Below are 144,179 nucleotides of genomic sequence, written 5' to 3' on the forward strand. Positions count from 1 at the left end.
TGCTTTCATAAAACTTTATGTCCGCCTCTGATCTGATGCAATATCTACACTTTCTGGAATCCCCCGAAATTTTACGTTGTTATGGTGTGACTTGTCTTCCAGGTTCACCACTTTGGCTTTAAGTCAATCTAGTTCCGATTCTATGGTGTAATGTGCATTAATGAGGAATTTTAGTTTCTATATGGTTGGTTCTCTTTTCTCCCTCAGTAATAGCAGTGCTAATGGGTTGGATGAGCTAGGTTAGGTATTTGCAAAGCTTTCATGGTAGTATCTGTAACGGATGCATTGGATACAGTGATATTGTCAAAAATGTCTGCTATTGGCAAAGATGTAATGTTAGTAGGTGACTGGTCACTCGTCTTAGCACTAGGATGCTTCTCTGCGGCGTCCATTCTTTGCCTTTGTTATCCTAGTCTAGCAGGAGAAGAGGCCGCCACTGCTATGTGGCAGTGCAGATGATGATGACATTGCTGTTGTGAAGATAGTTTCCGCAGGACTGCTCTATGAACTGCGGGGTGCCGTAGCAATCAGAACAGCGTGGCTTGCACGGAAAGCCTCACTATTTGCAGGACCGTGGCTATTCCTTCTTCCCTGCTCCATAGATTCTGCAGGCACTAATACTGGAGAGCCACCACTTGAGATTCCGGCCATGCCATCTTGGTCTTGCTCCGGCAATTTGAAGAAATAAAAGTTAATAAGCTTGTCCGGCTTGATGGACGCCCGCTTCCCCCTCCACAGCATTCTGAATGTCTAAGCAGCAGGCGAGACCCGTGGATTCTTAGATTTTAACGCTGTAAAGTAACTCTTGGGCCCTGGTGGATCAAGAGCTCTGCACTAGCCAGTCATTCACTCCAGCAGCTCCCAATTTTTTCATCGTTATTTCCACATTTAATGACAATAAAGGCTGAAATACAATTTATGTTTATTTCTGCATTGTCCTAAATAGACAAATATAGTCCTACAATCTGAAATTCACCAATCAGCTAGTACCTATATTTTTATTTTATTTTTTTACTTCAAGAATCTACTTCACATGTTTCTCATGTCCAGTCCTCAAGTCCCCTAACAGACGATGGATTTTTAGGATTTCCTCAGTATTACACAGGTGATGTAATTATCGTCAGCGCCTTAGAAATTGCCAAAGGTCTTCTTTCTATAGGATATCCTGAGATAAGGACCGGTTGGTAGTATTGTTGGAAGGATTAGAATTGACAAACACTGCTCTAGATTTTTTAATTCATTAAAACCATATGAAATATACTTTTTTCTTAATTCTCTCATTGTAGGTTACCTTTCACTGTGATAAGGAGATAACTGCTGAGAAGTGATCTCCACAGAACTGGAAGCATCAGCCTATTATTAGGCTTAATGGACAGAGTGAAAACTGCAAGATTTCAAGATTATTTTTAACCATAGATAATATGGAAAATAACAAAAAACACTACTGTCACCAAAAATCTTTAACATTAAGGTTGAGCAAACCGAAGCTGTAGACCCCTGTTTCGGGTCAAACGTTGCTAAAATTTCTGTTTAGCACAAATCTATACCAAGCTTTTAGCAAAGTTCTACTGCTTCAATTCACTCAACACTAGTCCTGAACACTGGCTCTTAGGCACCAGTTTTAGAGGTCTTGGTTAATTTCTAGTTCGGTTTGAACTAATTTGGACCGAACCAAACTTTTAGCAAAAGTTCAGTGAACCGTCTAAACCAAAACTTTTGAAAAGTTTACTCATCACTGTTTAACATAAAACCATGACTTAAACAATATGCCATTTTCTGATGATGCATTCCCTTTAAAAGTGTATTCTCATCTTAGACATTTATGGTATATCCACCTATAAGGGAGAATGGCAGTTCCCTAACCCTCTAGTCCACAAGGTGGAGTAAGTACAACATCTAACTGGAAATTCAATGATTCCCTTTACGAGCCAAGAATTAAACCTGCATTCTTCTAATATTTGCTGGTATCACAGTTAAATGTTTCCTTTTCTCCAGTAGTTATCAAAACCCTGAAAATTTACTCATTAGTTTCCCTAGGAAGAACACCTATTTGTGAAAGCTTCTATTATTGGTTAACTAATCCTTTATGCGTAACCATAATCCAAAACAGGGCCGTGCAAACTGAACATCATCTTTAATGAAATGTAGTGCAATAGAAGGGAAGAGATGAAATATCAGAGAAAACTAAATATTCTAGAACATTTTCAAGACCTGGGAAACCATCAATGCAGCTCGGAGATGTAAAGCTGGATATACCTGTTTCAAAGAAAATATGGTGAGGATTTCTAATCCTGAAAAGAATGTTCGGATTACTGGGGAGGATAAAACAGACACAATACCCTTACTGTAACGGAAGGAAAAATAGACAGTTCTACTCTAGCTACCTCATTTCTTGTGCAGTTCTAGAATATCTATATGCTCGATTCACAGATTTGTGTGATTTATATGCTTTTAAAATTACTTATGGAGGACACCGTATTCTGTCTTTATACATTTAGTGATATAGTCAGACATTCTGTAACTCTGCCAGGCAGAGGCAAACACAAACCATAGCTTGCAATGGAAAAACTCAAAGTGGGCCACACTCCTCACTATCATTAATATTAATAAACTACTTTCGGGGTTGAGTGCCCCTCATTGGTGCGCAGTAGGTTTCTGGCTTGGCTAGTGAGAGGTCTATAGACGTGGGTCAGGAAGGGTATTGTTACTCCTTCCTGTCTATAGGCCTCTCACTAGCCAAGCCAGAAACCTACTGCGCACCAATGAGGGGCACTCAACCCCGAAAAAGCGGTCTGTATATGGTTTCTTGCTTTGGCTTACAATTTCCAGTCATTGTTGTAAGACTAGTTCAAAAAGTCTAACATTGACTTGCAGGAATGCTGCCCTCCAATAGGTGGCGCTGCAGAGGTATTGTTTCCTCTTCCAATTTGCATATATTTCCCAGAGGAGCATGAATGGCCTGATAAGCCTCCCCTCACAGAACTTCTAGGTCCTCTCACTAAGGAGAAACGATACGCTTCCTGACCTACATCATTTATACCGATGAGGAGCACAGACTTACTTGATTTGACATTTTTTAGCTGTGAAAAGATGAACTTGTAAAAAAATTACAGATTTTTTTGAGCTTTAAGAAATAAAAATGACAGGCATCAGATAATGTAAAATAGAGAAAGCCGCTCACTCACATTTCCAATAGCCGGCATTATTAAGCAAATTCTCTCCAGTCCAATCTCAGAAGAGACAGCAGCGATCACATGCCACCCATTGCTCATGGCATCTGCGTGAGTGCCACGTGACCGCTGAGATCAGCAGGCATGTGTCGGCTGTGGCCTCTTCCAGGACTGGGCTGCTAGAGACTGCAGTGGTAATGATGAGCAGAGAAGGCCATTGAAACTTTAAATATGTCTTTTTTCAGTTTTACACCATTAGCTGCCCTTGTCACTTTTTTTCTAATCTCAGATAACCCTTTTAGCAAATTTACTTGTGTGTGAAGAGAACCATGAAGTACCACTTAACATCAGGTCCTTCTCAGCATGTTTGACTATCCAAGAGCCTATAGTGACAGACACTATATACATTTGAATATGGTGGGTCGTCCCCCCCCCCCCCTCTTCACACCCCCCTCCACTCTTCACCCCCCCCCCCCCTCAATGATCTGCACTTCTTGGGTGCAAAGGCATCTTTAGCATTGAAAAGAAGAGTGCAGATGAATCGGTAGACATTGGCTTGGGCTCTGTTCTTATTTCATTATATCAGCGAGTCCCACTAAGTGAATAAAACGCAAATAAGCATCTGATCATTTTTTTTTAAATCACTTGTCATCTATAGGTAAGCAAAAAAAATAGACTGGATGAGAAGTTGTGGTTAAAACAGCCATGTAACAGTGTTCCCTGGCAGAAGTGATCTCTGATAGAAGTGTGAAGGTTAATCTTCATGGTGATCCTTGTTTGAGACGGACTAGCAAATCCTCACTAAACAATTAGCATTTGTCACCCCCTAGTGGTGACATTTAGATCTTTCATATTTTTAGCATTAAGAACACAACTATTTGAGTTAATTATTTTGTGAAATGTCAACACAGTAAACAGTAAATTTAAACAATTGATCGTGCAAAAGAAAATGAGTTCTAAAGCTCCATGTGCATTGCCAAAGATGTGCGTTGCAGACTTCAGGTAGTTCTGCGCTCACCTTTGTTTGTTGTGCTCGTCAAGGCAGAACATTTGTAAACGTTTGTAGCATAGCAGGGGGTGGCTGCCGTCCCAGCGATGCGGATAGTACCGACTGGACCAGTTCAGAAGCCTTCACACCTGCAGGATCGGCTGCGGAGATTCTGCAGCATTTACAGTACAAGCCATTCGGTGCAGAAACATTTTGTTCGCGGTTGGCTCTATTCTGTCTAAAGTGCAGTTTTATACTTACCATATCGGATATCTCTAACGAGTCACCGCCTGCCAGCTTTTACTTCTCTCCTACCAGTGCTATAATTTGAACAGTGGGAGGCAGAGTTTCTTAAATATTAGTCTCACCAAAGACATGCTGAATTTCTGCTGCCACCTTATTAGTGAATCCGTGTTCATAGACGAGGGCCAGAACAGACAGTGAGTGGAAAGTAAGGCCCTTGTCAGCAGAACCCAGTCCGGCATCACATGGAGAGTTTATTGATTTGTGTAATGCACCATTCCCCCTGGGGAGGCACTATAGAGGAACGGAATAGTTGTTACTGGATTCATCACAGATTACAGCTGATCGCTGGAGGCCATGCATATCATTTTGGCTCTCCTTCCAACCATGCAGGCAACCTCATTAAAATGACTTCCATAATATATTGAAGAGTTTCTGCCTTGCTTACAGAGGAATCTAGGTCTGTAGTTCAATTAAAACATCGGGGAGCAATATTAAATACATTTTAAGTAAGGAAGTTTCCAGATATTTTACTTAAAGGGGTTGTCCCACGAAAGCAAGTGGGGTTCAGCACTTCTGTATGGCCATATTAATGCACTTTGTAATGTACATTGTGCATTAATTATGAGCCATACAGAAGTTATTCACTTACCTGTTCCGTTGCTAGCGTCCCCGTCGCCATGGTGCCGTCTAATTTCAGCGTCTAATCGCCCGATTAGACGCGCTTGCGCAGTCCGGTCTTCTCGCTGGTGAATGGGGCCGCTCGTGCCGGAAAGCTGGTCCTCGTAGCTCCGCCCCGTCACGTGTGCCGATTCCAGCCAATCAGGAGGCTGGAATCGGCAATGGACCGCGCAGACCCCACGGTGCACCATGGGAGAAGACCCGCGGTGCATCGTGGGTGAAGATCCCGGCGGCCATCTTAGTAAGGTAAGGAAGAAGTCGCCGCAGCGCCGGGATTCGGGTAAGTACTAAACGGGGTTTTTTTTAACCCATCCCTTGGGTTTGTCTCGCGCCGAACGGGGGGCCTATTGAAAAAAAAAAAACCCGTTTCGGCGCGGGACAACCCCTTTAATATTTCCATTTACAATATGTATTAACACTTGCATGCAAGGTGGTGTTTTCAGCCATGATCTCCTGAGCAATGTTTCCTCTTTTGGAATGCTACATTAGGCCTCTTTCAATTACTGGTGGCATTTTTTTTTTCAATTTTTTTTCCCATTTGTAACGGGAGGAATTTTTCTGGCACTTTTCTAGTCCTATAGATAAATCAGTAGGCTTTTGGGTCAAAGTTTTTCCCACAAACAAAAATGCACTTTGTTTTGTATTTCATTATAAACAAGATAATAAATATCTGTATCTATCTATAGAATATCTAGCCTCAGTAATTTTGCCAAAACACAAACAAAAACACCTTAAAATGCTGACCCCACCCTTGTGGTCTTTTTCTTCACATTAGGTGTCCTTTGAGGGTCCATGGCTACATATTTTGGTACGGCAGTATTTTTTGCTTTTCTTTTTCCATAGTTTTCTCTGTAGGTAAAAAAAGACACAACAGAAATACAGCATAGAAAACACTTAGAAAAAAAAATGCATGAAAATCATGTCCATTTTTTTTGGAAACCAAACAAAGCGCACAAAAAAACCCAAAAAAACTATAGGCAATTTTTTTTTATTTCTTAGATTACACCCTCTATGCAGGACACATGGGGCTGTTTTATTATTAAAAGGGGTTAGCCAGGGAGAATTTATTTTTTAGACCAGCCCAAAGTTGTACAACTAAAAGAAACCATCCCATCCCTGCAGGTCTTTGCAGAGTGATGAAGTCACTGACAACAGAACAAGGCCACTGTGGCTAATCCCCAGCCGAAAGTCAGTGATTGGCTACAGCCAGGCTCACGTTCCTGCAGCTGGTGATGCTATCGCTAGCTCGCTGAAGCAGAATTTTATACCAGTGGGGGGCACAGGAAACAGGTGGAAGGGGAGCAACATAGTATTGCTTGATTCTGCTGTTATTCCACCACTCTGGGCCTGTTTGAAAAATGTTTCCTCCCTGAATAGCCCATTTAATATTGCATATGCCCTGCTTCACAATGTGTACTAATTGCAGAATTTTTGATTGCAAATCTGCACCAACATTCCCCAACCCAACGCCTATTCATGGGCGTTGCGGTATCCCACGGCGGGATACCGCCGCCCGGGCACATGAGCCAGCAGATGGATCTCCGCTGTCAGCCTATCTGACAGATAGGCTGACCGCGGAGAATCGGGGTAAATTTACAGCATGCTGCAAATTGCCGCCCGTGAGCGGAGAATCGCAATCGTGGACGGGAGGGGGGGGGGGGGGGGGGGGGGGGAGAGAAGTGCTCTACATAGCAACGCTACGGAGAGCTTTCACTGCGTTCCCCGCGGCCGGATTATCGCCACAGTGGCCACAATTCAAACCCAGCTGTGGACAGGCAGCCTAAGTACAGTACAATTCAGGAAAAACAGAGGTAGAGAGCACTCCTAAAGTGAATTGTATGCAGGTGCAACAAGTCTTTGCGTGGCCATAGGCTAGGGTTACATGGCAGATTAGGTCATGTAAAAAGATTCTAAAGGTCTCACTGCGACATCACAAGGATTGTGACTTTGGTGGCATTGCTTCAGGTGAGGCAATGCCACTGCAATATGACAGTCACAGAACATCCAAACTTTCTGAATTTTTGGTCAAAGACTACAAGTTCCTTTTCCAGCAAAGAGATCGATGTATGATGTGTAGGACTCACTTCTGAGGTGTCATACAAATACACCCTAGAAAGTCATGCAACTTCAATGCAAAAGCAAAGTGCAGACATTTTCCCATCACGTGACCAAAGTCATTGTGCGGACATAACCTGAGCCTCCAAATGTATCAGACACAGCACCCCACCAATATAAAATTATCCTCTGCTGGGACCCCCACTGATCTCAAAGGCCCCAAAATGAGTGAAGCAGTGGTCAATCACAAGCACTGCCATTTCATTCATTTCAAATGGGACTGCTGGAGATAGTTGAGTTCAAGCAACTTGGCCATCTCCGATAGTCCCGTTGCAACCAATGAAGCAGCAGAGTGCATGCTCAACCACTGCACCGTTTGTTCAGGGGTCCCTTCCTCCAGATTGGCAGGGGTCTCAGTGATCAGCCCCTGACCAATTAACTAGTTATTCCTTATGGATGGAGTAAGCTATATTGCTGGGAAGACAGAAAGTTATTCCCTATTTTATGGATAGAGGAAAACTTTGATTGGCGGGGTCTGACAGCTGCTACCCCAACTGATCTCAAGAACAGGGGTCCAGGTGGTCCACATATGAATGGAGTAGCAGTCACACATGCCTACTGCCATTCCATTCATTTCAATGGGAGTGTCAAAGATTGACAAGCATTTAAACGCCTTGGAAATGAACGGAGCTGCAGAGTGCATGCACAACAATCCCTCCATCTATGTGGGGACTTTCCCTTCTCCCGTTCAGATCGGTGGTGTCCCCAACGGTCAGTCCCCACCGAACAGAAAGTTATTCTTTAGCCTGTGAATAGGGCAAAACGTTCCATCTTGGCACAACCCCTTTAAAATCTGGAAACATGATCAGCTTCCCGGTTCCCCAAATTGTGAGAAACAATAGATGTTGCAGTATCCCACTGTGGCCACATCATGGGTTTATTACATACAAAAAGTTAATATTTCACCATGACATTGGGGGTATAGATCACTGATTGCCTTATTGCACTGGCCTTCTGGAGTTTAAATCTGACCTGACAAACATGCAGTTCGTAATGATCGATCACTTGGGCCTAGAGTGTGCAGAGAAATTGAATTGCATAACATGGATAGTGACCATAGTAAGAAATTCCACTAAAATAAGCCGGAGAAAGCAGACATGTCAGAAGTTCTTACACTTTAATTTCCATATATAGAAGAAATCTATATACAATCAGTGTGCATTTTAAACAGTATATAAAGTCAATCTGGAAATCATACTGGCTGCATAGCACATTTGACATTATTGCCCATTTCTTAAAAAAAGGGAAAACAAATGGATTGACAATAAAAGTTTGGCTGGTTTGGACAATAGAGCTGCTTGTCTGACAAGTTGCCTGGTTTTAAAACAATCCGTTAAACGATTTCAGGCTACATAAAATTTCTCCAGAGAATTAAAATTTTTATCCATAAATTTTCATCATAACACTGACAATTTGCTTAAAAATAAACCAAAATAAATCTATAAAGTGTACTATAAACCAGAACACTGCATGACATACAAATGGAATTAGTGTTCTCTTTCCCCCTTATTTTACATTCTGAACATATATTCCATTAAAACTACAAAAAAAATAAAAATAAAATATGTAAATGACTATACATATATCCATACTTTATGAGAAGGCCTGAGTTGGTGGGGAAAGGAACAGTCAAAGAAAGCCTGAGGAAGGAAGAAAAGTCCATTTAATTAATTTACAATAATTTACAGCAGTTTTTTGTATAAAAAAAAAAAATATTACAATTGATCACAAAAAAGGAAAAAAAAAAAAACTGTCTATTTTACACGTTTAGGTACAGGTTTTAAATATTCAAGCATATGATGAGAAGCGGCAAGGTGGTTGCAGTGTACAATGTAAACAAAGAGCTTTGGAAAGTGAACAAAGTCCTTGAGAGCATTTCCCAGACAATAAAAGACTCTTCAATTACTTGTCATCATGATCATAGGTCAACGAGGTGGCAAGTTTAAAAGTTCAAAGATGCTTTTTTTAATATTTTTTTTTAATTAAAATTCAGTCAAAACGGGCAGTGCTGAGGTCTCTGAAATAGTAAACATGTTTAAGTTCATTTAAAAAAAAATGCCACATTTGCAGCACAGTGCAGCATATACCTTAAATACAAAAATATTCTCTGATCTGGTGTGATACTAGACCTTGCATTCAGGAAAGTAGTAATGTCTGCACTGGGCAGATCCAGTCCATTTCTTTCAAGTCATGTAAGGCAATCACTGTGATAATTTTACGGAATATGGCTAATTGTCCAGGACTGATGTCCCTGTGTTATGTTTTGCGACTGCTCCATAAATGTTCAGGAGTACTTTTATGATCCGAAGAACATTCAAAAGGTGATCTACGGCCTAAAGGTGATCTAGAATCATATGGAGACCTCTGGTCCAATGGAGATCTTGGCCCACTACTAGAAGCCCTATGGTCCATCTGCCAGTCTGAGTGGTACCGATAATCCCTGGAAGATTTGTGATGGCTGTAGTCAGAACTGGATCGGAGATCTGAGTGTAAACGGTGGTCAGAATGGGATCTGTGATCTAAAAGAGACCTGTCCTTTAAATTTTCTTCCACGTTTGACCTATGATCTCTGCTCCTGTGGTCATCTAATTTTCTGTGTTTGCTTTCGATGTGATACCTAAAATCAAAAAACACATAATTAAACTTTACTAGATCAGAATTTAGCATTTAAAACAATTTCAGTATTTAAATAATCAAATACTTTAAAAATACAAGAAGATCGTGGAAGGTGCCACAGTTGTCACCAAAGTAGTGTTTGGTATTGCAGCAATCACTTCAATGGAGCTGACCTGCAATACCAGACGATGTGGGGTAGATTTTTAGGAAGAAGCAGCTATGCTTGCTGTGTTACATCTTTTACATAATGTTGCATGATTTCTTTTCACTTGCTTATAGAAGTTTTTCAGAGCTCTTCAGAGACTGCCAGCATTTGCATGAGTTCCTTGGCTTAAAGTGACCCTCTGATTAGGAAGTCAAAGTTGATATGTAAGGCTGAGTTCACACTAGTCTTAATTGGGCAGATCTTGCTTTGAAACACATGAAAATGAACTGCATTCCATTTTTTTTTTGTCTTTGATTGATCATAATAGATACATCCCCTGAAGAGGATGTAGCCTGAACCAATGATGAGACAGGGGGTGTGTTTTAAACTACTTCAGCTAAGACACTGTAGCCAAACTGTAGTCAAAAATCACAGCTCTGTCCTAAAAAGCAACGAGCATCAAGCAAAAAATAAAATAGCAGGTGACTTGCATATCAATTTTAAGCCCCTTACTGGAGGGTTGCTTTAAAATTTAAAACACGCACGCCAATTTCATAGGAAGCCAATTAAGCCCATCATCAATCATAGGTTTCGTACATATCTGGACTGTCATAGGTTACCGGAAAACGGATTCTCAAAGTCGACCAACATTATTACCCAAGTACAGTGGAATGGAATGCTTAGAAAGACTATAAAATTCCTAAAGAGAGCATGTTGCCAACACCAACCTGTCCTGCTTGTAATGATGATCCCAGTCTCGATGGTCTTTACCATTGCTGAAGTTCGAATATGGTCTTTTTCTGGAATCGCTCTTATAAGCATCAATGTGGTGTCTGTCCTTGTGATGGTGATCATGATATTGGGACAGATGTCGGTCAGAAGAATAACTATCTCTGCTGCTATCATCATGGTTTGTGTTTTCTTTTAACCTTTCGACATCTGTAAAGTAAGAAATGTTTTGTATGCAGTCGCCATTCTGTAACAACAGTGATCATAGTCATGCAAGTAGAGATATGCAGCAAAACATAACACCTGAGTATTCTATGCTGAAAATACATCACATATCTGGACTTGGCAAGAAAAGGAGAAACAGGATGGGGAAAAAAAAGCCAGGAATGCGCTGCAAGGATATGCAATAATACATCACTGCTGAAAACCTCATCCACTTACTGTAGATGATTCTAAGATTCTAGAGAGAATTTAGCAGATAAGGAAAAAAATGTCATTTCTTCTATTTACCTGGATGTCGAATGATTGTGTTTATGCTGCTGCTGACATTCTGGTCATTGTGCTATTGGGAGGGAAAAAATAAATGAGTGAATTGACACGAACAAGCAGGCCAAAGTTATTTGCTTGCCAAGAAACACAATTGTGATTGAAGTTTCAATTTCATATGATTACCTGAGATTCCTGCCGTTTCTTGATGGCATGTTTGTACAGTTTGTGCAGTTTACGGGCATCAAATTCAGTAAACTTGGATACGAAAATCCATAAGTTTCTAAAAAGAAATATTATAAAGGGTTACCATCAAAACCACAGAAATAATAAGAGGAATTAGCCAGAAGTGTTCTACATAGCTGCCATGATAGAATGCATCACGGTCATCAGCAAACTAATGCCCTGCTGACAGCAGGCCAATCGTAATAAGGAAAATCAAACTATAGTACAGGGTGGAGCGCGGTAATTTGCTAATTTGGGAGTGAAATAAAAAAATAATGAACTTGTAAAAACTTTATTTTATTTACATTGAACAGTAGTGGAATTTACAAATTATTTGGTTTTAAATATTGTATCTGGCAAATGTTGACCTTCGCTACGAACATCGAACGAGTCAGAGCAGCAGTATTGCAATCTCCGAAACGCTCTGCTCGGAAGCAAGCACTTGCTCTTGGCATTTCAAGACGTTCTCTCCACCGGAATCTTCATAGTGAACTGAATTTTCACCCGTATAAAATGTGCGTGGTCCAACAATTGTCAGCACGGGATTATGTTACACGGCGAACATCTGTATTGCAACCGTCCCAACACCCTGGAAGACCTAAGGAACAATATTGACGCTGAGATTGCCAGAATACCAGTCGACATGCTTGAAAGAGTGCATGAGAACTTCAGAAAACGTATGCAGCAGTGTGTGGATAGCGAAGGTCAACATTTGCCAGATACAATATTTAAAACCAAATAATTTGTAAATTCCACCACTGTTCAATGTAAATAAAATATAAAATAAAGTTTTTACAAGTTCATTATTTTTTTATTTCACTCCCAAATTAGCAAATTACCCCGCTCCACCCTGTATAACCCTCATAGTGAATTTCCATTGAGAAACGAAATACCTTTGTACACACGACGAGTATTGGGTAAATGACTCCATAAGTGCTGATATCACCGCTAAGTACGTTACTGGTCATGCGTTTGCACAAGCAGAGTTCACCGCTGGATTGCGGGCTTCTTGTTCAGCGCTTCCACGTGAAGCGCAGAGCATTTACACGGAACGAGAAGCCCGCGATTGTTTTTATGCTGACTGAAAGCTAGCGATAACGAACTGTGAACGATTTCTTTGCATTTACACTGCACAATTAGCACTCATTAGTTCGTTTGAACGAATTTTGAGCAATAATCGTCGCGTGTAAATGGCCTATTAATGTACTTTTGCTCTTAGGCTTTGCTTACGAACTTTGAGTCTACATCAGAAATGTACCCTTCACAGTTATAGACAATTAAAATATTGATACTTTACTGTATTCCAATTAAAACTGGGGCTAATTGCAAGAGACCAACATATAACACGCACACACAAATAGTCTCTACTAATGCTTGGTGAGTGGATGAGACCCACTTCAGTATCTAGAGTTACTAGCTGGCTTGTTTATTGAACCACATCCATGTTAGGCTCAGATGAAAATAGTGGAAGTTAAACAGGTTTTTTTGAGACGGCTTTAAATATCATAGTTATAAAATCTGCCAACGGCCGAGTTAGGAGATGCGGTCAAAACTCTTATTGCAAATTGACTTCAGTCAATTTCCATATCCTTCCTTTAGACCAAGCCTGGTCTAAAAAATGTTTTAGGTATAAGTCCGAATCAATAGAATTAAAGATTGAATTCCTGAGGAGTGATGTAAAATTTCCACCTTATATCCCGAAAAGGTTTGACGGGTTTCTACGTTTCATCAATCTATAAGATGATTGTAAAGTAAGTCTTACATTAAACTAACAAGACTGCAGGCTCATAGGAACTACTACCAACAACAAATTGTTGCACTGGCTACCCCTATTGCATTCGTTCCAGTTAGTGCTGTGTCTGTCTTGTCAGAACTAGTCAAATTGTTATCTGGAACAATAGGGGTTTCCAGGAGTGTTGATGTTGTCCTAGAAACAGCAGTACCCCGGACGGACCCTGGCCTTAGGAAGAAGTCCCAGCCAACCTAAAGAGATGCAGTTAGATGAGCTTATTTGGGTCCCTGCCTGTCTGTCCCGCTGTCTATGTAACAACTAATATAGAGTTCTCCCTGGTAGGGTCTCGTTATTCAGAACCGAACTGTCAGCCCTAATGTGGATAATGAGATATGTGACTTAGGAGAGCATCTTCGGCCTTTATGGTAGGTCTGAGGATGCATCAGAAATGTACATCAGGGCTAGTCCCCCACGTAAATCTTTAACATATGCCACTGAATAAGCACAGAATAGGCAACATTACCACAATGTTAATTGTATACTGCACAGTATATTTGTTTTGTCATGGCCAACGGTATAAAAAAGTGCATTCTACTGTGCCCCGTAGAGTTGGGGGGGGTATCCCGGCACACCACCCTGACAGACTAAAAGAACACTATTTGTCTAAGCTGGGTCAATTGGCACCTGTGGCTAGGTGCAGCATATGCACAAGCAACTGGAAAGACAATGCAAAAACTAAACAAAAAGGATTTTTTGGGGGGAAAAAACAGTGAAACCATCAATACAAAAATCTATGAAATATGTATGTATAATTTAAGTGTAAACGATTACAACAATTGTACATTCTTGTCTTAAAAGTTATGGGTGGGAAACAAACAAATAAACAATATAAATAAAATAAAAATTCTACGTACTTCCTCCACTGTTTTATTTGTTCTGGGTTTGCATATTCTTTCAAGCATTCTGTTATGTGATCCCCAATCTTAATCAGGCACTGCCTGGTGTGCTCAAGCTGTTCCCGCTCAGAGAGTCCTTTTTCTGGCCGATCCAACTGTTTTAATGCAGCCTTCACCGGTCTCATTCTCTCTTTACACTGTAAGAAATAACATTTTCTTGTTAGAATCTTCATACTCTATTTCCAAAGCTAAAGAACTATCCAAGAAGGCGATTTAGAGCTTAAGAGCTGCTCTCTTGTCAAAGTTATGCAACACTAGAACGGTATTTCTTGGAAGGTATTGGCTCTCCTTGTGGAGAGCCAGCTGGTGTAGGGAGTAGTACAGGAAAGGCTTTCTGGGAAAGTATGTAAATAAGCTCCCTTCCAGAAGGAAGAAAATGGTCTTTCCAGTGCCATGAGTAGGTAGCTACCTCTGTAAATCAATGTCTGACATATTAAAGAGCCTTAAAGCTTGACTAGGGATTTCAGCCAAATGAGAGACTCAAAATATAGACAGCACTGTTTTGAGGTTTTGCTCCTCACGAGTAACGTTCTTGTTGGCAGAGTGCAAGGTCTTTAAAGCAGCTCCTGCAAGGTATGGATACTCCTTGCGGTTACTGGTTCTTTTTTTTTTTTTGTAGTCCTGAAAATTCCAAAGCTTTCTAGTGTATGGGCAGTGACTAGTTTCCCGTAAACTTCACTGGGAAAGAGCTGTAATAGTAGACACAGACCATAGAGAAATGCGGTACAAAAATAATATACCGTATATACTCGAGTATAAGCGGAGTTTTTCAGCACAAAAAAGTGCTGAAAGAGCCCCCTTTGGCTTATACTCTAGTAAGGTGTAAAAAAAACCAAACAAAAACCAAACCCCCCCCCCCCCCCCCCCCAAAAAAAAAAAACAAACCAAACCTCAATACTCACCTTTCAGCCTGCGTCTTGGTTTTGAAATTCCCACTGTCAGCACTGTGATTGGATCAAACACCGGCCACTTACAGCTGGTGCTCAATAAACCAATCACAGCCATTCAGTGATGTCATTCTGAATGGCTGTGATTGGTTTATCAAGCGCCGGCTGTAATTGGCCAGCACTCGATCCAATCACAGCGCTTCCTCACAAAGCGCTGTGATTAGATCGAACGCTGGCCAATTACAGCTGGTGCTTGATAAACCAATCACAGCCAGTGATGTCATTCTGAATGGCTGTGATTGGTTTATCGAGCGCCGGCTGTAATTGGCCAGCACTCGATCCAATCACAGCGCTTCCTCACACAGAGCTAACGGCAGAGATTTCAAAACCAAGCCAGGGAGAGGACAGCGGGGAGAAGACTGAAGCAGCTTAAAGCACCGCCGGGAGAGCATTGCGCCAAGGACACAGACGCCGGCTGAGAAGCGAGTATTGATTTTTTTTTTTAGCCTAGTATATACTAGAGTATAGCTCTGCTTATACTCCAGTCAATAAGTTTTACCAATTTTTTGTGGTAAAACTTATTGACTCGGCTTATACTCGGGTCGGCTAATACTCAAGTATATACGGTATGTATAAACAAATAAAAAATAAAAAAAACTCGTGAAGAAACTGATTCATTGACTACTAAATTATATTAGTACTAAACTACTTTTCAGGAGCCAACAATAAGAAGACTGAAATTGGCCATTTTTGAATTTTAAATAAAACAGGAAGCAAACTTACAACACTGAATGTCTTTTGATCAAGTTCTTCTGCCTCTTCAGAAATCGGAACGGGCTCACTACTTGCAGTTATGTGAACGGGCGTTTCAGCAAAAATATTTTTCTTTGCCTTCTCTTTTTCTGGTTTCACGTCATTTACCTGTTAAAAGGAAGTCACAGTCAGTCAGCAAGGTTTACTGGTAGCCTCGGAAATAAATCAGAATAAACCATTCTCAAGAGTAGCAATTAGGATTACCTTTTCTTCCTTGATTTCCTTTACAATTTCTTTCGTTTTTGCTTCCTTTTTGTCTTTTTCTTCTTTCTTTTCATCACGATCTTTCCTGTCTTTCTTTACCTCTTTCTTGTTCTCCTTTATTTCCTTTTTGTCTTCAGGCTCCTTTTTCACAGAGACTTCTGGCTCCTTCTGCTCCTCATTTTCTTTCTCTGCTTTATGTTTTTTACTGTTTGTTTTCACAGAAGCCTCTTCTTCCTGCAACAACACCACACGGTCACTTTCAAGGGCATTTTATATGACACTGCACTGTACTTATGGAAGAATTGCCCTGACACTGATTCATCAGGTAAAATTACTACAAGGTGAAAATTAAGATACATCCCATAACTACAGGTCAACCTAAAGAGAATAAAACTAAACAAAACTGTCCTTTCTATATAATTGTCCACTGAGTGTGCAGGTCTTATTCGTCTTGGTATCTTGTGGCCACCATACATTGTATTCATTAAACATCTCATTAAATATCCTTTATGACCCCTAATGTTTTGTTAAACTCTTTCAAGCTCGCTAGACTACACAACACTCTGTAATAAGCCCACAGAATAATGTGCCAGTAGTAGCCAATGACACACGACTGTAGAACACAACATTAGGACCCAATTGTTAAACTTGCCTTTTCTTCATCATCCTCATCTTCCTCTTCTTCCTCCTCCTCTTCTGATTTTTCTGAAGTTGGTGATGAGGATTCACTTTTGACTTCTTCAATTTTCACAGGTTTCGCCATTTTACTTTTCTTTGCTCTTGCTTTTCTCCATTTTGAGCTTCCCTAACAAACAGATGACATGTTTAAAAAAAAGTGTTTGTTTTTTTTCTAAATAGTTTCCAATATATGCACGTTCTACTAAATATCCACTAAAAAACAAAATGTGCATGTTCTGAAATTCTATAGCATCTTAAGAGTTTTTTATATTTTGAGTGACTTACTCCTGAAAGTCGTTGTGCTTCTTTTTTCGCAAGGTCCTTGCACAGCATTTTAATGAGGTAGTCTGCTCTGGTCTGTAATTGCTTAGCTTGGGGCTTCTTATCTGGATCATCAGGCAATATCTAAAATGGAATAAAATCATGACTGACATCCATTGACAGGAGGTTTCAGGGGCATTCTGACATTTAAACTAGGGCTACTTTGGTTTTTTAAATACAAGACAAAATTATTATAGTGGCGACATTTTCTGACAAACCACAAAATTTAATTCTATTTGCAAGTTTTCAAGCCTGCCTAGGTTTATTTATCAGGTTAAATCAGATTATATCTGAGAAACGATATTCACTGACTGTCAAAAAAAATTAAGCACCTAAAAGGAGTTGTCGAAATAAAGGATTACAACATCAGAGCAAAAGGGACAATTTATTGGGGAAAAATAACCCCCTGAAGGGAGGCTCTAGTACCTGTTGTACTGCCTCTAGCTTGCATACAAGATGTGATACAGGCAGGCATGGAGGCTCTAATACCCTGTTGTACCACCTCTAGCTTGGATATAAGATGTGATACAGGTGGGCATGGAGGCTCTAGTACCCTGTTGTACCCTCTCTAGCTTGCATACAAGATGTGATACGGGTGGGCATGGAGGCTCCAGCACCCTGTTGTACCGCCCCTAGCTTGTATGCAAGATGCAATACGGGCGAGCATTGAGGCATACAGGTTCTGCATGGTAACCTACGGCATACCGCTCCACATTTGCTGTAACTGAGCCTCTAGATCATAGCTCATAGTCTATGATCATAACTCGTAGGCTAGGAAAGTTGGTATCCCAGATATCTCCAAAAGGACATGTATGGGACTAAGTCTAGTGACTGGGCAGCCACAGAAGTGTGGTAATATTGTGGAGGCTCCTGTGCCCCCCTTGTGTGTGCGGTCGAGCATTATCTTGCTAAAAAAATGCCTCTTGGAAGCCATCATGAGACGAACACATGTGGCTGCAGGATGTCCTAAACATATCGCTGAGCTGTCATTGTCCCTCATATCACTACTAGGGGTGACCAACTGTTGTATGCGATAGCCCTCCAGACCATCACACCAGCAACGGGGGCAGTGCGCCGCTCCACAGCAGAGGCAGGATTGAGGGGCTCACCCCCAAGTCTCTAAACTTGAACATGGCCGCCCGTATCCAAATTAAACCTGGATTTGTCACTGCAGATAACCCGGTTCCACTCCACAGTCCAGTTTCATCGTTCATGACACCACTGCAAATGGAGGCAATGATAGGAGTCAAAGTACACATAAAGGGGCGCTGTGAGACAAAATGTTCTTTAGCCAGGTGCCTGGAAATGGTATGGGTAGACAAAGGGGCCTGTATTGCTATCACTGGTGGGCAGACAACAAACAGGTGGAACTGCTTTTTGGGAGGATCAGACAATCCTCTCTACTGGCTGTCCGGCAAGTGCCTGAGCCACTGCAAATGGAAGCAACGGTGGGCGTCAAAGGCAGTACACATAATAGGTACACAGTGAGACCAAATATCCTTCGGTCAAACAAATGGAAGTGGTTCCAACAGTGACCTGCAAAGGTGGTGCCATGTGGACAACGAAACAGTTGGAGCTGCTTGTGCTTATCAGACAATCTTCTCTACTGGTGGTCTGTCAAGGGCATCCTAAGCCCAGTTGCATTCTGTGCGCGGCCTCATGCACCCACTGGTCCCAACACCTCCTAACAGTCTGGTCAGAACGGTCCAGGTGGCACTTCACCGATACAACCATCCAGCTTCTCCCATTCCAGTAATGCACCCCCTCTCAAAATCTGTTAAACTGAGTGAAATCTCTTCAAGTGCGTCGTAAAAGCATCTAGTGGTCAACAAGCTCTACACAAACGGAAAAAAGAGGTCACTGCACACAAGTAGCCTCTGAGAGGCCTTTTTATAGGCCAAAGGTGGAACCACTTTTAGAGCCTCAGGTTGCAAGACTGTTCATCTAATCATACCACAACTCTACCTATCTGCCCGAGATGTAATTGCATGTCGAGTTTTGTAGCAAAACGACAACTCCTTCTTGGTGCTGGATTATTGACAAAAGTGTATATGCACAAAACAGCAGAGGCATGGCAAGCAAAAACAGTGTGGTACCAGGTTAGTCAGAAAAAATCTGTGTGATCCAAAGTACTCTTATATAAATAAAAGACACAAGTATTATGGAGCTGATACTGTACTGACATGTCTCCGCTCTGTTGTGTATGTGCACTTCCTCACATATAATATGACACTAACCTGATGAAGAGGCCTAAGCAACCTTGAAAGTATACATGTATAAATTTTCTTGTCTGTGTCATTGGGGGAGACAACAAGACCTTGTGTACAGCTGCTGCCATTAGGAAGTGGACACTAAGTAAGAGTTAGTTCCTCCCACCAGCTCTGCCCCTACAGCAGGAACTGAGCTAAAGCAGATTTAGCTTAGTGTCCGTAGGAGGCAGACTTCCTGCTCTGTAGATCTTCTCTCACATTCTCCCCTTCCTTTTCTGGCTTGGAGGTACACAAGGTCATTAGAATGCAGCATTATCTGAAATTCCATAATAACAATAATTCCATTGCTTCTACTTAAAGCAGAATTGTTACAAAGTTAAAGCAGGAAGGTTGTAGGGAAATCTAATCCTGTGACCAATTAAAAATGTATAATCACTTAGTACCACAACCAAAGAGTCGTACATGATTTTTATGTCTGCCTCACTCCTGCCAGTGAAAATATATTAGGGAATTGGAGAGGATACACTTCCCTACTATATTTAGGCCAAAACCAATGTACGATGAGGCGCAGACAGTTTTACCTTTTGTGTTAAGTTGAGGTCAGGATCCATTTTTATCATTTCCCAGCTGCCGTAACCATATTCATAGATACCGATTAAAAGGTTTGAGTCATTTTCCTTGCTCCATTCAATGTCAAAGTGCGCTGCTTTTGTGTGGCACGGAATAACATATCTAAATGAGTTAAAAAGAAATGAAAGACAAAGACATATGAAGTAGTCAGTCAAAATGTCCACAGAACAAGTGCTAAGAAAACTGAACTTTTAAAAGAAATTGCTGGATTAACTAGAAATCAATTCATGTAAAAAATATAATCTACTCAAATGTATTCAGTTACAGTACAGAGGTCTGTGCCAAATCCACAGGTCAAGCATCTAGTTGTCCTTTAGCTAAACTCCAAGTATTGAAGTTGAAATAAGAAATTGCTCAGCTCTACGGCTACAAGCGTATTTCATGATGAAACAGGGATGATGGCTATGGAATTAGTACATGCCATGAACACACAAGGTCTTGAATTGACCGAAACAACTGGATTGTGTACATGAAATAAAAGTACTTCTGCAATACTGAGGAGTAATTACTTAGACGTTCTTGTTCTATAATGATTGCGATCCTATCTGAGAACTTCCAAAAAGTAGTGGCATTTTTTTCCCTTATGATTATGAACATGAAATCCGTGATAAAGGTCACACACCTTTTTCTATCCTCGGGATCTGATGGAATAGATTTATGCAATGGAAGCAGCTCCTCTTCATGAGAGCTAACCAGCTTTGCATTAACTTGTACTCCTGAGATACGAAAAGTTGGTCCTTTCATTTTTCCTCTCCTTCCTAGGATGAAATAATTTGTATAAAATTAGCAATATTACTAGCAAAAGCCTGTCAATTACTTACAAATCAACTTGCAAAACTACAGTACAAGCTATACAAGAAAGTATGATATGATTTATGCATATAGAGTAAGCTGTTGGAGCAGAAGAGTTTGGCGAAACTTTTTTATATATAAGTAAACTGCCTTAATACAAGCATCTATAGTTAGGACTTTGATCTCCTTACAAGTTGAAGCAATTCAGCTAATAGAAGAGATAATTGCAATAGAACAAGATTTTTGAACACAGCTCAGACCGTAGGTATAGCTACTACCACTAGGAGGCGGACACTAAGCAGAAAGGTGTTAGCTCCTCCTATTAGCTATACCCCTCCCGCAGGCACCAAGATAATCAGCAGAGTAGGATATGAATAGGTAAAACAGGCAGTGTGAAATATTAAAGATTAACACATTAAACCGTAATACAGTAGAGTTGACTCGGGAGAACACTAACAAGCAGGGAGACTGAAAAATTCCCAGAATAGAACTGGGCAGGTGCTGTGTCCCCCAATAAACAAGACGAGAAAGATTTTACGGTAAGTACAAAAATCTCGTTTTCTCAATCCATATCTTTGGGTGACACAGCTCAGACTGTGAGAGGTTCTAGAGCATTCCCCGGGGTGGGAAAAATAAGTGAAAAAAAATTAATGCAGTCAACTACATGGCCGTCTGCAGAATGCTCCGACAGAGAGATATCAGCAGAGGCAAAAGTGTGAACCTTGTAGAACTTTGCAAAGGTGTGTAGAGAGGTACATGGAGCGATATTGCAGATCTGAAGAGTGAAAGCGCCGTTAGGTCTGGGCAAACCCATTTGCAGCAAAGGTCTTGAAAGATGTCAAGATTCGTTCCCATTCTCTCTGGTCGATTATCTCTCTGCTCAGGTAGTCTCCTATCCAATTGCCCCTGCCTGATAGGTCGACTGAAGAGATTGCTGGGAGGTGGGCTTCCGCCCATGCCAGAATGTTTTCCCTGACTGCTAAGCTGCAGGTCCCACCTGGAATATTTATGTATGCAACCACTGTCACCTGGTCCAGATGGACAATGACTGGGAAGCCCATGAGCTGTTTTGCAAAATGACGGTAGGACGGTCTGAAGCTCCAAGACATTTATCGCGACGGACAACTTCTGTATTGTGTACGGTCCCTGCGCTGTGAAATTTTCAAACGTCCCTTCCCATCCTAGGAGACTTACACCCATGGTAAGCACCAGCCAGTGAGATGTCAGAAAGGATCTACCCCGGTGAGCTAGCGGCGAGTCCAGCCATCAGTTGAGGGAGCGACAAAGCGTCATGGGTAGACTGCTTTTCCAAAGTAGAGTGCGCATGGATTTGTCCCATTGAGAGGATTGTCCACAGGACAGGTCAGGTGTGAAATTAGCTAAATGGGATTGCTTTGAATGAAGAGACAATGAACCCCAGGACTGTCATGCAAGAAAGCAGCTGGAGAAGAGCAAGGGTGGAGGGAACTGTCCCACCAGTGCAAAAAGGACACAACTTATCCAAATCACAGGGGAGCCAGGAAAGGAGTTCTGCCATATGGGAGAGGAAGGAGAGACCACCCAAAGGAAGGACACATTAAAGAATGATCGGGACAGTAGCAGGCCAAAAGGAGAGGAAGGCGGACTCCCATTCTGTGGATGAGGAGGAAGAGAATAGGAGTGAGGAGGGAAGAATACTTATCCATCTGCAGAAAATGACTCCTGTACTCCAGCAGCATGTGTCACTGTGTTCGCCTACCCATTGTGGAGGGGGCATGCTATGACTGATGGCTCACGGTCAAACTTGTGTTTGACTGTTCCCCTTTTCCTTCTGAGAATGGTTTGCTCCATGCAGTTAGCCCTCCTTGGGGTAACAGAGAGTCTAGTGCCTGCCCTGTATTTCCGGAGGATGTCAAAGAAAAAGCAGCGAAGACTGTTAACGAAGAGGTCTGCCTCCTACGTACACTAATCTAAAACTCATTAGCTTGTTTTGCTTAGTGTCGACCTTATAGTGGACCATACCTATGGTCTGAGCTGTGTCTTGTATTTCTCGACAATTTCCTAAAATACAAGCAAAAGCCCAAACCCTTTAAATACCAGTAGACTAACATTTCACATACCTCCCCTTTCACTGCTAGAAGAATCTTTCAGAGCTTTGATACAGCCATTGTGCACCAATTCTCCAAGTCTACGGAGGTCAGTTTCAGATTTATCCACCAAGTCTGCATCACGAGCTATTGCATCTAACCTGGAATAAGCAGATTTTTAAACAAAAATGAAAAATAATCTAAAACTATCGTATTATAAATGTTCAACTAGTTAACATGGAGAGCACATTTCAAGTAGGAACTAAATTTCAGACTTCCTTTAAAAAGAAGTCTGCCAGCAAAAACTAACCAAAAAACTGATTTTGAACGATTTATGAATACTGTAAGCAAAAAGGCACTTTTTTCTTCATGTAAAGGCTGCCTGCAGACGGCCGGGTTGGATCCGGCAGAGAGGATTCTCGCCGCAGGACCCGATCCGAGCGCCTGCAGAGAGCAGCGTGTACTCACCCGCGCCCCCGGCTCTTTCATGTGCCGGCGCATGCGCAGACCGGAGCTGGCAGCGGGTGAGTGACGTTTCTGTGCGGGGCTCTGCGAGCCCCGCACAGTAAGAAAGCATGCCGCGATTTGTTTGCCGCGCGAGATTTCACACAGCCAAACCGTGGCCGTCTGCATAGGATTGCGTTTACGCCTGTCTGCAGGCGGCCAAAGTAAGAACACTGCATTTACAAAGCCATACACTGCATCTTTAAAATAAACAAGGACGTCGGCAATTTGAGCAATAGAAGTGTATATCAGGGGGGAAAAAAAACCAAACAAACAGAGCCTACTTTTCCCACCAGAAACAGCAAGCAGCACTTATGTCCATGGACACTTCTGATAGTGCAGCTCAGCCTCATTCTATGGTCAGCTTAAGTGCCAGGACATTGCTGGAGTCAAGGTCTATGTCACTACTGAATGACAGGTCCAATAAAAGTAGATGATTACCTTTCCAGAGGCCCTCCAAATTTTTTGTAGCTTTTAATAAACCTGGAAAGTATGAAATGAGTAGAGATCAGTTTTATTATGGCTAACACATTTACACAAGTGCTTTGTAAAGAGAAGAATCATACCTCCGTATCTCGGCATCACTAAAGCCTTTAATGGTTTCCCTTGGTATGGTCCTTGGCCGACCTCGTTTCTTGGGTCGTTTTCTATCGGAGCCTGAATCGCTGTCATCAGAAGCCGAATATCTTCGATTCCGACTTCGTCTACCTTCGCTCCCATTAAAGCTTGCCTAAAATTCACAAATTTTTCTTGAAGAATAGAACAATCAAGCCTACCAAAGCATGTGAGTAGCTGAACTTCTGCAGGGTAGGAAAGAAATCAACAGCTTTACTGAATCAGATTCACACCTGCTTTGCACAGTTTCGCATCCTGGGAAGCAGATAGATTTCTTGAAGCTCCTTTTGCCTTTCCTCTTCCTCCATTCTTCTTCTCTGGTCTGAGGGAATAATGTCTTCCCAGGATTTTATATTTCGGTCAGGCTCTACAATATCATCCTCTTCCATTGTCGAAAAGTTGGCAACCTTATAAGCAAATAAATTATATTACATTTAAAAAAAAAAAAGTCTCAGAAAACTAATATTTAAGTGAGAAGAAGTCTATCAAGCAATGAGATTCTGAGCCAAGCTGGAATGTGCCCAAGATCAGCAAGCCTTTGATGGATCAGTAAAGCTTAATTTCATCAAAAGTTCATTATTCAACAATATTAATATAGAATACCTTAAACTGTGAAAGTAATTCGTCGCCCACGGTCAATGGTACCCCTTCATTCTCACGAGTCTCTGCTCTCTTTAAGATTTCATCAATATCCATTTCCTTGATTTAATGTAAGATACTAGTTAAATATGCAAAAGATACACAACATAGAAGAAGATCTGTGCATATATACACATACTTGAGGTTCTTCCTCTTCTCCTTCTGGTTCCTTGAAAAGCTCCTCTGCACCAAATTTTAATATTGCAGCTAGCTCTTCTTTGTTAAATGGTGTGGAGCTTAAATGAGAGTAAAGACGCTATGGTTACAGGAGCTGAGCACTTGGAGGGAAGAAAATGGAGAGGAAAAGGGATCTTAAGATTGGCACACTTCAGTACATGCGGTCATACCTAGATGGTGTTGATCCAGTGTGTAAAACAGTCTTGCCAGTGGTGTCCATTCTTTGAATTACAAGGTGATCCAGCACCATCTTCTTCTTTGCTCTTTCAATAATATCTTCCTCTACCGAGCTCTTAGTGACAAGGCGATATATATTCACCTAAACGACAGATTTCATGAGATATTGATATGGCTCTGATGTACATTTTAGGTAAAATGTTACTTTATTACATTGAAAACATTTTTTATGACTTATTAATAAGGTTGAAGTGCAATATTAGTCACTGTCCATGGACAAGACTGGCACTGTTTCTGTAAGTAGGGCTTCTATTCTAATCCTATATAACCCCCTTTAATTAGAAGCAATGTATTTTTTTAAAAATAAAAATGAATTCCTAGAAAGAGCCGCTGATTATAGATGATTTAGGGAGCATCACTTCAATAGCCACAACTGGAACCCTTAAAAACCAAAGCACTTTCTTTGCTGAGGGTCGTTTCGAATACGTGTTTTGGAAAAATGCTATTGCAACTTTTTTTTTAAGCTAAAGCAGAAGTGAGAGGAAGAAGGCCTCATTCAGATGAGCGTCTTTATGTGCACACAAAACCGTGCGTCGACACACATGTCAAGACACGCACCGACGCACGTGCTAAAACACGCTGCTGCCGGCAGCCCCATTGAAAGCGATGGGCTGCTGGCAACCTCGGCAGTGATTTTTGGGGAAGGGCTTTAAATATAAGCCCTTTCCCTGAAAATCATTCCTAGCATGTGTAAAAAAAAAATAAAAAATTTATATATATATATATATATATATATATATATATATATATATATATATATATATATATAAATTTTTTTTTTTTTTTTTACACACATTATATATATATATATATATATATATATATATATATATATATATAAATTTTTTATTTTTTTTTTACACATGCTAGGAATGATTTTCAGGGAAAGGGCTTATATTTAAAGCCCTTCCCCAAAAAATATATATACACACACACACACACACACACATATACATATATATATACACATACACTCCCCGCCGCTGTCAGGGCTCAGGTGAGTCTAGCCGCTTGGTCTACCTGCACTGCTCTGAATCTCTTTCAGCAGGCGGGATTTTAAAATTCCCGCCGCTGGAAGGGCTGTGTCTGATTGGCTGAGCACTCAGCCAACCAGACAGCGGTCAGCCATTCATTGAATGGCTGAGCGCTGTCTGTGATTGGCTAAGCACTCAGTCAAATCAAACACAGTCCTTACAGCAGCGGGGAGGTGAGTGTAATTAAAAAAAAAAATTTTTTTACACAAGCTAGGGATGATTTTCAGGAAAGGGCTTACATTTGAAGCCCTTACCCAAAAATCACACAGTGGTTGCCTGCATCCCATTGCTTTTAATGGGGCCTCCGGCAGCAGTGTGTTTTGGCCCCATTGAAAGCAATGGGAGAACATCGCGATCCTCTGCCACAGCTGTGGCAGGGGATTCTTTACTCCCCGCGGGGAGTGCCATCATTACTGAACACTGTGAGAGTGCTGTCAGTGTTCAGTGACAAGGGGACTCCCCATGGGGAATATTTACACGCAGCACAGACCTATGCAGTGCACACATGTCCTATCATTTGCAGGTGCGCGTGTTTGCACGCCTATAAATCACGGACATGTGAACACATCATAGGGACCCAATGGTTCTAAATAGACACATGGTTTTGTGCATATGGGCGTACGCACATAAACACGCTCCTCTAAATGAGCCACAAGTCCTCCTTTTATATTTCTAATAGCTTTTGAATTCACTTTTGGCACAAAAAAAAATAAAAAAAATGGAGCTTTTTCTGAAGGGTGAGAAAAAAAAAAAAAAAAAAGAAGTGTGTAAAACTACAATTATGCATATTTTTGCTGGACCCCATCAGGAATGCATATCTTGCACATAGTGCATTTATGTTGTACAGGATGCATTAATGGCACAAAATTTTAAGAAAAGCACAAATACGGATAATCATTGGGGCAGGGTCGCCATGTGGCACTGTTTTTGCGATGCGATTTTTAGTTCTGCAGCTTTGGTTTCAATGTGCTGACTTGTAATAGCAAATTGAATACAATCTATAAAAATCAGGTATTCCACCAATTGCTTCCATCTGTTATTTCTTCTTGTGCTAACCTATTGTCACAGGAAGTAAACGCACATCCAGACTACTCATGAAATTAGTTCTGTAGTCTATAAGCACAGAGATATGGATCTGCATAGGAGCTGCAGACAAAATATATCATATATATTATATTCCTTCAAGACCACCTGCAAAATTTGTTTCATTTTTATTTTAAGTGCAATGGAAGAATTTAACAAAGTGGTTTTGAAAGTGCACATAGCTTTTAAAATTGGCACCATATTCAGAGTTTCAAGGGGTTGTCCCACTTCTAGCTTTGCTGCAGGAAATTGACAGCGCTGTACATTTGCAGTGGCCTGGGATTTTACTGCAAGCTATGTCCTATTGAAGTGAATGGACTCAGACTTAAGTACTAACCCAGGCCACTGCATAATGTACAGCACGGTCTGCTTCCAGCAGCAAAACAGCTAGAAGTGGGACAGGGCATTTAAGAACCCTGCACTTTGTCCTAGGACTTAGAGCCACATAACATATAACGAGGCTAGTATGGCTCTAAATCACGGTTAATGTTCTAACTGCCTTGAATAATGGATATGCACACAAATGGATTTGGACGGCTGGGTGCACCCATGTGGGGTTAGCCAATAAAGAAGGTTTTGCAAACATTTCTAAGGGCTTCTTCACACTGGCAAGAAAACCGTGTGAGATTTGTGCATGGTGAGACGCTCAAATCTCGCACAAATATGAAACTCACTCTTTTCAATGGGTTCATTCACACTTGCGATGTTTCCCTGCATGGAAACATATCACAGCATGTCCATTCTTTTTGCGATATCGACTACTGCTTTCAATTGGCCGGCAGCGCTGGCCCCATTGAAACCAATGGGAGAAGATTGAGATCCCCTGCCGCAGCGATGACAGCTGCAGTGGGGAATTCCTTCAGCCCTGCAGGGATGCGAGGCTGTCTTATTAGGGGCTTCCACATGTTATCAATTGGGCCGGCCCCATTGAAAGCTATAAAAGAACACGTAATCTCCTGCCGCGGCTGTTACAGCCATGGTAGGGATGAAGGGAGCCCCCACAGTGATGCAAGGTGGTTTCCTTGTGAAAACGCTTTGCATCCAGGGGGTTTTCAGACGGACCACAGAGGCGATATCGGGGTGTGAATCATGGCCAGATATCACCCTCGCCAGAGTGCAGGAGCTTTAAGAGTTCATATACACTTGAGTTTGCCTTTGTTATTTATGTTCGAATTCTTGGAGAAAAAAAATAAAGGAATTCGAGCGGAAATAAAATGTTTGTTTTTTCCCCCCCATTGATTGCAATGGGTTTAAAAAAAAGGCCTTCCATTAAATTCGGCTCAGTTATGGTTCTGTTTTTAAACAGAACAAATACAGCAGTCTGCAGGTGTGAACAAACCCTAAAGAACACGTTGGGTGGGAAGGCAGAGTAGGGGTGGGAATAAATAAATAACTTACTTGTTTCTTTTGTCCTATTCGATGAGCTCTTGCTTGGGCCTGAAGGTCGTTTTGTGGATTCCAGTCAGAGTCAAAAATGACTACTGTGTCAGCTGAAGCAAGGTTTATTCCAAGACCGCCAGCACGGGTCGAGAGCAGAAAGCAAAAGTCCTGTCCAAGAGAAAAAAAACAAGCAACTGCCTTTAATTCAAGCTGCATGGAAGTACAATAAGGCTACATAACAAATGGGAGAAAAAAAAGCTACTCCTCAATGAGACAAAGTATTCTGCTGCTGTCACTAAAAACTTAATAGAAACTTGAACAGAAACCCCTGAATTGTTTTGAAGGAGGAACTGGAACAATGATGCCTTGAGAGGATAGGTTGTCTATTTCTGGAGCCGAAGTGTTGGCCTTTGAAGGAGACCTCAGAATCTTGGAGCTGAAGAAGCGATGTGGAGGGAGAGTGGAAAAGTCTGTGGCGTAACCTGAGGAAATGACCTCCTGAACCCAGGCATCTGAGATTTGGGTGAGCCAGGTGTCCCTCAATAGAGAAAGTCGTCCCCCATTCCTTTGGGTGGGGGCTGCTCTTCATGCGGAAGATCTAGGGTAGGGGGACGTTGAGGGCTATGCTCAGGGGTGCTAGGAGGGCTGCGGTTTAAAGGAGGGCCTTTGCTTTTGTTCCTGCAAGATTTTCTTGCCATCTGAGATCCGGGAACTCGAGCATCAATAAGAGCAAAATTGAGGCCTTTTCTTCTGCAGCTGTACCCCGTCCTGCTGCCGACAACAGCATCTCAGCACCCAGTCAGCACCTCCTGCAGCACAGGCACTAAACGTGAAAAAGCCCAGGTGTGAAGAACAGCTCCAGTAAAACACCGGAAGACGTACTTTATCCTTCCCCTCAGGACAGATATACGGGTTGTGATCTAGTGAACCAGGAAGCAGAGCAGCCAGTAAAGGCTGCAGAGTGGGGGAGAGGGAAGACACTGGCACACATGATGGAATTTTTTTCCCCCAATAAAAAAAAAAAAAAAAAAAATAAAAAAGAGCGTTGCCGGATGAAGACCGGGAAAGAACAGGTTCCTTTTTTATTTTATTTTTTTAAACGACGGGAATGCGGACCATAATGACAGGGGGAGGGGGATAAGGGTGAGATACTTACCCTTCCAGGGAGAAAAAAAAGGCTTCAACGGTCCAGAAGTGTGGGACCCTGTGCTCACCTGCCTTTGAGGAAGTAGGGAGTGCTCTGGTGAAAGGGGGACACTATAGTTGGCAGGTCATGTTCAAGTTTCAGCTTGGACATGCCTCCATTTCTTCTAGGGGCAGGTAACAGAATGCTTAACTTTACTCGGTTTGCCCTCCTCAGTGAGGTAGCAGAGAGTCCTGCCAACCCTGTATTCGCCAAGTCCAAGCGATGGAGGACCGGCAACAAAAAAGTCTGACTCCTATGGACACCAAGCTAAAACTGGTTACCTTGGTGCCTACAAGGAAGCATATAGCTAACAGGAGCTAACTTTTTGCTTAGTGACCGCCTCCTGGTTGGAAGCATCTATACCCAAAGTCTTCAGCAGTGTCCCCCAATGAAATGGATGAGAAATTTAAATTTCCTTCCGATTTAATTTATGATCCATTCTTACCTCTGATCCTTCCGCATTAAAATGGTCCAGTGCCTGTTTTCTGATTTCACCTTTGATGGAACCATCTAACCTCTAAGGAAAAGCACATGAAAAGTATAAGCAACTGCAAAATATAGGTAAACTATAACTGTTTTATGAACTTAACGCTAAGAAACTTACCTGAAAAGGAAACTGCCGTGACTTTAAATACTCTGCAAGGATGTCCAGCATCCGAACCATTTGAGAAAATATCAAGACTCTGTTACCCCGTTCTCGCAGGCGTACTAATAACTTGTCCAGAAGAATTAGTTTCCCACTACTCCGAATTAAGTGCTTAAAAGGAAAATAGATATGCAAAAGAAAGTTATAAAAAAAACACATCAGGATTAAAAACTTCCACAATTGTTTAGATGCAGCTATACTTTATCATGCTCCTCTATCAACTGCTTGGAGATATGGCTAATGTTTTTATTTTTTCCTTCCCACTTAAAGAAAAAAAATCATTACTTTTTAATTTGGTCGACATAGCTTTAGGATGGGTTGTTTTTTACAAAAGGAGTTGTCTTTCTCAAAGGTGCCATTTAATGTAACAGAAAACTTAAATTTCTAAAGACTGGGGTGGGGTGGCAAAAAGGACATGTTAACATTCTGTGGGTCAAGACTATCTATCATGGCGATACAAAAATTTAGTTATTACTACTTTCACAAAAACATGGATGGTGCTGTATTTAGGGCTTTTTTGTGGGGTGAGCTGCAGTTTCTTGATTTACTTATTGGGTACATACAGCTATAATCCTTATTACTTTTTTGGAGATGGGGGTGACTAAAAAAAGCCCTATTCTGGCATTGAGGATTTTATTCCCGACAGCATTCACAGTACTGGACAAATACAGAATTTTAACAGACCAGACTTGTATGGGCGCGATCATACCAAATATGTTTGTAAGCTTTGAATTTTTCTTCTTCTTTATAATAAAAAAAACCCGTTAAACATATTTTTCCTTTTTTTCCTTTTGTTCTCACGGAGACTTGCACTTGTTCGATCACTTGGCTACTTTTATAGGCACTTTATCTGTGTTACTGTGTTTCCTCGAAAATAAGACAGGGTCTTGTATTATTTTTTGCTTCAAAAGATTTCTTTATTACATGTATAGCTGCCTGGATGCCATTTAAAAATCATGCTATGGCTTATTTCCAGGGTAGGTCTTATTTTCAGGGAAACAGGGTAATAGTCAGGTGGGCGGTCCTATGCTGCGAATGACAGCTATCTCTGTAAGCACAGTTAAACAAAAAAAGGCTGCCAACTCTACTGTAATATGCTACCTGCAGATCATAGCCCATGTTCAATGTGACAAGTTCCCTTTAAAGTGACCCTCCAATTTCTGGACAAAATCTTGTCCTGGGACTGGAGTGGGCAGTTATTTTACCTGCTATGGGTCTTCAGTGGTGTTGCCCTTCTTATTTACCTGTTCCGATTGCAGCTGTCCAAGATGGCCAATGTAATCTTCTGACGACCTAATCCCCACATAGTGCATTGTGGTAGTGCAGCTCTCCGATTGTCCAGCACCGATCATGCGAGCAGCGCTGGTCGATCAGACAGCAGTGCACAATGTGCATTGTGTAGCTAGAAGATTGCAGTGAACATCTTGGACAGCTGAAAAAGAGATCCCAAACCAGTGAATCAGGGGGGCATCAACACAGAAGAACGACAGCAGGTAATATACCCTTCTCCCTTCAGTACAGGGACATAATTCTGTGTGGCCTTGAGCCTTTGCAGAGTGTCATTTTAAAACAATCCTAGAGAGGTGTATTATTTTTCCTCTTTAAAAACTGGACAAATATTTTATTATAAATGAAGTTAAACTAAGGCTTGGGTGCTGCAGCTTACCTGTAAAGCTTCTTGTCTGTTATAGAATTCATTATCTTCAGGAGGCTTAATGAGGTAGCAATGGTTACAACACTTTTTAAGCTCCATCATGATGTTTAAAAATCCTGAGGTACTTCCTTTCGAACCTTTGCTCAAGGCCTTGTAATTCCGTGTTAAGATCCACCTGAGGAAAGCAATGAATATGACCACACCGCTCGGGCTTATATACACAACAACATCCATTATACTGTAGTATTACAGTATGGCATTACTTCAGTTCAAAGAGGGCCCATACGATTATATGCTCTACATAGTGGTCTGTATAGGGGAAGACAAAGAAGAAATAGCTGCACTCTATCAGGTGCCAGCTTTCATGCAGTCTTCCTACCTAGAGCAATTTGTCGTGTTTTGTAATGGATAAATAACGTACGAGACGGCACCCAACAAACAATTTTACTGGACATTCACATTGTACATCTTATTAGGGGGCCAAACTCCCCATGTTACTCCTTATTAGGGGGCCAAACTGCCCATGTTACTCCTTATTAGGGGGCCAAACTGCCCATGTTACTCCTTATTAGGGGGCCAAACTGCCCATGTTACTCCTTATTAGGGGGCCAAACTGCCCATGTTACTCCTTATTAGGGGGCCAAACTGCCCATGTTACTCCTTATTAGGGGGCCAAACTGCCCATGTTACTCCTTATTAGGGGGCCAAACTGCCCATGTTACTCCTTATTAGGGGGCCAAACTGCCCATGTTACTCCTTATTAGGGGGCCAAACTGCCCATGTTACTCCTTATTAGGGGGCCAAATTCCCCATGTTACTCCTTATTAGGGGGCCAAATTCCCCATGTTACTCCTTATTAGGGGGCCAAATTCCCCATGTTACTCCTTATTAGGGGGCCAAATTCCCCATGTTACTCCTTATTAGGGGGCCAAATTCCCCATGTTACTCCTTATTAGGGGGCCAAATTCCCCATGTTACTCCTTATTAGGGGGCCAAATTCCCCATGTTACTCCTTATTAGGGGGCCAAACTCCCCATGTTACTCCTTATTAGGGGGCCAAACTCCCCATGTTACTCCTTATTAGGGGGCCAAACTCCCCATGTTACTCCTTATTAGGGGGCCAAACTCCCCATGTTACTCCTTATTAGGGGGCCAAACTCCCCATGTTACTCCTTATTAGGGGGCCAAACTCCCCATGTTACTCCTTATTAGGGGGCCAAACTCCCCATGTTACTCCTTATTAGGGGGCCAAACTCCCCATGTTACTCTTTATTAGGGGGCCAAACTCCCCATGTTACTCCTTATTAGGGGGCCAAATTCCCCATGTTACTCCTTATTAGGGGGCCAAATTCCCCATGTTACTTCTTATAAGGGGGCCAAACTTCAGTTACACTCTTTAAGCATCATCATACACCCCAGGTTTAAACATCCATGGCCCAACTACTTACTTATAGTACTGTTTCTGCATAGCACTCATCTCAACCCTCAAAATTTGTTCTACTTTAGCTGGTAAAGATTTTTCCACATCTTTCTTTACTCTTCTTAGAAGGAATGGCTCAAGTTCTTTGTGAAGACTGGCATAGCCATATTCTCTGCCTTTACCATGTTCCTCTTCAAAGTCTTCCCAAGAGGAGAACCTATTAAAGAAATATACAAAAATTGTTGTTTTCAGTATAGTTTGCTCTGCAGCACATAGAATTTAAAAGGTCTTTTAGTTCAAAAATGTATTTTAAAACAAGTAGTGAAAAGTTTTTTTTTATAGAAAAATATATATTTTTGTAACAAGTCTATTTTAGGGTTCATTCACACAGTATTTTTTTTTATTAGTGCCACTGCAGTTTTACCATACAACGCCAGAGGTGGATCCAGCAGGAAGTATAACTGCTTCCTGTACATCTCGGATAACATTTGAACCTACACCTCGCTTTGGCTCTAAAAACTGCCTCAAAAACTTAATTCCCTAAAAGTAGCACTGTGTGAAATGCCCTTGTTTGGAATAAAATAAGAAAATTTAACACCTGAAACGTCTATCAACGCTTTTAATATTCTTACTTTTCTGGCATAATGAAGTGAAGCAAAGACCATAATTCTTTAAGGGAGTTCTGCAAAGGGGTTCCAGTGATGAGAAGACGATGATTGGACTTAAAGTCTATCAGGGTCTTGTACAGCAGGGAATCATCATTTTTCAACCGATGAGCTTCATCAACTCCTATAAAAGCCCAGTTAACACCACCTAGAAAACACTGAGAGAACAAAATTAATGTTTATTATAACCCGTTACTGTGAATGGGGTTGAGTAACTACTTTCAAACAATTTAGTATAGGAGCCAACGAAACCTAAACAATTAGCTGCTAATACATTTAAGGCCTTTTTTCTAATGAAACTAAGCTTTATTTTGTTCTTGTAACTAAATCAACCAAATATTGTGAAGGATGCTTAAAGGCTAATGCCCACAAACAGATTTCTGCCACGTAAATCGGGAAATCCGCAGCGTTATCCCGCAGCTATTAGGCTCTGTTAAACCTAATAGTTCAATGTTCATGCTGCGGAATTCCATTGCAGAATTCCGCAGTGTGAAAAAAACTGTGGCATGTGCTAATTGCCACGGAAAAACGTAGCTCCATTCAAACTTGCAGCTGGAAGATCCCCATTAGGGCGATTAGTGGGTTCCAGCAGTTGGACTCCACCGATCTATCATCACATTTACAATGGATATGTAATACATTTTTTAAGTTGAATACCGCTTTAGCCCATTAAGGACCAAGCGCTGTAAATTTATGGCTCTTGGTCCTCGGCTTTAATCCCAGTTGACAGTTTTAAAAAAAAAAGGGCAGGGGATTAAACCCCTTGTTCCTGCAATCAATCAGAAGCAGGTAGGGTTGTCCGCTGTTAGTCCCAGCTGAGAACCCGTGGAAGAAGGCAGGAGTGGTTTTTAAGGCCTCATGTCCACGGGGAAATTCGGGCCCGAACAGATTCTCCATGCAGAATCCCGCAGCGGCTCCCTCCTTTCCCGCAGACATGAGGCCAGAAAATCCCATATGCTCACCTGTCCAAACGGTGCGGATCTGCCCTAGTCGCGGCCGGATCTTCTTTCTTCGCCCTGGCGGATGTGTTCGGCACGCTTGCGCGCATGCGCCAGGCACATTATTTCTTTTGAATGCCTGCTTTCCCGTGACACAGCACAACAGCAGCTGCGGATGTGCTGCGGTACCAGACAGCCCCCATAGGCTTTGATAGAAGCTACGGGAGCCGTCCGCGTGGGAGACCCGCACGAAGATGGAGCATGCTGCAGGTGTTTTCCCGCACGTGCGATCTGAGTGTCAGGGGGAAATGACATCCGCAGGTATTTAATTACCTGCGGCTGTCCAATGCATCCCTATGGGCGCAGGTCAACCGCGCAGATTTGAAAATACTAATTTACCTGTGGACATTAGGCTTAGGCCCTTCTGCCGTCTCCTTTCCCAAGTACACAGCGCTTAATGAGCACCATGTAGTAAAAAGTGAAAGTATAACTTCCACTACGTGAGCCGGTGGTCACGTGACCGCTGGGATTCCCTGGCAGAGCAGAGCTACAGGGTTCTAGCAGGCCCTGATCAGCTCTGCCTTTGACTATTGTCACTACAGGGGATGTTTTTTCTGTAACTGAGGCTCCTATGGATGCCCCAGCTACAGTAGGAAAGTGTCAAATTAAGGGGAAAAAAATGTGAATGTCCCCCAGAGGTCTTATAGGATGTCATGGAGGACATTTATGTAATTATTTTTTTTACTAAGTAAAACATTAGTAAAAAAAAATTACAGAATAAAGTAAAAATATATACATAAAAAAGAAAACCCAAAGCCGAAGCCAACCAAAACAGTCACTGTATGCTCCCTGCAATCCAAAAGCATCTATATCAAAACGTCCGAAACAGAAACCCTTAAAAGTGTCTGGTCCTTAAGGGGTTAAAGACGATGAAAAAGATTGCAGTACAACCTATAAAATATTAGGATAACCTTAGGATCAGGTGGAACAAGGTAAGTGTGGCTGGCAATGTCCAGTAGCTGGATCACCAGTCATTACTAGTTATACCAAATCTCAAAAAATAAAAACTTCTGACAAAAAGTTAAACTTACTTTGTCCTTAAGTAGGATTTCATACGTTGTTAACATAATATTGAACTTTAATCGCTTTGTTTGTAGGTGCATCCACTCGTGTGTCCTGATCTGTAACAAAAAATAAATAAATAAATAAAATTGACTTTAAAAAAAATGCCACAAAAACCTTTTTTTTTTTTTCAAAATCAAAACTAAGTTGGGGAGATTCTTCTCTTTTAGCGCTGCCCATACAAATCTGTAGGACCGGGCGATGTGGCTGAAAACTAAAATCTCAATTCTTTTCAATCTCATCAGGATTTAAACTCAATTTTCTCCTTTTCTGTTGCTAAGCAAGCCGAAGATCGCAAGACATCTTTTTCATGTAAGGAAGTTGCATACACAAGAATTACTTACTATATACTGGACATCAGAATTGAATGACACAATTCTAATAATCAATACTTAGCAAAGAATTGCTTATGCAAAATAGGAATGATCTTTAGTTCTATATAAATGATGGGGTCCCCCCCCCCACCCCCAGTCATCTTAGGCCCCTAGATTCTATGTAAAAACCAGATCCCAGTCTCCAAAAATACTGTCCTGTCCCTCATCACAACTACTATATACTTTTCATCTTCCAGTAACAAAGCCCCACTCGCTGGCATCCTGCACACCCCACTTCCCTCTAGCCCAATATTAGCCACACCCACTGGTGGCAGACCCAAAATAGCTGAAAACAGACAATTTAGGCAATAATCGTCCCATGTACAAGTGGCCGCTGACAGGGCACTGAGTAACATCGCTAAAAAACAAGTAATTGTCTGGCCATGTAAACAGGAGTCACTCCATTCTTGAGCGACTCCTGTTAACTGGAGGTGGGCAGGCCCACATTCACTTGAATGACTATTCCTCCTGTTTAAAGCAGAGGACTGATAGTCGCTGGTACAGCTGTTGGGCACTAATGTACCCGACAGGCATACTGTGTGAAGGTACTTTTCCACAGCCTGACATTGTCCAATTAGTGCTGACAAAGATTATTAACACCCAATTGTCCATTTACTTATCTTTTGGTAGAATAAGAGGAACTGCACACGCAAAGTTCTAAAAAAAGATGCTCCAAACTTGTTTAATCAGGAATACAAGTATTTTATAAAAGATGTGTCAATTCAATTATTACTTGATTTGATAAAATTTAATTTTTTACTTTTTTTTTTTTAGACTCCCTCACATTGGCTGTGACAACAATCTGAAAATTAAACAGCAAGGCACAAAAATCATAATAATGTACAGTTACCATTTCCTTGTGCGAAACAGAATTGAAACGTGAATATGAAAAACTTACCACATTTCTACTACCAATGTCCCCCAGGTACACCACAGCATTCATCAAGGGAGCCCATATCTGAATTTCTCTTTGCCAGGAGGTTAAAGTAGATAGGGGAACCACAATCAGAAATGGCCCATAAAGTTGATGTTCATGGAACAAATAATTCAAGAAAGAAATGGTCTGAATCGTTTTTCCCAATCCCATTTCATCTGCCAGAATACAACTGTTTCCCCTGGAGAAAAAAAATATATAGACAAATTTTAGTTGTTTTTTTTTTTCTCTTTACTAACATTTTTCCTATTTCTGGCAACCCTAGAGAGTAGAGTGGAGCAGCTGCCTCACCCCTCTTCCTCACTGTGGTTAACGCTAGGAAAAAGTAAAGGATACACTGGGCTCCACTTCTTAGGATCAGTGGGGGGTCCCAGTGGTGGGGCAACCAATAATCAGACTCATCACCTACTCCATGGATAGGCCGTAAGTCAACTGTGCGATAACCCCCATAAAGCCCTTGTCTGGTTATCAGACAACTGAGAGCTGTACTTATCCCTCTCCTCTGCTGCTGCGATCTAGTGCTGCACCCAAGCCATGGTCTGTTATGGCAGTTGTCGTCACTAGAAGTCAGGTGACTACAGAAGCCAGAGGTGACAGCGTCACTGTTCTGCACTCCTGGCTATGGACTTGAACGCTGCAGTCTCCGATTGGCTGCAGCAGTCACCTGACTTCCAGTGTCATCTTCCAAAGCAAACACCAGGACTACGATGGGGCTGCAGCTCTGGATCGTGATGGCAGGAGGGGTAAGTAATGCTCTATTAGTTATTTCAATGCAGTTACAACTATTGGTGGAATGTTGCCTGCTAACCAGACAACCTCTTAAAGGGTCGTCAATAAAAGGTTTTCTGTTGGGAATTCCCAAGTTTTCTAAAACTCTGACCAATAACATTCCGCGAAAACGTAAAGCAGGTAGCACCAAAACTGGCTAAAGTGCGACCTTTGTCTTTAAGGGAACCTGACAGATCCTATGAGCACCATAAACTAAGTTTATGGGCTTGTGGGGAAGTGGCCAGAGTCTTGATGTGTGTATTTTTCTATTCCTTGCCTCCCTGTTCTCTTCCTGTCCACCTGGGAAGCAGACACTTGGTACGCGCATCGGACATTTCATTCAGTGTGTGCGCTGACCGTGTCAAGATCTCAGGGGGTTCCAGCTTTCAGAAGCCCAGTGCGCAATCACTTTTCCCCTATCTTGTGGGTAGGCGATAAATGTCAGTAACAGAAGCAGCGTAGCGCACTGTACTACCCTGTTGCTGTAGCTCCCATTCACTTCAATAGGAGCTAAGGAAAGAGCACTGGCTCGGCTGTTTCTGACAGGTGATCGGACACAAGGCTTGGGTTTTCCTATCTGAGGCATGAAAAGCCGAGATGGGAATACCCTTTTAAAGTAATAGTAAAGTATTTTGGACCCTGAACAGATATTTAGGCAAATGTATCTAAGTAACTTTCTATTTAATACATTTTCCAAGAGCTACAAAACAAAAGCTGAAATAAAGCAGCAGCTCTTACTTGCACCAGGAGTGTGCCAGCCAATTTAAGCCATTTAACTGATAGTCTCTTAACTCCATTGCGTCACTCCCTCCAATGTAAGACGGCTGCTTCTTCAGAGCTACAAACCGCGGCCTTTGCTTTAATACCTGCGAATATTACAGGTTATTATAATCCAACATGTAGAGCACATTGTAGAATTACATGACTATCACTTCGATTTAGCACATCTTAGTATTACATCTACACTGTAGTGTGTGGAGGTACCATTTCTTGAAAAAGCAAGAGAAACGTGGTGCATTATAAACTCAAATTGGGAACTTCATTAAGACCAGAGCTTTAAACACCAGTAGATCCAATTCCCACAGGTGCACAATGTGCCTCACGTAGGAAGGGGGTCAAGTTTCATCAACTAATGTCATAAATGTAAAATCCTGGCATAAATGTAAAAAGTTGTAAAGTTTGTACAATTCTTGACCAGATTATGTGACTTTTCTACAGCAGATTTAGATTGAGAAATTCCCCCAAAACATATATTTCTAGCTCTACAAAGTTGAAAATGTATAATTTGGTTGCACGATATTTGAAATGGAATTCTAATGGAAATAAGAGATTCTGTGCCCCCTTCCCCCCCTTTGATTTAGTTTTTATAACTGAACAAATAGTGCTACAGACTACGATATTTGTTTGATTTCAATAAAACTAAAACCTAACTGAATAGCAAAGTGAAAGCTTTTTTTTTTTTTTTTTAAACCCATTGAAATCAAATGGGTAAAAAAACAAAACAAAAAAAAAAATACGATTTCCATTTCAATGCAGTTTCTCTGCTCCAAAAACAGAACAGAGATGGAAAGCCCTAATGGAGGCCTACCGCAGATGTAAACAATAATTTTGTGTTCTCAACACAACTGTTAAAACATAAAACAGCCAACCCCTTTAATAACACACCGCACAACACTTACCTTACACTCCTTAAAAGGAATGGTTTTGGACTGATTCCTACTGAAGTATTCATCAATGCGTGCCTGAAATTTTTTAGCAATAAGTGCCCCATCTTCCCAACTGCACTCTGAATACGGAAGCCCCTGCCACTTGCAAAAGTAATCGGGGTATCCTGCTGCAGATTTCTGATTGGAATGAGCTGTGGGGGGAAAAATAAATAAATTTATAGGTATGACATTTACATTCAACTCAAAACCGCCAAGAAAATACAATGAAAACTCAGCCATACTACTACAGCTCACCATAGAAGGATATGTTACATAGCACCTTACAATGGGGTGGGGGAGAACAAGAGACAATATTTATCGTGAAGCAATGAAACAGAACTACAAGTGCCCCTACCGATAAGGCTGAGGCGTTGGTCACACGAGCGTATATACGCTGGTGTGAATAGAGCCCGAGTTCCCATCTACGATGTGGCAGATGCTTTGTAAGGTAGACTTATGAAAGGACCCATTGTGGTTTCTGAAGCTTTGATGGTTAGATTAGTAACAGCATGCTGTGTGAACATTCGATGAAACTGTCTACAGTGGTTGGAAACAACCACCAACGCAAATTTGTACAAAGCCTGAAGTACTACGTGGTTACAAACTGTATGCCAACATGTTAGTACAAACGTGCAGAAATGTTTATTTACAGACAGACTTTATTTTCAAAAGACACTTCACAGGGGCCTAAGAAAGAAACTTGCATCCTGTTAAGCATAATCCAGTAAAGTAGGTCAGCTGCAGACCTGACGACACAGCATTTAATGTAAAAAACACGCACAGAGTAAGTGAACGTTACGCTAAGGGATCGCATTCACCTGAACCATCTGGTCCACCACAGACGTGTACAACTTTAGGACTGGGATTTGAATGTCTGCCACTACCTTCCATTATTTGCTTTTCAAGATATTAGTGTATCTTGACGCCACCAGGAAGTCCTGATGGAGTCAAGATTGACAGGGGGGGGTGACGCCCCCTGATGCTGATTGGCTGCACAGCGGCGTGGCCCCAGGTGCAAGACTAATCCCCAGCACCGGCACAGAAGGCGGGTCCTCTTCCCCCCAGATGTCACTGTCAGATATTGGGTGGCAGCACGGAGGCCACAGCGCTGGGGGGTGGTACAGTGTGAGACGCCCACCGCTGTGTGCACCAGCAGATGAGGAATGGGACAGAGCAGCGGGGAAATGCGCAGTGACAGGCGCCGGCATCCACTCTGCAGGCAGCGAGGAGGAAAAGGACAGGCTGGGTCCGGGACGGATGGCTCATGCGGCGCTCGTCCGGGACCCATCTGCTGTGGCAGGTGGCGTTGTTGACTCAGCACACAGGCTCGGCACGGGACTGAGGGCTCATCCGGCGGTCGGCAGTGAAGCATCCCTCTGAAGTGCGGCGGAACCCAGCAGTGACACTACATAGTGGTGTTTGTGCATTGTTTCTCGATCCGCTGTCCTGCCTTACAGTGAGGGTTACTTTTCTTGTTGACATTACTTTCTTTACTGCTCAGAAAGTAAGGCTAAGTGAAAAATCAATCCTCACCCTAAGGCTGCACGGCCAGCAAAACAAATAGCAACACTGTGCTCCTAGGACCTTGTAGGCTTGAGCCAATCGGGAGCTAGGGGTGTGAGAGGGGTGTTCTCCCTATCAAACCCCTAGTTTCCGGTGGCATCGAGATACACTAATACCGCTTTTCAATATGGCCGAGATAAAGCTATACATATACTAGCCAAAACGTGTGCAAAAAAAAACAAGTAATAAAAGGATAGGTGGACTACAATACCCAGAGGGGCTAGGAAAATTGGGATTACTTAGTTTAGGAATAAGACAGCTGAGGGGCGACCTAATAACCATGTATAAATATATCAGGGGACAATACAGAGATCTCTCCCCATCATCTATTTATACCCAGGACTGTGACTGACAAGCGGGCGCCCTCTACGTCTAGGGGAAAGAAACTTGTTACACCAACACAGGAGGGGGTTCTTTACTGTAAGAGCAGTGAGACTATGGAACTCTCTGCCCAAGGCCTCATGTCCATGGGAAAAATATACTTTACAATCCGCAGCGGATCACCCACGCTTGTGATTCCGCATGTAAAATTCCCCATAGGAGTGCATTGACCACCCGCGGTTATATAAATAGCCGCGGATGGTATTTTAAAGCGATTTTAAAATTTCATGTGCGTGAAAAAAACCACAACATGCTCCATTTAAGTGCAGATCACGCGTGCGGGAGCTCATAGCTCAATTGATCTCTCGCATGAAAAAAAAAGAAAGGAATTTAAGTTCATCCGCACTGCATCAGCTGCGGAAATCCGTGTTACATATCTGCACGGGCCACATTTTTCCCTGTGGACATGAGGCCTAAGGTGGTGGGAATGTTGAAATTGATTAAAAAGTTTAAGAGGGGCCTAGATGCCTTTCTTGAGTGATACAATATTATGTGTTCTAGTCACTAATAACTTCAAAAAAGTTATTGATCCATTGGAATTCCATTTTGCTATCAATTCCATAAAGTAAAAAACAAAAAAAAGACAGACCCACTCAAGACTGAAAAGAAACTGCTGATGTAAATGGGCTGCTAGGAGTATAGGCAGATGATGTTAGACTGACCTATGATTCTTTCCACGATTTGATACTGTTTATGGAGGTCATCAGTAAGTTCCTGCTGACAGTTGTAATACTCTATATCCTCTGGAGAAGCAGCTTTCAACCTGCAAAATGGAATGACAAGACAATGTAATTTTGTCATGACTGAAAAAAACATCCTGTCCAAAGGAAATTAAGAAAAAAAACATAAAAAACCCTAAATAAGTTTACTAAAAGTAGGTGTAATTCGAATTTCCTTCTTGCTTCTCAGTGCTTCACATACATAGCACTAGACACTCAATATAACAGAAGACACAAGTGGTAAACTTAAACATTACCATCTTCTCTTCTCCTGCTCCTTTTTCTTGTAGTTGTCCAGTTTCTTCATTCCTTTCACATTTTGTTGCTTTAGAGTTTCTTCTGTTTCCCAAGTATTATGGATATGGGACCAACCTTTCCATTTAATTAAATACTGTATATCTCCAGCTTCCTTTGTCTTGTCATAGTTAGCATTGGGATCACCATCAGCCTCAAGAGCGTAAATAGTTGTGGTACCTCCAGTAGCTGCCAATGCAGAAACGTTCAATTACAAACTGCAGAGTAAAAGCCAAACTCACACTTTGCAGCACTTATTTAGCAAAAAAAAAAAAGGGAGGGTAAATATACCCACACATGCAGCAAATTCAAGAATTACCATATTATCAAGCCCAATAAAATAGCAAACATAGTACATATACAATATTACTAGCACCAATGTTTCTGGTGGTGCAATGCGCCACTTACTAATATAAATATAGTGAAAAGGATTGAAGTGGGTCACAGGTCCTAAACCAGCAGAGCCGGGCAGCAGCCGTGTGCTTACAGGACCTGTGATGATGTCACCGGGGCTCTGAGGTCCACCCAGATCACATGCACAACACACACACAGCTCTCCCACATGCATATCTCACACACACACACCACTCTGCTACTTTATTTTCACATATGAGCTGCACGTGATTTACGAACGTCAGCAGCTCGCTGAGCAGACATGTTCACTCGTAGCTTTCACTTATCTGCTGCATGAGATTTACAAACGTTAGTTGGTGGCTGAGGTGAAATCTTGACTTGTTTCTGTGTCATGTAAGCTGCATTAGTGTCATGGTGGCATTGAACCCTCTGTGATGACATGTTTGCACGACAGCAACTGTTTGTTCCAACACTGGACAACGGTTGATGAAGGCTGGACTGGTATTGGCGGCATTAGCACTTGAGATGGCATGATATCACGTTCAGGAGATGTGAAGATAGCGGTGAAAGACTGTGCTTCAATGTTGTTGGTCAATATGCACCGCCAGATATGTATGTGGACATCTGTGAGGTGTCATTTATTGAAATCTCCACACAGGTGTCCAGCTGTGTTACAACCAGGTACAAACTGCCAGACTGAGTACAGCGGTATCCATAGCAACTGAGGCCCCAGGGGTTTGTCCGCCCATAATCCCTCATTCAGCTCAGAGACCATGTGACTGATCACATGACTGTGACATCATCACAGGTCCTTTCAGCACACAAGCTATGTATGTGTACATTTGTGAGGTGTCATTTATTGGAGTCTCCACACAGGTGTCCAGCTGTGTCACAACAAACTACAAAACTGCCAGAGTGCTGTATTTATAGCAATTGAGGCCGCAGGGGTTTGTGGGGAATGTAGTCTGCCCATAATTCTTCATTCAGTGCAGGAGGAGGATAAAGGACTTGTGATGACATCACCGTCATGTGACCAGGGGGGTGCAGCTAAGTCGATAATAAGTGACATCACAGGTGCTGTCAGGCTCTGCATGTAACTCACACACAAATTTGACGGACAAGTGGTCATTAGTAGTTTGATTGCCATTCTATACAAAACAATTGTAAAGGACTAAACACAAAGCTGCAGCAGCATAGATTTGCAGCGCATAAACTTGGCCACATCTAGCAGACGATGCTTTGAAGGGCTGATTGATATAAAATTCCAAATTGCACACAATTTTTTTTAGAATTATATCACCTGCTTGAAGGGATATCAAACAAGGCAAACCAAGATAACAAATCTACCAGCTATATTTTTCCAATGCAAAGGGGCTAAAAAAAAAAAAACCCCAGCTTTTCCCCGTATTTATAACTAAAAAAACCTAAATAAAGAAAAACATATATTAGGTATCGCTGCCTTCATAAAAGTTCGGTCTATCAAAGCACTGCTTTATTTACCCCGCAGAATGAACGTCATCAGAAGAAAAGAAAAAAGTCAGAATTGCGCCTTTTTTTGGTCATCCTGTCTCACAAAAAATGATTTTTTTTTTTTAAAGTAGTACAGCAAAAAAACTTAAACACTATAGAAACTTGGTATTGTAGTAACCATACTAACCCATATAATAAAGTTATCATTTTTGCTTCAGAAAAACCATAGAAACATGACTCCTCCCTCCCAAAGAGGGCAGAATTGCGCTTTGTTCCCCCCATTTCACTTCCCTTCCCCTTAGAATTAAAGGTTTTTCAACACATTATATGGTACATTACATAGTAAACTTGAAAAGTACAACTCGTTCCACAAAAACAAGCCCGTAGACATCTATGTCAATGGATAAATAAAAGAGGTGATCATTTTTAAAAATAGGGACAAAAAAAAAAAAAAAAAGGAAAAAAGGAGGGTACATCTTTAAGGAGTTAATAAATGCAAATGGGAAGATGGAACAATGCCTCTGCAGCAACCCCTATTCCTTCTAATAGGTTACGCTGTAACGGCATAGTTCCATATTCCGTTTGCATATATTTCCCAGAGAAGCATGCATGGCCTTATAAGTCTCCTCACACCTACTAGGTGTTCTCCCTTTAAGGTAAAAACTTTACCCCTCCTGACCCAAGTTTGCTAACAAAAAAACAAAACATTTCCCTCCTGTACCTTTAATATATTTAAAGAACACCTGCATTTTCACTTTAAAGCACTCTTGCTCTGCCGACCGTTTTTAGGTCCTTCAGGCAGCTTAAGGCGGCCCTATATAGCTATGTGTCGCTGTCTTCAGATGAAAATGTCTAATGAAGCAGGAGTGCGCCAAAGTTAAAGTGGGGGTACTCTTTAAAAGCTTTGATCATGTTATTGCTCCATTCTCTAGATATTGAAAACATTGATTCCTTTAGTTGTTTACTCCTGGTTGCCAGGGAAACAGACTTCTATGAAAAGAAATTGCAGAGCGTAGTCATAGCTAGTAGCCAGGATAAAGCTAGTGTGCATGCGCTCCTGAGATCCCGGCCACCACATTTAGATGACAGATGTGAACAAGCGCCGGCCTCCTCTGCTATTTATTTCCATAGAAGAGGAGTTCTGTTTCCCTGGCAACGAGCAGTAAACAACCAGAGGGCAGAGGAATCAATTCCTGCAATATCTGGAGAAAGGAGAATTTTGGAAATAAACATCTTATGGGTGAATGCATTGTTTTGCGATTTGGAATACAATGAAATAGGATTCCCAAGATGAAAATACCACTAAAATGAGGATAAAAAAGGTGATTTATATAATCTTTACCTCCTTTGCGGCCAAACCTCGAATCCATCACCCTTTCAATTGTTTCGAATTCATCCTCTTCTGGTTGTGGGACATCTTCTCCACATACTTCCAACAGGTCATCAGAGTCCGTTTTCATTTCCTCATCCTCTTTGTAGCTTACATTTACAGTGGCTTGCCGCCTGGATCCTCTCTTGTCGAAGTCCTCATCAGAAGAATCCCCACCCATTTTCTGTTGTCCAGTAAGTTTTTTCCCATTTTTAGGTTTGGACCTGAAATGAAAAGAAGTTATTTAGTAAACCAGTAACCGCTTCTATATCACATGTATATCAAATACACCACATACAGACACTAAGGCCGCCTGCAGACGGGCAGAAATTCTGCGGCAGGATTTCCACCCTTGGAAGCTGCCATGGGTTGCGTTAGCAAACGCAATCCTATGCAGACGGTTGTGGTTTGTCCACGCAAAATCTCGCGCGGCAAACAAACCGCGGCCTGCTCTATTCCCCGCACAGAAACGTCACTGCCCGGCCGCCGGTTCCGGTCTGCGCATGCGCCAGCTGCCCGACAAGCCGGCACATCAAACAGCTCTCTGCAGGCGCTCGGGTCGGGTCCCGTGGCGAGAATCCTTGCAGCTGGATCCGACCGGCCCGTCTGTAGGCGGCCTTAGGCCACTCTCACGCACTGTTTTTTTTAGCGTTTAGTGCTGTGTTTAAAAACAACGCGCTAAATGCTGTCAAACGTCTCCATATTTAGTGCTTTTTAACACACATCATCACGCACTGCAATGATGGGGTGCGCTAAAACACATTGAACGCTGTCACTTTAACAGATGCCTGTGTGAGAGCAGCCTTAGAGTGCTTTTACTTCAGAGCGAGAAATGGTTTGCATGAGACAACTATGACAGCCAGTTCATAGATGCAAATAAACGTTTTTCGCTCACTCGATCAATTACGGCCCCGTACCAGTGAATATGAACAACTGAACAATCGCAGTTTACACGTAACGAGTTGCGAACGATAAGTTTTATGCCTGCGCAAAATGAATGATGAGTAAACGAATTATTGTTCGTTGTTCAATCGTTCTCCGCGTTTACACTGAACGATTATCGGTCAAATTCGCACAACTAAACGATGGTTTTCAATGATAATCGTTCCGAGTATAAAGGGCCCTTATAACCATTTCCTTGTCTGGAACACGATTCTTTTGCAGACAGCGACCTTTCATCTAAATACACACTGAAATGCTTTCATTCTTGGGTCTTTTAAAGGCTTGTCTTATGCAGCAATCTACTGCACTTTTACAGAAACTGAATTGGACCATGAGGTCTAACTCCGAGGGGACAGTACTACGAGAAGTCAGCCATTGCGTCCGCTCGGAAACAATAGATGCCAATCTGGTACGTGGTAATGATCTACAACACCAGTACTGCTCAACAAGCACCATCCACAGAGGCGGGCAGGGGCAGCAACAAAAAGTTAGTACACTTCCAAGTATAAAAACCATGCGCTCAAGCCGAGACCTCAGGAGATGCTGTGGTATGAAGGTGCTGTATTTACTTACAACACTTACATCTGGGTCAGGAGGGTCCGAGTGGTTTCCCTCCTTACCAGAGAATCCTCACCACTGCTGCAGACTGACTGTCAATCTGTCTCACCCAAGACATCAGTGCTTGGAAGTGCAAATTACTCTACTCCACCCCCAGACTACGGTAATAAGGACAAGCCGGATCTCCATAGAATGGCGACACGAACATATTCCGGACCATGTTCCATATACAGGGGGGAAAAGTTATCCATAAGAGTCTGAAAGACTCCATGAAGAATTTATAGATTTAAGTTTTCCTTGGAGGATCAGTCTAATTTGAATTTAACATTTTGAAAATAGATTAACTTTTTTTTTAAACCCATCCAAGAAAAATACTGAGTGATTTCAAAATGTGGAGACTTACAGCAGGGGATAAATATAGTAAACCTAACTTCACTAATAGAATGTGAAAGCTGTTGAGAAATAAAGCTCGGTGTCATTCACTATAGATTCTCTGTCAGCAGACATGTCGTTTTAGAATAGCTTATGTCAACTGATATACACATTGTTGCCTTAAATGGAATCTGTCAGCTTGATCACGCTGTCCAAACCAGAGGCAGCATGTTATAGAGCAGAGGAAGCTGAGCAGATTGATATGTAGTTTTATGGGGAAAGATTTAGTGTAACTTGTATTTTATTCATTTATATCTCTACTTATTCTGAGCTGAACAGTCCAGTGGGCGGAGCTATCGGTGATTGACAGCTGTGTATGACTGATGCCGTCAATCACTGATAGCTCCGCCCACTGGACTGTTCAGCTCTGGATGAGCAGAGATAAATGAATAAAACACAGTTATAATGAATCTTTCCCCATTAAAACTATATATCGATGTGCACAGCTCCTCCTGCTCTTAAACATGCTGCCTGTAGAATGCTTCAGCTGACAGATTCCCTATAAACAGGTTTTCCAGGTGTGAAATGCTGATTACCTAACCTCAGGACAGGTCATCAAAAGCTGATCGGTGGTGATCAGCATCTCACCAAACTGCTAGGAGACAGCTCCGTACACATTGCAGCGCCCCACTTTGGTATTGCAGGCACTGTTCCCATTGAAATCAACCTGAAGCGATTCTGATAACAGTCATATATTAGGCAACTGGGACGTGCAATTTTTTAATAAGAGTAGACTCACCAAAAGTCATAGTCAAATACATATATACTGTTGGTAAAGTAATTCAATAACACGTTACTTCTAAACACCACATTGACTATAAAGCTCATATTCAAAAAACAACAGCAATTCCTGAAGTTTGATTGGAAAGTGTCATAAAAAGGTAACTGCCAACCCACACAGGAAATGTAAAATGTACACGAGATGCATTCTTCATTCTTAGGGCTTACTCAGATGAGCGTTTCCACTTTACATCATAAAAAATGCAGGATGCAAAAAAAAAAAAAAAAAAAATGAAAAAACAAAACACTTCACTGGTCTGTTGACAAGAACAGGCGAAGATCATTCACAGGTCGGACCAAAATAGTGGGTGCTCCGATTCTTTTCTCTCGTTTTTTTTTTTTTTGTACATACAAGTACTTTGGTCGGTGTAAAAGCAGATATCATATAGTGGAATTGATTATGAGTCTAAGTAAAATACATGAAATGCGCTCATCTGAATAAGCCCTTACTCCAAACAGATCTACACTTTCTAAAAGAAAAGAATCAAAGAATTTAAATAATGGATACTATGGAAATAAGGACATTTAAACATTGACCCAAAAGAAAAGGAAATGTGTGCTCCATCCATGTGCTGATGTATTTTCATTAGGATGAAAGTTAATTATGCAATAGAAGATTGTTCACATTTGTTAATTCCGGATGCAACTAATGTCAGCATGGCAGCCCTGCGGGCGACTACATGGGCAGAAATCACACAGTGTTAAAAGAAGACCAACATTAGAGTCTAGCCCTTACCTGTTTTGAGATTTCTTGTTTTTTACTTTATGGCTCGGTTCATAATCAGATTCGCTGTCCCTACTGCTGCTTTTCTGTCTATCCCCCCCAGTGTCGGAATCTGAACTGGAACTGGCCGATGATGAGTCACTATCAGAACCTGAGCTGGACATCTGCCAATCTTCACTGGATATATTGAAAGGGTGGAAATGATGAAAGTTACAACATGCATGCTTGCCTCACAAACAAAGCCCTATAATGGGACCAGCATCCCAATGATAAGTCCCCACCCTTTTAAATGTCTTCATTTGGCACGTGAATCCAAACTCTATATCCCATATAGCTATAGATTTCATTTTGAAAATCTCCAAAAAAAACATATTTTAACTTTTCTAAGACAAAGAATAGCACATAAGGGGATCACATACTATGTACCAAGAAGCAGAACAAGACATACACTGCAAGAAGCTGCTACAAAACTGTCCGTCGTAATGCAAGCACAATTGGTGGTTAGGACTAGCAGAACAGAAGACTGGGACAGAGAAGCTGCGATACCAGAGAGATACATGAGCCAGAAACTTTAGACTAGCACCGGAATAGAGGGGGTGGGGGGAAAACAAAAACTATAAGACTGCAAGATTCAACTACCACCCTCAGCCCATAATACCAGATTCATCCCGGTAATAGGAGGTAAGTCAGCAGTAAGCCGACCGGGACAGTTTGTACACACTTTAGAGGGTGAGCTGGACAGGATAAACGAGGACTGAATTTGGAAGTGGACAAACGGTTTGGAAAGAGCAATGAAAATAACACCAGCACCAAGAAGCATTGAAAAGACAGACAAGGCATCGGCACACATTTACTGTAGAAGCGACAGCGAATCACACAACACAAAACTTACTCTTTGGCTTTTTTCTTTTTATCACCACTGGAGGAATCCGCATCGGAGTCATCGTCACTGCTGGATGAATCCTGGGAAAAAAGAAAGTTGGAGTCAAAGAAACATTCATATTGGCGTTAAAACCTTTTACGTGCCAATATTTCCGAATGGGATCGTTGATTTTCATGCTTTTTTTTGGTAGCCTAAATTTTAAAAAAACAAACCAAAAAAACCCAGAAACATATAAAAGGTTAAAATGAGCAATTTTGGGGCACCATACATTTTGGATGTGACTATTACTGTATACTTGCTAACACCTTCATGACTCAGGAGGTACAGTTACATCCTGTATGTTCGGGGTTTGTATGACTAGAAGCCGATCCTACTCCTAACAATGTGGGTGCTGGCTGTTTCTCACAGCCGACATCCACCGGGCCTGAACGCTCATTGCGGCTGTTTAACCTGTAAGTGCCGCTGTCTGTTCTGACAGCAGTATATAAATCCCCCCTCCATTGGAATTGTGGGGTCCTGAACCGCTCTCTGCGATGAGGTCGTGAGGGGCTGTTTAGGTGTCATGGCAGCCTGGGGTCTTCTGAAGGCCCTAACACTGCCATGGTGGATTAGGTGGTTTGTCAGGTTGCAGTATGGTGTATACGGCAGGAGCAGTAAATATTAGTATCAAAAAGGTTTATTAATTAGAAAAAATAAAAAGGTAATAAAAGTTCAAAATAAAAAATAAATAAATAAACCTTTTCCTATATTTATGATAAAAAAAAAAAAAAAATCAGGACATGAAACAAAACACACATTTGGCATCACTGCATTCATAAAAGTCCACTCTATCAAAGTAATTATTTATTGCACACGGTAAACGTCCGTCTAGGGAAAAAAAAGCCAGAATTGCGCTTTCTTGGTCACCAAGTCTCCAAGAAAACAAATTTACCAAAAAGTGATCAAAAAATTGCATGTACTCCAAAACGGTACCAATAGAAACTACAGGATGTCCCACAAAAAAAATGAGCCCTCGTACATGTATGTCCATGGAGAAATAAAAAGGTATGGCAGTAGAAAATAATTGTGTGTTTTTCCAAAGATATTTAAAAGTAGTACAGCAAAAAAAAAAACTAAACAAAAAACAAACCCCACATAAATTTGGTATCATCGTAATTGTACTGACCGACAAAGATGGTAGACTTTAGTTTTTCCCCCCATTCTGATGCCACTTGTAAAATGTTTAAATGTTTTCCAGTTTATTACATGCCAACAGATCGCTCCGTGTAAAAGGGCCCCAAGACACTGCATGCTGATCTGACCGGCCAGCACTGGTTAATTAAAGCTGGTGTGGTACAGTGTGAATCAGTCAGAGAAATGGTTGTGCCACTTTTTGTTTGCCCAGGACCAGAGGGATGCTTTAATAACTGGCACATTTTAGGCCCTCACGACCAACCAATTTTTATGCATTTTTTCATTCATTGCTGCATTCCCTAAAGCTGTCACTTTTTAATTCTTCTGTAAACATAACTGTAAGAGGGCTTGTTTTTTTTGCAGGACAGGCTTTATTACTATCATTTTGGGGTACATATATAAATGTATTGTATAACTTACAATAGTTATTTTAGGATTTTATATTTACAGCGTTCAGCGTGTACAATGTGATAACATTAATCACAGTGACCCAGAGAACACAGCGATACCAAGTTTATACAGTTTTGTGTTTTGCTACTTTTCTACACTAAAGACACATACAAAAAAAATAAAGATTTGCCTGTGTGTTCCTGCATTACAAGAGCCGTAGCAAAACTAGCTCTATGAGGGTTAGTTGTTATGAGAGAGGAGTTTTAGGCTGGAGTTGCACGAGCTGGTCGGATTCCGCTTTTTAGATATCTGCAGTGGAAGACCGAGAATGATCTTGGAAATTAATACGAATGGTCAAGTATGCGGTTTTCCGTGCGGATGAACGCAGATGACAGCGTATCATCCACGCAGAAGATCGATTGCAAGCAGGGAGTGACATCAGAAAGTATCCCAACGCACTTCTATTGCTCAGCAACATGCTGTTGTGCTGTGGTGGCGATAGCTGTTCTGAGAGCCTTCAGGACAGGATACGGCTCTCCAGACTTTGCTGGTTTATACTACCTATTTTGGAAGTAGTATAAACCGTTTTAAAAAAAACAAACAAGACCCAAACCCTTATTCTTGTGGAGGAAGAGCCCAAAAGAATAAGTGGAGGTTACAGGCAGCAGTCTGGATATTTTATTACATGTGTAGCTTCTGTGAAACTGCGATGCTCGGGCGCGTGTTTTATACATGTCAGAAGATCGCAAGCGTTTCCCGTTGATTTCAATGACAAACATTGCAGGGCATGGTTGTGACACGCAATGTCTTCAAAGGTCACATTGAAAACAATAGGCGAGGCGTTCCAAAGGGACACCAAAAGATAGAACATGCCACGATTATGATTCTTGCAGCATCACTGCAAGGGAGAGGGGGGAAAGAACTCGCTCATGTGAATAAGTAGATTCCAAATAATGGCAGTTCATATTCATGCGAGTTTTGTGCGTCTCGCAACGCACAAAACTCATGCGGGATTCTCGTCCTGTGTGAATGTAGCCTCATATAGAGGTTTTACCTGGTCATATCTTGTATAAAGTAAACAGGAAAAAAAATTATTGTGCCAGGTTCAGTCGAATGCCATAGTGCTCAGGAACTTTCCCCTACAAGCATTGCTTCTACGGGAGGCTACATATGAAAGACGGAGCAATAGAAAGCAGAATACAGTCTGCGGGCTTTCAAACAGCATGGGCAAGAAACATTATTGTGGTACAGTGGCTACAGGACCGCTTATGGGAAGAGCTATATATGAGGGGAGAGGTTTGTCAAACATGTAGGCATAGGTAAAACTGATCAACAAATATACATGCCTCGTCTGAGCCGCTGTTCGAGGACGCCGCGGGCCTCTGCTGTAACTGCTGCTGCTGTTGCAGTTGCTGCTTTCTCAGCATAGCAGATCTCTGTACAGCCAAGATGCTGGGATTAGATTTCCAGAACTGGAGAAGGAACATAAGAAAAAGATCACCAGAAGTATACAACCTATGTTAGAATTCAAGCTTAAGGCAGGCCTGCCATGTCCTAAAGGCAGTGAAGATTACTACGTAGCTCTATAACCGCACCCGCCAAGTAGGGACACATTTCTTCATACATACCCCCATTTACAAGTTGGCAGTCTCCACTGCTGTCAATGGGCGACGTCAAAGGTCTCATGTCAGCCATTGACACATTTTCAAATTCCAAGAGCCACATCCAAGGCCGATCTCACACGTCTGGATTTGTATTGCAGATTCTGCGATCCTCGTCCACACGGACTGATTCGTGGTAAAATGTAGGCATTGAAAGGCATGAACTTTTGATTTTTCATACACACTCACGGATACAAATTGGGTATTCCGTGAGCAGAAGAAAAATCGCACGATGCTCTATTTTGCTGTGAAATCCACACAGACGGACTCATTGATATCAATGGAGGCCGCCCGACCAGCAGCCCATATGCAATTAACATTGCATATTGGCAACCGGTACCAGGGACATCACTAAGCGATGCCACGGGAGACAAAGGGAAAAAACTACTGCGTATGACCCATGGTGAGCCTCCACAGTCATCCGCAGTACAGTTGAATGAGGTACGCAGGGTCACCGGCCGGGCTCACAGAAGGGTCTCCCGCATGCAGAATCCGACCTAAGAGCCTTACTAGAGGATGCAGGAAAGTGGCTGCGCTGTCTTTAGGGCACAGCAGCTCATCTATAAAATGCAGCTATTGTATACAGTAGAGCTGTAGAACGTGTGTGACAGGGACACGCAGTTAATGAACACATTGCTTTGGACCATCATTCTAGTCTACATTGGACTACTACCTCTGCTCCATCCATTCTCGGTGGCTTTGATTGCACAGTTTTCTTTTCTTTTGAGGTGTCAGACTCAGATTCTGATTGGCTCCCCGATTCCGATCTACTGTCAGAGTCACTGCTTCCAGACTGACTACTGCTTCCATCACTGCTGCTCCCCGAACTGGAACCAGATCCTGAACCAGATTCATCGTCTGATCGGCTATTTGTAAAGGAAAGTGTGTTCAGTAAGAGACTTATCAATGCCGGTGTCAGCAAGCAGCAAAGGGCAAAGAATGCAGGAAACAGAATCAGATATTCATTACAGTTCTAAACGATAAAAGATGGCCCCTTTAATATTACCCGGGCAGAAGGAAATCCCGCAGCAGCTTTTATGCAATCTGCGTATAGCTTACACATGTCGGCAGTTATGCCCTAGTCTATAAGGAAGGCATAACTGCCGAAACATATCAGCCGTGCTGGCTATTAGTATACTGGATTTATCTTCACATCATGCCGGACACTGGATTTCCTTCTACTTCTATTGCCCTAGCTATGATTATGTCTGTACACTTGTGGGGGTGTTTCTAGATGCAGTAAGCTGACCATCACTTTTTGTGTTTGTGCATTTAATACTGTTTTTTTGTATATATTTTTGAAGGAAGTTTTCGAAAACTTTACGATTGACGTTAGCGGTGTCCAATATGAGACACCGCTGCCGATTAGCCGTTTTACCAAGCCACTACATGCTGGACATACCAATGCGCCATACACCGTGCAGCGGCCAGAAGGCTCCATCCCGTTCACATGAAAGGGGGTTGCACATGCAGTATCAGTCCAGGAAGCGGCAGTTTATAGGAGCTGTGCTAGGTCCAACAGAAGCTCGGGCAAACAGCTGATTGGGGAAGTCTATATACAATCTAATACCAACAGTATACTCCTGAAAGATTGGTTAAAGGGTAGTTACATGCAAGAATGAAAACTCGATTAAAGGGGTTTTCTGGGGAAAATACTATTGATGACCTATCCACAGTAGGTTGTCTGGGGTCTGTTCCCCGGGACCTCAACCAATCAGCTGATTGTGCGCCCGCTGACGGTGCTGCAATTACACAAGTGTCGGAGTGGAAGTCCTTGCCCAGACCCCTTGAAAGTGGCTGGTGCTTGTAACTGCAAGCGCGGCTCGCAATGAAATCAACGCAAGCCGTACCTGCAATTACAAGCGGTGTCCACTTCACAGAGGTCGAAGCGGAGACTAACGCGGCTTCCACTCCACCCCTGTGTATTTGCGGCGCTGACATAGGGCACACAATCAGTTGATTGGTTGGGGTCTCGCGAGACGGTCCCCAGCTGTTCAACAATTGATGACCTATCCCGTGCATAGGCCATCAATACTATTCTCCCTGATAAACCCCTTTAATACTGCCAAATGGGAGTCTGGGGTTGCCTGAATCCACCTTACTTCCTCAAATGCTGCAGCTTTGCCTTATGCTATGCTTTACACTGCAGATTTGCTTTCTCATATCTATATTATTACACACAAATATATGCAAAAGCAATAATAATGAAGCCAGAACCAAAGTTAAAACATAAAGGAAAGACTCCTCCTTCTTCATCTCCAACTATGTGAGCAGAGAGTAATAAGTGCTGCGGACAGCAGTGTCTCCATACGCTTGTGTGACACACCTTGAGTTTCCACTGCTGTTGCTTTCCTCATCGCTCTGCCCGTTCATTGTCAAACGTTCACAGATTTAAAACAAATATGTACAAATTCCAGAAGGTGAGCCGCCCGTTAATGCGCCAACATTAAGCTGCTTGTCCTTTTAAAAACACCAGGATAAAGGAACCTAAAAAGACAGAAAGAAGTGTTACAATGTAGAAGCAAACTAAAAACCTGCAGTTCCAGTAACGGATGGAGGAAATATAAAGTCCTACAGAGCTAAGAAAAAGGAAACGTCAAATATCTTGGCCAAGATGAAAAGGTTTAAGAAAGCCGGAGAACAGAGCGGCGGGGTTCACATCTGTCTCCTCGTAGACGCAAACTGCAGCATGCAACACTATTGTGAGATGATGGACACCGTGACGGAAATCCAACAAACCTGTCAGCGCAGAAAAAACAAATGAGACCCCGTATGTGAACAGAGCCTTGTTAATACCCTCTCATAGTGCTTTTAAGCATACAATTACCCTTAACCCCTTACCGAGCCAGGACGTCCATTTACGTCCTGCCGCATCGGGGTATGTATAAAGAGACATCGTGGGACGACCTCTCTTCATACAGCGCGGGCGTCAGCTGCAATCAGCCGTAATCACCCTTTAAAAGCCGCTGTCAATTCTGACAGTGGCATTTAAATCCCCCAAACGATGTTCGGGGGTCCCGTACAGCCCCCTCGCAATGAGAACACAGGTAGACGTGCGGGTGTCATGGCTGGCGGGAGCCTTCTGAAAGGCCCCATGGCTGTCTTAGCTGACTGCCTATCAAGCCATCCCCATGAGATGGCCTGATAGACTGCCTGTCAGATTGCAGTATGATGTAATGCTATAGCATTACATCACACTGCAGGAGCGATCAAAGGATAGCTGGTTGTGGTCCCCAAGGGGGGCGCTAATAAAAAAAGTAAGAATAAGATTAATAAAGTTTTACTAATTGTGAAAAACAAAAGTATTAAAAGTTTAACTCCCCTCCCTTTTGCCATATCTATAATAACAAAATCTAACTCCTAGAACAAAAATACTTATTTGGTATTGTCACGTCCGTAAAAGTCCGATCTATCAAAGTAGCACATTATTAACTGCGCACAGTGAACGTTGTCCGAAAAAATAAATAAAGAATGCCAGAAATGCACTTTTTCAGTCACCCGGTCTCTCAATAAAAAGTGATAAAAAGTCATATGTATTCTGATATGGTACCAGAGTAAACAACAGGACGTCTCGCAGAAAATGAGCCCTCGCACAACTATGTCGGAGGAATAATAAAAAGGTTATTGCGCGCAGAAGATGGCGCCAGAAAATACAAAAGAAAAATTAAATGTCTTGTACGAGTAGTACAGCAAAAAAACACAAAACAACACTATACAAGTTTTGGTATCGTAGTAATGGTACCGACCCATAGAATAAAGTTATCGTGTCATTTCTGTTGCAGTAGAAACAAGACGCACTGAAAGATGGCAGAATGTCTTTTTTTTCCATTTTACTCCACTTAGAATTTTTAAAAACTTTTTCAGTACATTAAATAGCACCATTGAAAAATACAACTCGCCCCACAAAACAGCGACCTTGAAGGATAAGTAAAGGAGTTACGATTTACTAAAGAGAAGGGGGGGGGGGGGGGGGGGGCGAGAAAATGGAAAAAAAAAAAGAAAAGGGGTCATTAAGGGGTTGTCCCACAAAAGAATGTTAGGTGGCAACTAGCTGATCGGTAAGAGTGCGACTGCTGTACGATCAGTAAGTTACCCCCTACTTTGTAGATACTTGCTTTTGTTGGACAACTCCTTCAGGCCAGCTTCACACAACCAAATTCTAACTGCAGAATCCGTGGCCAGCGTCTGCACGGAGGGTCAGCACCAAATAGCATGCTTTAGAGGGTATGGAAAATCGTTTTTTTCCTTCACATTCGCGCAAACAAATTGCGTATTTCGCGACTGGAGGGAGGAAAAAAAAAAATCACAGCATGGTCTATTTTGCTGCGGACGGTCTCCACTGAAATCAATGGAAGCTGTCTGATCAGCAGCCCATCCGCAATTGACATTGCGGATAGGCCGTGGGTACCTGCGTCATCACCTAGCGACGGCATGGGAAAAACAAACATTGAAAAAAAAACTGTGCTGTGCATGACCAATGGCAAGTGTCCACGGTCATCCACAGTATAGAAAAAGCAAGTATGTGGGGGTCGCCAGACGGGGTTACACCGGGAGTACATTGTGGGAACCCGCATGCGAAATCTGGCTCTGCGGAATCTTAGGCCGAATGCCCACGGACGGATTATCGCTGCAGAATTCGTGGTCAGAGACCAGACGTGAATTCTGCAGCAATGTCTTTCCATAGACCTGCTGTGGTAAACGATTCTCCCCTGCCCACAAGTGGAAATCAACTGTCCTTTTCCGCTCGCAGGGGAGAATCACGGCATGCTCTATTTGTGCACGGACAGCTTCCATTGCGGTCAATGGAAGCCGTGCGTCCCGTGATAATCCGCGCAGTGGGCACTGCGGAAGTACCGTGAGAATACACGTCACACGCCAGCCCTGGCGTGTCATGCCCTGCACTACGCAAGTGCGCTGGACGGGACGCTCGGGGCGGATCCAGAGAGGGGCGAGTATAGGGTCTCTGGGTCTGATTCTGCAGCGATATTTTGCAGTCGGAATCCGACCCGCCCGTGGGCGAAGGCCTTAAGTGAACAACTGCTACTGTATGTAAAAGCCAATAAACGGTGATCAAGGGAAAACAACGCTAAATAAAACCATATAAGTGCTTGAAGGTCATCGAGTGACAGGTGGGCAAACACCCCACACCCCCTTATATTAACTGCATAACATTACTAGTGAGAAGTGCCAAAATCTGCAGATTACTGGATGAAATGGGTGCAGCGCCACCTTGTCTCCACCTCCTTGCTCAGTAGGCAAGCAGTATCAATCACCCAATAGGCTGGCATGAATACTGCGTCACACGGACAGTGGCAGGAGGTTCACTACATGCGAACAATAGGTTCAACAGCAAGTATACAAGGCAACCCTGTGGATGAAAAAAACCCCAATAAAAAATAAATAAAACTGGCCCAGATACCAATGAGGTGTCGGCCGTCATTCTGTGGTGGCTTGGAAAGTGACAGCAGAGACTTCTTTGGGCATTTGCTTCATTTGTGAAGCCGAATTTTGCATCTCATCTGATATAATCCAATGTTTTCAAATCAAATTCACCAGGAAGAATTAGGCTACATGCTCACGAGCGCGACTACGGACGCCATTCTTCTGACTGCCACTCGCAGGCCGTGCGATGTACATGCGATACGATGTCTCCCACTGAAGTCAGTGAAAACTACTTGTGATCCTCTGACACGTGTGAGGATCAGAACTTCACAGAAGCGAGACGTTCTTGCATGAAAACTGTCCCACATCCGTGGGTAAGACGCAGATCGACCAGCGCGATATCAGGCAGTTTCCCGTGTGAATGTTACCTAAGGGTGGTCTGACATTGCGGCAGGTATTCCACCTTCCTGCCACGTGTGGAGAGCAGGAGAAGGGAATCCCCGCAGCTGAACGGTCCCGTCTCTGGATGAAACGGACAGCGCGAGGCGCATCCAAATTGCTGTTATGGAGTCTGCCGGCTTTCCAGATTTTGGACAGAAGAGAAGTGTTGCATGGAGCTTTTTCTTCCGGAATCTTCAGCCGGACCTGCGACGGAGCCTCCGACCAGAGGTCCCAACGCAGATGTGAGACCGCTGTAATTCACACTCCAATACATATCAGCCACGTATTCTCACACAACACCCAACTACTGCCCAGATAGTCCGCTTACTCAGCAAGGACTGGAAAATCTTCGTCCTCTTACAACAGATGGGAAAGCACTTTAAAACGATCGGTCCCGATGAAGTCCCACCAAGTCCCGGTATAGGATGAGCATGCCTTGTATACCGCAGACTCTTCACAACCACTGGTCCAGCTGAAGACTCGGCCCGTCCTGTGTAACACAATGAAGATTGGCCATTTTTGGGTCCTTGTAAGCAGGACTGTCAGTAAGTGGATCTAGTATGAGGACATCCCCCGACAGGCAGGCAGTGACAGGCTGCTATTCACAGAGGGCATTATTAGAGCTGCCGGTGTGACAGCCCGAGCGCGACATGCAAATCACATCCTGATTCACAGACAGCAACAACTTGTGTTCTAGCAATGACTTCCACTGACTATATAGAATCTCGGCCGTTCTCTGAAGTAACGGAATGAAGAATCGGTAGGGTAAACGGCGGATACAAACAGCAGTGGGTAACGGCACGCTAGAGCAGAAGCGCCACGCATCATGCTGGTCATAGACACGAGATATGTCCGGGGAACAGAAAGGACAGGTTGGACATCACCATCACAAGCTTGGCACCACTTACCAAGAGTATAACCGGGTCATAAAGTCACAGTGCCCACAAGTCATGAATGGCACAGCATTTCTAAACCTTGGCAGCAGGGTGAGATCCCGATGACTCGCAGTGCCCACACCACTCAAGAGTGATGGCCGGTGGCGTCTTACTGAAGCGCTTTCACACTGGCCAAAATCGACTTACATGGGTTGTCAAGGACATTTCGGAATTTCTCAATTGCAGGGATTCACTGCTTGGGATACCGCTAATCAGATGATTCAGCGCGATCCGCTTCCTGCTCTGCTGGGAATCAGCTGATTGGCTGGGATCCCGAGCAGCAGACCCCCATCGATCACCTATGGATGACCTCTCCTGAGACAGGTCAAAGGACAAATTCCAAGAAGTCCCGGACAACCTGTTTATAGAGAATTGATCCAAACGCTCATCCTGATGATTGGTGGGCGCGTTTACACGGACCATCAAAGCCTAGCTTGTTGACCAATCAGATCTTTTACGGAATAAAAAAAAACTGTGCCCATCTAAAGGTGCCAGCGCATGGACGGGTGCAGTCCGACGCGAGTCGCAGCTAGTGCGCTGGAGGCCTTACGTACCGGCGTGCGGCAGGACACAACACGGATTTTTCCTTGTGCATTCCACTACTAAAATCCACAGCTTTACGGCTCGTTGCGGCCGCGTGGCACACGGCGAACGGAGACGGTAAATGGACATTCACTGATTTGTTCCCCCATGCGTGTAGATATGTGCGAGAAATATAACGCAGCACGCTCTATTCTTCTGCGCAGCGTGAGCCCCATACACTTGTATAGGCTGCGTATGAAACGCTGGCCTTACGCAATACATTACATCTGGGCGCCGGTCTCATAGTCATACAAAAAGACAGTCTCGCGGCACATGTCTGCGTGCGCGAGATACGCGGTCATGCGCAGAACACTCGCTGCCATACGTGGTCTCTGCTGGCCTTGTTATACCGTTACGGTTGTGTGAATGAGCCCCCACTGAGGGCTATACAAGTGTACTGCAGATGCAGCCCGTTACAATGGCGCACCCATGTACGGAAAACCCAGCGCAGAACTTACATCAAGAACGACTCGCCGCTTTTCTTTCCCCCACACGTGGATTTTAAATGAGCATTTGTATAACATCAGCGCGGTACAGACTGACGGTACCAGGACACGGACGGGCCTTGGATCTGATGTGTAATCAGCACAGAATCTACGGCAAAACGTAACATATCCTCAGGGTCGTTATACACGATTATCGCTCTTTAACCTGCGAGATCGCGCAAAACAGACAGAACCTCCAGTGTAAACACGGCCAGCGGCTCAGCGACAGCTCGTTGGCACCTAGTTTATGCGGGCAGGCGGCCAGCTATCTATGAACGTCTGCCCACACTGATCGCAGGCGGACGGCAGAGTGATCTTTGGCGCGCTCTGCCTGAAGCGATTATGGCTCCTCTGTGAACGCACATAAGTATAATCTTCGGGACGCTGTCCGCAGCTTCCGGGCCAACTACTACTGCTGCCGACTCCTCCGGACAGTTAGTCGCCGGAGACGCACAGCTCGGGGTAACGGGAGACGCAGCGTGCGCCTGCGACACCGGACGTGTAATGGGGGGCTTCAGCTCGCAGTGAAGTCTGATATAAGCGCTTCCGCTCCCCCCGGACGGCGATGTCCGCTGCACTGACAGCAAGTGGGGCGACCGGCAGCGATGGAGGAGGGTCAATAATAGTTTGGGCCTGGAAGCTGGCTTCGAGCGCTCGGCCGTTATCTCTGATGGCGCCGTTTTCCATCTGATCAGTAAGTTAGGGCTCACGGACGGACGTTTACTGCGGAATCCGTGGCAGGCGCTTGCACCACAGCAAATAGCGCGGCCGCAACGCTGTAATCCGTAACCAATCGCATTCTCTGTCCGCACCGACGCTACATACTTACAGGATCGGCGGGGACACGACACGCGTCCCCCTAACGGATCCACCCCGGACGCAGTGCGTTACTCGGAAAGTGATGGAAACGCGGGCACGAACATTGTCTGGCTGGGGGACGTCTGGTGGTCGCCATCACCGAAGGATGGGCTATGCAGGCTGATGGTCAGTAACACTGCAGCCGGCGCCTCTCCCTAATGCCTCCCTCCCAGGACACAGAAGCCGGCAGCTCCCCTAATGCCCCCTGGCACACAGCCGGCAGCAGCTCCCCTTGATGCCCCCCACAGCCGGCAGCAGCTCCCCTAATGCTCCTCGCAGACGGCAGTTCCCCCTGATGCCCCCCCCCCGGAACACAGTAGCCGGCAGCTCCTCTGATGCCCCCGCAGCCGGCGGCTCCCCTTGATGCCCCCCTCCCGGCACAAAGCTGCCGGCGGCTCCCCCTGATGCCCCCTCTCGGCACACAGCAGCCGGCGGCTCCCCCTGATGCCCCCCTCCCGGCACACAGCAGCCGGCGGCTCCCCCTGATGCCCCCCAGCCGACCACTATAGGACAATTACACGCAGCCCCGCAGGCCGCCTCCCCGGGCCGCCGCCGCATTCCGATGTGCAGGCAGCAGTCACCCCGCGCGGCCTAGCCGCTGCCTCCCGCCGCCGCGGCGCGCTCTTACCTTGCTCCCGTCACTGGGAGGACATAGGCCGCACCGTGCGCTGCCCGCGGCCTCCTTCCGGCTCCCACTCTCCCTCCAATCCCCGCTCAAGGAGAGTTATCGTGCCTTTGTTTACAGTCCGCCGGAGCCCGCGCAGCACTCGGCCGGTCGCGGTCAGATGGCGCTGGGAGGGCCGCTGCGGTGACCGCCGGTGACCCGTCTCTCCTCCTCTGCCTCCTCCTTATCTCCTGGCAGCCGCCATGACTCCGCCGAGCTCCTTCGAAACTCACGATGGATGGAAACCCCAGGCGTGACGTCACGGGAGCGCTGCAGGGCGCGCAGCTCAGGCCGTAGAATCACACGGATACCGCTGGCTCCGCCCCTCACTCAGCGAGCGACGTCACCTGGGGCGGGGCCAGCTGGCAGTTCTACACGGCGGCGAGAAGTCCTGAGTGGGCGTGGTTCTCAAAAGGGGCGTGTACTCTGTAGTCGAACCCTAGATAGTGGCGGCGCGGCATGACGTAAGCGGCGCACTTCCGTTCCGATGTGTGAGAGAGTTCTGGCTGGATGGCGGCGCTCAGCCGCTGAGACGGCAGGAAGTCAGTTACCCTGCTGGAGCTGTCGAGCAATGGTTATTCTGGGCGCTGCTGCCGAGCGTGACTGTCACCTGCAGCAGAGGGACGAGTAGGCACTGCTTAACCCCTTCATGACCAGGTGTTGCACACGTGGGGGATTATTGACTTGTTTTATTTATTGAAGAACCAGAAAAACTTTTTTTTTTTAAATTTCATCTTTTTATTTATTTTTAAAATAGAACTTCTGTATTTGTCGACGGATCCTAGAGAGCCTCTATTAAAGGTTCTGGGGAGACTCCTCATATCTGCAGTTGTTTTTTTGTTGTTGTAACTTTTTTTGCCTGTCCTACCTAAAATGCATCCAATGCTTGACAATGTTGCATGTGGCTCGTTCCATTCGGAGTGTGGAACCTCTTTCTCTGGTGTGACAGTTTGCACAGAGAACATGCCACCTCCGTGATCGAGTCGCTGTGCAACTTGCGTGACTTTTTTTTTTTTTTTTTTAATATTGCATGTTCTAAATGGGGTCGAAACTCCACCTACAGACTTAGATTGTAATGAAGGGCGAGCTCACGGGCGCACCATGTTGATCGGGTGCAGGTGGCGGCGTCCGACTCCTGGCTGGCTTGTGGCCAGAATGTGCGCGATAGGAGGGCGAGGCAGATTGTACAGCTGAGGTCTACAGGTGTGTGGCTAAACACAGCGATACTCGCACTGTTTGGGCGGCGCAGCCTCCATGCGACATGGCCAAGTGCTTTGTTGCTCTGGAGTGCTGGGGCCCTTCAGGACACGGCGGCACTCTGCTCCCCCACAAGCGCAGCACCACCGCTATATGCCCTATGGTACTGCCCACGGCTCTCATGCTTCCTCAGGTGCCCCATGGCCAGCTCTAGAGGCTGGAATCCTATTCTGCCTCTTCCATTATGGAAAATTACAGCAGTATGTTTTTTGTTTTTTCTGCCGGTATTCAAAGTGTAGAATAAATGTGTTATTCTAATAAACTGGGATTGTACTGATTAAAGGGTTTTTGTCATTAGGGGAAAAAAAATACTTGCCTATTTCTCTCCCGTCAGTCGTCTACTGCATCTTCTCCTGGGTCCTGCATTCCCCCGGGTCACCTCAGTGCAAGCCGGCCGGATCCTCTTCTTACTGTGACGTTACGCACATTCTCGGCAGTCTCCTTCCAGCAGGTCAGTGTACCCGATCACTAGTGACGTAGTGTTTACTGCCTAGTGTAGAATGCCGGGCTATTGCCGACTCTGTGCATGCGTGCTGTCTCGTGGCAGTAGTATATAAACACTTGTGGCGAGACACAGTGCATTCATATACTATTGCCACCAGACAGTGTGTATGCGCAGTTTCGGCAATAGCCCAGCATAGGATTTGGCATTCCCTGCTAGACAGTGACCGCCACGTTACTAGTGACCGGGTACACTGACCTGCAGGAAGGAGACTGCTGAGAAGGGATCCTTCATAACCGGAAGAGGAGGATCCGGACGGCTGGAGGTGATGTGACTCGGCGATTGCAGGAGCCAGGAGAAGAGGCGGTAAGAAGACTGCTGGGGGAGGAACAGGTGAGTGTGTGAGTGTGTAGTGTTTCCCCCAAAATAAGACCATGTCCTATTAATTTTTTTCCCCCCTCAAAGGAGGCACCGTGTCTTATATTACTTACCTAGCAGCCGGCGTTCGGGGTCACTCACGCTGGTTTCAGTGTCCTCCTGCATTCCTACAGAGCAGGGCTTGAATAATCCGCCTCCAGCTAGCTAATGCTTTGATTGGTTAATCAAGCGCTGGCTTTCATTGGCTGACGCGGCGCTCGATTAAGCAATCAGAGCATTAGCTTGCTGGAGGCTGGGTATTTAAGCCCCTCTACCAGGAAGAACTGCTCTGTCTGCATGCTCTGTCATTGTGGAGGCCTGTTTGGGAGACAAAAGGAACCCCCATCCTATGGTGGGACATTTAACCCTTTGCAATCCAATATTCAGAGTTTCCTAGGGGGCCTTCTCTTTCTGCCATTATACTATGGCGCTATCTGCTGGCTAGAGCCAGTACTACGATATGGTACCTGCTGGAGAGGCCCCCGACAATAGTGTGGCCAGTAATATACAGTAAGAATACCCTGCCGGACATCTTCCGACATCAGAGCTGTACAGCCTTCAATCAGAATGTCTTCAGTTGTCAGACAATGGATTAGAAAGGGTTAAATGCAGCTGTGTATTATGACAGCAGTATCTAAGCGGCTAAAGGCCACAATCTCCAGTTGTGGTTGGGTGTGAAATTTTAAAGGTAGTCGGTAAGTGTCATTTATGGAGCAGGTCGATTGCATGAAAGGGTTAAGGCAGTGTTTCCTGACTCCAGTCCTCAGGGACCACCAACAGGTCATGTTTTCAGGATCTCCTATCGTAAGAACAGCTATTGCAATGTCTGAGGCACTGGCAATAATTACATCACCTGTGCAATACTGAGGAAATCCTGAAAACTAATCAGGAGGCTGGAATTGGCACATGGGGCGTGGCTACGTGATGATGCGCAGAAGGGGGCGGAGCCAGAATGCCGCTCGTGCCGGACCGAACAGATGGGAGAAGACCCTTCTGCGCAAGCGCGTCTAATCGGGAGATTAGACGCTGAAATTAGACGGCGCCATGGAGACGGGGACGCCAGCGCAGGGAAGGTAAGTGAATAACTTCTGTATGGCTCATATTTAAAGGGGTTGTTCCGCGCCGAAACGTTTTTTTTTTTTTTCCAATAGCCCCCCCCCCCCGTTCGGCGCGAGACAAACCCGATGCAGGGATAAAAAAAAAAAACCCGGGTAGTACTTGCCCGAATCCCCGCACTCCGGTGACTTCTTACTTACCTTGTGAAGATGGCCGCCGGGATCTTCACCCTCAGTGGACCGCAGGTCTTCTGTGCGGTCCATTGCCGATTCCAGCCTCCTGATTGGCTGGAATCGGCACACGTGACGGGGCGGAGCTACGAGGAGCCGCTCTCTGGCACGAGCGGCCCCATTCAGAAGGGAGAAGACCGGACTGCGCAAGCGCGTCTAATCGGGCGATTAGACGCTGAAGATTAGACGGCACCATGGAGACGGGGACGCTAGCAACGGAACAGGTAAGTGAATAACTTCTGTATGGCTCATAATTAATGCACGATGTACATTTAAAAGTGCATTAATATGGCCATACAGAAGTGTATACCCCAACTTTGTTTCGTGGGACAACCCCTTTAATGCACGATGTATATTACAAAGTGCATTAATATGGCCATACAGAAGTACTTAACCCCACTTGCTTTCGCGAGACAACCCCTTTAAGTTTAATTACATTCTGCTTGGTACTACGAAATGACTGATGGTAGCATTTACAAAAAGCATTGGGACTGTTTTAATAATCCGGTCTAAGGGTGCATTTACAGGTAGCCGATTTTTTGCAACAAAATCCACTTCAAATTGTGCTGAGGATTTTAGTGAGGAGCCCACCAAACTCTGATACATGTGAATGCACCCTAAGGCTAACTTCACACGGGCGAGTGCAAAATTGAATTTTTTTTTCTTTAAATTTTTTTTTTTTTTTGCACTCACGCACATGCAATATTTTTTTTTTTTGCTACAGATGTGAAGTGTTTTTATTTCAAAACCGCCTAACACTACTTCAGGTAAGAAGAGATCCTCTGCTGCGGCTGACAGCCGTGCCAGGGGGTCCCAAGTTTCTCCCATTGTTTTCAATGGGGAAACCTTGCACCGTGTGCACCTAGCACGTGGTGCGATGCTGCTGCCAGCCGCATTGAAAACAATGGGAGAAGTGATGTGAAAGCATGCTCTAAGATAGGACATACCACTTAAGGCCCATTTGGACGGGATGAGTGTCTGGCAAACGATGCCCGACACTCGTCCCAGCACATACTAGCTCCTGTGCATCTGCACGGGAGCTAGTATCGCTGGCTTACAGTGGGGAGGCTGCAGGAGATTTCTCTCCTCTCACTCCCTCACCCCTCTCCATTGACTTAACATAGCGGCCGTTCAGTACTGAACGGCTGCTATTTACACTAAACGATCAGCTCATCGTCCATTGTTTATGCTGCATGGACGAAGGGCGATCAGCTGATCGCTCAGTGTAAAAGGTAGCCGCTCAGTACTGACTGGCCGCTATGTTAAGTCAATGGAGATAGGGAAGAGGAGAGAGAGGAGAGAAACCTCCTCCAGCCTTTCCGCTGTGAGCCAGCGATACTAGCTCCTGTGCAGCATCGTTTGCCCAACACGCGTCCCGCCTACATGGGCCTAAACAAATCACTCGTGTATAAACCCATTCAAAAGAACGGAGTTCATATTTGTGCAAGATTTTCTCGTCCGTGTGAAGCCGGCCTTTAGTTAGTGTAAACTTATCTAACTGCATGATACTTAGTTGGTTTAACTGATATTTTAACCCTTTGCATCTATGTAAAGTGCAATTGATGTGCTAAATATTAGTTACTTTAGTCACTAGGCATAGTATAGCATAAAGTATGATCAGGACATGTATGGCTATTAATGTCTAAGGATTATGGTCAGAAATGCAAGAAAGTAACTTGGTCGCAGAAAGTTTTATCTTCAGAAGACCGTGAAAGCGTTGCTGACAATTTCAAAAATGATCCTTTCTGTTTCCTCAGTTTCTATACTCGAAGGAGAAGCTGCCTGTGCTGGGTGAATAATTTTCCTATAAGCATCTTTACTGTGCTGGAGCAATCTCCCCACCTGCCAGCAGATGATTGCGGACTGCCAATTTTCATTTAATGGGACTAATATGTGGTGTGGGGATAATTAGGGAGTGCTTTAACAAATACAGTACTATTAGAACTTAAAGTCAACTGTCACACAGCAGCGCGGCCGTTTAACCACTTGAGAGAATTAATGTTTCGTTTTTTAAGCCTAAAGTATTATAATCAGAAAATTGCTACTTTTTAAAAGTAGTAAATGACAACTATTTATGTTCTAATTGAATAAAGACGTGGGGGAGATTAATTTCTAGTGGCACTTCCCCCCCATACAGTGTTCACCACGTTTTATTACCAAATGCATACCCTGTTGCTGAATCTAGCTTTTTTTTCAAACTTTTTAAAGCGGAAAGTAATAAAAAAAATTTTACATAAGTGAGTCCCATTTGGGTTTCTCTAAAGATCAGATTTTTTTCCTTCCCATTTGTATGTAATAATAAAAAAAAAAAAGTGGCACAAGATATTCATAATTATGCTGTTTGGAACATTCTACCCTTTTTCGTATTAGTGCAGCTACCAACTTTTTTAATGTATTTCTTTTTGTAAACTCGTAAATCTTTCATTGTGTTTATTCCTATTATTCCTCTGTGTAATACAGGTTTTGGAATTCAAACAAGATGATTTACGGAGAAGTTACACAAGTTCTTCAACATCAACCTCTGTTGCATAATAGTCCGGCTATTGTCTGCAGACTGGTTAATGAAGGGAATTAGTGTGAATAACTTTGCACTTCGGCTTCCTGTTTAGGCGCATACAAAGTATACAGTGCAACATATTTAAGGGGCAGTCACAAAACGTCTCCAGAAAATTTCTAACAATGCCTCTTGTTCAACCAGTACAGGACCAACTGAGGGAAGAAATTACTAGTGTGGTTACCCTCTAAATGTGAGATCGGCTGGTTTAGTGACCCTATATGAAGAATAATAATCAAATTAAGTCAAATAAAGACAGGTTTATTTCCATATAAGAAATTTTGTTTCTTGTAGCTGTATATATTATGTTAATGGCAGGCTCACACAAGCGTAATTTAACAGCGTATTACATGTGCGATATGTGTGCAGTGAATTGAGTCAGTGAAAGCACAATATATGCATATAATATGCAGATTAAAAAAAGTCCTATTCTCTATGGGCTCGTAATAAATGCTGTATAGTAGTTTATACTCAACGCTGCTAATAGAGTGAGAAAAAAATAAATCAGTGCGCATGACAGCATCTGTGAGCTTGCTCGGTTATGCACAGTGCAAAATCGCTGCCATACGCAGTGATAGCTGGCTAACTGCTGGTGCTCATAGCCATAATGCGCTGTTGTACACATACGCACCTGTGAGCCTGGCTATTATAAAGGGCAGGGAGATGTGTGGTTGAGGGGTATACAGTATCAACCCTCTCCAATCAGATGTCGAACCTCTCACCTGCATACTGTAATATGTATTATACATATTAGTTCATGTTACATTTTCAAAAATTGCTAATAAAATTATCATGACGGGTCATTTTTATGTGAGGGTGGCAGGGGATTTGGATTGCAAAGGGTTAAATTGTCCGCAAAAGTAGAACATTTATAGTGTGCTTGCCTTATGGTTATGCCTCATATATCCGTTTTATCCTAAATGGATACCAATATGCCTCATCACCAAATCGTATAGGATGGGAGAGAGGGGGCAGCCCTGTCTCCTTTCATTGGTAAGGGCTCATTCGCACAAGTGCTGTGGGCGCGCAGTATAACCGTGCAAAGAATGCACTTCTATAAGAACCAATGGGTTCCTATAGAAGCGTTCACATGGAAGAATGTTAGACGTGCTAAATTAACGCACCTAAGAAATATAGGAGATGTGACTGCAGGTTGCATCTAAGCTCCGTGGTTGCTGCAAAGATAGGTCCTGACCTATCTTTGGTCCGTGCTTTCCATAGACTCCTATGGGAGCTGGAAAGCACGCACCTCTGATCATGTGAACGGGCTAATTCAAGTAGCTGGAATTAACCCGTTCACGCCATCTTTAGTGCAGTATAGCCACGAGCTTTGCACATGGCTATACTGTGCGCCCACAGCGCCTGTGTGAACGAGCCCTAATAGAGATTGTATCTGATAGGGAGCCAATTATCTTTAAATAGGTAGTGGGGTTATGATACAGGATCATTACTTTTGAAATAAAGGCATCTCTGATGCTCAGCTGTTTGAGGGAGACTTTCGACATGTTGCATGTTAAAGGAAAGGTTGGACCTCAGAAATGGCATTAAATGCTGACCGCATAAGAGGGGGAAGGGTTCGTAAGAATAGTATTGTAATATTTGACAATCTTGGGCTTTTACCACTAGGGAGAGACTGCACCACCAAGCCTAACTCTGTTTCCAGAGGGGAAAAAAAACAAAAAATTACATGGGGCTGTAGAGTGATGAGTAAGGCAAGCGGCCTCAATAGAGCCTTCCACTTGTAGGGCAGATGGGTGAGTCACTAAAAGTGGGGTGAGCATGCGACATCTGTGTTTGAGTACCTAAGGGGTTTAGCTTTCATCTATCTAGTTCTGTCCTCTTTCTTCTCAGGACAATTGCCCTGCGTGTAGGCAGAGTCCATTCCTCTAAAAGTTGCTAGGGATAACTTTCCCTTTTACGTTTATCAGTGTGATTCTTCTTGAACCATTATGTCTTGGTGTGTACTACTTAGTTTGTTCGTATAGGCGAGGTGAAGAAGCATGAACGTAACACTGCCTAGCTGCTAACAAATCCCATAGTACGGGAGTGGATAAAGCCTGCTTCTGACATAACTAGTGTCTCGATTCTGCATAGGCCCATTGATAACTCATGGGCCCTCTCCCTTACACACTCCCCGAAAGACGCATTTCAACGCCTCCAATTTCATTGAATCAAATTCATCCAATTTCATCATGCTCATGGTCCTGGATAGTTTAAGTCTAATTTTTTTACACATACCACATCTAGTAGCGAAGATTTGTTCACCCTTCAGGACCATGATGGTCTTAGTAAGGAAGGGACTGTTAAAGAGCAGAACACTGAAGCATGGTCAGACCATTCCATATTTTCAATATCCATTTCCGGGGACCAGGATAGAGCCTGATATTGTAAAAGAATGTGGTTGATTCTACTATAGGAGTCATGGGATGGAGAGTAGAATGAGTAGTCTAGCATATCAGGATGCAACATGCGCTAAAAAGCCTCATTCATTGCACAAACAAGTTGCGCTATGCCATGCGCAATTGTGGATACATCCATGTAAAACCGGCCTAAGGAAATTAAGTAATGTGATAGACCATTGCTTCTTATATTTAAGGACTCCATAGTGACGTGATCTGTTCCACTGGATTGGCGTATCGGTAGTATGGTGCCAATATTCAAATAGGGTCAAAAACTGAACCTGGGAACTATAAGCCAGTAAGTCTTATTTCTATTGTGGGTAAAATGTTTGAAGAGATGCTATCTTGATACCTCAAGGAAAATAGCTGTATAACTCCACATCCCAGCGTCTACAAGAAGGTAAGTTCTAGACTGGACCGGGAGTCATTGGGTCTTGTGTATCTGGACTTTTCCAAAGCCTTTGATACTGGGTTGCCTAAAAGCAACATATAAAGTGACAATGCTTGGTTTGGGTGAGAATGTGAGTAAGTGGGTAAGTAACTTGTTCAGTGATAGAAAGCAGAGGGTGGTAATAAATGGTACATACTCTGATTGAGTCACTGTTACTAGTGAAGTAATACAGGGGTCGGTACTGGGCCCTGCTCTTTTTCATATATTTATTAATGACTCGGTAGAAGGATTGCACAGTAAAATGGTGCATAATTGCGAAGATTTTTTTTTTTTAATGCTTTTCCTGTTATAGCAGTGAAGCACATATTGTTAGATATCGAGAATAGGTTCAATATTCTAAAAAAAACAAACATGAAATGCACTGTATTTATAGACTCAAGACTTTAATTCCATAAGCCTTAAAAATCAGATTGAATAAAATACAAGACGACTATTTAATAATATATATTTTTTAAACTATTTAATTCCCTGCAATCTAATGTATTTAATAACTAATACAAATATACACTTTTCACTAGTTTTTTTTAACCTCCCAACTAAATCTATTTCTTTACCACCAGACCTATAATTACATCACAATTCACATTGCTTGGATTTTTCCATGCATCTGTCTGTGCATGAACAGCCTCTATTTTTCAAAAACTGTAACCCTTTCCAATCCACTGTCTGACGTCTGAAGACCTTATGATTTAAGGCTGTACAGCACCGATGTTGGAAGACGTCTGCCGGGGTTCTCTTACTGTATGTTGCCAGCCTCTCTGCTGTTGGAGCCTATCCAATGTGTCACCTCATGTATTATTGGCTTTAGCCAGCATATAGCGCCATTGTATAATGGCAGAAAAAGAGTAAGCTCCCTAGGAAAACCAGGATACAAATTGGATTGGAAAGGGTCAAATATGTACATACGTGTTAGCTAGTTTATATTCATTCTTCCCCTCATTCGTGTTGTTTTCCACCACTGGCAAATTCCACTCATCAAATAAATGCATTCAGTTATTCAAAACTTTTATTAACAACTTTTAATGTAATCATTTTATTTTATTTTTTTAATTAATGTACTAGCTGATTACCCGGTGTTGCCCGTGTATTTTATTTTTAGACACAAAAAGAATTTAAATGTGTGTATGTATGCATATGTGTAATATATATATATATGTGTGCGTGTGTGTGTGTGTGTGTGTGTGTGTGTGTGTACTGATTTAATGTATTAGTATATGAGGAGAAGGTCGTCTGTGTACTATATTGGTATATGGGGAGGAGGTCGTCTGTGTAATATCTTACTGAATGAGGAGGGGGTCGTCTGTGTAATCTTAGTGTTTGAGGAGGAGGAAGTTGTCTGTGTAAGATATTATCTGAGGAGCAGGAGGTCTGTGTAATACTGGCGTAATTAAAAATCAAAAACTCACCGACTTCCCCTGTAATTTTTGTTGCCAATAGCAATCAATCAACTCAGCTTTCACTTGTTATCCTGCTGAGGTTATAAAAGCTGCACTGTGATTGGTTGCTATGGCAATACAGATTTCTTTTTGGCCAGCTTTCATAAGAGTGGGTGTGGGGCTCATTTCTGTGTGGTACATAGTAGCTTACTGCTGTTGGGAAGCTGTGTGGTAGTTGGAGCAGAGGAGGAGGTTGTCTCTGTAAGATATTATTATCTGAGGAGCAGGAGGTCTGTGTAATATATTAGTGTTTGAGAAGGAGGAGGTGGTTGTCTGTGTAATGGATTAGTGTATGATGAGGAGGAGGAGGTCGTCTGTGTTAGATAAGACTGCAAAATAAAAACCATCTGCTCAAGTGCAATTCTGGCATTACCCCCCCCCGCCCCTCGTTCTGTGTAAACGCTCAGCACTTCACATAGGCTTCTCTCTCAACACTTTATCTTCTGTCACCCAGCAGTGAAGCCTTTCAGTGTAAACACTCTGCACGAGCGCTAATGATCTTAGCAGTAACCTCAGTACTCGTGCAGTCCTTTACCTGACTGTCAGCCACAACTCTACTGTTCTAAGTGTATTGTGTAGAGATGAGCGTGCACCAAAATGCTCGGGTGCTCGTTACTCGGGACGAAATTTCCGCGATGCTCGAGGGTTCGTTTCGAGTAACGAACCCCATTGAAGTCAATGGGCGACTCGAGCATTTTTGTATATCGCTGATGCTCGCTAAGGTTTCCATTTGTGAAAATCTGGGCAATTCAAGAAAGTGATGGGAACGACACAGCAACGGATAGGGCAGGTGAGGGGCTACATGTTGGGCTGCATCTCAAGTTCCCAGGTCCCACTATTAAGCCACAATAGCGGCAAGAGTGGGCCCCCCCCCTCCCAACAATTTTTACATCTGAAAAGCCCTCATTAGCAATGCATACCTTAGCTAAGCACCACACTACCTCCAACAAAGCACAATCACTGCCTGCATGGCACTCCGCTGCCACTTCTCCTGGGTTACATGCTGCACGACCCGGTGTCCACAGCGCACACCAAAGTGTCCCTGCGCAGCCTTCAGCTGCCCTCATGCCACACCACCCTCATGTCTATTTATAAGTGCGTCTGCCATGAGGAGGAACCGCAGGCACACACTGCAGAGGGTTGGCACGGCTAGGCAGCGACCCTCTTTAATAGCCCACAATGCTGTACAGAAGCAATGAGTAATCCAATCCTGTGTCACCTCCATCAGGAGCTGCACACGTGGGCATAGCAATGGGGAACCTATGTGCCACACACTATTCATTCTGTCAAGGTGTCTGCATGCCCCAGTCAGACCGCGTTTTTTTATAAATAGTCACAGGCAGGTACAACTCCCCAATGGGAATTCCGTGTGCACCCACAGCATGGGTGGCTCCCTGGAACCCACCGGCTGTACATAAATGTATCCCATTGCAGTGCCCTGGACAGCAGAGCTAACGTCAGATTGAATGCAGGTGGGCTTCGGCCCACACTGCATGCCCCAACCTGACCGGGGTTTTTAATTCATAGACACAGGCAGGTACAACTCCCTATTGTGAAGTCCCTGTGGACCGACAGCATGGGTGGGTGCCAGGAAGCCACCGGCGGTACATAAATATATCCCATTGCATTGCCCATCACAGCTGAGGTAATGTCATGTTTAATGCAGGTGGGCTTCGGCCCACACTGCATGCCCCAGTCAGACTGGGGTTCTTTAGAAGTGGACACATGCAGTTACAACTCCGTGTGGACCGACAGCATGGGTGGGTGCCAGGAAGCCACCGGCGGTACATAAATATATCCCATTGCAGTGCCCAGCACAGCTGAGGTAATGTCATGTTTAATGCAGGTGGGCTTCGGCCCACACTGCATGCCCCAGTTAAACTGGGGTTCTTTAGAAGTGGACACATGCAGTTGCAACTCCGTGTGCACCCACAGCAGGGGTGGCTCCCTGGAACCCACCGGCGGTACATAAATATATCCCATTGCATTGCCCATCACAGCTGAGGTAAAGTCAGGTTTAATGCAGGTGGGCTTCGGCCCACACTGCATGCCCCAGTCAGACTGGGGTTCTTTAGAAGTAGACGCATGCAGTTACAACTCCCTGTGGACCCACAGCATGGGTGGCTCCCTGGAACCCACCGGCGGTACATAAATATATCCCATTGCAGTGCCCAGCACAGCTGATGTAACTTCAGCTTTAATGCAGTTGGGCAAAAAATTAATTGGATTACACTGTAGGCGAGGGCCCCAAAAAATTGGTGTACCAACAGTACTAATGTACCTGAGAAAAATTGCCCATGCCCAACCAAGAGGGCAGGTGAAACCCATTAATCGCTTTGGTTAATGTGGCTTAATTTGTAACTAGGCCTGGAGGCAGCCCAGTTAAAATAAAAATTGGTTCAGGTGAAAGTTTCAACGCTTTAATGAGCATTGAAACGTATAAAAATTGTTTACAAAAATTAAATTATATGACTTGGCCTTGTGGGCCTAAGAAAAATTGCCCGTTCGGCGTGATTATGTGAGGTTTCAGGAGGAGGAGCAGGGGGAGGAGGAGGAATATTATACACAGATTGATGAAGCAAAAAGGTCCCAGTTTTTGATGGGGAAAGAGAACGATGCTTCCATCCGCGGGTGCAGCCTACGTATTGCTTAGGTATCGCTGCTGTCCGCTGGTGGAGAAGAGAAGTCTGGGGAAATCCAGGCTTTGTTCATCTTGATGAGTGTAAGCCTGTCGGCACTGTCGGTTGACAGGCGGGTACGCTTATCCGTGATGATTCCCCCAGCCGCACTAAACACCCTCTCTGACAAGACGCTAGCCGCAGGACAAGCAAGCACCTCCAGGGCATACAGCGCGAGTTCAGGCCACGTGTCCAGCTTCGACACCCAGTAGTTGTAGGGGGCAGAGGCTTCACGGAGGACGGTCGTGCGATCGGCTACGTACTCCCTCACCATCCTTTTACAGTGCTCCCGCCGACTCAGCCTTGACTGGGGAGCGGTGACACAGTCTTGCTGGGGAGCCATAAAGCTGTCCAGGGCCTTAGAGAGTGTTCCCATGCCTGTGCTGTACATGCCTGATCTCCGCGCCTCCCCTGCTACCTGGCCCTCGGAACTGCGCCTTCGGCCACTAGCGCTGTCGGATGGGAATTTTACCATCAGTTTGTCCGCCAGGGTCCTGTGGTATAGCATCACTCTCGAACCCCTTTCCTCTTCGGGTATGAGAGTGGAAAGGTTCTCCTTATACCGTGGGTCAAGCAGTGTGTACACCCAGTAATCCGTAGTGGCCAGAATGCGTGTAACGCGAGGGTCACGAGAAAGGCATCCTAACATGAAGTCAGCCATGTGTGCCAGGGTACCTGTACGCAACACATGGCTGTCCTTACTAGGAAGATCACTTTCAGGATCCTCCTCCTCCTCCTCCTCAGGCCATACACACTGAAAGGATGACAGGCAAGCAGCATGGGTACCCTCAGCAGTGGGCCAAGCTGTGTCTTCCCCCTCATCCTCCTCCCCCTCCTCCTCCTCCTCAACGTGCTGAGATATAGACAGGAGGGTGCTCTGACTATCCAGCGACATACTGTCTTCCCCCGCCTCTGTTTCCGAGCGCAAAGCGTCTGCCTTTATGCTTTGCAGGGAACTTCTCAAGAGGCATAGCAGAGGAATGGTGACGCTAATGATTGCAGCATCGCCGCTCACCATCTAGGTAAACTCCTCAAAGTTTCCAAGGACCTGGCAGATGGCTGCCAACCAGGCCCACTCTTCTGTAAAGAATTGAGGAGGCTGACTCCAACTGCGCCGCCCATGTTGGAGTTGGTATTCCACTATAGCTCTACGCTGCTCATAGAGTCTGGCCAACATGTGGAGCGTAGAGTTCCACCGTGTGGGCACGTCGCGCAGCAGTCGGTGCACTGGCAGATTAAACCGATGTTGCAGGGTGGCAGCGTCCATGTGGGACTTGCGGAAATGTGCGCAGAGTCGGCGCACCTTTCCGAGCAGGTCTGACAAGTGTGGGTAGCTTTTCAGAAAGCGCTGAACCACCAAATTAAAGATGTGGGCCAGGCATGGCATGTGCGTGAGGCTGCCAAGCTGCAGAGCCGCCACCAGGTTACGGCCGTTGTCACACACGACCATGCCCGGTTGGAGGCTCAGCGGCGCAAGCCAGCGGTCTGTCTGCTCTGTCAGACCCTGCAGCAGTTCGTGGGCCATGTGCCTCTTCTCTCCTAAGCTGAGTAGTTTCAGCACGGCCTGCTGACGCTTGCCCACCACTGTGCTGCCGTGCCGCGCGACACCGACTGCTGCCGATGTGCTGCTGCTGACACATCTTGATTGCGAGACAGAGGTTGCGTAGGAGGAGGAGGAGGGTGGTTTAATGGAGGAAGCATACAGCGCCGCAGATACCACCACCGAGCTGGGGCCCGCAATTCTGGGGGTGGGTAGGACGTGAGCAGTCCCAGGCTCTGACTCTGTCCCAGCCTCCACTAAATTCACCCAATGTGCCGTCAGGGAGATATAGTGGCCCTGCCCGCCTGTGCTTGTCCACGTGTCCGTTGTTAAGTGGACCTTGGCAGTAACCGCGTTGGTGAGGGCGCGTACAATGTTGCGGGAGACGTCGTGCAGGGCTGGGACGGCACATCGGGAAAAGTAGTGGCGACTGGGAACTGAGTAGCGCGGGGCCGTAGCCGCCATCATACCTTTGAAAGCCTCCGTTTCCACAAGCCTATACGGCAGCATCTCCAGGCTGATAAATTTGGCTATGTGCACGTTTAACGCTTGAGCGTGCGGGTGCGTGGCGGCGTACTTGCGCTTGCGATCCAACACTTGCGCTAGCGACGGCTGGACGGTGCGCTGAGAGACATTGGTGGATGGGGCCGAGGTCAGCGGAGGTGAGGGTGTGGGTGCAGGCCAGGAGACGGTAGTGCCTGTGTCCTGAGAGGGGGGTTGGATCTCAGTGGCAGGTTGGGGCACAGGGGGAGAGGCCGCAGTGCAAACCGGAGGCGGTGAACGGCCTTCGTCCCACCTTGTGGGGTGCTTGGCCATCATATGTCTGCGCATGCTGGTGGTGGTGAGGCTGGTGGTGGTGGCTCCCCGGCTGATCTTGGCGCGACAAAGGTTGCACACCACTGTTCGTCGGTCGTCTGCACTCTCAGTGAAAAACTGCCAGACCTTTGAGCACCTCGGCCTCTGCAGGGTGGCATGGCGCGAGGGGGCGCTTTGGGAAACAGTTGGTGGATTATTCGGTCTGGCCCTGCCTCTACCCCTGGCCACCGCACTGCCTCTTCCAACCTGCCCTGCTGCTGCACTTGCCTCCCCCTCTGAAGACCTGTCCTCAGTAGGCGTAGCAAACCAGGTGGGGTCAGTCACCTCATCGTCCTGCTGCTCTACCTCCGAATCCTCTGTGCGCTCCTCCCTCGGACTTACTCCAATTACTACTACCTGAGTGATAGACAACTGTGTCTCATTGTCATCGTCCTCCTCACCCACTGCAAGCTCTTGAGACAGTTGCCGGAAGTCCCCAACCTCATCCCCCGGACCCAGGGAACTTTCCAAAGGTTGGGCATCGGTCACGACAAACCCCTCCGGTGGGAGAGGAACCATTGCTGGCCATTCTGTGCAGGGGCCCGGGAACAGTTCCTGGGAGTCTGCCTGCTCCTCAGAATGTGTCATTGTAATGGAGTGAGGAGGCTGGGAGGAAGGAGGAGCAGCAGCCAGAGGATTCTGAGTTGCAGCAGTGGACGGCGCAGAATTCTGGGTGGTCAATAGATTGCTGGATGCACTTTCTGCCATCCACGACAGGACCCGCTCACACTGCTCATTTTCTAATAAAGGTCTACCATGTGGACCCATTAATTATGAGATGAATATGGGGACGCCAGAAACGTGCCTCTCTCCTAATCCCGCAGCAGTCGGCTGCGATACACCTGGATCAGGAGCTCGGCCTGTGCCCACACCCTGACTTGGGCCTTCGCATCCTCGCCTGCGTCCACGTCCTCTAGGCCTACCCCTACCCCTACCCCTCAGCATGCTGTATTACCAGTAGTGCAGAAACAGAACGCTGTAATTAAATGTGCCGCTTATTGGCCTGTGGTTGGAGGCTGACTTCCCTTACGGAACGCACAGCAGAGCCAGGAAACAATTTTGCGCACGCCTGTAGTGAGACGTAGGTGCGTATGACTGAGCTAGTGGAATTCACAGCGCAGAAGCAGTCAAGTGGCCAAAGGCCAGTAGTAGGCCTTAAGTATTTTGCTTCTATTTTTTTTAAATGCTGAGCTGATACAGCAGACAGATACTGTAGGCAGCGTATAATATTATGTATACTGTTTCCCTCTGGCGGGATGACGGCGGTGATGTAACAGAGACAGCAGACCCAGGAAACAATTTTGCGCAAGCCTGCTGAAACGCTTAGCTGCGTATTAATTAGGACTCCTACCCCCAGCAGACAGATACTGTAGGCAGCGTATAATATTATGTATACTGTTTCCCTCTGGCAGGATGACGGCGGTGATGTAATAGAGACAGCAGACCCAGGAAACAATTTTGCGCAAGCCTGCTGTAACGCTTAGCTGCGTATTAATTAGGACTACTACCCCCAGCAGACACGCAGTAAACTGAAGACGGTCACAGGCAGCCCAAAAATAGTATTTTTCCCCAATTTTTTTGAAAAAGCCCACTGCCTATATAGCCTGGATATCTCTTTCCCTGCCTCACCAGTACTGGCCCTATACTCTGTACAATGACTGCAGACTGAGGACGCAATGCTCTGCACGCCTGATATACAAAAAAAAATAAATTGTGCAACACTGCTAAAAGCAGCCTCAACAGTACTGCACACGGTCAGATGTGGCCCTAAGAAGGACCGTTGGGGTTCTTGAAGCCTAAAATCACTCCTAACACTCTCCCTATAGCAGCTCCGGCACCAGCAGCACTTTCCCTGATCTCTGTCAGAATGCATCTGTGGTGAGCCGCGGGAGGGGCCGATTTATATACTCGGGTGACACCTGATCTTGCCAGCCACTCACTGCAGGGGGGTGGTATAGGGCTTGAACGTCGCAGGGGGAAGTTGTAATGCCTTCCCTGTCTTTCTATTGGCCAGAAAAGCGCGCTAACGTCTCAGAGATGAAAGTGAAAGTAACTCAAACATCGCGTGGTGCTCGCCTCTAGTAACGAGCATCTCGAACACGCTAATACTCGAACGAGTATCAAGCTCGGACGAGTACGTTCGCTCATCTCTAGTATTGTGTCTTAATTTTGGATTAGTGGAATAGCTGAGTTCATCTTTCCATATTCTATTTGCATTTGTTTCTTTGTGTTTTATATCACGTCACAGTAATCTTTTAGCGAATACATTTTGCTACATTGTCTTTTTTCCTAGAGGATAAATATATTGTGTTAAGTGAGTGTAATGGTGGGTTATATTTATAAACCTTGTTACATTTAAAAAAGCACACATAATCTGCTTGTGGGTTTCCATTGCTTTGCACAGCTGAGTAATTAGGTGCAGGATTACTCAATCAGAGTCTAATAAATTGCATCAGTGGAACTTCCTGTGTCCATTCTAAACAAAGGAGGAACAGAAGCACTACAGATAAGGGCTGTATAAATCAAAACCTAAATGCCCACTTACACTTAACAAATATTGCTCAAAATGTATTCAAAGGAATGAATTTAAGTGATAATTGTAACCTGTAAATGCAAAAAATCACTCCCTATTAGAGATGAGCGAGCACACTCAGATAAAGCAGTTACTCGAGTGAGCATCGCTCTTCTCGAGTAACTGCTTACTGGTTTGAGCATGCTCGGAGGGACGGCGGACCAGTAAGCAGTTACTCGAGAAGAGTGATGCTCGCTCGAGTAACTGCTTTATTTGAGTGTGCTCGCTCATCTCTACTCCCTATTCGTTCACTTGTCGTTATCGCTGACATTTAGTGAAAAACCTATTGCTGGATCGCGGGCTTGTCCTTATTTGCAAACGCTCAACGCTTCATGTAGGCGGTGAAGCGGTGAGCAAGGAGCCTGTGATGCAGTAATAAGTCTTTCAGTGTAAATGCTTTGCAATAAATATATATATTATATATATAATTACTATACTAGCTGATATACCCGGTCTTGCCCGAATTGATTTGATACAGGTGTTTACGTGTTGTTTTCATGGAGAGTTTTATGAAGTCAAGGTTACTTTAGAGTAACCGAGAAATAAAATATGTATACACACAGTGGAGCGTTAAATTCTCAGGCTGCATGTACTGATGTCCCACTGCAGAATGTGCCACCCCTCCCACTGTCTTCATTTAGAAGCTTAAGAATGCTTGTGCCAAATTTCACGCCTGTAAGACACTGAGAAGTTACATAATATAGGGGTGCACTTACTGTAGCAATTAGCATTCAGTAATCGAGTTGTGACACCTTTGATTTTCCTATTTTAAGACCTAAAGAATGGTCATGCCAAATTTCATGTTTGTATGACACCGGGAAGTTAAGAGAAATAGATAAGGTACATTACATAGGGGTGCCAAAACGTTTACACTTACCACTGAATAATCAAGTTGTGACCCCTTTACTTTTCCTATTTAAGACCTAAACAATGGTTGTGCCAAATTTCATGTTTGTAAGACAACAGTAAGTTACATTACATAGGGGTGCCATTACTTTTTCACTTAGCATTAAATAATCAAGTTGTGACCCCTTTACTTTTCCTATTTAGGACCTAAGGAATGCTCCTGCGAAATTTCATGTTTGTGCAACATCTGGAAGTTAAAGAATTAGATTTGCACCAATACTTTTACACTTAGCATTGCATTTTCGAGTTGTGACCCCTTTACTTTTCCTATTTAGGACCTAAAGAATGATCATCCCAAATTTCATGTTTGTACGACATCGGGAAGTTAGAGAATTAGTGGAAGTCAGTCAGTCAGTGAGGGCTTTCACCTATATAGATAGATAGATAGCTATAGATATAAAAATTAGAACCTTATGTGCTGCACAGTGTTAAGGCAGCAGAAATGCAGTCCTAAGCGCTCGGATTTAGATTTTAATCCCATGGTTCAGGTAGTCGGCTCAAAGTTGAATCAGCGTTCCATCCTTCCGAGGTCGGTAAAATTGGTACCTAGCTTGGTGGGTGGTAATAAATAAATTACTTGAAAGCGCTGCGGAATAAGTTGGCATTCAAATTACAAGATTTTTTTTTTACTTTTCTATATAATTAGTAAAAAAGATTAATACTTAAAGTTTTGGCCCTTTAATAAATGTAGGAAAATTGTAGAGGGTGGATAAAAAGCTTTTTAATTAGATTTGCTTTCTCCTCTTCAGTGTATTCACAGGGGAAAATGAAATGTCAGATGAGATGCAGAGTGATGATGTAAATTCTCCACTAAATATCACCTGTCTAACCCAGGAAGAAGAGCAGAGTTGTTTTGAGAAGATTTAAAATAGACAAATCACCGGGTCCCGATGACATACACTCCCGGGTTTTAAGGGAATTAAGTAGAGTGATACACAGACCCTTGTTTCTTATATTTAAGGACTCAATAGTGATGTGGTCTGTTCTACTGGATTGGCACATAGCCAATGTGGTGCCGATATTCCAAAAGCAAACCTGGAAACTGCAGGCCAGTAAGGCTTACTTCTATTGCGGGTAAAATGTTTGAAGGGTTTCTAAGAGATGCTATCCTGGAGTGCCTCAAGGAAAATAGCTGTATAAGATGACCGATCGCTCAAACCAACTTGATCAGCTTCTACAAGGAGGTAAGTTCTAGACTAAACCAGGGAGAGTCACTGGGTCTTGTGTTCTAGACTTTTCCAAAGCATTTGATACTGTGCTGCATAAAAGGTTGGTCTTTAAAATGCGAAAGCTTTTCTGGGTGAAAATGCGTATAAGTAAGTAACTGGCTCAGTAATAGAAAGCAGAGTGTGGATATAAATTGTACATACTCTGGGTCACTGTTACTAGTACCACAGGTTTCAGTTTTTAGCCCTATTCTTTTTAATATATTAATGACCTGTGTGGGAGTGCAGTGAACAGAATGGCCTGCAGAGGGCTACAGATAGGCATTCGGGACTGCAGAAAGAGTTAACACCTGGGTGTGGCAGGAAGCAATATAAAATTCTCAGTTCTTGGCACACTCGGGAGGGGAAGTTACAGTTCAGTGGTATTGGAAGGACATAAAGCTTTAGGTCCAGTTTGGACCAGTGAGGTCCTGTGGACCTGTTTGGGAAACTGTCATGCCAGTCTGACAGAGCACACGCCGGGTGGGGTTAGTGACGATAGCCCTGTGGGTAGTAAACCCTATACAATAGACTATGTGACATGCTGTATTTGCGTGCAGTGGAATAAAACTGTCAGGCACCATATTTAAAGAATCCATGTGTCTGGAGCCATTTATACTCTTGTGATGCCCATTTTCTGGTTTGAGAGGTCAGTAATCCGCAGGCCAGTGAACTCCCTTGCCACATATATGGTGGAGGATGCACTGGAACATGAAATGGTGCACAAAGCTAGAAAGTGCAAGCCACATGTAAAGTGGATGTTGGCTGTTAGCAGTGTGGCAGGTAGCAGTTAAAAAGCCAGGAGGCTAAAGTTGCGGTAGAGCGACAAAAGCTGTAGGCTGCAGTTTAAAGGGCCAGGAGGCTGAAACTGCGATTGTTTCTGGAAGCAGCGCTTAAAGGTACAGACAGAGGATGTCGGTGAACCAAGTTGATGGACTTTGCGCGGTGAGATTGACTTTGCCATGGAGGAGTTCCTCAGGCAGATTGGGCGGTTGAGTGTTCAAGTTAAAGGACAAAGTGAGGCCATGAAAAAGATTGTGGGCTCTATTCAGAATGGCCCACTGAACACTGCACAGTGTACATGGACATTTGATGAAGAAATGTCTAAGGACTATTTTTCTGATAAGGACTGTATTGCTGATGATATGTTGCAGAGAAAAAAATTAACCCTAAAACCTCTTGTGTGGGATGTTTTCCCTGTCTGATGTGTGTAGAAATGTTTCCCAAATGAAGGTAGGGTGTCAACAAGGTGTTACAGGCAGCTCAGCAAATGTCAATGGGGAAGTTAGCAAAAATATGCCTTGAGAGAGAGAACAGATAGTACTAAAAGTACAAAGAAGAAGAAAAATAAAAGAAAGGCTGCTTCTAGTGAGACAGAAGAGGTAGTAGTGTAGACCCTGACATCTAAAGTGAGATAGACAGTAAACGCTTGCTCAGTAGGAACTTGCCACAATGCGTGCTGTCCTGAACGCTATGGTGAAGCAAGCATTACTGATAGAGGAGGAGACAGAAATACTCCAGGGAGAAAGAGATGATACTCTTCAAGAAACTACTCGGTGTCGACAAGGCTTTATAGAATTCAGAGGTGAGAAAAAGAAATATGATGGAAATCTTTCAAAAGCCCATGAAGAGATACAAGACCTCAGAAATGTAGTCAGAGTTGAAGCTAATTGCAGAATATGTCTGGAAGCAAAACCTGCACAGTATGAATAGGACTGTAAGAAATTGCAAATGAAAACCCAAGACTTAGAGGTGACATGTTGCAAGTTAAGAACAAAGGCACATAATCAAACTACAAGTTTGCAGAATCAAATTGCAGATAAGTGAGCTCAAAGAAAGCCTGGAAATGGAGAATACTGCTCGCAGCCTGGCAGAGACGGAAACAAAGCTCTTGAAAGACATACTGGACTTCAAGAAAAACCAGGAAGAACTCCATGAGTGACTGGTGTCCCAAGTACAGCTGAGCTTGGATGAAGTAGCTGAAGAATATGAAGCTCAAACCCAGGAGCTTAAACAGAATCGTGCTCTAGTTATGGGGGAACTGTCCGAATGGTTGGAGCAAGCTGAAAAGGGGAAATAAACTTTGGAAAGTGAGTGCACTGAGCTGACCCAGGAGGTGAAGGTACAATGGAAAGAAAAGTGTGAGTCTGAATGCAAGAGAAATGCAGTAGACGCAGCTTCAAGTAAAAATCACTGAAAGTAACAGAGCTGTCTGAGAAGATTAACAGACTGCAGGTGGACTTGGAAGCTCAGATTGCAGAGTCTCAGAGACCGGTGCAAGAAGAGACATGCCAGAGGCTTGGCCTTAGTGCACACCTAAGAAGAATGGAAACTGCGAGAAATGTGTTTCTCAAGCAGTTAGAAGAAGATGCAGAAACAAAGAGAAACCTGGCAAAGTAGATTTCAACACTTCAGGCTGAGGTGTCAGATATGGAGAAGAAAACTGTGTGCTTGGATTCTGTTGAAAAAGAGAATTAAAAGCTATAGGGCAACAGTGTGAAATGAAAACGACTGGCTATGATAAACTTGTGAAGTTTAAAGTGAGCCTTCAGCAAGAATTAGAAAATGTTGCTGTTGAGCTTGGTCACAAACATCAGATTATGTCCAAACTGGAGAAGAAACATGACATGTGAACGGGGCTTATTGAAGAGAAAATCGGGTCAGTGAGATATGCCACTGAATGTGAGCGGGCTGAAGAAAGGGATTGTGAGAAAGAGACCAAAGTGCTAACCTTGACACGCACCGAGTGTGATGTCAGCGAAAAAGGCGCTGCTTCAAAAGTTCACCAAAAAGTTAAGTGTGAAGATGAAACTCTGTGAATCAAATGGTCATGTTGCTGAAAGGAAGGTTCAGAGACTACAGAGGTCTAGAACCCAGTTCAGATGGAAAAGAAAAGAAAAAAAGATCTTGTTGAAGCACCATGAAAATGAGATGCAAGCAGTGACGCCTGCCAAATTATGCTTAGAAAGTGACCTAGGCGTTACAGGTGAACAGGTTGTGAAGACCGGCAAAATCTTATGGGAGGAAATCACCTCTGAACAAAAGTAAACACTGAGCAACAGTTGGAGGCTGAGCAATTCTCTGAAGTAAAAGAGGTTGCTGTGGCTGAGGAAGCCACTGAAGCAGAGACTGTAAAAGACTACTCAGAAGTTGCAGGTGAAGAAAGACCTGCAGAAGAAGTTGCAGAGAGTGGAAAATCTGAATCAGTAGTGACAGACTCCACACAGAGAGACCCCAGGACCTGGAGTTTTGAACCTGGAGGGTGAAAAAGCTGTGAAAAGGCCTACGAGGGGGCAGGGGGGGGGGGATTTGTGGGAGTACAGTGAACAGAATGGCCTGCAGAGGGCTACAGACAGGCATTCAGAACTGCAGAAAGAGTTAACACCTGAGTGTGTCAGGAAGCAATATAAAAGCCCAAGTTCCTGGCACACTCAGGAGGTGAAGTTACAGTTCAGTGGAACTGGAAGGACTGAAAGCTTGAGGTCAAGTTTGGACCAGTCTGGACCTGTTTGCGGAAAAGTTATGCCAGTCTGACAGGACGCTCTCCAGATGCCCTGGGTGGGGTCAGTGATAGTGGCTCTGTGGGTTGTAAACAGTATACAATGGACTATATGATATGCTGTATTTGCTGTGCTGTGAAATAAAACTGGCAGGCGCCAGATTTAAAGAATCCATGTGCCTGGAGCCATTTATAATGTGCGGTGCCCATTTTCTGGTCTGAGAGTTCAGCGATCTGCAGGCCAGTGAACCTTCTTGCCCCACCTGGTAGGATTGTGCAGTAAAATATCAATATTTTCCGATGATACAAAAGTAGTTAACACAAGAGAGGACACAAGATGGTTGCAAGAAAATGTGGATAAGTTGGGCTTGGGCAGAAAAGTGGTAAACAAGGTTTAACACTAATAAATGTAAGGTTATACACATGGGCAGGGGAAAATTTATGCCACCAGTAAACACTAAATGGGAAACTCTGACATGCAAAAGGGCTTGGGGATTTTAGTTAACTGTAAGCTTAGCTTGTGCAACCAGTGTCAGGCAACTGCTGTCAAGGCATATGGCATCATGGGGTGCATCAAAACAGTTGTATGGTCACATGACGAGAACATTGCTCTTCCTCTTTACAAGTCACTGGTTAGATCACACATGGAATATTGTGTTTGTTTTGGGCATCGGTACTCAGGAAGGATACAGCAGAGCTTGAGCGGGTACAAAGGTGGGCAACTAAAGTAATAAACAGAATGGATGGACTACAATACCCAGTTACTACAATTGGGGTTATTTAGTTTAGGAAAAAAAGATGGCTGAGAGGCGAACTAATAATTATGTTATATACAATACTAGCTGAAATAACGGTGTTTCTACGAGTTAATTTTTTACAGGTGTTTACTAGAGATGAGCGAACACCAAAATGTTCGGGTGTTCGTTATTCGGAACGAACTTCCCGCGATGCTCGAGGGTTCGTTTCGAACAACGAACCCCATTGAAGTCAATGGGCGACCAGAGCATTTTTGTATTTCGCCGATGCTCGCTAAGGTTTTGATGTGTGAAAATCTGGGCAATTCAAGAAAGTGATGGGAATGACACAGTGACGGATAGGGCAGGCGAGGGGCTACATGGTGGGCTGCATCTCAAGTTCACAGGTCCCACTATTAAGCCACAATAGCGGCAAGAGTGCCCCCCCCCTACTGTCAGCATAAAGATCGTCCTCCTCTGGCACAGCTGTAACAGCTGTAGCAGAGAAGAACGATGTTTGCCCATTGAATTCAATGGAGCGGCAAAACAGCATGTTCCACTGAATGCAATGGGCTGCCCGCGATCGCAGGATGAATGGTCGGAAAGGGGTTAAATATATAACCCCTTTCCTGCAATTCATCCAGAAATGTGTTACACTAAAAATATATACCGGCGTATAAGGCGACCGGGCGTATAAGACGACCCCCCAACTGTCACCTTATACGCCGGCAATACAGTGGAGCAAAGAATAAAAAGCATTACTTACGTTTTTAGATGATCTGCGGCGCTCCTGCAGGCTGTCACTCCCTCCTAATCCACGGCAGACAAGCTTTCTCTATGAAAGGCTTTAAATCCCTGCCTCCAGAAAGACACGTGCCTTCAGCCAATCACAGCCAATGACAATGATGTCATTGAATGGCTGTGATTGGCTGTGTTTCTGGAGGCGGGGATTTCAAGCCTTGAAATCCCCGCCTCCAGAAACACAGCCAATCACAGCCATTCAATGACATCATTGTCATTGGCTGTGATTGGCTGAAGGCACGTGTGCTTCTGGAGGCAGGGATTTAAAGTCTTTCGTGGAGAAAGCAATATTCTGCCGTGGACCAGGAGGGAGTGACAGCCTGCAGGAGCGCCGCAGATCATCTAAAAACGTAAGTAATGATTTTTATTCTTTGCTCCACTGTATTACCGGCGTATAAGGTGACAGTTGGGGGGTCGTCTTATACGCCCCGTCGCCTTATACGCCGGTATATATTTTTAGTGTAACACATTTCTGGATGAATTGCAGGAAAGGGGTTATATATTTAACCCCTTTCCGACCATTCATCCTGCGATCGCCGGCAGCCCATTGCATTCAGTGGAACATGCTGTATTGCCGCTCCATTGAATTCAATGGGCAAACATCGTTCTTCTCTGCTACAGCTGTTACAGCTGTGCCAGAGAAGAAGGATTTGTCTTCTATATGTTCTCAATGGGGTCAGCGCTGCTGCCGCTGGCCCCATTGAGCGCATATAGAATGCATCCATAGCGAACCGCGGGAGGGGCAGACTTTCATATCAGGCGGACACCTTATCTCCCCAGCCACTCACAGCAGGGGGGTGGTATAGGGCTTAAACGTTGCAGGGGGAAGTTGTAATGCCTTCCCTGTCTTTATATTGGCCAAAAAAAAGCGCTAACGTCTCAGGGAAGAAAGTTTAAGTAACCCGGACACCGCATGGTGTTCGTTACGGATAACGAACATACCGAACACCCTAATATTCGCACGAATATCAAGCTCGGAAGAACACGTTCGCTCATCTCTAGTGTTTACCCATTGTTCATACTGAAAATTTGGCAACTTTCAAGTTTGTACAACACCAGAAAGTTAGAGAATTAGTGATACACAGTGAATCAGTGAGGACTTTTTCGTATATGTGTGTGTATAATATATATTTATGCAGATGTGAAGTAGATTGTCCGCAGTATATACAGAAGGAGAGTTAGTTTCTCTTTAGTATATACACATAAGGGCTTAAACACATAAATGTGTTTTAGTCCCATTATGCAGCCTCATAATGGGACAAAACCAAACCATTGATTTTAATTGTTAGGCAAAACCTATTTTCTCACTATTTTTTTTCAAACTCTTACTCTATGGTGTTGAGTTTGAAGGGCCGGAGGAAAACAAAAACCTAATTCATGTACAACTATGCTCCATAACGGTGACTGCCATCTGAAACCACCCTCAATGTGAGGTAGATTCTCCTCAATATAATACATAGAGGTGAGGTAGATTCTCCTCAGTATATTTAAATACAGATGGGGCAGATTCTCTTCACTATACACAGGATGTGAGGTAGATTCTCCTCAGTATATACACATAGGGGTAAGGTAGATTCTCAAAGAATGGTAAAGTTGGAAGCGACCTCCAGGGTCATCTGGTCCAACCCCTTGCTCAGTACAGGATTCACTAAATCATCCCAGACAGATGTCTTTTCATCCTTTGATTGAAGACTTCCATTAAAGGAGAACTCGCCACCTCCCGTGGTAACCTGTTCCACTCATTGATCACCCTTACTGTCAGAAAGTTTTTTTTTTCTAATATCCAATCTGTGTCTCCTCCTGTTCAGTTTCATCCTATTGCTTCTGATCTTTCCTTGTCCAAATGCAAATAGGGCTGATCCCTCTGCACTGCGACAGCCCTTCAGATATTTGTAGACAGCTATTAAGTCTCCTCTCAGCCTTCTTTTTTGCAAGCTAAACATTCTCAGATCCTTTAACCATTCCTCATAGGACATGATTTGCAGATCGCTGATCATCCTGGTAACTCTTCTCTGAATTCTGCGGTTTGCCTGTCTTTTTTTAAAGTGGGGTGCCCAGAAATGGACACAGCATTCCAGATGAGGTCTGACTAAGGAAGTGTAGAGGGGATAATTACCTCACGTGATCTGGACTCTATGCTTCTCTTAATACATCCCAGAATTGTGTTTGCCTTTTTGGCTGCTGCATCACTTTGTTGACTCGTGTTCAGTCTATGATGTATTGGTATACCCACGTCTTTTTCACATGTGCTGCTTAGCCCAATTCCTCCTATTCTGTATGTTAGTTGCTGCCCACTGTTCAAGCTTTTCTAGATCTTTTTGAATACTCTTCCCTAGTGTTAGCTATCCCTCCTAGCCTTGTGTCGTCTGCAAATTTGATCAGTTTCCTATCAATTCCCTCACCCAGATCATTTATATAAATGTTTAACACTGGGCCTAGGACAGAGCCTTGTGATACCCCACGTGATACATTCTTCCACTTGGATATGCAGCCATTTATGACCACTCCTTGAGTACGATCACTCAGCCAGTTGTGAATCCACCTAAAAGTTAACTTGTCAATCCCATATTTGGTCAGAATTGACAGCGGCATTTAAAGGGTTAATATCCATGATCGGCTGTCCGATGGCGGCTATTGCCCACGGGTGTCAGCTGTAGTAAACAGCTGACACCCCCACTGTATGCAGAGAGGTCGCCCTGCGACCTCTCTGCATACATACCCCGACGCTCCAGAACGTAAATGTACGTCCTGGAGCGGGAAGGGATTAAAGGCCCCCACAGGATCAGATACACATCATTGGACGTGGAACATGTGAATGTCCCAGGGATCTTGTAGTCCTGCTGTGTTCATTGTCAGTACATGGAAGCAGTTCTTGCAGCTCCTTACATTATAGGGATAAGTTCATTGTTGTGTGTCAGAAGGAAATGCACTCCTGATTTATAAAGTTTCTCACATTTAGAATTTGCCTGTAACGCAGAAGGGGAGAGTCCGGGAATATGGTTTTCAGATGGTCATCCTTGTGTAGGTTATGATGGAGTTTCTTTGCAGTTTTCCTTAGGTCCTATAGCTGGGAATCATAGTTCATTACTAGAGGTACACAATCTTTTCCTTCATACTCTGTGTATTGGAGCAGTTGATTTCTGGGTATCCTGGTGGCTCTGGTGATTTAGCCATCAATTGAGGTAGGGTGGTAGCCCGATTTAAAAATGTCCTTTTTAAGATGGTATAAATGTTCCTCTGTCTGTTGGGTTGGAGCTGATCCAGTTGTATATGATCGCCTGGCTGTAGACGATGGACTTTTTGATGTGTTTAGGATGGGAACTGTCCCATCTGAGGTATTTGGGCTGATCAATCGGTTTTCGGTATAGGGGTATTTGTATTGAGGACTTTGAAATTTTTATGATTTCCAAAAAGCTGATTTCTGTATATGAGTAGCTTAATGTCAGGTTTATGGTGGGGTGAAATGCATTGAATCTCCCATGAAATTTTATTAGTTCTTGTTTGGTGTTGGTCCAGATGATTCTAAGGTCATCATTGTAGCGGAAGTAGGCCAAAGGTTTGCTGGAGCAGGAGGCCCACTGAGACAGTAGAGCTGGGAATAGTGTTTCTGAGAACCATGTTGGAGGTTCCCATGATAGAATTTGCCCTTTGCAAATTTTATGACATTGCTTTTATTACAAGCAGTACACCTACTGACTTCCATCGCATAATTTTTGGCAGCTCTACAGCTATTCCTTGGAGCCAGCCCATGCTTGAGTGTTGTGTTCATCTTGCATAATTTGTCCTTGCAAAATGTATGACATTATTTTTAAAATCATCACCACACCTGCTATCTTTCTTTGTGCATTTTTTGATCCAGGAGACTCTACATGGGACCTTTTTTTTGTTTTTAGTGACACCCCTGTGCTATGGGTGAACCTCCCACCCCACCACCACTATACACTATTTTTACCAATTTTTGGAGGAGCACAGTGTTCCCCAGATTTGTGGTTGAATTCCAATTTCTTCTCCTATTGACTTTAATGGGATTTGGGATCGCCTGTCCCAATTCATGGTGATTTTCGTGAAATCGGACGGATACCGACAAAAATCAATTATTCCAGTAATTCCTCAACACTAGAGTTTACTAAATGACACAGGTACAGGCAGGGGAGTAACTAAAGGCTTAGGGGCCCGGGTGAAAAAGTTCAGCTTTATCAATCATGGTTAAGAGTGCTTCTCATTTGGTTGCTAAAGCTGGTATTGGAGATATGTATGTATAACATTTCAAGAGGACATGATAATAAAACATATTGGACCATTGATCTAATCAGGCATTAAATTAGCTTTATCACCCCAAATAACAAGCAAGCATACCCACATTAATGTCATTTATAAATGATAAACTGATGTCTGAGTAGGGATATATGTATATTTGTAGTGAGAATTTTAATCAAGACAATTGGCAAAGTAGCTTAAGGGAGTATTCCCATCTGAGACTTTCATGGCATATCCACACAATGCTTCATAAAAATGTGATAGCTTCAGATCCCACATCTGGGATCCACACCAATGGCTAGTTCTGGCCCCCACTGCTCCTGGCCTGGTTGAATATCTTCTTTGGAACTACAGAAACTGAGCGGGCAGTGCTATGTTGTTTCCATAACTGCCATAGAAGTTAATGGGAGGTATAGAAACTGCATAGCGATGCCCACCCAACTGTTTCCCTAAGTCTCGACCACTGTATTCAACTGGGCTAGGGGCAGTGGGGACCAGACATAGAGATAGATGCAGCTTCCAAAGGTGGGACCTGCATCTATCAGACTTTCATGACATATCCTGTGCATATGCCACAGAAGTACCAGATAGGAATACCTACATGAATTGTAGAACTGTAAAGAAAATAGTTGTGAAAGTAAACAAATATTTCCATTAAAGAATAAATATACAAGTAAAAAACTTTGAAAGTGTCCCAATTAGTATAATTGAATAGTGATGCGAAGTTTCCTTTTCCTATTTTTCAGTGAAGTCCAGTCTTGTTCTGCAGCTTATGCATGTATAATGCCTACTGCCCACGGCCGGGTCAGATTCCGCCTGCAAAATATCGCAGCGGACTCAGACCTGGCGCCCCCAGAGACCCAATACTCACCTCTCTGGATCCGCGGCGAGAGTCTCAGCCAGCGCACATGGGCAGTGCGGGGCACGACGCGCCGGTGCTGGGCTGTGACGTGGATTCCCGGGATACTTCCGCTGTGCTCACTGCGCAGAGTATCATGGGACGGGCCAGCTTCCATTGACTGCAATGGAAGCCATCTGTGCGATTTTCCTCTTTAAATAGGACCGGCTGTAATTCTCCCCCATATGCGGAAAATCGCAGTTGATTTCCGCTAGTGAGCAGGGGAGAATCTGTTAACATAGCATGTTTATGGACGGCTATTACTGCGGGATTCGCGGCAGGTGTCTGACCGTGAATCCCGCAGCGATTTATCCATCCTTTGGCATTTGGCCCAATACAGTATATGCAGTTGAACTTTGTTGATAATTCAAGTACTATAGATGCATATAGTATAGCCTATACAAGGAATGAGCCTTTGACTTGCGGTTTTAATAAAATCATTCTGCATAATTGTATTGTAAAAGCTTGCATAGAATGTTATCAGTCATTTTTAATATAGTGTAATAGATTTATAGAACAAATGAGTAAAGTGTCGTAGAAGTTGTGGGTATCAGATGGGGCACTTTATTCTTAGCACTGATTGGTGCTGCATATTGGATTTTGTAAATGCATTAAATTGCTGTCTAGAATTAATATTTGTTCATTTATGTGAAGTATTTATGGATATGTACAGTAGTTCTGGATTGACACATTAAAGTTGAGGGGGGATACACCCATTCAGGTAATGCTGTGGTACGACTGCAAGGCATGAGAAGAAAGCAATCTTCAAAATTTATGGCTCAGTATTGTGCCATTATTTCAATTTATATGGGAAATTATTGTACCCTATAAAGTATAAAATCATTTTTTTCCTGCTTTTTTGAACAGATTGGGAAAGTTACTTAAGAGTTATTCAAGGGGAATGCCTTGTTACTACTATGAATTTATAAAGCACTACAATCTTCAGTGAAGCTATACATTTTAACACATTTCCAGGCGCCTGTAGTTACAGTTTTGCAGATCTGAGGGTGTTTGAAACTCCAGCTAAGTGCAGGGATTCTGCTGTACTGACAACAATATTAAGTTGTGACATCAGGTTCAGAGATTCTGAATTCTGACAGGTGTGATGAGCCTTGCAAAAAAATGGCTTGCCATTTACATAGGTCATGTTACTGCATTTGAATCACAAGTAGTGTATATATCCTTCATAATACCTCAAAATTAATAAAGACCACAAGAACAAGCCAGAGAATGAATACATTTCAAAATAAGTAAAATACCAATCTCACACCAGACTTCAGAAGGAATACAGGAAATAAATGCAATGAATACAAACTCAAACCAGACCCCAAAAGAAATGGACAGCACTCCAGACCAATACAGACCTTACACCAAACTCCAGAATATGGATCCCAGATTTGAACCAGATCTTAGAGGAAATGCAGACCCCCAAAATAAAAAATAAGTAAATAGTAGAGATGAGCGAGCACGCTCGGTAAAGGCAGATACTCGAGCGAGCATCGCTCTTCTCGAGTAACTGCATACTCATATCAGCAAATGCGGGGCGTGGGGAGAGAGATCTCTCTCACGCTCCCCTCTGCACCCCCCAGCCACCTTCTCGCATGCTGCTGGGACTAGTATGCAGTTACTCGAGAAGAGCGATGCTCGCTCGAGTATCTGCCTTTACCGAGCGTGCTCGCTCATCTCTAGTAAATAGTCCAAAAATAACTACAGACCCCAGACCAGATTCCCTAAATGAATACTGATCCTGGAACAAATTGGGGCAGCTTGGTGGGTTCATATCTGACCAAGAACATCATCTGCATAGAGTTTGTATGTACTTCCTATGTTTGTGTGGGTTTCCTCTCACATTTCAAAAACATACTAATAGGCAATAGATTGTGAGCCCCCAAGTAAGTAATGACAATATATATGTACAGCGCTGCACAATATGTGCTATGTAAATGAATAGACTAAACTCCAGATTAGACCCCCTAAATGCAGACGTCAGACCAGATACCCTAAACAAATACGGACCCCGGACACTTAGCAGCTCATACTCTCCTTTAGGCTGGGTTCACATGGGGCGGAATTGCCGCAGATTTGCTGTGTTTTGCCGTTGCAGATCTACAGGACGGACAAACCGCTGCGTTTGCAGTACGAGCCAAAGTTAATGTGTTTTGTCAGAAAGTTGTTCTCACAGAACAGAATTTTTCTGCACTGCCGCAGTGCAGAATTGTTGTTGCATGGCAGTTTTTGAAGACGTAGCATGTCAATTCTGTGGACGTTTCCGTGGCGGTTTTTTGTACATAGGACTCCATGTAAGCAGCAAATCCACACTTAAAAGCGCTGCGGATTTAAACGCACATCATTACCTGCGGAAATTCCATGTAGAAATACCGCACATAATACGCTACAATAAACGCGAGAGCAAATCAAGCTAGTCAGCGGCTTTGCTGTATAAGTGGAAATTCTGCACAGAAATTTTGCAGCAAATCTGCAAAGAATCCAGGCTTACAGTTCAACCTTGCTTCTCCATTAACTGGCTTCAGGACCATGTGCATCTTGCAAGTTCAATCCCCACATGATTCAGGTAGCCGGCTCAAGGTTGACTCAGCCTTCCATCCTTCCGAGGTCGGTAAAATGAGGACCCAGCTTGCTGGGGGGGGGGGGAGTAATAAGTAATAATTACCTGAAAGCGCTGCGGAATAAGTTGGCGCTATACGAATACCAAGATTTATTATTATTTATATCATAGCTAGAGATGAGCGAATGTGCTCGTTTAGAGCAATTACTCAATTGAGCATCGCTTTTTTCGAGTAACTGCCTAATCGGGCGAAAAGATTTGGGGGGTGCCGGGGGTGAGCGGGAAGGGGGGGGCAGAGAGAGCTCCCCCTGCCCCTGTTCCCCCCTGCTAACCCCCGCTCCACCCCGGCACCCCCTGAATCTTTTGTCCGAGTAGACAGTTACTCGAAAAAAGCGATGCTCGATCGAGTAATTGTCCTAAACGAGCACATGCGCTCATCTCTAATCATAGCTTAATTGTTGTATTTGCTGTGAGTCGTGGCCAAATAATACAACAAATTGTTGCAGCCGTGCTGAGGCCTGCACCTTGCTTGCAGGCCAGACCAGGTTTTGGGTGTGCCCTTGCTTCTCCTGGAGCTGAAGGGTGTGGTAGCTGCAGGAGTAATGTCAGTCAGCACCTGGTGCTGAGTAGCCTGGCTCCTACTTAAACAGTGCCAGTATTATCTCCTGTGCTGGTCAATACTTCAGTTGCCTTGGGACAGCGACGGAGGAACACATCTTGGCTGAAGCTCTCCATGCTAGCTAAGTTCTTTTCTGTTTTGTTTGGTTTTCTGCTTCGCCTTTCTTTTGTGCTAGGGCTCCCCGATAGGGACTTGTCAGTGGCCCAGGCATGCGTGCGGGCTCGCACTTGTCAGAGCGATCGGTCCGTTGAGTAGGCAGGGCCCCCTCCCGGGTTAGGGGACTATAGGGAGAGAATTCCCCATAGTTTTATGTTTCCTTTGCACAGTTGTGCCTTTTGTTTGTGTTTTAGAGGTTGCACGCCTGGAGGACGCAATACAAATGTGGTATATATTAAAACTTAATTTTCTAAAAATAATATTGCACCCCCTATCTTCGCTGTGAAGTACCCAAAGTGGTCACCTACCCTCACCTAGCCCTCATCCTGGCTGTGGCTCCGTTGCATTTAAAATAAGAAACTGCAAAAAAATCTTCATTAAAAATGTTCTACTCTTTTGTGTCTATCACTATTATGCAGACCTATGAGCTCTTATGTGAACATACAAATGCAAACTCTATGTAGTCTGATCCTGCAGTAATATTCCCTTTAATCTGTCACCTACTCCTTGTTAATCTCACAAATGTCTCTCTGCATGATTAGACTACACAGGGTTTGGTTTCTTGTGTCATTGAAAAATATAGGTCTTATAAGAGCTGTAGACACACAACACAAGACATTTTTTATTGAATTGCTTTTTATTGCATTTATTTCAATTCTTGTTATTTGTACAACGCCAACGTATTCTGCAACGCTTTCAGGTAATTTATTTACTACCCACCAGCAAGCTGGGTACTCATTTTACCGACCGCGGAAGGATGGAAGGCTGATTCAACCGTGTGCTGGCTAACTGAACTTCAACCTTCAGGCCGTGAGCGAGAGCTTAGGACTGCATACTGCTGCCTTGACACTCTGCGCCATACGACGCCCCTACAATTAACACATGCACAAGAAACAAAAATGTCCCTTCCCTTCCCTTTCAGCTTTTTATTTTCTTGCTCCCCTTGCCACAACACACAAGAGTTGAAAAGCTGGTACACATACTTAAAAAAAGCAGTTTGGTCTTCTCTCTATCTATATAGTGTCCATTGTGCCATGTTTTTCATGCAGCTGTGCCGTGCAGCCCCCACCCAAATAAAGAGAAAGGGAAAAAAATCTCTTATCCAGTATAAGTGCATTTCACAAGAAGTATTTCAGAGTGGGGCCCCGCCACTCAATAATAAATGCAGAGTGTGAACAGTAGCGGCACAATATGATAATTAATCCAAGACCTATTCTATCTCTGATTAAATGTAGAGATGCTAATCCTGCCGTAGCTGACTATTTATCCCACAGTTTTTTTTTTTATATTTGCGAACAGCTGAGTGTCAGTTTATAGAGCGTATTGGAGGATTTATGGCGGCGATCTGCCTGTCGCCTCCTCCTTGTGAACAGCCATTTACCTTGCAGGGTGAAAGATCATTACTGCGACTTGAAGAAAAATATCCTCCACGAGAATCTCTCCTCATATTCAGATTGGCTCTTTCCAATAGATCCTGCCAATGGTACACTCTTTTAAATATATAGGGAAAAATTTACTAAGCCCGGCATTTCTGATACAGTACAGTTTTCCACAGCGCACTGTTTCCTTAATATATAAAGGGGCACACAACATTTGGTAAAGTACACTCATCAAAAAAAATCAAGCACCTAGAAGAGTTGTCAGAATCAAATAAAACTTTCTATGTGTGATTATAAAGTTGATATAAGTAAGCAACTACAATATCAGAGAAAAGGATAATTTATTGCAGAAAAGAACCATTGAAGGGAGGCTCTAGTACCCTATTGTACCGCCTCTAGCTTAGATGGAAGATGTGATACGGGTGGGCATGGAGGCTCTATTACCCTGTTGTACCGCGTCTAGCTTGGATGAAAGATGTGATACAGGCAGGCATGGAGGCTCTAGTACCCTATTGTACAGCCTCTAGCTTGGATACAAGATGTGATATGGGCGGGCATGGAGTCTCTAATATCCTGTTGTACCGCCTCTAGCTTGGACATAAGATGTGATACGGGTGCGCATGGAGGCTCTAGTATTCAGTTGTATTCCCTCTAGCTTGGATGCAAGATGTGATACGGGTGGGCATGGGGGCTCTGGTACCCTGTTGTACCACCTTTAGCTTGGACACAAGTTGTGATATGGCAGGCATGGGGGCATACAGGTATCAGTCCACATTTGCTGTAACTGAGCCTCTAGATCAAGGAAACTTGTAGGCTGTCATGTTCTATTGGTGATTAAATCTGGTCACCAGGCAGGCCATGGATGTGTGACAATGTTGTAGAGACATTCCTCTGATACCCTTGGTGTGTGCGGCCAAGCATTATCCTGCTGTAAAATACCTCTTGGAAGCCGCCATGAAAGGTAACACGTGGCTGTAGGATGTCCTTAACTTATTGGAGAGCTGTCATTTTTCCTCGTACCACTACTAGGCGTAACTGACTTGTATATGATAACCCCTCAGACCATCACACCATTAGTGGGAGCAGTGTGCCACTGCATAGCAAAGGCAGGATTAAAGCGCTGACCCGTAGGTCTCCAGACATGAACATGGCCGTTGTTGGTCCATAACTAAACATGGATTCATTGCTGAAGACAACTTACCATAGCAGTCCACGAAACCACTGCAAACCGAGGCTACGGTTGGTATTAAAGGCAGTATATGTAATGGGCGCTGTGAGACTAAAGGTCCTTCAGCCAAGAGCCTGGAAACAGACACAGGAGCTCTAATGATAGTGCCAACTGTTTCTGGATGGTGGACAACAAAACAGTTGGATCTTCTAGCGCTTGTCAGATGACCAAGCGATCCTTTCTACTGCTGGTCTGTCGAGGGCATCCTGAACACAGTTGCCTGGTGTGCGTGTCCTCATGCATCTATTGGTCCCGACACCTTCTAACAGTCTGATCAGAACAGCCCAGCGTCTCACATATCAATAATGCTCTTCCTCTCAAACTCTGTTAACTAGGGAAAAGTCTCTTTGATTGCGTCATAGAGGCAAGTCTGGTGGTCAACAAGCTCTACACAACTGGAAAAAGAGGTCCACTATAAACAAGTAACCTTCGAGAGCCTTTTTATAAGTCAAGGGTGGAACAGCCTTTAGGGCCTCAATTCATCTGATCACATCACAACTCTAATCATTTGCATATCTGCCTCAGATGTAGCTGCATGCCGAGTTTTACAGCAAAACAACAACTTCTTCTAGGGGCTTGAATTTTTTTGAATTTATTAAAGAACAATTATAATAGTACTTATTTAGAAACAGTAAAGCACAGATAATCCTACAATTCAATATCACATAAGCTCTTAACACCTTAAGGACCAAGCGTAAATATTACATATCAAAACGTCCAAAACATAAAATGAGGAACCCATTCCCATACTTTATTTTAGCGTAAATATAATATTTAAAAAAAAAACAATTAGAAATATCAAAAAAATCCTTTTATAGTTCTTTACCTCCAATCAAACTAAAAAAACAGAAAAATATTTAGTGACAAGATATTAAAAAATAGCCCTATGAGTCACTGAAAAAAATGTAGCAAGAATAATTTTAGTAGCTAAAGAAAAAAAATAGGGCCATAAAACCACCAGATGGGTGTAATCTCTAAAAAGTGTTTTTGACTTTTAGGACCAAAACAGCTGGATCCTTAAGGGGTTAAATAATGGTAATAGACTAAATAGGTAATTCTGAGTTTTATCTCCAGATACTTTTGTGATAAGGAAAATTTAAGCAAAATTTCCCAATTTTTAGGAAACTTTGGGAAGTTATTAAACTGCAAGCAACAAATTTTTAAATCGATCAGGATTCATTAACAAAGGATAAAATTTCAGAAATAGAGGGGGGACTGGTTTTTTTTCCAATATTTTGCTATTTTAGTACGTCTTGCTATTAAGACAATAATTGTTCTGTATTCATAGGGAAACACATCAGGATTCAGTGATAGCAAGCATTTAAAGGTAAGCGAAATCTTAGATTTACAAATCACAGATAACAAATTACCAATAGCTATCCATAAAACTTTAATTGATGCACAGTACCACCATATTTGTTTCATATTGGCATCTATATTGTTGCATCTGCAGTATAATATATTGGAATCATATATCTGGTGCGCAAGGTTTTATCTAGGTTTTAAGAGGGAAATACTGTATGGGGTGTATCTATCAGCTTGTGCTGCTGGGATCTGTTGTTCTACAGGGTTCCAGGAGCACACCTACACGGGTTAGGGATAATTGAGCTGGCTGGGTGTGGAGTTCCTCCTGCAAGCCAATCCCCTCAGGTCTGCTGCACCTCTGCAAGAGGAAGCTGGTATCCCTTTACTCTAAGGTTCTGTTGTCCTGCATGGCTGTATATGTGTTTGGTGTGAAGAGTCTCTGGTCCAGTGTCTGTGCAGGTGGCCAGACATCAGGTGTGGACAGTCCTGTTCTGTGTTGTTCCGTCTTGCATGCTAGCCCTAGTGTGTTTGGTGTCTTGTTGGTTTATGTCCGTTCTTACATCTATTTTCTGTCAGTTTGTCTCTGCTTTGTCCTGCTGAGTCGTTTGCCATTTCTGGGCTAGGGTGGCCCTTTGGGTCCTCTGGTTGATGTTGTCTTGCTAGTGTAGGGACCCCCAAAACAATGAGGAGCCTTGATCTCGGCTTGCGGGCTTAAGTATTTAGGCAAATATGCGAACCAACACCTCGTACTTTGGTAGCTATAACATCTGGTTATGAGTACAGGTATGCCTGGCGAGTGTGTGTCTTCAGTCGGTTCCTGTTTGTGTCTTCTGCCAGTATGTTCAGTATGACTCTGTTCCTGGTGGTCTCTAACCCCTTTCTCGGTCACATTCATGTGGGCCTGGTGTTTGTTTGCCTACACGAACATAACAGTATCCCTTTTTTTTTTTCTTTTTGCAAATATCACCTATTTTATAAAAAATTGATTTGGTCTTTCTTGGTTCTTTGGATGAATTTTGAGCGATTTAATTGTTATGTGAAAACGGGCCTTAAGAAAGAAAGATCCCGTGCACAACTAGACCTAGAACATAAAATTGCCAGTCTAGAAGTGGCCTACTCTCGGCATCCTTTTTTTCTCTTGTGTAAAGCCATCAAAGATTCTAGATTAGAGCTCGATGCCTTCTTACCAATAAAACTGAGAGAGCTTAAGCTTGGACATAAGCTACCTACTTCCACTACGCAAACAAACCTGATCGATTCCTCGCCCGCAAACTTAAAGCATGACAAACCTTCAACTCGATCCATAAAATCCAGACTAGACCAGGCCACTACTACTCGATTCCAGATAAAATTTATACCACACTACAACAATATTATCAAAAGCTTTATACAGCTTCCCACTCTGCTACTGAATCCTCTAAACTGGACTTCCTCTCACCAATTAATCTTCCACTTATATCGAATTCAGTCCTAACAACCCTTAATTCAAATATAACCACAGACGCTATGGGCAATTAAACGTCTCAAAAGAGGTAAAGCCCCTCGTTCAGGCGGCATCATACCCATGTACTATAAAAGATTTCCTCCAACTTTGCAAACCTACTTGGTTGAGTTGTTTACCAAACCTGGTAAAGACCACACCCTGACCTCCTAATTACAGGTCCATCTCTTTTCTTAATATTGACTTTAAACTTAGGTTATAATTGCTGTAAGAGTTAATAAACTATTGCCCTCACTGCTTCACCACGACCAAGTTGGCTTCATTCCAGGAAGTCAAGCGCCAGACAATATCCTAAAAATTCTAAATTGAATCCATGATGCTAATGTATTCAAGACACCGATATCAATCAGTGCCCTTGATATTGAAAAAGCATTTAACTCACTGTCCTGGTCTTATTTTCAATTGACACTTCAAAAATGGCTTTGGGGGTCCCTTCTTGAATATTATTTCAGCACTCTATTCTAACCCTTTAGCAAACCTTAAAATACTTTCTACTCAATCAACCCCAGTACATATCTCAAGAGGCACCAGACAGGGATGCCCTTTCTCACAGGCAATATTTGCACTCACAATGGAGACTTTAGCTATTGCCATTGATGATAATCCCAATCTATTTGGCATCCCCATTATCAACAATAATATCAAACTCAGCCTTTTTGTGGATGATCTTTTAACCCTTACCAATCCTCTTATGTCCCTCCCTAACTTATTAGCAACCCTCAAAAAATTTAGTGTTGTCTCTGGCCTTAAAGTTAACCAGACTAAGTCAGAAATCCTCTTCTGTATTACCCCTTCCCGTGTTCAAAAGCTTATCAAATGGATGGGTGAATGGGTGAGTGAGAGCTGCCTCTGATTGGTGAGGGCTGTGACCAATCAGAGGCAGCTCATTCAGCAGGCAGGGATTTTAAATCCCCGGATGCTGAATACTACTCACAGCAGTTCAGGAGAACTGCCGGCCGGCCGCGGCTGAACTCCGTCTGCCGGGACAAGGTGAGTATATATTTTTTTTTACTTTTTACACAGTTTTGGATGATTTTCAGGGAAGGGCTTATATTTTTAAGCCCTTCCCGAAAATTCATCCTGAGATCGCCCGCAGCCCATTGCTTTCAATGGTGCCGGCTGTAATGCTGGCTCCATTGAATTCAATGCGCTGGACAGTGCTGCACTGCTCCGGCCCGTTTCTAATGAAACGCGGCTAGGAGCAGATTTTTCGGGCGATTTTTCGGCCCCGGTCACACAATTTGTGGATGCGCATCCGTCATGTGATCCGCAAATCGTGGGAAAAAATGCCCATGTGACCGAGGCCTTAGGCAGTGAATTGCAGTTGTCACGTCAGCTGTTCCGGGCGACCAGGAGACATGGAACCCTTCCTTGTTTACACTGTACTGTGTTCGAATGTAATTAAGCAGATCTTTTTTTCACCCACATACAGGACAAGCTTTTAAGGTTAACCCCTTAGTGGCGAAGCCTGTTTGCGCCTTAGTGACGGAGCCAAATTTTGGAAATCTGACATGCGTCGTTCAACGTAGCATAACTCCGTAAAGGCTTTACATATCCAAGTGATTCTGACACTGTTTTTTCGCCACATGTTGTACTTCATTTTGGTTGTAAAAAGAGACCGATATAATTTGTGTATATTTATTAAAAGCGTGAAAATTTTGAAAAAATTGTCATTTTTTTCACATTTTCAACTGTAATATCTCAAATATGTCCAAACATACTGTACAAATTTTTGATATATTGCAATCTGTTTACTTTATTCTGAATGCACATTTGAAAAACATTTGTGTTTTTTTTTTTTTAACCATTTAGAGGACGTACAAATTTAACATTACTTTTCAGCATTTTGAGGAAGACTGTTTTCCTGCACCAAGCCAAGTTTGCAAAGGCTCATGAGTGTCAGAATAATAGATACCCCCCCCCAAATGACCCCATTTTAAAAACTACACCCCTTAACCCTTTCCAATCCAATTTGTATCCTGGTTTTCCTAGGGGGCTTACTCTTTTTCTGCTGTTCTACAACAGCGCTATATGCTGGCTAAAGCCAGTACTGCATGAGGTGACACATTGGATAGGCTAAAACAGCAGAGGCTGGCAATATACAGTAAGAGAACCCCGACGGGCGTCTTGCAACATTTGGAGCTGTACAGCCTTAAATCATAATGTCTTTAGACGTCAGACAGTGGATTGGAAAAGGTTAATGTATCCACTGAGAGGTGTCATAAGTATTTTGACCCCACCGTTTTTTTTCAGGAATTAATTAAATTTAGAGGAGAAAAAATTAAAATGACATATTTGCAAAAATATGAAATTTTAAGACATTTTTTTTCCTATAGTGCCCATGAAAATGAGGATTTACACCTGAAAATGGATACCCCCGTTTCTCCTCTGTTTAAAAACATACCCATTGTGGCCCTTATCTTATTTCTGGATGCACACCGGGGCCTAAAATGAAAGGAGTAGTCGGTGTCTTTCAGAACTGAAATTTAGCTTGAAGGCGTTTTAGGCCCCATAGCACTTTTGTAGAGCTCTTGAGCGGCCAAAATGACAGAGAACCCCAACAAATGATCCCATTTTGAAAACTAGACCCCTTAACGAATTTATCTAGGTGTGTACTGTGTATTTTTACCCTACAATTTTTGAATAAATCTAAGCAAAGCAGTAGGAAAAAAATTACAATTTTCATTTTTTTGGCAGTTGTATCAATTTAAAAACAGTTTTTTTTTTTTGTACAGCACACATAGGAATGAAGACTTTCACCCCAAAATGGATACCCCTGTTTGTCCCGTGTTCAGAACCATACCCCTTGTGGCCCTAATCTACTTAAAGGACACATGGCTAGGCCTATAATGGAAGGAGCACCCATTAGATTTCAGGGTACAACGGAATATATTCCAGGCCCCATTGCCCACTTATAGAGCCATTGAGCGTCTAAAATGATAAAGAACCCCTCAAATGACCCCATTTTAAAAACGACCCCTTAATGAATTCATCTAGGGGTGTACTGCGTAGCGTATTTTGACCCCACAGTATTTGAATGAATCTAAGCAAAGCAGAAGGAAAAAATTACAATTTTCATTTTTTTGGCAATTTTGTCAATTTAAAAACTGTTTTTTTTGTACAGTGTACATAGGAATGAAGACGGTCACCCCAAAATGGATACCCCCGTTTGTCCCGTGTTCAGAAACATACCCATTGTGGCCCTAATCTACTTACAGGAAACATGGCAAGGCCTATAATGGAGGGAACACCCGTTGGATTTCTGGGCACAACTGAATAAATTCCAGGACCCATTGCCCAAAATTGACTCCCTAAAAATATCCCCCCCCCCCTCCGCGCCCTTTTCGGCGTTCCCCAAATCTTAGATAAAAGTAATAATGTGAACTGTGTAGTATTTCCGAATACAGGGGTAATTACGGAGGCTCGTTGGGATGGGTCCATGGGGCAATAAAACCGTGTATCCCCCCTCCTCTCATGCTTTTTGGGGGTATTTCGTGACCTCAGTGGTGGGTATGGGGTGTAAAAAGTGGCACTCTGTGAGTCTCCGTAAGCCTGCTGAGGTGCGGCGGTCTCGCACAGAAGACGCTCAACAAGCTGCTCCTGGAACTGCAGGAAGGCGAGCGTTCCCGGGGCTTCTTGTAAATTACATATTGCAGATAGCTGTCTGAATAACGCCGAGCTCACGCAGCCGTAGGTGGAATCCGCGGTCCCCTGTAACACTTCCTGGCTCCCAGCTACCTTCAGGAGCCAGGAGATTTTAAATTTGCCGGGGGCTCCCGGGCTTCTGCGCGTGACGTCATTGTCTGGCGCGCATGCGTAGAAGACCGCCGGCGGGTCCGGGAGGACCAGATTCATTGGGGGCAGCGCGGAGAAGGCAGGTGAGCATTTTCAGCTGCCCTGATGGATCCGATCCATCAGGGCAGCTGAATCTTTACTTTTTTTCACTGTTTTATTTACTTTATTGCGATCGGCGCTATCCATTGGATAGTGCCGATCGCAATGCCGGGGGGGGGGGGACTTCCCGCATCCAGGGATGACCGCTCCATGCTGTCGGCTACCTGTGGGCACCGACAGCATGGAGCTGTCACGTCCTCAGGCAAGTGGGCATTAATCCAAAGAGGATGCATAAAACTACGTCCTCTAGGTTTAAAGTCCACTTTCTGAGGACGTAGTTTCCCGATGGGACAGTCGTTAAGCGGTTAAAGGACACTTTACATGTGATTCAACAAATGTTATTTTGTTCAAGTGTAACTGCACTTTTAATGTTGTATTTTCTAAAATGTGTATAAAAGCCAATTATAAGCATTTTTGCAATATGTTTAATTAGCCTATTCTATATAGTTTTCATATAAAACCCCCTATACAGCTAGGAGAAATCATTGCTAGAGAAATCAGTTTACACCTAACTGCATAGCTGAACACAAAGCTTCCATCTGTGCTGTGCCTGTGATGTTATTTCTAGTGGTGGCACAACACTTATCAATATAAATACTAGAGATGAGCGAGCACCAAAATGCTCGGGTGCTCGTTAGTCGGGACGAACTTTTCGCGATGCTCGAGGGTTCGTTTCGAGTAACGAACCCCATTGAAGTCAATGGGCGACCCGAGCATTTTTGTATTTCGCCGATGCTCGCTAAGGTTTTCATGTGTGAAAATCTGGGCAATTCAAGAAAGTGATGGGAACGACACAGCAACGGATAGGGCAGGCGAGGGGCTACATGCTGGGCTGCATCTCAAGTTCACAGGTCCCACTATTAAGCCACAATAGCGGCAAGAGTGGGCCCCCCCCCCTCCCAAAAACTTTTACTTCTGAAAAGCCCTCATTAGCATGGCATACCTTTGCTAAGCACCACACTAACTCCAACAAAGCACAATCACTGCCTGCATGACACTCCGCTGCCACTTCTCCTGGGTTACATGCTGCCCAACCCCCCCCCCCCACAGCGCACACCAAAGTGTCCCTGCGCAGCCTTCAGCTGCCCTCATGCCACACCACCCCCATGTCTATTTAGAAGTGCGTCTGCCATGAGGAGGAACCGCAGGCACACACTGCAGAGGGTTGGCACGGCTAGGCAGCGACCCTCTTTAAAAGGGGCGGGGCGATAGCCCACAATGCTGTACAGAAGCAATGAGAAATAGAATCCTGTGCCACCGCCATCAGGAGCTGCACATGTGGGCATAGCAATGGGGAACCTATGTGCCACACACTATTCATTCTGTCAAGGTGTCTCTGCATGCCCCAGTCAGACCGGGCTTTTTAATTCATAGACACAGGCAGGTACAACTCCCTATTGTGAAGTCCCTGTCGACCGACAGCATGGGTGGCTCCCTGGAACCCACCGGCGATACACAAAAATATCCAATTGCATTGCCCAACACAGCTGAGGTAGTAATGTTGTGCTTAATGCAGGTGGGCTTCGGCCCACACTGCATGCCCCAGTCTGACTGGGGTTCTTTACAAGTGGACACATGTAGGTTAAATTCCGTGAGCACCTACAGCATGGGTGGCTCCCTGGAACCCACCGGCGATACACAAAAATATCCCATTGCATTGCCCAACACAGCTGAGGTAGTAATGTCGTGCTTAATGCAGGTGGGCTTCGGCCCACACTGCATGCCTCAGTCAGACTGGGGTTCTTTACAAGTGGAATCAGATGCATTTATAATTCCCTGTGGACCCACAGCATGGGTGGGTGCCAGGAAGCCACCGGCGGTACATAGAAATATCCCATTGTATTGCCCAACACAGCTGAGGTAGTAATGTTGTGCTTAATACAGGTGGGCTTCGGCCCACACTGCATATCCCAGTCAGACTGGGTTTCTTTACAAGTGGACAGATGTAGGTTAAACTCTGTGTGCACCTACAGCATGGGTGGCTCCCTGGAACCCACCGGCGGTACATAAAAATATCCCATTGCATTGCCCAACACAGCTGAGGTAGTAATGTCGTGCTTAATGCAGGTGGGCTTCGGCCCACACTGCATGCCCCAGTCTGACTGGGGTTCTTTACAAGTGGAATCAGATGCATTTATAATTCCCTGTGGACCCACAGCATGGGTGGGTGCCAGGAAGCCACCGGCGGTACACAGAAATATCCCATTGCATTGCCCAACACAGCGGATGTAACGTCAGCTGTAATGCAGGTGGGCTAAAAATTCATTTGATTACACTGTAGGCGAGGGCCCACAAAAATTGCTGTATCAATAGTACTAATGTACATCAAAAAAATTGGCCATGGCCAACCAAGAGGGCAGGTGAAACCCATTAATCGCTTTGGTTAATGTGGCTTAAGTGGTAACTAGGCCTGGAGGCAGCCCAGTTTAACTAAAAATTGGTTCAAGTTAAAGTTTCAACGCTTTTAAGAGCATTGAAACATATAAAAATTGTTTAGAAAAATTATGAGTGAGCCTTGTGGCCCTAAGAAAAATTGCCCGTTCAGCGTGATTACGTGAGGTTTCAGGAGGAGGAGCAGGAGGAGGAGGAGGAATATTAGACACAGATTGATGAAGCAGAAATGTCCCCGTTTTGGATGGTGAGAGAGAACGTAGCTTCCATCCGCGGGTGCAGCCTACGTATTGCTTACGTATCGCTGCTGTCCGCTGGTGGAGAAGAGAAGTCTGGGGAAATCCAGGCTTTGTTCATCTTGATGAGTGTTAGCCTGTCGGCACTGTCGGTTGACAGGCGGGTACGCTTATCTGTGATGATTCCCCCAGCCGCACTAAACACCCTTTCCGACAAGACGCTAGCCGCAGGACAAGCAAGCACCTCCAGGGCATACAGCGCAAGTTCAGGCCACGTGTCCAGCTTCGACACCCAGTAGTTGTAGGGGGCAGAGGCGTCACCGAGGATGGTCGTGCGATCGGCTACGTACTCCCTCACCATCCTTTTACAGTGCTCCCGCTGACTCAGCCTTGACTGGGGAGCGGTGACACAGTCTTACTGGGGAGCCATAAAGCTGGCCAGGCCCTTAAAGACTGTTGCACTGCCTGGGCTGTACATGCTGCTCGATCTACGCACCTCCCCTGCTACCTGGCCCTCGGAACTGCGCCTTCTGCCACTACTGCTGTCGGATGGGAATTTTACCATCAGCTTGTCCGCCAGGGTCCTGTGGTATAGCAACACTCTCGAACCCCTTTCCTCTTTGGGAATGAGAGTGGGAAGGTTCTCCTTATAGCGTGGGTCGAGCAGTGTGTACACCCAGTAATCCGTAGTGGCCAGAATGCGTTGAATGCGAGGGTCACGAGAAAGGCATCCTAACATGAAGTCAGCCATGTGTGCCAGGGTACCTGTACGCAACACATGGCTGTCCGCACTAGGAAGATCACTTTCAGGATCCTCCTCCTCCTCCTCTTCTTCCTCAGGCCATACACGCTGAAATGATGACAGGCAAGCAGCATGGGTACCGTCAGCAGTGGGCCAAGCTGTCTCTTCCCCCTCCTCCTCATGCTCCTCCTCCTCCTCCTGAACGCGCTGAGATATAGACAGCAGGGTACTCTGACTATCCAGCGACATACTGTCTTCCCCCGGCTCGGTTTCCGAGCGCAAAGCGGCTGCCTTTATGGTTTGCAGGGAACTTCTCAAGTTGCATAGCAGAGGAATGGTGACGCTAATGATTGCAGCATCGCCGCTCACCACCTGGGTAGACTGCTCAAAGTTTCGAAGGACCTGGCAGATGTCTGCCAACCAGGCCCACTCTTCTGAAAAGAATTGAGGAGGCTGACTCCCACTGCGCCGCCCATGTTGGAGTTGGTATTCCACTATAGCTCTACGCTGCTCATAGAGCCTAGCCAACATGTGGAGCGTAGAGTTCCACCGTGTGGGCACGTCGCACAGCAGTCGGTGCACTGGCAGATTAAACCGATGTTGCAGGGTGCGCAGGGTGGCAGCGTCCGTGTGGGACTTGCGGAAATGTGCGCAGAGCCGGCGCACCTTTACGAGCAGGTCTGACAAGCGTGGGTAGCTTTTCAGAAAGCGCTGAACCACCAAATTAAAGACGTGGGCCAGGCATGGCACGTGCGTGAGGCTGCCGAGCTGCAGAACCGCCACCAGGTTACGGCCGTTGTCACACACGACCATGCCCGGTTGGAGGCTCAGCGGCGCAAGCCAGCGGTCGGTCTGCTCTGTCAGACCCTGCAGCAGTTCGTGGGCCGTGTGCCTCCTATCTCCTAAGCTGAGTAGTTTCAGCACGGCCTGCTGACGCTTGCCCACCGCTGTGCTGCCACGCCGCGCGACACCGACTGCTGGCGACGTCCTGCTGCTACTGACACATCTAGATTGCGAGACAGAGGTTGAGGAGGAGGAGGAGGAGGGTGCTTTAGTGGAAGAAGCATACACCGCCGAACATACCACCACCGAGCTGGGGCCCGCAATTCTGGGGGTGGGTAGGACGTGAGCGGTCCCAGGCTCTGACTCTGTCCCAGCCTCCACTAAATTCACCCAATGTGCCGTCAGGGAGATGTAGTGGCCCTGCCCGCCTGTGCTTGTCCACGTGTCCGTAGTTAAGTGAACCTTGCCACTAACCGCATTGGTGAGGGCGCGTACAATGTTGCGGGAGACGTGGTCGTGCAGGGCTGGGACGGCACATCGGGAAAAGTAGTGGCGACTGGGAACTGAGTAGCGAGGGGGCCGCCGCCGCCATCATAGCTTTGAAGGACTCCGTTTCCACAACCCTATACGGCAGCATCTCAAGGCTGATAAATTTGGCTATGTGGACGGTTAACGATTGAGCGTGCGGGTGCGTGGTGGCGTACTTGCGCTCCAACAGTTGCGCTAGCGACAGCTGGACTGTGCGGTGCGAGACATTGCTGGATGGGGCCGAGGACAGCGGAGGTGAGGGTGTGGGTGCAGGCCATGAGACGGTCGTGCCCGTGTCCTGAGAGGGGGGTTGGATCTCAGTGGCAGGTTGGGGCACAGGGGGAGAGGCAGCGGTGAAAACCGGAGGCGGTGAACGGCCTTCGTCCCACCTTGTGGGGTGCTTGGCCATCATATGTCTGCGCATGCTGGTGGTGGTCAGGCTGTTGGTGGTGGCTCCCCGGCTGATCTTGGCGCGACAAAGGTTGCACACCACTGTTCGTCGGTCGTCAGGCGTCTCGATGAAAAACTGCCAGACCTTAGAGCACCTTGGCCTCTGCAGGGTGGCATGGCGCGAGGGGGCGCTTTGGGAAACACTTGATGGATTATTCGGTCTGGCCCTGCCTCTACCCCTGGCCACCGCACTGCCTCTTGCAACCTGCCCTGCTGCTGCCCGTGCCTCCCCCTCTGAAGACCTGTCCTGTGTAGGCGTTGCACACCAGGTGGGGTCAGTCACCTCATCGTCCTGCTGCTCTTCCTCCGAATCCTCTGTGCGCTGCTCCCTCGGACTTACTGCCCTTACTACTACCTCACTGCAAGACAACTGTGTCTCATCGTCATCGTCCTCCTCACCCACTGAAAGGTCTTGAGACAGTTGCCGGAAGTCCCCAGCCTCATCCCCCGGACCCCGGGAACTTTCCAATGGTTGGGCATCAGTGACGATAAACTCCTCTGGTGGTAGAGGAACCACTGCTGCCCAATCTGAGCAGGGGCCCGAGAAAAGTTCCTGGGAGTGTTCCCGCTCCTGAGCATGTGTCATTGTAGTGGAGTGAGGAGGCTGGGAGGAAGGAGGAGCAGCAGACAGAGGATTCGGATTTGCAGCAGTGGACGGCGCAGAACTGTGGCTGGACGATAGGTTGCTCGAAGCACTTTCTGCCATCCAGGACAGGACCTGCTCACACTGCTCATTTTCTAATAAAGGTCTCCCGCGTGGACCCATTAATTGGGCGATGAATGTGGGGACGCCAGAAACGTGCCTCTCTCCTAATCGCGCAGCAGTCGGCTGCAACACACCTGGATCAGGAGCTCGGCCTGTGCTCACATCCTCACTTGGCCCTCCGCGTCCTCGGCCGCGTCCACGTCCTCTAGGCCTACCCCTACCCCTCAGCATGCTGTATTACCAGTGATTTGATTTCCCAGGCAGGAAATAAATTGTCGCAAGCCTGCAGGTCAAATATAATTTTTTCGCTTTTTTGCAAAGGGAAGGCCCCACTGCATATATTCAATGAACAATACGTTTAATAACTGTGGTGTGGCCCTGAAAATGTGTCACACAACTTTAGTGTAGCAGAGTTATTAACTCTGGCAGAGCAGGTATTTGCCAGTCAGGAAAGACAATGGCGCAAGCCTGCAGTAAACCGTAGCTGGTTGCGTCTGATTTTTGTACGTTCTCCACGCAGCACACACGTACACGGAGACCTTAGGACTGACACAGGCAGGCCAAATATAATTTTTTCGCTTTTTTGCAAAGGGAAGGCCCCACTGCGTATATTCAATGAACAATACGTTTAATAACTGTGGTGTGGCCCTGAAAAAGTGTCACACAACTTTAGTGTAGCAGAGTTATTAACTCTGACAGAGCAGGTATTTGCTAGTCAGGAAAGACAATGGCGCAAGCCTGCAGTAAACCATAGCTGGTTGCGTCTGATTTTTGTACGTTCTCCACGCAGCACACACGTACACGGAGACCTTAGGACTGACACAGGCAGGCCAAATATAATTTTTTTGCAAAGGGAAGGCCCCACTGCGTATATTCAATGAACAATAACTGTGTTGTGGCCCTGCCTACACAATTCTGTCCCTGTAGTATCAATGGAGGGTGCAATGCTCTGCACAGACGATTTTTAGAAAAAAAAAAAAATGCAACACTGCTAACAGCAGCCAGCACAGTACTGCACACGGTTAAATTTGGCCCTAGAAAGGACCGTTGAGGTTCTTGAAGGCTACACTCACTCCTAACACTCTCCCTGCCTAAGCACCACTTCTGTCCCTAATGCCGGGTGCAATGCTCTGCACTGCCGATTTTGAGAAAAAAAAACAAAAAACCCACTGCTAGCAGCAGCCTGCACACAGGTAGATGTGGCCCTAAGAAGGACCTTTGGGGTTCTTGAAGCCTACACTAACTCCTAACGCTCTCCCTACAGCAGCTCCAGCACGATACCACTGTCCCTCAGCTAACTCACAAGGCATCTGAGGCGAGCCGCGGGAGGGGCCGACTTTTATACTCGGGTGACATCTGATCTTCCCAGCCACTCACAGCAGGGGGGTGGTATAGGGCTTGAACGTCACAGGGGGAAGTTGTAATGCCTTCCCTGTCTTTCAATTGGCCAGAAAAGCGCGCTAACGTCTCAGAGAGGAAACTGAAAGTAACCAGAACACCGCGTGGTGCTCGTTACGAGTAACGAGCATCCCGAACACCCTAATATTCGCACGAATATCAAGCTCGGACGAGTACGTTCACTCATCTCTAATAAATACTTAATAAAGGCTGCTTTATATTTAATTGGTTTTCATGCATACTTCCCCAACAACTGTTATGTAACGTTTCTGTGCCCTGCTGTTCTGTGCCAACATCTTCTCTTCACAGTGTGCCTGTTCCCTGCTGGATCCTATGCCCAGCAAACCCATATATACCATTAGATAAAAAAGACATACAATTGGTATCACCCATACAATAAACTGAGCAAACTCTAAGCGTTTATCCCACACAGTGAACATTAAAGAAAAAATGTTTGTTTTTTTTAAAATTCAAACCACTTCTCAAAAACTCCAATAAAAGATGATCAAAAATCTATATTGTAGCCTAAAGTGACAACAATGAAAATGACAAGTCTTCTTCCAAAAATACAAGCCCTCAAACAGCTCTGTAGGTGTAAAACTAAAAATGTTATAGATAGTGACACAAAACTAAGTGATTTTCAAAAATAAAGTTTTTATTGTGAAAATGTAGAAAAACCAAAGAACTATATCATTTTGATATCTTTTGTATTTGTAGTGACCCACAGTATAAAGTTTCCATGATATTTATACTGCGCAGTAAGCACGGTAGGAACCAAACCCAACAAACAGTAGTAGAATTGCTGTCTTTTTCATCCCAACCTCCCTCACAAAAAGTTAAACATTATATGTACCGTATATACCGGCGTATAAGACGACTTTTGAACCCCGAAAAATCTGCTCTGCAGTCGGGGGTCGTCTTATGCGCCGGTAATACAAAAAAAAAAAAGTGTAAAAAAAAAAAATTTTATTACTCACCTCCCACGGCGTCCTGTCGCGCTCCGGCAGGCTGTCGCTCGCTCCGGCAGGCTGTCGCTCGCTCCTCGTCCCCGCCGCAGCATAGCTTTCTGAATGCGGGGCTTGAAATCCCCGCTTCCAGAAAGCTAATACACACGCCGGCAGCCATGACAGCATTGAATGGCTGTGATTGGCTAAAGCACACGTGGCTTCAGCCAATCACACTATTCAATGACATCATTGAATGGCTGTGATTGGCTGAAGGCGCACGTGTTAGCAATCACACCCATTCAATGATGTCATTGAATAGTGTGATTGGCTGAAGCCACGTGTGCTTTAGCCAATCACAGCCATTCAATGCTGTCATGGCTGCCGGCGTGTGTATTAGCTTTCTGGAAGCGGGGATTTCAAGCCCCACATTCAGAAAGCTATGCTGCGGCGGGGACGAGGAGCGAGCGACAGCCTGCCGGAGCGAGCGACATCCTGCCGGAGCGCGACAGGACGCCGGGGGAGGTGAGTAATAAAATTTTTTTTTTTTTCTCCACTGAATACCGGCGTATAAGGTGACAGTTGGGGGGTCGTCTTATACGCCCCGTCGCCTTATACGCCGGTATATACGGTACCCCAAAATGGTGTAACTAAAAAATACAACTGGTCCTACAATTTAAGAAAAACTCATTTGGCTAAGTTAACAGAAAAAAATTATGGCTTTTCAAATGTGGCAATTAAAAAACCTCAAAAATGTAGAAGTGAAAAAACACCAAAAATTGCTGCACAGGGGTCAAATAGGCATATAGAATTAATCCAAAAGACAAGGCCACCAAGTTTAGACTGTCTTCAGCCACAATTTAACCAAAAGCAGCATCTCGTCTATTTATTGTATGTGATTGTCTAGGACTTTAAAAGGAAAAAAAAGATATTGACTCATTATATAACTATCTTCTTTGCCTTCTTTTGCTTCTTTTTATCAATTACATTGTATTTATCATCCTAAGAAAAAATGTAAAACATTTGTAACATTTGAAGGCAATCTTTTCTCAAATTAATGGTAATTTGAAGAAAATATATTTCTTTCCACAAGATGGCAGTATAATGCCTTCAATCATTGCACAAAGTATTAACAATAAAGTTTGCAATCCTGATAAAGACTGTATTATGTAAAAATATAGCATTTTTAGGACCAAATGCTGATCAAAGACCTAGCAAGATATATTGTGTTGTCTCTTGATGTATTCACTTAATTGTTATTCTCAATTTCCAAATCAACAAATTTGAAAGAATCTCAATAAAACCTTAGAAAATGTTGCAACCTTCAGTTAAAGGATGTATTATTTATTCCCCATTGTTTATGTAGCTCATCATGTTTGTTGAGGATGTCTAGTTTTAGCATCTGCTGAGAAGCAGCAGCTAAGCATTGCTTTCTCTTGTGAAATCCCAAAATCTTTCTTATGGGGCTGAATTGAAACAGCACAGTACTTAGAGTATGAAAGTTAGCCTCCATCATAGACTCAGTGTAGAGTTCTTGAAGACAACCTATCACCATAATATCTTACATTAAAGGGGTTGTCCCGCAAAAGCAAGTGCAGTTAAGCACTTCTGTATGGCCATATTAATGCACTTTGTAATATACATTGTGCATTAAATATTGGCCATACAGAAGTTATATACCTACCCCCTCCGGTGCTGGCGTCCCTGTCTCCATGGCGACGAGCAAACTTCTCTGGTCGCCGCAACAGTCGCGCTTGTGGAGGGTCCAGGCTCACGAGCTGTGTCCTGGCTCCTCCCCCTTCTCAGCATCATCATGTAGCTCTGCCCCCGTCACGTGGTGCCGATCAGCCAATGAGGTGGCTGTAATCGGCAGTGGAGCTGAGACTGGAGAAGAACATCCACGGTGCACCATGGGAGAAGACCCGCAGTGCATCATGGGAGAAGACCAGCGGTGCACCTTGGGAAATGACGGCGGCCATCTTGGAAGAAGATTTTTATAACTTCATGAAACAGCTTCATGGTGAGTAGAAACGCTCTAAAAAACCGATTTACATGGGTAGTTTGTGATGCTTGCTTAACATGGGGGACTGGGGTGTGAAAATTTTTTCGTTTTGGCCGCGGGACAACCCCTTTAAGAGTATCAGCATGATGACCTAATAGAACTCCAGTATACTAGGTGAGTGTGAATGAATTAACTGACAGTCGCTCTCAGGCCTTAGTCAGACGGGCGTTTTTTTGCGCGATTTGCGCATGCGTCCAGTGATTTTTTTAAAACCATTGCTTTGCAATGGTATCGGACACATGAGCGCTTTTTATGCGCTCGTCCGATAAATTATAGAACAGAAATCGCAGATCGCACCTATCTGCGATTCCTGTTCTCTTCTGTATATGCGCTCAATTAGGCCGGCGGCAGCAGCGCCGACCCCATTGAGAACATATAGAAGACAAATCATTCTTCTCTTCCACAGCTGTAACAGCTGTGGCAGAGAAGAACGATGTTTGAATTCAATGGAGCCGGCAATACAGCGGCTACATTGAAAGCAATGGGCTGCCGGCGTGCGTCTCTGTCTCACTATGGTAACGCTGGCCGCTGGCTACACATCGCGGCCAACGTGGCTTTAATCTTCTTCTCTTGCCCCATAAATGTGGGCTCTCTAACTTCTCTGCCGCGTAAATGTGGGTGTCTTTACTCTTCTGCCCCGTAAATGTGGGCTCTCTAAGCTCTCTTTGCCGCACAACTGCGGCTTGGAGGAGGTAACTTTGATCACATTTGTGCAGGCTCTGGTTAATTTTACAAGCCCCACAAATGTGAGCCTCTCCATTGTATAAACTATGTGCTCAGCTTGAGTAGCCTATATTTGCTTTAACCACAGCTAACAGAGGCTGCTGCATAAAATATCTACTGTTATCAATCGTAGATATATGCATTTGTTTGATACAAGCTGGGGCCTCATCTACCCTGTATAAACTGGGTTCTGAGAGGAGTAGGGAGCGTCAAGCCTTATAAATCACGATATTGCCTTCAATAAAGCATGTGTGATTTATCTTATGCTGACGCATTGAGCCTCGACTTGACATTATCAGTACAGTCTGTTGGGGTATTAAGAGTAAAATAAACTCAAGAACACTAACCCTAATAAAGCAAACGTATGATTTGAAGTGTACGCAGCCAGTCCATCCTGATGAAATGACACGCTGCTGCAGTGTCATAGAAACGCGTCGATGTGACAGATGCGACAGTGTATACACATAGAAAGTAAAACTTGAAGTGCTTACACCTTATTTAATAATTCTTGCCCATTTGACCTGAGGTGACCACTTTATCAAATAATTTTTGCCCATCTGACCTGAGGTGGCAAGAGTAAAATCAAACATTTTTTTTACTTCTTGATGTTATGTGATGAAAGAGCAACTTTTTAACACGTGTTGTGGCAGATTTAAACTATCTGTAACACTTTCAACGTATGTGGATATTTCCCGAACATAACGTGGTGTGACGGATTCAAATCACCTGCAACACCCGTAATTTATGTGGGTATTGAATAAAGAAAAAGAAAACTTGGCTACACATATAAATCACTATGATAACCATTGTAGCTATGTCCTAGTCATCATAAGGATAGACTAGTATGTACTAAAGAAAAATATTATATTTTTTTTCTGTTTTGTGCAAATATGCGTATGGCCCTCCCCTTTTTTTAACGAATATTAATAAAGATTAAAAATTTTAGTATTAGTAAAGTTCTTGTCGGTGAAGAATTGCTAAAAAGTTTATAAGGACTCATAGGCCACTGTGACTTCTATATATCAGAAACTAATCTGAAAATAGCACACCGTTGAGGAGAGGTGAAGTCTAAAGAAGGAGCGATTAACTGTTCACTGGTGAGTGACATAGATGAGTCGCTTGGCTGAAAACCCGTGAAAAAGGCAGAGATCATGAAACACTAAACCAAAATGTATAAACATAATAAATATAGTAGAAATGCAATTTGAAATAAAAATCGAATACATATGACTTTGCATGTCCTGTGTTGCTTTGAGGGTCCTATGTTGGTTGGGGGAGAATCATACAGCGCCACCCGCTCACCAGTGTAGTGGAGAGTAGTTCCTACTACATTCACATCAGTGCCCACATCAAAGTGCTATAGGGGAATGTACAGCGTGATCTGTGCAGAACCCAGTGAGGAAGAAAGGAAACAATCTCATTCAAACTCACTATACTGTGCCCTGCACTCAGCAATGTAGCGAAAAGTGACTCCTGCTACACTAACCTACACTTTTGACTCAGCTGCTTCTGCTTCACTAATTTGTTGACCACTCCTGCTGCATTCAGTGCCAACATTGAAACACTGTACAGAGATGTACAGAATGATGTGGGTGGTTCCAAGCCAGGGAGGTGGTGCTCACCAGCTTCTGCGCTCAGTAAAGATGACTTGCAGATTGTTGATACACTGAACCAACCCACCAGGCTGAAGCCAGTCCTAGAGTGGTTGGTAGCTGACTCCTCAGATAGGGGAACCTTAGACATGTATTCAGAAGGAACTCTGATTTAGAAATACAGTCATAATTGAGAAGGCATAAACAGAACTCAGAACCAAGAGATGGACTACATACTCACTGACAGACAGAAGGATGACTGATGCCAAACACCCAAAACGCTCACCAGCACGATTAACCTGATAGAATTGCTATAAAAGTATGAGAAATTAGTTAGTGAATTGGCTAGGTCACAAGTTCAACTTCAAGGGTCCTCAATGTCTTGTGGTCCCTAATCTAACGAGACAACTAACCCCACAATACCTGCCTGCAAGCAGGGCGATCACCTCAATAAGGGCGTCCCTGTGCTGGAACCTCGGGTCTGACTATTTCTGATGTAGCAAACATGAGAACTGGCAGCACACAGAGGAGCACATAGATGCAGGACAGTGAAAGGGGGACCATTCACAGGAATAGGAACTGACAGAAAATAAATGTACAAGCAAATCAGATATGCAAGAAGCCTCAGACAGAACATAAGGCCTGAAACAGACCCAACACAGAGTCAGACAAGACACAGAGCAGAGTGACTAAAGAAAGCAGTGTATCAGAACCTAAGACACACCAATACTCAGGCAACCAGGAAGTGCATCAGCTCAGCTTAAATAGGGAAGCAATGCCTAAATAACCCCTCAAGTGAGCAGATAGCTGGATAACCCTCTCAGTGTTGGGCGAAAGCAGACAGGGACAGCAGAGGTATGCTAGCAGCTGTCCAAAACCGCGTAAGGGTGGTGGAAGATGAGCAGCGACTTTACAATGACTCTTAAGTTTAGCATATCCTTGTCTGTTCATGTGCCAGAAATACAAATCTACAGCAAATGTACATGTGTCTTGCATGGATTATAATAAACTGGTTGGGCTGTTGCACACTACACTTCTTTTGCTAATTGCCACCTACTTTTTAAAAGAGGAGACAGCATAAAAATGAGAAAAGTATCAATTTTTTTTATGGAAATGGGGCACGTACCAAAATTTACAGCTTTTTTACACCAGAATTGCAGCACAAAGTTACCCTGTATGGCTCCTCTATTTTATGAATTGGAAAATGACCTATTGTTGTTGATTTGAACATATTTCATCAATAGAAATGAATAGTTTCATTAAGATCCCATCTGAATTCTGCTTTCGGAAATTCAGGCATGATCCCTGAGGGAAATGTTACGTGAACAAAAATAAAGTGTGAATGCGCCATAACTTGTTTTATGAGTAAGCTTGAAGAACACATCTACAAAAATGCCCCTCTCGTACTCCCAACAGGATATATCACAGATATAGATAACCTTTTCAACAATTGGAAGAACTCAAGTGTTTCAACAATTCAACTCTGTGGAGATCTAAACAAAAATCACTGGCATATAAAATTCACCCTCGGTTCCAGTAGGGAATATATTGAATTTCTGGATATTCTTATTTCAAACGAAGACAACCAGTACTTTAGCAACAGTTTCTTTAAAGCAGTTCAAATTACCATCCATTTGGATAGGAACAGTTGGTCCTACAAGGAAAATCATGCAGAATGTTTTAATAGTAAGACTAGTGTAGTCAGTAGGGGTAATCTGAAGGTTTTTTGAAGCCAATGTTGTATATCACACAATCTTTTATATAGGCCGTGTTTTCAGTCAACTAGATAAATGACATAGTCCACCTGACATTTTAGAAAATGCCTGATATTAGCATTTTCTTTTGTGAAATTTGATGCAAAGGTGATTATTTTATAGTTGATGGAATGAACGACCGCATAAGAAATGTTTTGTTTCATGTTGGAAACTCTCTTTTTATCTAAGTAGTACATTCACATTGTTTAAAGGCTATGTACACCTTTTTTAGTCAATGTGTTGGAAATGAAGACTTTCTGTAGTTGGGTTTCATTAAAAATTTCTGATTGTTCAATATTTATGCTTGTATTGGTCTCCAAGGCACCGCAGGACTGAAATCTTAGCAAATTCTGTCAATCAGAGTGAACTGACTGACTCCTCTCTCAGCCTGCTCCCCCTGTTGTAAAAATGCTTTCACTGCCTTTCCACTGAGTTATTATAGAGGGCTGTATGACCGTGTCAGGGGTTGGTAGATCAGGACACAGAACAGAGAAAGTTACTATAACAGAGGGCTGTAATTCACTGCAGGTGAATTTCTGCTGTTATCAGCTGTGAGGGGGAACATGACCAGCATTTACTCGTTGAGAGAATGAGACAGCTGTGTAGTATTAAGTGGGTGTGGTTATGCTACACACTCTCTGAAAGGGGAGGGTGAGCTGAGCTTGTGTGCATTCCTGAGAGATACCAGCTGACCAGTGGGAACGCCCCAGGCCAAAATCTGAATGCAAGAGAGCCTGCTAACCAACTATGAGGCTTTCTAAATGCATGAGAAGGAAAACACAATGCAAAAAACAGATAAGTGCATCATGTTATTTTTTTCCTGCAATATGTGTGTATTGATTTTTCATGCACAAAGGTTTCTATAGCCTTTACACTTACTAGGCACTAAGATGTGTTTGAGGGTAGGTGCCCTCCTGTACATAATCTTTTATGTGACAAAACAGTGTCAACTTAGCTTATAGGGCTCAAAGTATTTGACAGATTCCCTTAAAGGATCTGCTGCTAATAGGACACAGGACCGCTTCAAGGATCTTGAGGAGTATGTTGATGAGTTGTTTTGGTGGCACAAAAGAGACCTACACAATATTAAGCAAGTGGTTTTAATGTCATTACTAGAGATGAGCGAGTATACTCGCTAAGGCACATTACTTGAGCGAGTAGTGCCTTAGCCGAGTATCTCCCCGCTCGTCTCTAAATATTCGGGGGCCGGTGACAGGTAAGTTGCGGGGGGGGGGGGGGGGGGGGGGGGTGAGAGAGAGAGATCTCCCCTCCATTCCTCCCCGCTCTCCCCCGCCGCTCCCCGCCCCCCGCCGGCCCCCAAATCTTTAGAGACGAGCGGGGAGATACTCTGCTAATGCACTACTCGCTTGAGTAATGTGCCTTAGCGAGTATACTCGCTCATCTCTAGTGATTACAGAATGTCAGGACTTAAAGGCTTTTTTTTAATACTTAAGATTGACCTTCTGTAGCCAGTAATTGGCTGCAATAGTCACAAGTCCTGGTCAGTACAAACCAGTAAGTACAGAATGGTTGTGAAGCAATTTTAAGTAATGGGAAAACCCATTTTAATAACACTTTGTAACATATGTTTACATTAGTAAAATGCATTTAAATATTCCTTGTATAACTAATCTGTTAAATGCGTTATGTCTAAATGTGTTATGCTTCAGTCAATGGTATGAAAAATCTTTCCATTTGTAATGGGCTTTTACACTATACACATTAGATGCATAGCTTGCCTATTTAGTCAGTACATAGGGATAAAAGAATGCATTTGTAGCACTCACCATGTTTAACGCTTTATTGCAAATAAATCAGCACTGACACAATGCACATGAGGATACTTCAACCCAGCCATTTCCTATCTTCCGACACTTTCTCAAGGCCATCTTGGTCAAGCTAAGATTACTTCCTCATTTATTTCCTTTTGCTTGTATAGCCCCAACATATTCCACAGCATTGTATAGATTTTGTTATTACTCACATCCTGCTTCTGTTCTTATTGAACTCTATTACTATTAAGAATAATTTTGCCTTTGATATACAGCAGGTGATTATACAGTGTACTAAATAGATGGAATGATGTAAATGTGCATCTTATACTCATAATTTTAAAAGTCTGAAATCATTAATTGATGTTTTACAGACATTGAAACATGTAAATGGGTCTTAATGAAGGCTAAGGGTGCTTTCATATATGCTGTTTCGATGCAGTTTTGGAAACTGAAGTGGATAATTTAATGCACTCCTCGTTTGTGCTTCAAAAACTGCATCAAAGCGGCACACAAGTAAGCCCCATTATCAAACTATATTAACTTCTTAATACCTCAAACATCATCTCAATTGATGATTCTTTCTAATGTTTGATAGCAGTGAACTTATTCTCACATCACAAAACAACATTCAAGGCATTGTCCAGGGGATAAAAACAACCCTGAAACAGACTGCATTAAAGCAACAAACTAACTTATACTCCCTTTATACCGGTTTCTAGGTGCTCCAGTCCCTGCTTCTTCAGTCCACTTCCATCCTCAGCCTTTACCCCTCTGATCTGCACTTGCATTCTAACGTCCTAGGATGGTTTTTCACAGGCTTCACGAAGAGCAGCCAGTTCGTAGCATTCCTTAACAATCTCTTTAAAAGGACATCAAATGATGATGGGGCTTGGAAACTGTATAAATACCTCTTTTTTATGTTAATTTGGCTAATGATTAGAGATGAGCGAGCATACTTGTCCGAGCTTGATGCTCGTTCGAGTATTAGGGTGCTCGAGATGCTCGTTACTCGAGATGAGCACCCCGCGGTACTCGTCTCGATTAAAACGAGCACTGACCATTGAATTCAATGGAACCGACAATACAGCCAGCTCCATTGAAAGCAATGGGCTGCCGGCGAGCGCGGGATGAATTTTCAGGAAGGGCTTAAAAATATAAGCCCTTCCCTGAAAGTCATCCAGAAATGTGTAAAAAGTAAAAAAAAATATATACTCACCTTGTCCCGGCAGACGGAGTTCAGCCGCGGCCGGCCGGCAGTTCTCCTGAACTGCTCTCTGTAGTATTCAGCAGCCGGGGATTTAAAATCCCCGCCTGCTGAATGAGCTGCCTCTGATTGGTCACAGCCTCACCAATCAGAGGCAGCTCTCACTCACCCATTCATGAATTCATGAATGAGTGAGTGCTGCCTCTGATTGGCTCAGCGCAGGGACCAATCAGGGGCAGCTCTCAGCTGTCATTCAGCTGAGAGCTGCCCCTGATTGGTCCCTGCGCTGAGTCAATCAGAGGCAGCACTCACTCACCCATTCATGACTGGGTGTGAGTGAGAGCTGCCTCTGATTGGTGAGGCTGTGACCAATCAGAGGCAGCTCATTCAGCAGGCGGGGATTTTAAACTCCGGCTGCAGCGGAAAGGTGAGTATACATTTTTTTTTTATTTTTACACATTTTAGGATGATTTTCAGGTAATGGCTTATATTTTTAAGCCCTTCCCGAAAATTCATCCCGCGCTCGCCGGCAGCCCATTGCTTTCAATGGAGCTGGCTGTATTGCCGGCTCCATTGAATTCAATGGTCAGTGCTCGTTTAATCGAGACGAGTACCGCGTGGTGCTCGTCTCGAGTAACGAGCATGTCGAGCACCCTAATACTCGAATGAGCATCAAGCTCGGACGAGTATGCTCGCTCATCTCTATTCAATTAACAATGTGTTCAATGTGTTCAAAAGGATCTGGAAAAATTAGCTGGGCATTCTTGGGGGGAATCAAAAGTTCACCAGGTAATGTCATAACAAGTATGTAAGAACCACTTTTAGACATAGAAGTATTTGATCTAATCCAACATGAACTAATTAATTTTTAATTGAGGACAATCCCTTTAAGGGCATATCACCTGTTCTGTTGGAAATCATTTGTTAAAAGCTGTCTTTGGATGTAAAAATTTAGATATTCAGACACATGCATTCTTCTCTTACCTCTACTTGGCTAGTTAGTCATTACATGAACATGGAAATCTTCAGCCAAAAACAATAAATTGCGGTATAATTTGTGGTCAAGAAAATAGCATACACAATTTATTGTAATAAAATGGCCAACTCTTTGGGTTCTGGTAAAGTTATCTTCCTTTTTGTGTATTTAATGTATCAGTAAAAAGGCTTCCAAAATAAATCTGAAGGACAATAAAATAAACCTATAACAAAGTAAGAAACAGCATAAATAAAACAAGGATCCTCTGATGTTTAACTGACAGATACAGCTAAAGGCAGATTTGCTGTAGCTAGGATAAAGAGAACCTTTCTTTCGCTTTTTAAAAATGTCCATTTAGACCTTTTTCTTTTCATTACATTCATAAATCATCAGATATACAGAGCCTAACTCTAAATCCTATAAAATTCATCTAAAGTATTTTCTTTTTATAAATATTAGAGATGAGCGAGCGTACTCGGATAAGCACTACTCGCTCGAGTAATTGGCTTTATCCGAGTATCGCTGTGCTCGGGTCTAAAGATTCGGGTGCCGCTGCGGCTGACAGGTGAGTCGCAGCGGGGAGCAGGGGAGAGCGGGCAGGAGAGAAGGAGAGAAAGATCTTACCTCCGTTCCTCCCCGCTCTCCCCTGCAGCTCCCCGCTCCGTGCCGGCACCCGAATCTTTAGACCCGAGCACAGCGATACTCGGATAAAGCCAATTACTCGAGCGAGTAGTGCTTATCCGAGTACGCTCGCTCATCTCTAATAAATATGTAACATAAAAAACATAAAATACCAAGCTTTCATAATTTGCTTCACATTTAAAAATTTACAAATAGAAAAAATGCAATAATTTTTTAACCGCTTCACTCTCGAGACATTTATTGGTTTTTCATTTTTGTTTTTTTTCCTCACTTTCAAAAAAATACCTTTTCATAATTTTTCTGTTGACGTAGCAGTCTGAGGGTTTGTTTTTTGTGGGATGAGTTGTTTTTTTTTTCAGTGGTAGCATTTAACCCTTTCCAATCCACTGTCTGACCTCTGAAGACATTATAATTTAAGGCTCTACAGCTCCGATGTTGGAAGACATCCATCAGGGTTCTCTTACTGTATATTACCAGCCTCTCTGCTGTCGAAACCTATCCAACGGATAACCTCATACAGTACCGGCTTTAGTCAGCATATAGCACCGTTGTATAACAGCAGAAAAAGAGCAAGACCCCCTAGGTAAACCAGGATACAAATTGGATTGCAAAGGGTTAAAGCACCATATAATGTACTAAAGCATTTTAAAAATTTCTATGTTGGATGAAATGGGAAAAAAACAATTTTGCCAAGGGAGGCTTGTTTTTAAGGCGTATGCCGGTATATATGACTTTTTGATCGTATTTTTTTTTCTAAGGTTTTCTTGGAGACCGGGTGACCAAAACAGAACAATTTTGGCATTGTGGTTTTTGTGCTGACAGTGTTCATCCTGTGGGAGAAATACATTTTAATTGATCTGACTTTTACAGAAACAGCGAAACTAAATACGTTTTTTTGTGTGTTAATAATAGGAAAATGTTTTTTTTAAACATTTAGAATTTTTTTTGCTTTTTTTTTTGTAGCTGAAAAATACTTATTTTTACTTTTTACTAAGGGGATATGAACTAGTGATTATCTGATTGCTTATAAAGCATACTGCGAAAATTCAGTACTAAAATACATTATATTTTTGCAGGCAGTCTGTTAAGACCTGTCACAGGCATGACTTAATGAGCAGAAATACATGACATCCCTGGGGGCCTTCACAAGACCCCAGGCTGCCATGCCATCTAAACAGCACCCAATGATCTCATTACACAAGGGCTATTCGGGAGACAGAGGGAGGTCACTCTCTCTTTCGGCCCATTTAAATTCTGCTGTCAGATTTGACAGCGGAATCCAAATATTAACAGACAGAATTGGAATTATCTCCATTTGCGGCTGTTGCAGGTGGGTGTCAAAGACAGATACAGTCACCATGTGTGGAGCTGGCTCCCTTTAGCATTAAGGCCTCATGTCCACGGGGAAAATATGATTTAGGATCCGCAGCGGATTACCTGCACGCGGATCCGCACCCCATAGGGATGCATTGACCACCCGCGGGTAGATAAATACCCGCGGATGGTCAATAAAAGGGATTTAAAAAAAAAATGGAGCATGAAAAAATCTGGACCATGCTCCATTTTCGTGCGGGTCTCCCGCGGGGACGGCTCCCGCGGGCTTCTATTGAAGCCTATGGAAGCTGTCCGGATCCGCGGGAGACCTAAAATAGGAATTTAAAAGAATTTACTCACCCGCAGCGGGCCGGGAAAGTCTTCTCTTCCTCACGGCCGCATCTCCCTTGCTTCGGCTCGGCGGATGTGCCCGGCGCATGCGCGCGGCACGTCGACGACGTGCCGGCGACGTGCCGCCGGCGTGAGGAATTCATCCGCCGGCCGAAAAAGAAGATCCGGCCGTGAGGAAGAGCCGACCTTCGCTGCCCGCTACGGATAGGTAAATTCTTATAAATTCTTATTTTCAGCACTCATGTCCGCGGGGCAGGAGGGACCCGCTGCAGATTCTACATGTAGAATCCGTAGCGGGCCTGATTTTCCCCGTGGACATGAGCCCTAAGGCCTCATGTCCACGGGGAAAATCAGATCCGCTGCAGATTCTCCATGGAGAATCTGCAGCGGGTCCCTCCTGCCCCGCGGACATGAGCGCTGAAAATAACAATAAATAAGAATAAACTCACCTCCCATCCGCTCCGTTTCTTCTCTTCGCTGCGGCGTCATCTTCTCTCGTCGCGGCCGGATCTTCTTTCTTCGGCTCGGCGGATGTGCATGATGACGTCGGTGACGTGCCCCGCGCATGCGCCGGGCCGAAGCAAAATGATCCGGCCGCGACTGAGAGAAGATGGCGCCGCGCCAAAGAGAAGAACCGGAGCGTGAGTAAATTCCGAATTTTGTGTCCCGCGGATCCGGACGGCTTCCATAGGCTTCAATAGAAGCCCGCGGGAGCCGTCCCCGCGGGAGACCCGCACGAAAATGGAGCATGGTCCAGATTTTTCCATGCTTTCCATGCTTCACTTTTATTGACGATCCGCGGGTATTTATCTACCCCGCGGGTGGTCAATGCATCCCTATGGGGTGCGGATCCGCGTGCAGGAGAAGAGTTAAAATCCGCTGCGGACATGAGCCCTAAGGGGTTTAACTTTCATATTATTTGTTTGTTTTTTTCAACAGTATTTATTGTGTTCCAGTTTTTATAGCAAATAATAACAAGTCAACACATTCAATAACAAAGAAATACAGTTATCACATTTCAGTAGACACTTGGTTCATGTCATTAAGTAGGTTAAGGGATGAAAATAGCATCTATTGTTTGAAAAAAGAATGAAAGAGAAAGAAAGGTAAATAACTAGTACCAGGTAATACAAGGAAAAGCATTATAGACATAGCTCCTGTGAATTATCAATTATTTGCAGAAGCATAGGACTCCGGAAAAGAAGATATGACACACATCCAGATATACGAGATTGCATGATATCCAGGCTCTATATATATGTTGGAATTTCGAGAATGTAGATGTGTTCTTGCACATATTTTTTTATCGTACATATGTTTGATTGATCAGAGTGATACTTTCTCCTATATTTGGGATGTCAGTACTTTTCCAGTGTCTAAGAATAATTAAGTTTGATAATGCCAACTCTTTGCTTCCCAGAATCCACAACTTTGGTGAGAGTTAATGTTCAACAGGGCTAATGATAAAGATTTCTGGACTGTGTGACCAACTAAGGAAGATAGGAATTGAAACATGGATTCCTGGTACTGCTAAAGAAAAAGGCAGTTCCACAATATATCTAATAATGATCCCTTGTTACCACAGTTTCTACAATAGTCAGCCAAGCAATCGGGGTGTATCTTGGACAGACAAATTGGTGTATAATACCATCTTAATGTCATTTTCATTAATGTTTTTACATGAGTACTACACTTGAGTGTTTTATAAGTTAGCTAGAAGGCTTACTTGCATTCTCTGTCACTGAATTTTTGGCCCAACTCCCTTTCCCCCTCTTTCATGGGCACCCGGATGCTTGAATATAGCCTCTGGGTCTGCCAGCTAAATTAGGCTATGATGCTCAGACTCTGAATATAGCCTCCAGGTCTGCCAGCGATCTCTGCTGTTTAACCCTTTAAATGCTATGGTCAGTGCGACCGCAGCATGTAAAGGGCTATCAGAGGGAGGGGGCTCCCTCTGTCACCATTGGACTCCCCTCTGTGGCACCTGGATGCTTGAATATTGCCTCCAGGTCTGCCAGCTAAATTAGGCTATGATGCTCAGACTCTGTCTGAGCGTCATAGCCTGTCTAATACCCTGCTATGCCTCAGCATAGCAGAGTATTAGAATAATTTTAAAAAAGTATTATGCAAGTCAGCTAAAGGGACACAAAATGTAAAAAAAGTTAAAAAGGTAAAAAAAAATTATAAAAAATAAAAACGCCCAAACCCCACCTTTCTCCCTTTACTTTGTAAAAAATAAAATTACACATGTGGTATGCCTGCATTCGTAATGACCCGGAGAAGGAAGTTCAATCTGCAGAGTGCACGGTATAGAACAAAAAAATTTAAACGTGAAAAAAATAGCTAATTTAGCCTATCTCACCATACAAAAAATGGAATAGAAAGTGATTAAAATGCTGCACGGATCAACATATGGTACTAATAAAAAGTACAACTCATCCCACAAAATAAAAACCCTTACCCAGCTTGAAATCCCCGCCTCCAGAAACACAGCCAATCACAGCCATTCAATGACATCATTGTCATTGGCTGTGATTGGCTGAAGGCACGTGTCTTTCTGGAGGCAGGGATTTAAAGTCTTTCGTGGAGAAAGCAATACTCTGCCGTGGACCAGGAGGGAGTGACAGCCTGCAGGAGCGCCGCAGATCATCTAAAAACGTAAGTAATGATTTTTATTCTTTGCTCCACTGTATTACCGGCGTATAAGGTGACAGTTGGGGGGTCGTCTTATACGCCCCGTCGCCTTATACGCCGGTATATATTTTTAGTGTAACACATTTCTGGATGAATTGCAGGAAAGGGGTTATATATTTAACCCCTTTCCGACCATTCATCCTGCGATCGCCGGCAGCCCATTGCATTCAGTGGAACATGCTGTATTGCCGCTCCATTGAATTCAATGGGCAAACATCGTTCTTCTCTGCTACAGCTGTTACAGCTGTGCCAGAGGAGGACGATCTTTATGCTGACAGTGGGGGGGGGGGGCACTCTTGCCGCTATTGTGGCTTAATAGTGGGACCTGTGAACTTGAGATGCAGCCCACCATGTAGCCCCTCGCCTGCCCTATCCGTCACTGTGTCATTCCCATCACTTTCCTGAATTGCCCAGATTTTCACACATGAAAACCTTAGCGAGCATCGGCGAAATACAAAAATGTTCTGGTCGCCCATTGACTTCAATGGGGTTCGTTGTTCGAAACGAACCCTCGAGCATCACGGGAAGTTCGTTCCGAATAACGAACACCCGAACATTTTGGTGTTCGCTCATCTCTAGTATTAGCCCTTTCTTTCTTCACACTTAAATAAAAGAATCCTTTGTGGGCGTTCCATAAGATGTGTGGGTTCATATAGGGGACGTATTATGAGTGAAATAGTCTTTAAGTCTCTCTCTAAATTGTTTGTGTTCCACCTGCAATAATAGATTCATTACTACAGATGTATGTTGGTGGTTAGTTGTGTGGCTCAGCTAAAGTCAATGAGATAGCGCCATGATCAGACGAAGTGATCCTTTTGATTGTCGAATCTCGAGAGAGCAGTAGTACATTTCTATCTAGTAGGAACATATTGATCCTTGAGTAACTATTATGGACATTTCAGTGAACAAAGTAATCTCTCTCAGAGCTCTGCATTGCTTGCCTAATAGCAGAAAATTCTGCCCTCCACCATATGTCCCCTAAAAATTGGGCCTGGTTGCACAAGTTGGAGGTGGTATCAATATTACCAGACACGCCATTGAAATTGCTGCAAATAAGTAATTTGCCTTCTTTACATTTTGAAAAAATACATAAAATTTTATACATGAAACCTTTGTTTTTTGTTAGAGGCATAGATTGAAACTAGTATATATATTGTGTTGTTTATAGAACAGACTAATATAAAAAAAAATCTGTCTTGTTGGTGTATTATCTCTTGGATGAGCTGACATGCCACAGAGTTTTTTTTAGAACACCTGTAGATTTAGTAGTGAAGTGGGATTGCAACAATTGTGGGATATCTAGGATGTTTAATGCAGAAGGCATCTTTTGATATTATGCAATATACATATATTGTACCAGTAGAAGTACCCTGCACTTCCACTTGGCATTCTAGACAAGAGAAGACAAGATGGTCAGACATGCAAATCCTATCTCCATTGTTGTCTGTAGGAGCTATGGAAATAACTGAATGTTTGGCAGTGACCAGAAAAATGTGGGTGAATAAGTCAAATGAAAAGAGAGGGTAGCAAAAGTGTGGAAAATAGGTAGCTAATTCAAGAGCATAAAAATATAATAAAAAGAAGAGGAGAGACAAAAACACATGGGGGGGGGGGTGTTCAATGCTGTAAGTCAGTGTGTATGGGTGGAAATTGCCTGTGAATTTACAGTTGCATCCACTGGGATGTTGACAATGAGGTGTAGAGGGAATGTCTTTCATGTGAGGTTTAGACAGGTTAATCTTAATATTAAGAAAAAAAAGTTGTATGTATAGAATTCAGAGAAAAAGTTGGTAAAGGAGGTATTTTCCGGTATTTGAGCATCTGACTTTTGGTTATCCTCTTTTTTCTTTGCCCATGAGCTTTTCTAAGCTAATTGGGTCCTCTTTACAATATTTAATAACAATTAATTCATTCTTCTCATATGTGTTTTAGGCTTGACTTGGCCAGGTATTCAGTTGTTTGTGTTCCTTACTGTGTCTGATAATGTGAAAAGGTTTTGCAAGTTTCAGAGTTCAAAAGCATCAATGTCTTCAGGTCCATTGTTCATAAAAGCCTGAGAAGACACTCTGATCTTCATTTTTATAGTTATATCATTATATTTAAAGATCTTTTCTAGGTCTTCTATAAGCTTTGTTTTCTTCACCTTTAGCTTTTCACTTTAATCTTGAACTTTCCCTTGAATGGTCATTTTGTCTTCTTTATGATGATAACAGTTTATTATTCCACAAATGTTGAACCACTTGGTTACCCTCCTTTTCTCTTGCTTTTTATTATATGTTCACTATGGAGATGGTATAAAGCCTTTTCTGAATCTTAGAAGATTTATTCTTAGCATTTTTTAGACTTATTGTTCCGTGTAGACATTTCTTAGAGATAAGTTCGTGTATAACATTTTCCTGAAGATTTTCAATAATTTTAAATGGATGTAAATACGTGTAATGATGCATCTTATTTGGAAAATTTCTGTTAATGTAATTGCATTGAATTGATCTATGGTAGAACTTGCTGGCATTTGATGTAATCTAAATGGTATGTGTATATATAGTTTTAGTTTTCTTATCTTTGACATTGAGCTATAAACATTTGTCTGTTCAGTGAAAGATAGCAGACAGTATTCTTGTGCTTCAAGAGAGGCTACTTTTCAATAACCTATTCGTGGATGAGACATCCCTGGATAACACTGGCCAACCCAAAAAATATTTTGGAATGTTTCCTTAACTTCATGAGTCAAATCTTACTAATTTTGGGATGAAAAAAATGAATATGACAAAGAAAACTTTTTATGAGCTTTAGTTTCTGTGATATACAATAGCTGGAAATATGTTATTTTAATGGATTAAGAGAAAATGATACATTTTAATTACATATGCTAACAACATTGAAAGTGCGTTTTTTTTTTAATGAGTTACATTCTAAGAGTTCTAAATTGATGGAAGAATTCCTGTCCGGTGGTTCGATGTGAAGACAATCATGTGGTAACTTCATGAGAAAATTTTCTTTTGGCTTGCCTCTTGTAATTGAGTTCTGGAGCATCCATACACACAGACCAACAGTAATCCGCAAGCATTGCTTCATTCCAACTGCCCTGATATCTTCTTCCCACTGCAGAAATATACTGCTGGAATCTTTCTCCATGATCATCACTGACAGCTCCACAACTAGGAGGGAAAAAGTGTAGGTGGGAGTGGAGAAAATGGATTGTAAGGGACATGTTGCATCCGACTTGATGGTATTTTTCCAGAAGTACAGTCACCAACTGAGTGTAGTTATATCTTTTGTTGCCTAAGAATCCATGAATAACTCCCTTTAAGGCTTGCCAAGCTTCCTTTTCTTTTCCCTCCAACACTTGGTCAAATGCAGGATCCCTTACAAGTTGTTGAATTTGTGGCCCAACACAAATACCTTTCTTAACCTTTTAATCACTCAATCTCTCTCTCACTCAAAATTGTCTCTTAATTACTTAAATGCCTGTCCTTCCTGGTTCATAGCTTTGACAAAATTTTTCATTAAACCCAGCTTTATATGAAGTTCACTGTAAGGCCTTAGTCACACAGGCGTTTTTTCACGCGATTTGCGGATCGCATGACGGATGCGCATCCGCAAATCGCGTGACCGGTGCACACAAGTCGCCCGCAAATCGCCCGAAAATCTGCTCCTAGCCGCGTTTCATTAGAAACGGGCCGGAGCTGTCCAGCGCATTGCATTCAATGGAGACGGCAATAGAGCCGGCTCCATTTAAAGCAATGCGGTGCGGGCGAGCCCGGGATGAATTGTTGGGAAGGGCTTAAATATATAAGCCCTTCCGTGCAATTCATCCTAAAATGTGTAAAAATAAAAAATATATATATACTCACCTTCTCCCGGCAGCCGGAGCTCCGCGCGGTTGTCCTGCAGTGGGTGTGAAGGGGGTGTGAGTCAGAACTGCCCCCTGATTGGCTCAGCGCTGAGCCAATCAGAGGCATGTCTCACTCACACCCATTCATGAATTCATGAATGGATGTGAGTCAGACCTGCCCCTGATTGGCTCAGCGCTGAGAGGCAGCAGTCACTCACCCATTCATGAATTCATGAATGGGTGTGTGGTCACAGCCCTGACCAATCAGAGGCAGGTTTCACTCAATCAGAGGCAGATCATTCAGCAGGTGGGGATTTTTAAGCCCCGCCGGCTGAATAGTGCCGAGAAGCAGTTCAGGAGAACTGACAGCGGCCGCGGCTGGACTCCGGCTGCAGCGGAAAGGTGAGTATACAATTTTTTTTTTATTTTAACACATTTTAGGATGAATTGCAGGGAAGGGCTTATATATTTAAGCCCTTCCCGACAATTCCCCCCGCGCACGCCGGCAGCCCATTGCTTTCAATGGAGCGGCTGTATTGCCGGCTCCATTGAATTCAATGGGCAAACATCGTTCTTCTCTGTCACAGCTGTTACAGCTGTGGCAGAGAAGAATGATTTGTCTTCTATATGTTCTCAATGGGGTCGGCGCTGCTGCCGCCGGCCCCATTGAGCGCATATAGAGAAGAAAACAGGAATCGCAGATCGCAGATAGGTGCGATCTGCGATTTCTGTTCTATAATCTATCGGACGAGCGCATAAAAAGCGCTCATGTGTCCGATACCATTGCAAAGCAATGGTTTTATAAAATCGCCGGACGCATGCGCATGCGCAAATCGCGGCTAAAAACGCCCGTCTGACTAAGGCCTAAGGGTTCAACTTTTTTCTAAAACATAATTTTTAATAAATTAATATTAAAAAAGGCTTGTTAAGCAAGTCTTAGGTGGGACACACAAAAGAGAAAAAACAAATGAAACAAAAATCCTCCTTAACTAAAGTCCCCAACCCGTGTATGGGGAATTAGACAGGAGATGAGAACTGAATGTTAATTCAAGTTTCTCTTTGAAAGTAGCCAGATTTATATAGAGGAAGTACCAGATACATAAAATAATTCCATAATCTGGATGTCGTTATATGGTAAGCCTTATCAAAAAATAGGCGTTCCCAAAAGTGGATCTATTAGTATCCACCTTTTAGTTCCAAAAAGAATAAATGCGTCCAGAACCAGACCGATACCAATCCTCTATATAGGAGGAGGATTTGTAGGCGGCTTGATGGTTAGGTCTGATTCGGAGCTAGGAACTTTACAAGGAGTGAATACTCCAGAGAATACAGCTTTATAGGATTTGGAAAAGGTCAAATTCGAAGGTTCGACGCGTTTCCGCTACTTGTAATGTAGCATCATCAGGAACCAAGATTAAGGTCTGTGCAACTCTAGGATACAAAGTCCCAGAATCAATCTTGAGTTGAATTTGATATAATAATAGATCAAAAACAACTTAGATCGTATAGACTGGATCTAGTATGCTTATAAATTGCTTGAAATGATCCTAGGTTAGATCAATTAGACTAGACAGCACTTCAGGTGAGGGATAGACGATCCTATCATCTTAGGCTTTTCTATGTCTAAGCTCCAAGTAAATTCCTACCCCAATCCCAACAGGAACAGAAAACAAAAAAGGCAGCAGCACCAGCCGGCTAACCTAGGATCATTTCATGTACTGGTACCATTTCTGGTACTTCCTCTATATAAATCTGGCTACTTTCAAAGAGAAACTTGAATTAACATTCAGTTCTCATCTCCTGTCTAATTCCCCATACACGGGTTAGGGACTTTAGTTAAGGAGGATTTTTGTTTCGTTTGTTTTTTATCTTTTGTGTGTTCCACCTAAGACTTGCTTGACAAGCGTTTTTAAATTATTTATTAAAAGTTATGTTTTAGAGAAAAGTTGAACCCTTACAGTGAAATTTATCTTAGTCATCCAGGTGTTCCTCCTGCTTCTGTGAAACAGCTTTATATGAAGGGGTGAAAGAAGAACATCTTTTGGATCCACGAGAGGCTTGGCAGTGACATTTTTTTCGGTAGAATCAAGATTTCTTGCAGGCCAGTTTGCTTTGATGTAATGTGATTTCCTATCCTTACTGTCCCACATACATAAAAAGCAACAGTATTTGGTGTACCCCAGTTGCATTACTAAGAGTGGAGTGATGACTTTTGGATCGCCACAGATTTTACACTTGTGTTCAGAATATTTGATTGAGTTGAGGAGGGCTGTCTTATTTGCATTAGTCTCCTTCATGTGAACTGCATGACCAACAGGAATAGAAGGAAGATGGTTGCCATTGTGAAGTAATACAGCTTTCAAACTAAGCTTGGAGGAGTCTATGAATAGCCTCCATTCAGTTGGATCATGGTTCAAATTCAAACATTTCATCAAGCTATTAATGTCACCGCAAACAACCAGATTGTTTTTCTTCTCAAAAAAAGAAGCAGATCCCTCTGGCGTTCTCTGTACTGTGAGATACTGACATCACATTGGGGAAGATTCAATTGCTGTAGTCTTGACTCTAGAAGTTCCGCCTTCTCCTTTTGACAAGTCAAGGTTTCGAATGAGATCACTCAATTCCACTTGACTCCGTCTGTGCAGTGTATCATCTTTTACCTCAAAGTCAGGGTCATGGATGTGAAAGGCTTGTTAGGTTTTGCTTTTTCCCACATTCTCTTCATTTTCTACTTCAAGCTCATAATGTTGGGGTGGAGTAGGAACTGGTAAACTATCTGAATGTGGAATAGGTGGAATAGGTCGAATAGCAGATAGAGGATTCGGGTATTGAACTGTTCCTGTTTTCTTCATTGACAATCTTGCCTTTTTTATAGGCTAAGTCAAGCAGAAATAGCAGTCATCTGTATGATTTGTAGGCTCCTGCCAAACAATAGGCACAGCAAAAACCATAGATCGTTTTTATTTTTTCCAGCCATTCTCGTAGTTTAACTGAACAAGGGTTGCAACATATGACTTATACTGGTCCCCTACCTTTATACCAAAACAATGATAGGCAGTCTTCACAAGAGGCGCCAGATTGAGTTTCTGTGATGAACATGTTATTTCAGCACAAATGTAAAAACAATTATTCACTAAATTTGATGGCATTTTGATAAAGCAAAATTTACACTTCAAAAGCATTCCAAAACCAGAAATTCTGAAAAAAAGAAAAACAGAAACAATATGAAACTCAGTCATAGCAACATTTATTATGTATAACCTACAAACATATGGAGACTCTTGTGTTATGTCCGTTGAGAGTGGGAGAACACATTAGTTGTACCATTGCATTTTTAATTATAGTATATTTGGAAAAACTATTAAAATAGTTTAAAATAATATGAAATCATGTCCAAATGTTTTCACTTCTATTAGGAAATATTAGTTTCTTTGAAAACACTAAGTTTAAAAATTGAAAGCACTTACATGCTACCTATAATAGTTTATGCTAAGCCCTTTATATAGTCTACACATATAGTTGCATTGAAAATCATTCAAGCGCCATTGAAATAATGTTTATTTACCAAGTTTATAGGCTTTCAGCTATGTGCAAGAAAACAATCAAACTATTTAAATAGCTCAACACAACCAATACAACAAGTAGTTTCACAAAATGCTACTTTTAATGACTACTGCAGTCTCAGAATTATTCAATCCCCTAAATAGAATCTTCCATAAGAGCAAAAATTCGCAAATTAGGTCTTGTCTGAAACACACCTGATGGAATTAATGATGGTCTTTATTACTTGGGTTGTGTGTTTTAAGATTAAATATATATAAATACCTGGACTGGCTAGGGGTTTCTTGAATTAGATGTTTGAATGCATGTTAGAAATTTAAATCAATGAGACATAGGGGATATCACAATTAAAGAAAGCCCACAGAAAAAAAAACTCCCTAAACAAATTTTATTCTAATAATGAATTAAAAGACAGGAATACGTAATGACGATACACATAAAGATAGAGGTTCCAAATACCACACCAACAAGTCAATACTTAGTATGATGAAAAGTAGAAACCTATCATCTAGTCATTACAGAGAGCCCAATATATTTGTTTAATTCTCATCTAGGTGGTTTCACAATCCTAGCTACATCAGAACAACTAATATCCTGAATACATATGATCATTTAAAAAGATAACACGAGGACAATTGAGTCCCCAATGGTAACCAGGTCCTCAATAAAGTATTGATTAATGAAGAAGATAAAGTCAAGTCAGTCAATTCCTCAAGGATAAAATAGTAGGAACAGACTGACTCAAGTGAAACATCCACGATCATTGAAAGTGTATAATGCTTAAGGCAGCAGAGCACTCTATATAACTCATAGAAGTGTATCAGCTCTAGAGATGTATTGGCTCACAACCTAGTCCCTTATGGCAACTAGGTCTTCAATAGAATGCAAAGTATCTATCAATGAAGAAGATGAAAATGTCAAGTAAGTCACTTCCCAGAGGATTAACTAGTAAGAACAGACTGACTCAATAAAGACATCCATGATCATTGAAAGTGCATAATACTTAAAACCGCAAAACATTCTATATTAGCTCATAGAAGTGTATTGGCTCTAGAAATGTATCGGCTCAACGCGTTTCTCTAGATAGATTCTAGTTCATCAGCAGCTCATAAAATAAATGAGATTTCTTTCACTATAATTTTTAATCTTTTCATGTTTGAAATATAGTTAAGTCGAGAGTGATCCAAAAAGTTAAGAAAAGAGGTCAGTGACTTGCATAAACAAGCAAAAGGATGCAAAAAAATAGCAAAGTCACAGAATATTCCTAGAGATACAGTTGGAAGCATAGTGTGGAAGTTAACTCTTTCCAATCCAATTTTGGATTCAGGGTTTCCTAAAAGGCTTTATCTTTTTGCTGTTATACAACAGTGCTATCTGCTGGCTAAAGCCAGTGTGCCCCAGAGAGGCTCCGTCAGTGGAGTGGCTAGCAATAGACGCTAAGAATACCTTGTCAGACGTCTTCTGACATTGGAGCTGTACAATCTTCAATCAGAATGTAGGAAGATGTCAGACAGTGGATTGGAAAGGGTTAAAGGAACACTAGCCACACTACCTGGACATTGCAGAAAAAGGAAGCTATCACCAGTTGCCTACAGATTCATGTAGAGGCAGGTGGTCAAAAACCCTCCAGTGACTACAAAAGAACTGCAGTAAGAATTGGTAACAGCAGGCACTGAGGTTTCCATTTGTACAGTAAGGTGGATACTAAACAATGGAGGTCTTCATGCCCGAATGCCAAGACCATATACACCTATTGATCCAAAAGCACAAGAAAATTTGGCTTTAATGTGCTCAAAGCCATATAAATAAGCCACTGAGGTTTTGTGTTTCTGTTCTTTGGAGCGATGAAACAAAACTTGAACTTTTCAGGTCTATATATCAGTAGTATGTCCAGAGGAGGAAGAATGAAGCATACGCTAAAAACAACACTTTGGCAACAGTTAAGTGTGGTTGTAGCTCAGTGATGCTCTGGGACTGCTGTGCTTCTTCTGACACTGGAAACCTTCATGATGTGGAGTACAAGATGGATTCAATCAAGTAGCAGAAAATCCTAGGAGAAAGTGTCATGCTTTTAGTGAGGAAGCTGAAACTGTGGAATCATTGGACCTTCCAAAAGTCCACCAAGGCTTGGTTTCAAAAGAAATTCTGGAAGATTCTGGAGTAGCTGTCAGAGTCAATTTATCATGTGAAGCTCATGCTTTAGTTTCACTAAATTTTGAATTGAGTGGATTTTTAAAGAAATTTGTTGCATAAATTTTAATTCAGAGAGGGGAGAGGTTTGTCTAGATCTGAATAATTTTGAAAAGTAAAGTAGTATATGTGCATTGTTTCCGTGTTCCCATTAACATGCACACCAGCCCGTCAACTAGTATTTTTAAAAAAATACATTTTTTATGATGTGAATCAGCTTGTACTCCATGTTATGTGACAATTCTGTGTTAAACCAGTGGTTCTTAATTTGTGAGCTCATATTTATTTGTACATTTCTGCTAGTTTTTTTGTTAGGCTAATTACATAACATTTTACGTCCACTTCTAGATTTATACTGATATTGATTTCAATACACATTCTATATATTTCATTAAAAGAAAAAAAATAATATATATATTTATGCGTCCTACTATGCGTTATCTGGTAGGCAGCACCTCTATTATTCTGTGCACTAATAGGACCTCCACAGTCCTTGATTATTATTTTGTCTCATCACAATCCTACAGGTTTTGCTCCACCCTTTCTTTATTTCTTCATCTTTGCATTTCAGGTTATATTCTAGGCACCTCAAAATATTGCCTAACTAATTCAATTGTTAATTAGATATATTTTCTCATGAATTAAAATCCTTTAGGAAATATTCATACATTGCAGTTGTGTCACCTGACTAAGAACCCTATATAGTTTTACCATGGCTTGCCATGATTTTTCAGCTATCACTGAAAACCATGGGAATCTGTAATAAAATCATGTAGATTTTTTCCTGTGTGGTTCTTGGGGTTCTGCATCAAAAAACATATGTCACAACCACACTATGTGAATGCACCCTAAAACATGTACGTATCAGGTTGCATTGTTTCTGCAAGGGCCTCATAAAGGAGTTTATGTTGCCATGGAGATAGACTGAAGAAATTCACCAAAAACTGTGCCAAAATCACCACATGCTCCAATATTGGTACCAAATTTTGGCACACCAGATATTCTGTTACTAGCGATTGCTCATAAGAAGATGGTATTTTTATGTTTTAGTTAGCAGTAAATTTCTTATACCACCACAGTAGCCCTTATCTGCACAATCATACAGTTTTCTAATTTACAGTTCTGCTGCTCAGTAATCCGCTATTTACCTATTACATACCTGATCAATGTAAGTTGAACGCCAAGGGTCATATGACAAGTTTGGTTGGTCACATGACTGATGTTCATTACTATGGATAATCCAGTCTATGGACAATACCAGTCTACTGTCCTGATAGAGGCCACTGTATTGGTATAAAAAGGGGATGTGAGCAGAATACATGTATTTTAGAAAATTGATTTCCTATTCTATTAATAAAGAAAAAAAACAACTTCTTTTAAATATGATTTTTTAAAGAAAACCTGTATTTGAGGAATTATTTAAAGGGATACTTCTTTTAAAGTAATGGCTCAATAACTAATTCTCAGAATGAAGGTGCGGCATCAGAGTTATACTATTTAAGACACTCTGTCACCTATTTTTTGCACTATAAGCTAGGCTCATGGACTGAAAGTAGCTGACCCGTGGAGTCCAGGGATGTAAGTGTTATACCTACCTCCCTTCATCATTCCTCCAGTGTGGGCACTGAAAGCTGCCGCTTAATGCATTGAGTGGCGTTGCTAAGTAATCCATATATTATGAAATTAGAACGGGCCAACGTCTTAGTGTGCCAATCAATGCATTCAGAAGCGGCTTTCACCTCTGACATTGAGGGAATGACGGGAGAGGTAAACATAACCCTTACATCCCCAGACTTGCAGGTCCGCTACTTACAGCCCAAAATCTTACAGGCATTCATTAAAGATTTCCCCAGACCTACTTCCTGTGGACTGAGAGCAATGAAACTTGGCACAGTTATTAGTCTTTTGCAACATAGGTGCCACCTAGGGACAAACACTTCTCCCATCTTTGTATGAAACTGTTATGGAATTCAATGTTCCGTCAATATGCTGTGAGGCTCCAAATCAGAGGTGGTTATGGCGGCCGCCGTGAGAAAGCAATGAAACACAGAGATCAGGCCTGTGTCTAGAAGCAATCTGTGTTTATTCTGTACATTGTCATTTCTTATACAAAAAATAGAAGGAGTATCAGTAGGCGTATCAGTAGGCGTATCAGTGCAAAGGCTAGTGTTACAAAGTTCAATCTGTTATACTGAGGTCAAAGTACTAAGGTGGTGAATAATTGCGTTTTCTCAATAAACATGGCTTCTTTTGTTGGCATGTAGACTGACTGTCTAGTACCTTGATTCTTTATCACAATCTACATTTTAATCCCATGCCCTAGACAGCAGTTAATGATCGAAGCATTCCATTATCCTTTGATCATTGTAACGAGATTAACAAGATCTTGGAGACATGATGGACATTTAAGATTACACCTCTACTTAATGTAATTAAGTACTAACCTAAATGTACAAGCATTTATCAGAGCTTTTCATAGGACACAGAATAGAGTGTACAATTTAGGCCTAAAGCCTCCGGAAACGTATATCAAAGATACATACATATATAAATTAGTATGTTCATAACCCTCACAATCCCCCATTTAAAACAGTCCATCTTGAAAAGAGCCTTTGTTGTGGTACTATCAAGGGTGCTAAGCCACCCCTGCCGGTCTTTCTATCCTCTTCGCCGGATCCCCACTGTTGTTGCTCTTTTACTCTTTTGACTGTTTTAACGATATCGTAGAGGGAGCGATTCCAGATAATTTGCTTGTCTCCGTATCCCACAGAATGTCCATAAGTTGCAAACACTCAAAAGAATGAACAAAAGAAACAGTATTAGTAATGGGTGAAACATAAAATCCATCATCTTTCCTGCTGTAGGTGACCATCCAGTAAAAATATCATACCAGTTATATTCTGTGTCTATCTGGATCTTATTACCTATGCTGACCAACTTATCTCCTACCCATATAGTTTGTTTTTCTAATTCCATAAGGGAGAGGTTAGTAACATCCAAATGCTTTTGAAGGTGTTCAGTGTCTTTCATTAGTCTTACAATTCTACCCAAGGATATAGTCAGATTTGACATAGGGATAGCATCTGGGTGCCAGTAATACTTTATTGCAGCTTCAGCATCTGGCAAAAAGGTGTAAGTTTCTGTAAACCAATGTATCACCGATATGTTCTGTAAACATCCAGAAAATGGAGTGGTGAGATTATACATACTGGTGGTTTTAGTTTGGTTGGTAACAAAGCATATATATTGGGGGCCAACTTCTATCAGCATATGGAAAGACGCAGGTAGCACCGTCCAATCACATATGCTGACTGAAGGCTGCAGGAAACATGGCTCATATGCGGCTGTACTCCGTCCGCATACTAGGCCATCCAGTGTTTCTTCACAGTTCTCTATGCCATGGGTTTTATTTTCACTATCAATCATAGTACCTGTGAACTTGGGCAACCAATATTGGAAAGCATATAGAGGCGGTCCGAACACCACAGGTAGTACTACAAACTTACACATCAGGCTTGTGTCCTTTACATCATAAAAAGTCATTTCTCCAGTGCAATATTCATCAGAGCATTCTACACTATCAGCCCGGGGCCGTATCCAGGATGCTACTGGAATTACATTCTTGAAAATATTTCTCCACAATTTTTCATTCTTTGTCATCAAATCTGACTGTGCTTTATCCTTCTCGTGAATCATATATACATATTGCAGGCTACATTGTGTATAGTTTATGAATTTACTCATATTTACAAACAAATCTAAGCGCTGCGGAATATGTTGGCGCTATACAAATAAAGATTATTATTATTATTATTATTATAAATCATTTTGAACCCCAAAACTCAGATTAAAAAGCGTTAATACATCCTTATTATATCCTAATGCAAGATGTTGGGGGAGGAATATGGAGGGCATCCATTGTGCCTGAATATTGACCAGATTAGACACATCTCTTCCTTCCCCTGCCATCTTATTTTTCATTACTTCTAAATCTATTGAATTTAAAACCCCTGTGCCTGCTCCTATTCCTCCAAGAAGAGTATCGTACCATTCTCTCTTCATTCTAGAGCATGATTTCATTACAGGGAAAGATATATTAAACTGCACTACGGTCCTCTCTTGTTTGGTTGAGACATTTTTACATGTATGGGGGAGCCTAACTAAATTGTCAGTGTGTACCACAGGGGTTGTTTCCAGGACGGTCAAAAGGTTTAACCACATTAGAGAGTTGGCTATAGAAGTACCATTAATGCACAGGAGAGTATATGTATCTTTTAAAGATATTGTCTGGTTTGTGCCTCCTCTTCCAACTTGGTCACCCTTACACATTAACGTTTTTGAAAGATGCTCATATGTGAACTGCTTATCTATATGAGCCACACATCCTTGGGTTAGTTTATAGCATGAGATATTTACTCTACTGATAATGTTTATCCAAGGATGCTCTCCTTCCTGTATGACATATGAACGACCTTTAAATTTATTGGAGGGGACATATAAGCCACTGGTCTCTCCTAGTGTAAAATTGGCTATTATGCACCTATGATTGCCTTCACATATGAACTCGTCTTGCTGTCTGGCTTTAGTTTTATTTGCCCAACCCCAGTAGCTTCTAACAACACCTCCTTCCTTAGTTTGTGCCAATTTCAACTTTCCCGCTGGCGTCAGGGTCCAGGCCCTGGCGATAAGCAGGAGAATTCCAAGCACCAGGAATAGTCTAATTTCTCTCATATTGTGGTTTCTTAACCTTTTTGCAATGTGAGGCATGTACCCAATTGGTTTTACCCTCTAGTTTGACGGCAGTACTGGTTGTGAGCAGCACTTGATACGGGCCGTCAAACCTTGTTTCCAATGTCCTCCTCACGTGTCTCTTTGTCACTACCCAATCTCCGGGCTGCAGATCATGCGTTCCTTCAAGAGAATTTGGATCTGGAATTGAAGAAAACACTTGATTGTGTGTTGCCTTTAGGCGTGCATTTAAGGACATAACATAGTCAGTTAGAATACCATACTGGGCCTGCAGTACCTGTGGAAAGTACAGACCCAACCTGGGTGCACACCCAAACAAGATTTCATATGGTGATAATCCTGTTTTTCTGTTAGGCACATATCTGACTGAGAAAAGGGCCAATGGGAGGCACTCAGTCCATGGTTTGCCTGTTTCTTTCATTGCTTTCTGTATTTTTAGTTTTAGGGTACCATTCATCCTTTCTACCTTCCCACTACTTTGTGGATGATAAGGGGTGTGAAATGCTTGGGAAATACCCAGGGCAGACATGATGTGTTGCATTATTTCACCTGTGAAATGTGTACCCCTGTCTGACTCGATTACCTCTGGTACCCCATACCTGCAGACTACCTCATTCATGAGCTTCTTTGCTGTTGCCTGAGCAGTTGCCTTGGTGATGGTGTAGGCCTCAACCCAACCTGAGAAGATATCAACAACAACAAGCACATATTCATATTTCCCCACACGTGGGAGCTGAATATAGTCAATTTGCAATCTCTGAAATGGGTAGAGTGGCCTAGGCAAGTGTTTTTGCGGGACCTTTACTTTCTGTCCTGGGTTGCTCACGGCACAGATCATACAAGATTGGACAAATGATGCAGCAGTTACAGAGAACCCAGGGGCCACCCATTCTCTCTCAAGCGTCAGTAGCATAGCTGCCTTCGATAGGTGAGTC

General features: G+C 43.5%; 1 protein-coding gene across 1 annotated transcript; it reads right to left on the reverse strand.

The window, feature by feature from the left end:
* Positions 1-8,297: 8,297 nt before the first annotated feature.
* On the reverse strand, positions 8,298-63,100 carry CHD1 (chromodomain helicase DNA binding protein 1). Its single transcript, XM_066603025.1, has 37 exons — positions 62,774-63,100; positions 55,789-55,949; positions 54,136-54,328; positions 53,148-53,273; positions 50,248-50,318; positions 49,368-49,532; positions 45,893-46,143; positions 42,690-42,915; positions 42,376-42,476; positions 39,743-39,921; positions 38,802-38,929; positions 37,260-37,476; positions 35,957-36,046; positions 33,895-34,085; positions 33,291-33,479; positions 31,855-32,017; positions 30,147-30,299; positions 29,988-30,059; positions 28,375-28,524; positions 24,793-24,941; positions 24,585-24,681; positions 24,410-24,505; positions 24,040-24,213; positions 23,758-23,921; positions 23,633-23,674; positions 22,721-22,848; positions 20,452-20,587; positions 19,781-19,931; positions 16,954-17,073; positions 16,643-16,795; positions 15,991-16,224; positions 15,757-15,894; positions 14,045-14,223; positions 11,360-11,456; positions 11,198-11,249; positions 10,687-10,897; positions 8,298-9,814 (listed from the first exon to the last, which is right to left on the reverse strand). The coding sequence occupies exons 2-37, from the start codon at positions 55,833-55,835 to the stop codon at positions 9,454-9,456; spliced, it is 5,394 nt and encodes a 1,797-aa protein (XP_066459122.1). The 5' UTR covers positions 55,836-55,949; positions 62,774-63,100; the 3' UTR covers positions 8,298-9,453.
* Between the last annotated feature and the right edge of the window lie 81,079 nt (positions 63,101-144,179).

Source organism: Eleutherodactylus coqui, chromosome 5 (genome assembly GCF_035609145.1).
Source record: "Eleutherodactylus coqui strain aEleCoq1 chromosome 5, aEleCoq1.hap1, whole genome shotgun sequence".
Taxonomy (NCBI): domain Eukaryota; kingdom Metazoa; phylum Chordata; class Amphibia; order Anura; family Eleutherodactylidae; genus Eleutherodactylus; species Eleutherodactylus coqui.

Bases quoted from the DNA above. Each gene is read 5' to 3' on its own strand.
- CHD1 (XM_066603025.1), bottom strand. From the start codon at position 55,835: ATGAACGGGCAGAGCGATGAGGAAAGCAACAGCAGTGGAAACTCAAG. The intron at 50,319-53,147 runs GCATGTATATTT...CTTTTTTCCCAG, and splicing joins CGAACAGCGGCTCAGACGAG to GATTCATCCAGCAGTGACGA. The intron at 19,932-20,451 runs GTGTGTGACCTT...TAACTCATTTAG, and splicing joins GATCCCGAGGATAGAAAAAG to ATATGTTATTCCGTGCCACA.